This window comes from Muntiacus reevesi, chromosome 5 (genome assembly GCF_963930625.1).
Source record: "Muntiacus reevesi chromosome 5, mMunRee1.1, whole genome shotgun sequence".
Classification (NCBI taxonomy): Eukaryota; Metazoa; Chordata; class Mammalia; order Artiodactyla; family Cervidae; genus Muntiacus; species Muntiacus reevesi.
The window spans coordinates 23,733,528-23,855,423 of NC_089253.1; the positions used below are offsets into that span (position 1 = coordinate 23,733,528).

Sequence of the window (121,896 nt, forward strand, 5' to 3'; positions counted from 1 at the left end):
CATTGATATATATAATGTTCACTTAAAGTGTGCATATATGTATTAAACGTGGGAAATTGCTACTTCACTCATAATTTTAAATTTTGTTATAATTCACAAGGGGCAAAAATTATGAGTGTGATAGTGATTCTATATACTGATTGCCTATAGGCACACTTTCAATGAACTATGTATACAGTTTTGTAGAACTTTTTAAAACCTTTGTTGTTTGTTTTATTATATTAATGGAAATATAATTTTTATCTGTTGAATCTAATAAACATTGCAATTTGTGTTTTGTATGTCTTTGCTTTCTTCACTTGTCTAGTAATTCATTTTCATTGCATTTGGCTAATTAATGGGTCTGTTATTGAATAGGAATAAAGAAAAGGGAAAACTGGTTCTTCAACACAGATAGTTACAGAAACACTATTAAGGGGACTTCCTTGGTGGTCCAGTGGTTAAGAATTTGTCTGCCAATGTAGTGGACACAGGTTCAATCCCTGGTCTAGAAAGATCCCACGTGCCTCAGAGCAACTAAGCCCATGTGCCACAACTACTGAGGCCATGCACTGCAACTACTGAAGCCCGTGTGCCTAGAGCCTGTGCTCCGCAACAAGAGAAGCCACCACAATGAGAAGCCTTTGCATCACAATGAAAAAGTAGTACCTGCTAGCTGCAACTAGAGAAAGCTTGTGTGCTGCAACAAGGACCCAGCACAGCCAAGAAAGAAAAAAGCACTGTTAAGGTCAGTGTAGAGGCCCATGCATGCATGTGTGTGTGTGCACGCACACGCTTTAGTTGTTTCCCTTGTAATTGGTTTGGATCACTGTCCATCCTGCAGATTCAATCTCCTCTTCATAAGCAAGCAGCAATTCTAGTAATCCACTGAGTCTCAAGTACAAAATCATTTCCCAGTATAATTCTCCTGGCAATCTGTGACTAATTCTCAACTCTTTTGGAAATCAGAGGGGAAAGGATATGATCAGCTATCTCAAATCCCAACATAAAGATCCTTTCAATTTTAAAATCCTAAAATTCTACTGGGAGTTTATTTAAAACAGTGCTTAGGATGTTTGCCAGTGTGATTGCACAGAGAAGTTTCCTTAACCGAGTCCTTTTCACCAATCCTAGATACGTTCCCTCAACTCAGTCAATGGTAACAGATACCTACTCTCTATAGGGCCCCTATTCAGCCCTATAATAGAAAAGATGAGCAAGGCAGAGTCTGTCCCCTCATTTCAATCCCAAAGAAAGGCAATGCCAAAGAATGCTCAAACTACCACATAACTGCACTCATCTCACACGCTAGTAAAGTGATGCTTAAAATTCTTCAAGCCAGGGTTCAGCAATACGCGTGAACCGTGAACTTCCAGATGTTCAAGCTGGTTTTAGAAAAGGCAGAGGAACCAGAGATCAAATTGCCAACATCCGCTGGATCATCAAAAAAGCAAGAGAGTTCTAGAAAAACATCTATTTCTGCTTTATTGACTATGCCAAAGCCTTTGACTGTGTGGATCACAATAAACTGTGGAAAATTCTGAAGGAGATGGGAATACCAGACCACCTGACCTGCCTCTTGAGAAACCTGTACACAGGTGAGGAAGCAACAGTTAGAACTGGACATGGAACAACAGACTGGTTCCAAATAGGAAAAGGAGTATGTCAAGGCTGCATACTGTCACCCTGCTTATTTAACTTATATGCAGAATACATCATGAGAAACGCTGGGCTGGAGGAAACACAAGCTGGAATCAAGATTGTTGGGAGAAATATCAATAACCTCAGATATGCAGATGACACCACCCTTATGGCAGAAAGTGAAGAAGAACTAAAGAGCCTCTTAATGAAAGAGGAGAGTGAAAAAGTTGGCTTAAAGTTCAACATTCAGAAAACTAAGATCATGGCAAGGGATTTATAGTTCACCTTATAATAACAATTACTCTTCAAAATGTTAATCCCAAAGCCTCTCTGTGTGCATGCTCAGTTGTGTCTGACTCTTTGTGACCCCATAGACTGTAGCCCACCAGGCTCCTCTGTCCATGGGGTTTTCTAGGCAAGAATACTGGTGTGGGTTGCCATCTCCTCCTCCAGGGATCTTCCAGACCCAGGGATCAAACCCGCGTCTCCTGCATTGGAAAGCAGATTCTTTACACTGAGCCACCTGGGAAGCCAATCCCAAAGTCAGTAAGATCCAGAATTACCAGGAAACATTCAATTGTGTTTTCTTCCTTAGGTAACAAAGTAGTGCCAGAAATGTTACAAAAATTATATGATTACAATAATCAAAATAAACAGCTCATCCCTTAAATTTCAGTAAAGTAAGCATTAATTCTACCCAAACACCAAATTCCTCAGAGTTTTTATTCCTATTGATTAAGGCTTTCACTGCCCACTTGGAACTGTTATCCAAGAAGGATAGAACCTCCCTTCCCAAAGGGAATAATTAGTTTGATATTGATACATCCTTGTTTTCTCCCATTGTCTTGACTCTTTTGCTCAAAAATTTTCTGTACTTACTTGCTTGTTTATAGATTTTTCTGTTGAGATAATAGAGATAGCCCCTCTGGTTTATTGCTTTTTTCAAGTAGTGGAACGCAAGGTTTATATAGAAATCCTAATTTCCAGGCTTTTCCTCTGCTGAAATGTGAAGGCCAGGACCTTAAGAGATAATGATCTAAATGGCTTTCATTTTGAAGCTAACAGTTCAAAACCCAACCATGTATAAAGAAGTTCTTTCTAGAATTTGCCCCCACTCCCTGGGAAAGATTTGACTTTCCTAATGAGCCATGTACCTCCATTTATTATAAAATAGAAATTCTGTAATTTATTCTATTTTCTTTTGGCTTAAGCTAAATAACTACGTCTCTAGATCTCAATTACTCAACTGCTCCTCTATATGATTTTTTCACTTCTCTTTTTACCTCTCTTTCAACTTTAATCTGCCTCAAAACTTCTGTGTAAGTGAGCAGGTATACAGCACTCAAAAGTAAACATTAAATTACTAATGGCAGGTTAAGAATGGATTCTATTAATTCCTTCCTCTCCATTCACTACTAATTGTATAATAATCAGATTTTGAGGTGTTCCAAGTGCCTAGATTTATTTCTTTCAGTGAAATCCATCTATTGATGCAATCAGGTAGAAATACTTATTCAGGTAAAATTAGATATTATTTATTCTTTCTCTAAAAAATCAGAAATAACTTACTAGGTTTCTGAAAATAATTTTTTTTTTAATTTTTATTTTTCAGTGGGTTTTGTCATACATTGATATGAATCAGCCAACAGACTTCTGAAAATAATTTTTAAACAAAAATCTTAAAAATTTGCAAGCAACTAAACCCAGGCAGTCAGTAACAGCACTCCCTGAGAAAATACTAGTATAAAATTTTGAAATTAGTCTTTAAGAGCAAACAAACAAAACAATATACAAGATATTTGAACAACATGGATAATAAGCAACATGTTTTCTTAAAGACCGCATCAAAAATTTTAACCTATGACCAAAATCTGGAGTTCAGGTTTACCTATGAATACAATCTCATCAAGGGTGATCATGGTTCCAGTATCTCTTTACACCTCGGTAATAAAACAATGTGAGCGGACACTGGAAATCTCTGCAATCCCATTCTGAAAGTTGGTCTTTTACCAAAACATCTTCAGTTAAAAGTTCTCCAGCTGGTGTTATTTACTGTGGTCAGGCGACCAGAGAGCGGGGTCCCTCACCTCAGGGTCCTGGGGTGTAAATTAGAGAGAAGGCACAAGTGAACTGAGGTTGGTGGTCATTTGAGATTCTGATGGACATTTGTCTACTTCACAAAAGCCCCCTACAATTGGGCTCAATTTGTCACAACTGACAGCTTCTGCTCTAAAGAGGCCCAGATCTGGAGTGGCACAGATGTTAACAGTTTTTCCCTTTCCTCAGTTTGGACCACAGGGGCAAAATTCACAGAGTTGATAATTCCAAGCAACCTGCAAAACCTCAACCATGCACCTCTTCCTATCTCTTTTCAGAGATCACTGATGTTGTTCCAATCCGTTTCCTTAGTGTGGAAGTCATCGCCAGAACCAGCAGGAGACCTACAAGCACACAATAATTTCATGAAGCATTAGAAGGACTCTAAAAAATACAAACTGAGAGGGCATCTTCACACAAGTCTCTGAGCTTTTAGAAGGCAGAGCCCAGCCTCATTCACAGTGTTCAGCTGGGTGGACCACGCAATAGTCCCTCTGTACATGTTGCCCAGAATTGACAGAGGACCTTGACATGTGGTCTCAATGAGCCCATTTCACTTAAGTCTCCCTTACACTGGTTTCAAAGAGGTTCCAATTTGTAAACAGACATCTACAGCAGGGGCCATTAGAAGGTATAATCACAGGGGATTCTTGTGGCAAAGCCATCCAGCTCCTGTGTGTTTTGTCTGTTCCCAGAAAAATGATTGAGGGAAACAAAAATTTTTGTGCAGGCACCTTGCAGTGAGTAGTTTTCATATAATTGTCTTAAGAGTAATTGAATCTGTCTTTTAACAACTCACAAATTATCTCCTGACAACCTGAAATAATAGACTTTTTTTGTTAAAAGGAAAAGCCTGTGGAGACCAAAGGTTAAACAGGTCTTTTCATCATGATAAATCACTGGTTAATGAGGTCACTATTGTTGGGTATTACGACCATTCCCTTTAATGCCATTACCTCCTGGTTGTAAAGCTGACACTACCAATGGGCTGCATTCTTTGAACTTTTCCACAATATTGACTGGCTTTTCTGAGCAGATGTTCCTTGCATGTGATTGCAAGAGGTTCTACAATTCTCAGTCAAGGAAACAGCTTCAGACAAGCTTATGGAATCCAGACGGTCTAGGCTTTGGCAGAGACAAGGTAAGAGCGAGCAGGAAAAAAGAACACAAATTTTAATTCTGTGATGATAACATCAATTTGCCCTATGTACCTGAGGTGATATTATGAGGCAACTAGCACCAGAGAGCTTAATGAATGATTATTCATTAGAAATAAGGTGAAAAGTGCAATTAATACTTGGATTTCTCCTTACACGTTACAATAGCATACATCTTCTCAAGTTGATCCTTACACAAATTCTCTATGTTCCATTTATTAATACTACTTTTAGATGGGGAGACCAAGAACCTTAGAGAATTTCTTTTTCTAGGTCTTGCAGATACTAGGTGATAAGGAGTTGTTGACGCCAAGTCTTATGCTCTCTCATACACATAGCCATTGACACCAGAAGAAGAAATTAACTAATTACACATTACACTCCGGAAAGTATTAATAGTCACTTCAGACGTTTCTTTTAGAAACAACAATTCCACAAGAGTTGTTCTTCATTTGCACTCAATGACTGAACAGAAACAGAACTATATAATTTTCACAATGGAAAGATTTTAGAGAGATTGTAATTCCCAATTACATAGGGAACAGAGGCCCAGAGGCAAGTAACTTAGCAACTCTCATGGCCAGATGATGAATGAAGATATCATGATGTCATATTTGCAGCAGCATTCTTAGAGCGGAATTGCTTCAGGGCACATTTACAATTTTTTGAATCACAATATCTCCCTTCCTTAATTTTTTCTTGTTGTTGCTTTGTTTGCCTGAATTAAAAATGAAAAATGGAATTAATAAATCAGATATACTGCTAATATGAAATCAAATTTGTACAATGCCTTCCACGTACACATTGTTACTATTATGTAGGCAGGACGCCCAGATATTTTGGCATGAACTACACATCTCTTCACATCTACTACCCACTGCCTTTGTGAAAAAAAGAGGAAAATTAAGCAATGCCATTGCCATCACTGGAGAGCCAGCAGACATTCAATTGAAAAAAAAGTGTATGAATTTATACCACTTCTGTTTCATAAAATTTTGAAGCACTGGAATAACTTAAATGTTTTACTTTTTGAGTTATCGAGAAAGAACTTTTCTCATAGGGGAATAAATCTAGAATCACTGATGCTTGCTACCTTTCTCCCCCTCACAGTGAGTAATGACATTTACAGCATTAGCCAGGCTTTGCTACTTCAATTGTTTTTTTTACATTTTTAACATGCTTTAAAGTTTTCCTTTTATATTGGAATATAGCCAATTAACAATGTTGTGATGGTTTCAGGTGCATAGTAGAGTGACTCACCCACACATACACATGTATCCATTCTTCCCCAACTCCCCTCCCATCTAGCCAGCCACATGAGTCTGGCCATCATGGTTTGGGTTTGCATCACTTTTGAGGGATACTGCTGAGATTTTAGAGAGGATTAAAAAAGAGACTTTAAGTAGCATATTGGATGTTCATTAAGGGCAAAGACTATATCCACTTTGGTATCTGGCAGATAGAAGGCATTCAATCCATGTTTGTTGAATTAACTGAATAGGTACAAAAGCACAAAATCATAAATGAATGCTTCACACATGCTCTATGGATAATGGCTTAATTATTACACTTCAGGCTTCCTTTTCGAAAGCTGCTGCTGCTGGCTTACTTCAAATATTTATTATCACAACTTCCAACAGTCAATCAGGTGGGGAATCATTTTGTCTCTTTTGACAGATGAGGAAATAGAGCCACTGAACAGCAAGCAAACCATATAAAAAAGGAAATGCTGATTTCAACTGAATCTTGCTCCATCTTCTCAAAATTATAAAAGGGAAACCATCCAAAATAAAACTGACAAATTTAATACAGTAAGAGGCAATGTTGGTTGTGTATGTTCCTGCCAAAAGGGAAAGGTTTCCATTTTGGGGGAACAACAACAACAACAAAAAAGAGTCAAAAATCTTCCCTCTCACACAACAAAGGATAAAATGTGGTATTGAAACAGGAAATTAATCTCCCCAGTGCTTTGTCTTTGTACTGTCAAAGACTCTGATATGGGGGAAAACTCTAGGTGTCTGGAATCCCATATCAAAGCCCTAATAATGAGCTGTTTTTCACTTTTTTTTTTTTTTTTTTTTTTGAGAACAGCAACCCTGGATCTGCAGGGGGGATTAGGCAAATGTTCATTAGAAGGGCTTAATCTCCAAACCTAAACTCAGATTAGGCCTAGTCCACATTCACATGAAATCTGAAAAAAAAAAAAAAAAAGAAGTCAGGCACACTTCAGGATGTTTTGAAATACATGAGTATTAAGTCCTGTCTTGGTAAAACAAATATTCTGCTTAATTTCATTTTTTACCACATTCAAGTATCACACAGAGTCTGAATTGGAGACTAAAGCTATTCTCTCACTTTAAGGGATTATAGTTTTTCAATAATCAAATTAACTTAAATAGGTGATTTCAAGAACGTGGCTCAGGTCAGTGGACAGAGAAATAATGAGAGGATGATAGTTAACATTTTACTTGAACTCACCACAATGTTGTACTGTGCTACCTTTGTCTAGCATAGTTATTCTCATTTTAGATGAGGAAAATCAGATTCTGATGGGTGAAAGGAGAGGTAAGCATGTAACATTACTAGGGAAACAGTCTTGCCTCTCTGTTTCTATGATTCTGGGACTTTTTTTCCTTTTGACAGCTCACTGCAGTGGTCAGCAGTATGGTGGTTATGTCTGCAGTGCTTTAAAAAATTTCAATATAATCTTGTGATAGACAAGATGGGTCAGATAGCTTAAAGTGTATAACTCCAGGGGTGGTCAGCTCATGTCTAGAATGTATACTGCCCAGGAGCAGTTGTCTACTACTATCTCAGAAAAGATACATCCCAGAGGAGGGCAGGTCATTCCTGATCGACAACTCACATGCTGCTAATTGGAATACAGGCTGTCAAAAAGGGATATTGTTTAGTGAAACTAGTATCCTGTTAAATAGAATAAGTGTTAGAAAATGGGTTTGCTTTCAACATAAAGGGATGGGCAAAAATAGTTTAGGATCCCTCTCCATCTTTGTATGAACAAGGTGTAAGAATTCACTGGGGGACTTACTTAGCAGTCCAGTGGTTGGGACTCTGAGCTTCCAATGCAGGGGACACAGGTTTGATCCCTGGCTGGGGAATTAAGATCCCACATGTTGTATGGTGCAGCCAAAAATAAAATAAAAAGCACATGCCACCAGGGAAAAGAGCATCTAAAAAAAAAGAATCCACTGAGCCACTGCAGGAGCAAGAGGATCCAAAGACCCCGAGAAATTTGTCTTCAAGGAGAGCTAGAAGACAGGTACACAATCCATCAAGCATTCCTGGACTCACCCCTGTGATCACTTAGTAGCCACCTTCAGCCATACTGTAGCCTCAATCTACAGATTAAGTTCTGATCTTCAAATTCCAAATCAAAAAGATTCAAGGAACCTTAGTCTGAAGTTTGGAGTTTAAGCATCATCAACTTTCCCACATGTCGGGGGTTGACTTTGGGTGGCCAAGGTTTTGACAACTTGGCTTTTTCTTCTTCCTGGGGACTTTGTAATATGATCACAACTTGGCTACCTGGGTAAGGATCCTCCTCAACAGTCATTCCAAACCCGGAGTTTGGGTCCTGCTCTTGAAACACAGATTCCAGCCAGGAAAGTACAATCTCCATAAGTTTGCCCAAGACAGTCCTAGTTAATGCCTATTGACACAGTGTCATTATTGTGCAATTATTAACAGCACTCCAATTCCCTCTTAGAAGTGTCCTGGTTTGCATAAGAAATTATATGTTCATTTTACCTTTGAGAAAAGAAAACCTTCTCTTCTTCTGTATTATATTCCTGGGGCTTGGTAGGGAGATGGGGTTCAATATGTATCAGCTGAAAGGGAAGTCACTCAGTCATGTCAAACTCTTTGCAATCCCATGGACTATAAGTTCAAGGAATTCTTCAGGCCAGAATATTGGAGTGGGTAGCCTTTCCTTTCTTCAGGGGATCATCCCAACCCAGGGATCAAACCCAGGTCCCCCACATTGCAGGCGGATTCTTTACCAGCTGAGCCACAGGGGAAGCCCAAGAATACGGGAGTGGGTTGCCATGCCCTCCTCCAGGGGATCTTCCCAACCCAGGGATCAAGCCCAGGTCTCCTGCACTGCAGGCAGATTCTTTATCAGCTGAGCCACAAGGCAAGCCCATGTATAGGCTGAAGGACTGAGTTAAGTAAATCAAAGACTATGTCACAATGTGTTACCTGGGGCCAGTCTTCCCTGATATTACTATTACTTAAGACTTGCAAACACCACTTGCCTTGACTTTCAAATACCCATTCTTACATTTTCTGCAGTCACTTAAATTAGGCCAACTAGAAGCGTCTTCTACTGGCCAAAGCTGGGAAAATCTGAATATCAATGAGAGTAACAACATCAATGGGTTGAATGCATTAAATAAGATTAAGCTCATAATTCAAAGTGATAAGCAAAGATTCTAAAACAAAACTTCACTTGTAATTTTTGGAAGACCTGAGGAACCAATTCGTTATTTAAAAACTAATACATATGGACTTCTCTGGTGGCGCACTGGATAAGAATTCACCTGCCAATGCAGGGGACACGGGTTCAATCCCTGGTCCAGAAGGACTCCACATGCTGTGGAGCAACTAAGCCTGTGTGCTACAACTACCGAAGCCCATGCCCCTAGAGCCTGGACCCTGGAGCAAGAGAACCCACCGCGCTGAGAAGCACATGCACCACGAGAGAGTAGTTCCCACTCCCCACAACTAGAGAAAGTCTGGACGCAGCAGTGAAGATGCAGCACAGCCAAAAGTAAGCAAACTAAATGCAGCAGTGTGTCCTTGTCAAAAAAAAAAAAAAAAAATACTACAGAAAGGAAACAAATTAAGCATTGAGCCTGCCCTTCTTATAGGACTAACTATACCTTATTGTAGGTCATCAGCTCCTGAGGGGATGTTTGGCTTTATAAAAGGATACCAGCTAATAACCAAAGACTAAATGATGTATTTAGAATATCAACATTTTCCAACTTCTAAGGAAATAATGAGTCTAGGTCGGTGGTTCTCAAATGGAGCAATTTTGACCTTCAGTAGACATTTGGCAATTTCTGAAGTCAGTTTTGGTTGTCACAACTGAGGAAGAGATGCGTATAGCATCTAGGGAATAGACACCAGGAATGCTGCTAAACTTCTGAAAACGCACAAGACAGTCCCCCACAATAAAGGATTATTTGGCTCAAAATGTCAACAGTGCAAAGGACGAGACACCCTGAATAATCCTTAATGGTTGCGAATACTACAGACAGGCAGACACTGTGTCCCTCGTGATAGGCATACATAGCACCTCCTACACAGCCATCATGCAAGAAAAACCAACCTTGCATCTGAGTAAACCTCTAGTCCAGGGGCTCTAGTAGGCATTCAGACCCCCATGTGAGCTTGTGAAAACACAGACTTCTGGGACCCTCAACTGAAGTTGCTGATTGGATAGGTCTGGGAGTGTTCCGAGAGTCTGTATTTACAACAGGCTCCGAGGTGTTGGTGCTGCTGGCCCAGGCTCACACTCCAAAATACAAGTTTCAGTTTGCAAGAAATACAGAAGGTAGGGGGACATCTTAACTCATTATAATATTCATCCATCATACTTTTTATTATACTATTGGAGTTCATTATAATATTCTCTTCTGACCTGGGGGTGGGGGTCTCATCTAACAGTGTCATATCGTTTTGTCTTTTCATACTGTTCATGAGGTTCTCAGGGCAAGAATACTGGAGTGGTTTGCCATTCCCTTCTCCAGGGGACTACTTTTTGTTAGAATTCTTCACAATGACCTATCAGTCTTGGGTGGCCCTGCATGGCATGGCTCATAGCTTCATTGAGCTTCATAAGTCCCTTTGCCATGACAAGGCTATAATCCATAAAGGGGTGCCCAATATGCTATGGGGAAGAGTGGAGGGCAATCACTAATAGCTCCAGAAAGAATAAAGTGGCTAGGCCAAAGCAGAAATGATTCTCCGTTGTGGATGTGTCTAGTGGTGACAGTAAAGTCTGATGCTATAGAGAACAATACTGCATAGGAACCTGGAATGTTAGGTCCATGAATCAAGGTAAATTGGACATCATCAAGTATGAGATGGCATGAGAACATTGACATATTAGGAGTCAGTGAACTAAAATGGACGGGAATGGGCAAATTTAATTCAGATGACCATTATATCTACTACTGGGGCAAGAATCCCTTAGAATAAATGGAGTAACCTTCACAGTCAACAAAAGAGTCCAAAATGCAGTACTTGAGCGCAACCTCAAAAACAGAAGAATGATTTCTGTTCGTTTCCAAGGCAAATCATTCAATATCACAGTAATCCAAGTCTATGCACCAACCACTAATGCTGAAGAAGCTGAAGTGGAAGGGTTCTATGAAGATCTACGTGACCTTCTAGAACTCACACCAAAAAAAGATGTCCTTTTCATCATAAGGGACTGGAATGCAAAAGTAGGAAATCAAGAGACGCCTGGAGTAACAGGCAAGTTTGGCCTTGGAGTACAAGTGAAGCAGGGCAAAGGCTAACAGACTTTTGCCAAGAGAACACTCTGGTCATAGAAAACACCCTCTTCCAACAACACAACAGACAACTCTACACATGGACATCACCAGATGGTCAATACTGAAATCAGATTGATTATATTCTTTGTGGCTGAAGATGGAGAAGCTCTATACAGTTAGCATAAACAAGACCGGGAGCTGACTGTGCCTCAGATCATGAACTCCTTATTGCAAAATTCCAACTCAAATTGAAAAAAGTAGGGAAAATCACTAGGCCATTCAGATATGACCTAAATCAAATCCCTTATGATGATATAGTAGAAGTCACAAATAAATTCAAGGGATTGGATCTGATAGACGGAGTGCCTGACGAACTATGGATGGAGTTTTGTAACATTGTACAGGAGGTGGTGATCAAAACCATCCCCAAGAAAAAAGAAATGCAAAAAGGAAACATGGTTGTCTGAGGAGGACTTATAAATAGTTGATAAAAGAAGAGAAGTGAGGCAAAGGAGAAAAGGAAAGATATGCCCAACTGAATGCAGAGTTCCAAATTATAGCAAGGAGAGATAAGAAAGCCTTCCTAAGTGATCAGTGCAAAGAAATAGAGGAAAATAATAGAATGGGAAAGACTAGAGATCTTTTCAAGAAAATTAGCGATACCAAGGGAATATTTCATGCAAAGACGGGCACAATAAAGGACAGAAATGGTATGGACCTAACAGAAGCAGAAGCTGTTAAGAAGAGGTGGCAAGAATACACAGAAGAAATATACAAGAGATCTTAATGACCCAGATAATCATGATGGTGTGATCACTCACCTAGAGCCAGACATCCTGGAGTGTGAAGTCAAGTGAACCTTAGGAAGCATCACTGTGAACAAAGTTAGTGGAGCTGATGGAATTCCAGCTGATCTATTGCAAGTCCTAAAAGATGATGCTGTTAAAGTGCTGCACTCAATATGCCAAACTCAGCAGGGGCCACATGACTGGGAAAGGTCAGCTTTCACTCCAATCTCAAAGAAAGGCAATGCCAAAGAATGTTCAAACTGCTGCATAATTGCACTCATTTCACACATTAGCAAAGTAATGCTCAAAATTCTCTAAGCTAGGCTTTAATAGTACGTGAACTGAGAACTTCCAGATGTTCAAGCTAGGTTTAGAAAAGGCAGAGGAACCAGAGATCAAATTGCCACCATCTGTTGGATCATAGAAAAAGCAAGAGAATTCTAGAAAAACATCTACTTCTGCTTCATTGACTACACTAAAGCCTTTGACTGTGTGGATCACAGCAAACTGTGGAAAATTCTTCAAGAGATGGGAATACCAGACCACCCTACCTGCCTCCTTTTGTTTTGCCTTTTTAATATTAAAGATATTCCCTTTTATTCTAAGAAAGTTACAAAAATTTCCCTGGAAACTGTATTTCTAATTGTCTATTCTGTGTCCATCTTAGTGTCCTTACTTAATGGAGAGAGTGTCTCCCAGACACAGCCCCTTGAAGCCTATAGCAACCTGCTGTGAGTCTTGGGCAGTTCTAAGCTCTATTTATGAAACGACACAAAATGACTATCACACAAGACACCCTGGGAACTCATGGCTGGTGTCACTGGGGTTGACCGGAAGGAAAGACCACCTCCTTCCTGACGTAAGAAATCAGGGAAGGCAGCATGGAAGAGGAAGGGTCAGTTGATTCAGAACCAGAAGCGAATGCATAAGATTATGATAGCTGGAGATGCAGTAGATAAGACAGACAAATGAAAAGCCAATCACTGCAATAGATGCAATGAGGCAAGGTCAAATCTGGTGAGTTCAGCATCTGTTCAGAGGCTGGCAAGAGCATGGGAGCCCAGGAAGCTTGTAGGAGATGTAACGAAGTTGGAGACACATTGTGAAGGATGGATAGTGCTCAGAAGATTATGTGTCATGAGTGTCTTTTGCTTTTGCAAAGGACTTGCCTTATTTTGGAAGCCTCACCCACATAGCTCTCTTGTGTAGGTCTAGTTCGTGCAGGTTCTTTTCTACTTCCTTTGCTCTTGATACTGCAGACACTTTCCCTCTCCCTCTAATGTGGACAATTCTCTCCTCAACTAGATAAGTGTATTCTTTCCTTTCCACAAAGACAGCCTGCTGCAACACCACCCCCAAATGCATGGGGTCCCAGCTTGAAGAACAAACTGCAGAGATGGCCAGGCCAGGCGGGTTCTTTCAAGTTCTCCACTGCCTTGCACACATTCCTGACCAAGGCTGCCCCAGCTGTGCGCCTCACCGAGGGAAGTGGCTGTGACCCTCAGCTCCTTTATTGGGTTTCCAAGTGAAAGAAATAAATTTGGTTTTAAAAAAAAAAAGCTCATTTCATGTACACTGATTAGCATAAAATTGCTCTTTTGCTCAGCTGCTAGAGAACAATGGCGCTGAGACTCCTGGCTGGGAAGACAGTCCCTCTCCCTCCCCTCACAGTGGCTCAGGTCACTCCACACAAAAACCCCAGGGAACCAGGATCAGCTAGACTTCCAACTGCAAACACCAAGAAGGGACCTCTGGCCTCAACTTCCTTCATCTCTAGGTGAAAATATAAAACATGGACAGGACAGAAAGTATTGCTCTCCAAAGTGCAATTTCTACCTCCCGTCAGAAGCAGAAACTTAAGAAAGACATGGGCAACTTTACTCACTCATTTCCTCTCTTATTATTTATGCAGTGGCTGCTGCCTAAGTCCTGACTGGCCTTGACTCTTGGCATCTGAGAAAGAGATGAGAGAGCAAAATAAGTCACCGCTTTTTCCAAGAAGAACTTGGAAGGAATTACCAGCCCTGTGATGCTGAAATCCAAGTATATGTGTTTGTGTGTATACATATATGGGCTTCCCTGGTGGCTCAGTTGGTAAAGAATCTGCTTGCAATTCGGAAGACCTGGGTTTGATCCCTGGATTGGGAAGATCCCCTGGAGAAGGGAAAGGCTACCCACTCCAGTATTCTGGTCTGGAGAATCCCATGGACTATATAGTCCATGAGGTCGCAGAGAATTGGACATGACTGAGTAACTTTCAATTCACTATATATATATATGTGTGTGTGTGTGTGTGTGTGTGTGAATATATATATTTGACTCTGAAGTATGCACTTTCCTACATTTTAATCTCCTAAATAGGCAGAAGCCCTATGATTAACAGCACAAAATTATAAATGGCAGGAATTTTTCTTTCTTGGTGGCACATGAAACTGTGTGTGTTTAATAATTGAGAATATCTTGGATTGGATTAAAAAACCAGTAAAAGTCAATGACAGACTGTTAGAAATTGATAAACAAACAAACAAAAAATCCGCATTTTGACAAGCTCTGCACATCTCAAAGGAATTTCCCTTCTCATTCCTGTCCTCCAAAGAATAGTTTTCTGGTAGACAGAATTCTGTTTTATCAATCTGAAAATGAGATGGTATATCTCACATTCCCTAAGACTACTGGTTCCTAGCAAAACTGCAAGGAGACAGAATCAACTTTAGGCAGACAGAGCTGGTTCTAACTTCCATCTCTGGTACTCACTATTTTTTTCTTTTTGAAACTTCACTTACCTGCTCTGTAAAAGATTGATGACATTTCTTTCCCAGAGATGAGATAAAGCCTGGCATGTAGGAGATGCTCAACAAAAGTTTCTTATTTATTAATACAGAGTTATTTGTGATACCAGATACATAACTGCCCAGAAGTTCAGGCAATCTGCAAAACACGCCAATCAGGTATGAAACTGGTAACTTAAAGCAAGGTCACATGGTTGGTGAAAGAGATGGGGCTGGGGATTCTGAGCAGTCTAGAGTTCTCTTTTCTATCCAACAGCCAACTCTGTCAAAATTCTCATCACAGACCCCAAGACCTGCATTCTGGATCCTAAAGAGCCCCAACCCACTCAAAAAGTGAACAAACAAATCCAGAAAGTGACATGAAAATGGCTAGGTTCTTTAGAAGACATTGACTGATTCTAGTGAGCATCTGTGTGAATTATCGTGTCAAAAATGAGCTCTGATAGGATCCGATGCCTGTGACCCCCTCCCCCTGACATCCTCTGGGGGCCACCAGGCCTGGCCCGACACAGCTGCTCTGCTACCCCTAGCTCGCAGCGATATTGACACAGCCATTTTCATGGTAGGCCTGTTGTAAATTTGTTGTTACATGGTGCGTCTGCCCCAAATTGCACGGTGTACGTAAATTTTTGTGTGTGTGGCGGGGCTGGCATGGGGGTTGGGGGGGTACCGGGGCTGAATGGAGCGTGTGATGAGCAACCCGCAGGAGACCTAACCCTGATAAATTGTTTACTTGTTAGCGATGGGGCTCAAGAGTGGGCCGGGGGCTGCGGGCTCAGCGGGACAGACGTAGAAGGTGGACCCACGCCAATTACCAGCCATTGTGGCGTCCCACCCCGTGATTGACACCAATGTCTCCCCTCCCACCATGGGTCCTTTTACTCTCCCAGACCCAACACAAGCCCCACTGTGCTAATACCATGGTGTCTTCAATTTCCTCTGCGGCCAGCAAAAATTAACCTAGGCCTGCAGCCTGTGGAAGACCTAAGGCCTCCGCTTTATTATGCATTTTCCCCCAGTTTTTCAAGGATGAGTTAAAAAATAGAGGTTGCTAAGGCCAGTTGGACAACAAAGGAAGCAAAGGGACAAACATTATCTTTGGATGACTGACTTCAAAGTTAATGATCTTCCCCACTGAATTGTGCCCTCCGCTCCTCAATGAGGTCTTTGCCATCAGATAAAGAAGCGCCTCTTTAATCCACTAACACTTCTTTGTCCCTTTGTGGCAAAATGATCATTTCATCAGTTTCGGGTACTCTCTGCCAGGAGAGTTTTTTTTTTTAGCCTGAGTGATTCAGAGCAGGAGGAACAGAGAAGGGTATTTCTCTACTTCATTTTTCCTCAAGTGACGGCTGAATAACTATGCAAAAAAATTAAGGCATAATGACCCAGCAACAGTGACAAAACCTAATTAGTCACGGAGGCCACTGGGTAATGAGCCGCAAAACCCGGCTCTTGAGTGTGTAATAACTGTATTTTTCTCCATTTCTTCCCCTTTAGTCACAGCCTTGTGTGGCATTTTTAACAAACTAAAATGGCACCAGATGCAACAGGGTTCAGACATTTTAACTTGAATTAAGAAACCATATGTTCCGATAAGTCATGGTCTCTTCTTTCCCACAGACTGGGTGCTCCATCTGTGAGGTAACACTCCGATGGCCCATGGTGAATGAGCACCCCATGAACATGATGAGGGGTTGGGGTTGGGAGTGGGGTTTCCAGAACCCTTGCTATAGACAGCGGTTCTGACTCCCGCCGGCATCCTGGATATTCCAGATGTGGGGCCCAGATTGTTCTCTGAGCACGCTAAGACTGAGAAGCTTGAGAGGGAGAGCGGATGGGAGGGGGCTCTGTGTCCAAATAATAGAGTCTGGAATGCTGAGAATTGCCTTTAACCCTGGTGGCTCAGGTGGGAAAATACCACTTGCAATATAGGAGACCCAGGTTCAATCCCTGGGTTGGGAAGATCCCCTGGAGGAAAGACTGGCAATCCACTCCAGTATTCTTGCCTGGAGCATCCCATGGACAGAAAAGCCTGGCGGGCTACAGTCCATGGGGTTGCAAGGAGCTGGACGTGGCTGAACAACTAAGTATGCATTTATGACAACATTATCCACTTTGGGGTGATTTAAGACACATATTAGCCAAGTCTGAGGCTCCCAAGAGCCTTGAGAAGTAGGATGGTCCTCGTCTCCTCCATCTTTTTGAGATGAAGCAACCAAGGATCAGTGATATTAGGACACTGCCCATGATCACAGTTAGGAGTGCAGGCATCAAGCTTTGAAGTCACATCTGAGATCATTATCCCAGTAATTTTCCTATGTTTGTTGTCATTATTATTGTTGTTAGCAGTAATTTCCCTTTGCAGTTAGAATATTTTTTAAAGGGTGGAAAGTTTACATAGCATAGTTTGGCATGATCTCTGTCTTCAACCCTCAGATCCAGAGTCAGTTAGGTAACAGGTCTTTAATAAACAATGTTTATTTGGAGCGGGGCATCATCAGGGGTGTGCCCTTGGCCCTGCTCTGATTTTAATGTGAGACACTTCCAAACCCCATCCAGGCAGATGCTGCCCCACAGTGCAAACTTTCATTTCTCCTCTGTCTCAGTGAAGGTCATCTTACTTCTGGACGTCACCAACTTTGAGGTTGCAACTGGGCTTAGAAATAACAGGTATTATGATCTTTGCTCTGAGCCACAGAAAGGCTGACTTTTCTTTTGTTCCTCCCCATACCCAGCAGACCAAGAAAAAAACCTTCACAAGATGAATCCAGCTCCCCCTAGATTTCAATAAGGATCTCATTTCCCCCTGAGCCTCCGGCCAGGGAATCACATAGGGGAAGCTCAAATGAGGAGTCCCACGTGGAATACAGAGTATAGAATTCACCAGAAGACATAGACACAGGTTTGGAAAAAATCCCCTCCTTGGGGAATTTTAAAATATCATGCAGTTAAAAAAAAAAAAAAAAACCAACCCAGCAGCAATTCTCTCCCTATAACAGGAAAAATGTATGCTATGAAAACATAAGCAAAAACAAAAAACAGATTATACAACTCAAGGGTTTATATAATACACATTATATTTTAATTCCCCATATAATTCTGACACAGCAAAGGCCTGGTGTCTGGGACTGTGTAAATGTGACAGCTCTCTGCTTCTCTAATCCAAGAGCAGTTGCATAAGGCAAAATAAAAATGTGGCGACCCCTGCTCAAAAATTCTCAAGGATTTCAAGACAGAGCATTAAACGAGGTGTGGGCCCTTCCACGCCTTGGGTCACATACCCACGGAACCAGCCCCGGAAAGCAAGCTCACACATCAGCGTCCAGATTGCAAAGGCACACACGAGACAACCACGAACAGTGGGGCCGAGAAGACCGCCTTGCATTATCCTGCCTTCTCACCCAGAGCGGTTCAAAGCTGACTCTTTTTCCTCTAAACTTTGAACTTCAGAAAGCCTACTTTAGCATCTCAGAAGTACTGTATGTAAAATGAGGAGTTTCTCCGTGCAGACAATGCCATTTCTTCTTGACTCTTCTCTGGACTTTCATCTATTCTAGTCCCAGGCAAGCTTGGCTGCTCTGCGCATTGGGCCTTTTCCTGCACTCCAGTCATTATCCTCTTTTTATATACTGCACTTCGTGCCCTTGTGAACCTGTTGAAAAATAGTGAAAGAGAGCTGAAAAGTACCACTGGCTCCTAAAAATAGTGCTGAGGAGGAGGCAGAAAGGGGGAACTCCGGTTTTATTCAGTGCTAAAGATAACACCACCAGAGTGATAGACTCCTCCGAATTGTTTGTCCCCACTGCCCATTGTCCCCCCCGGGCCCTGAATGAGCCTCTTAGCAGCTCTTGAGGGCCTGTCACAGGTAGGCACCCAACAGAGATAATTCCCAGCCTATGCTTGACTGCTTCTTTATAGACACTCACTCATGGTTCTGAAAGGCTTCAGACACTGTTGAATAAACTCCTACTCGCTTCCATAACCTTTTTCTCCCACTGAATTTTCCGGGGATGTGAGCAGCTTCCCAGCCTCGCCAGAGGATGCTTCTGAATGCACTCCTGTTCTGAATCAAAGTCTGACAGCCAAGCCCCTTTCCTAAACAAGAGAAGAAAACGGGGGCATTGGTCCCCAGGAACAATCTCTGCGCTTTCTTCTTCAGGTGAAGGCCAGCTCCCAGAGGCTCTGGCCTTCTTCCTGCTCTTCTCATGGGTTTATTTAGTTAGGTTGCAGGAGACCTGGGTTTTTTTGTTTGTATGTTTGTTTTCTAATAAAGGAAAAAAGCCTCTGTTATCTGAGTCCTCTCTCTTTGGGTTTTGAAAGACACGCCTATGGGACACGCTGGGGGCATGTCTGTCCTCAGAATGTCCTAGAAGAGCATGGGCAACAGATCAGCACCACGCTGGCTGTGAATGCAAGCTCCACCATTTATTAATGTGCAGGGCCTTGGGCAAGTCCCTTGCCTGTCAGTCTCATCCTTAGAGTAAGGCTAATAACATCCTCTCTCACAGGCTCCTTTCTATCAATGGTTCAAATAGCTCATGCTTATAGAACGTTTTCCATGGTTCCCAGAGAATTCAGTAAGTGATAGCTTTTATTACTATACTATTACTGTTTTTCTTTTGTTATTCTTCTGATTTGTGAGACTCTTAGAGGCCCTTTGAGGCCAGTCTTTGGCTTCTGAATACTGTCTTCTGGCCTCTGACAATGACCAGCTGCCGTCCAGATCTTTCTAAGCTGGCTTCTCAGTGAAGGAGACACTACCTCCTCCTCATTACTTTTAATTCATCTCTCTTTGCGTGTTCTAAACTTTGGGGGTTTTATTTATTTCTGGCTGTGCTGAGTCTTCTTTGTTGCCATTGGGGTATCTCTAGTTGTGGCAAGTGGGGGCTATTCTCCAGTTTTGAGGTGAGGGCTTCTCCTAGGGGTGGCTTTTCTCCTTGGGGAGCACAAGATCTAGGCTCATGGGTTTCAGCAGTTGTGGAGCATAGGTTAGAAGCTGCAGCTCTTGGGCTTGGCTATTCTGTGGCATGTGGAATTTTTCTGGACCAGGGATTGAACCCGTGTCCCCTGCATTGGCTGGCAGGTGGATTCCTAATCACTGGGCCACCAGGGAAGTCCACTTTTCACCTGTCTCTTGAAAACACCCTAGATGGACACATTTTGTTATATTTCCCCATTCAAATAATGGAAGTGAATATCCCCATGACTTCAAAGGCCCCTTTTACAAAGATCACTGAGGCATGAGAGCACTTAGGAAAAATATTATATAAGACTTTGTATTACTGTTCTTTTTATTCTTTGTTCACCTTTTACTTCATTGTGTGAAATAAACAATGGAGGCTTTGCTGCCTCCCTACCAGAAATATAGAGAGATCCTTTTAGAGATTTCTCATCTAGAGGAAAATGAGGACAAAAGTAGGGCAACCTCCTTTCCTCTTCTTACTCCCCCAGCATTTCCTCTGAAACATCACTGGTACAAAATGCAAACTTCAAGGTGACCCATCTCTGAGGTCTTTGTTTTGAAATATCAGGTACCAGCAACACTTCTTTGGTGAAACCACATGGTTTTGATCCACACACTGATTGGTGTGTGCTGGTGCTGGTTTAGTCACTCAGTCGTGTCTGACTCTTGAGACCCCCTGGACTGTAGCCCACCAGGCTTCTCTGTCCATGGGATTCTCCAAGCAAGAATACTGGAGTGGGTTGCCATTTACTTCTCTAGGGGATCTTCCCAAACCAGGGATCGAACCCGGGTCTCCTGCACTGCAGGCAGATTCTTAATCGGAACCTCTAAAATCAAGAGGGCTGGAGGCTAGGAAAGAGGCTCCCTCACTGAGCACGTGAGCATTCTTTCTCTTAACAAGAAGAAAGGCATTTGTGTCCTATTCAAATTGGTCCCCCTTTAGCATCAGCACAAAGTTCTCTGAGGCAAAGTCCAGGGGGAAATTGTTCAAAGGGAATCCCACCTCAATTCTAACCCACCCCAGAGAACTCATCACTCTGAGACATCTTTCCTCTCAGCAGGACTGCTTGTGAGTAATTCACTTACTCATTCAGCTCTCTACCGAACACCTACTCTGTGCCTAGTCCTCTGCAACGCACGTGTGTGTGTGCGCGCGCTAAGTTTGCTCAGTCATGTCCAACTCTTTGCGACTGTGTGGACTGTAGCCCACCAGACTCCTCTGTCCATGGAATTTTCCAGGCAGGAATACTAGAGTGGGTAGCCATTTCCTTCTCCAGGGAATCTTTCTGACCCAGGGATAGAATTCGTGTCTTTTATGTCTCCTGCACTGGCAGGCAGGTTCTTTACCACTAGTTCCATCTAGGAAGTCCCTCTTCCATGTATGGGGATATGGAAATGAGTCAATAAAAGATCCCCATGGCCAAGAACTCACTCTCAGGGTAGGATAAGGAGATTACATACACAGAACTCTAAGACATGGTTTAAAAAACCCACTGTGCCACAAAAGAGGTTCAGGCAAAATATTGTGGGAGTCCAGAAGAAAGAGAGATGAGTTCAATTTTCAAGAATCTGTAGGTGAAAGGATAGGATCAGGACAATCCTCTTGAATTGTGCCTTAAAAGATAAATCTGGATTTGTCCTTGCAAAGACTGGTTGAAAGAAGAAATGAGCTTCCAGGTAAAAGAACAGTCAAAGCTCCAAAGTGTGGGCCCAAGAGGCACGTTCAGGAGCAAGAGACATTGCATTGCCATTCAGTTTTCAAACATGAATGAGCTCTGAGAGAAAGGGACCTTCAGTCTTGTTTGGAGCCACTTCCTGCTCTCAGTTTATCCACCTCCTGCTCTCTTTCCAAAGCACGTAGGGCTCCACCAGGAGTCCTGAGAAGTCACACCAGCATGAGACTTAGACTTTTCCCTCCCAGGGCTCACAGCCCTGCTTCTTCATCTTTTTCTCTCTACATACATAGTGTTAACATCCCTTTTACTATATTAAAACAATCTATAGGTATTATCATATACCTTCCAGGGCTTCCCTGACTCACTGGTAAAGGATCCGCTTGCCAATGCATGAGACGTGGGTTCAATCCCTGGGTCAGGAAGATCCCCTGGAGTAGGAAATGGCAATCCACTCCAGTATTCTTGCCTAGGAAGAATCTGCCCTGGGAAATTCCATGAACAGAGGAAACTGGTGGGCTACAGTCCACAGGGTCACGAAGAGCTGGACACGACTTAGTGACTGAACACACACACCCATTATCACACATGACATAAACTACATACTGAACTGTGGTACTGGAGAAGACTCTCTAGAGTCCCTTGGGCTGCAAGGAGATCAAATCAGTCAATCCTGAAGGAAATCAGCACTGAATGTTCATTAGAGGACTGATGCTGAAGTTGATACTCCAATACTTCGGCCACCTGATGTGAAGAGACTACTCATTAGAAAACACCCTGATTCTGGGAAAGACTGAAGGCAGGAGGAGAGGGGGATGACAGAGGATGAGATGGTTGGATGGCATCACTGACTCAATGGACATGAGTTTGAGCAAGCTCCAGGAGATGGTGAAGGACAGGGAAGCCTGGCGTGCTGCAGTCCATGGGGTCGCAAACAGTCGGACACAACTGAGCAACTGAACAGCAACAACCTACATATATAATTTCAAAAAAAGCAATGTGATCCCCTGTCAGTGATATAAAGGAGAAACAAAAGGAAAGCAATTTATAATAGCATATATTTAAATATGTAAATGCCTAAGGAAGCTTACACTACAGTTATGAGAGATCAAAAGTTTTCATCTACATGTAGAATTATTGTAAATGTGGTTACTATAAAAGTGGACCAACAGACCTGTGTTTTGCTGGAGAATCAAGCACTACAAGCAGTGTTGCCATCAGCGGATGTAATTTTCTGAAATGGTTGAAAACTCAGTCAAAGGCCAGGCTAAATAAAATGGACATGGGGAGAGGGGAGGAGAGGGTAAGATGTAAGGAAAGAGTAACATGGAAACTTACTTTACCATGTGTGAAATAGATAGCCAACGGGAATTTGCTGTATGTCTCAGGAAACTCAAACAGGGAGTCTGAATCAACCTAGAGGGGTGGGGGGGGGATGGGAGGGAGGTTCAAAAGGGAGGGGGTATATGTATACCTATGGCTGATTCATGTTGAGGTTTGACAGAAAACAGCAAAATTATGTAAAGCAAAATATTTATATATATGTGTGTGTGTGTGTGTATTAGCCCTTCTTTTTTTTTTTTTAACAATGGTTGCTACATTCCTGGGAAATTCTCTGTATGTTAAACTGTGCAAAGATTACTTGGTGTCTACAGGCTCCAATCCTTTGGCCACCTGATGTGAAGAGCCAACTCACTGGAAAAGACCATGATGATGGGAAAGATTGAAGGCAGGAGGATAAGGGGGTGACAGAAGATGAGATGGTTGGATGGCATTACCGATGCAATGGATGTGAACTTGGGCAAACTCCAGGAGATGGTGAGGGACAGGGAGGCCTGGTGTGCTGCAGTTCATGGGGTTGCAGACTTGGACATGATTTGGCAACTGAACAAGAACAAAAAACAGGTAAAACAGAGTTTAACTGAGTCATGTTGATGTTTGGTGGAAACCAACACAATATGATAAAGCAATTATCCTTCAATTAAAAATAAATAAAAAATAAAAATAAAAAAACAGAGTTAGATTTGAGCCTTAGACAATTTTAAAAAGTTTTTAACCTTGAATATCTAGTGGAATACCACAAAATTTTGTGACTTGTGGTGTAATTATTGTCTGGGACTATCTTGTGCATTGCCTCTGCATAGTATATGACAGTAGTCCTCGCCAATCAATGTGATCACCAGTTGCCACACATAAATATTTACAAAATGCCTCTGAGGGGCAGTGCCAGCCCATTGAGAACCATTGGTTTAGAGTTTAATTGAGGAAGGAAGGTTCACACCTCAAAAGACAACCATATCATCTATTAAATGTCAAACCAGGCATTCAGAATAGCCATTAAGTACTATTCAAAACAGGTCAAGAAAATCAGGTTTTAAGTTATCAGGAAATTCTTCACGACTTAGCATGGATTAAGAAAAAGTACAGACTCTGAATCAGACTCTGGGGCCAGAATTCCAACTTTGACATTTACTCCCTACATAAATTTGTGTAAATACTTTAACTCCTCCAATCCTTCTTTTGTCTAGCTGTAGAATGGGAATAACGATACCTACTCTGAAAGGTCAGTAAGTGTGTGTGTGTGTGTGTGTAGGTCACTTAGTCGTGTCCAACTCTTTGTGACCCCATGGACTGTAGCCTGCCAGGCTCTTCTGTCCACGGGACTCTCCAGGCAGGAATACTAGAGTGGGTTGCCATTTCCTTCTCCAAGGAAAGGTAAGTAGAGAGGATTAAATGAGGTTGGATATGTAAAGTATCTGGGAGAATACCTGCCTCTTGGCAGATGTTCAACAAGCAGTAGCTGTTATTGTTATAAAGGAAGAGCAACTTTGACTGGCCTTTGAAGGTTGACAGGAGTGGGGAAGGCAAGGTAGACAGTGTGAGCAAAGGCCTGGAGGTGTGAATATTTATAGTGGGTTTTGCAGTAAATAGTTCAGGGAGACTGGCAAAGAGGGTGAGAGTGGGAGGCATGCTCAGTAAGGTGGCACATTTAAGAGGGTGCAGCCTTGAACACATGGCTAAGGAGACGGGCATTTATTCTTGTTGGCTAAGAAGACAATGGATGTGGAACAGTTCTGGAGACAACCTAGGTTAGAAGCAACTGCAGAGAAGCCCAGCGAGAGCTACAGTCCCCACTGCGTAACAGCCACGTTGGGCTGTGTGCTTCGCGCCCTGCTCTACGCCTCAGCTGAGGTGAACCGGGCCAGCCATGGACTGAAGAGCAACCTGTCCAGTAAGCTGTGATTCATGCCTAAAAAGCCTTTTAGCAAAATGGAGCTGGGTCAATCCAGATTCTTCTGTGATGAACAAGAACAAGACAGTAGCTTCTGCAGCTGAACAGAAGAGTCCTGAGGCAAACCTGAGGCTGGGGTGTCTGCTTGGGACCCCAGGCTCACAGAGTCTAGGAGGATGCTGGGAAATAGCAATCAAAGAACCTGGACCAGAGATGTATGAAGCTCTAACATCATTATGAAAAACCACATGGCCCATAGGAGAGACCAAGAGAGCAGCTACCTGAGGTACTGGTGGTTTTCTGGTACCAGATTCAGTTTCTGTGCATCCTTACAAAAACTCCCCCTTCCTTAAAGTTAGTTGAATGGGTTTATAATTTCTAGTTACTGCAGATTATAATACAAGCAGTACCATGTTTCTGGATGGCCCACCAGAATGCCAGGAGTTGTCCATGGAAGAAACCCCAATGGAATCCAGACAGCAACCTCTAGCTTGCAGCATTTCCTGGGGGAAATCAATAAAGTAAATCAAATTTCAAGCTTCCTAAACCCTGTAGAAGGGCAGAATGCTATAACACAAAAGGAATGGGGATCCTATTGGAAAGACCATACCTGATATGGATGGATGGTCAGTCAAAATGCACAGAGAACCCAGCCAAAGGTAGATCCTTGAAAGAGCAGCCCTGCAAGTTAGAGATGAGACTAAGTGAGATTAACTCAGACAACTCTACCCAAAGAAGAAACATCTTACACACATCTTACAAACATCTTGTGGGTTTCTTACACACAAGAAACATCTTCTTGTGTAAGAAGAAACATCTTACACACGTATCCTTTCCTTGACACTGCTGGTGACCGCTTCCTTCTACTCCCGTAGATGAAGTGACTTCTCTGATCATTGAGTGACATAAACTATGGGTTGCCCCTCATAACCATTCCCCTCTCCCGGCTAAACAGTGCGCGGTTTAGTGAGGCAGATGACCACTTAGAATAAAATGTGCATCTCCCAGCCTGCCTTGCAGGTAGGATTCAGTCATGTGACTAAGTCCTAGACAATGAAGTGGAAGTAAAAGCATCATGTGGTAGCTTCCATAAATTTCCTTTAATCTCTTCTTTCCCCTTTCCTCTATCTTGCTACCTGGAATGTGGGGGTGGTGGCTGGAACTCTGTCTTGAACCATGGGCATAGGAAACACACCCTGACTGTGGCAAAGACAGAAGGAGCCCGAGTCTCTCAGGACTTGGAGAGACCTGCCTTACCAGCCCTAGAATGGTTCTCTTCAGATCTTTACATACAACACAAATCTCTCTCTCATTTAAAATAATGTTATTTCATATCTCTAATACAGTCCAACCTAACTCTGAGTGAAAAATCAACACTATATAAATCTGGTGTGTATGTTCCCTTTCATCTGAGTTTAAAGAGGTATATAAAGGTGACACATAATCAATCATAGAAACCTCAATACTGGACAAATAAGAGCTTCTAAGTGTAAGGATGAGCAAAGGGAAAGAATTTTCTGGATATATAGCAATATTAAGCAATTCCAAAGAAAGAGTTGATGTGAGAAGATAAACAGCCCTAAAAGCAAAACAGAACTATAGAAACATCTCCAAATTGTATTATCAATATGTTCTAGAAGCTATTGCATCTATAAAACAGGATCAATTTGGCAATGAAAGGGAAAAAAATCTACATATGGTTTTCTTACACAAGGAAAGTATAACTAAGGGATTTTAGGATACAGTGAAGGCAATAAAGGACAGACTGAGAGCTGCAGAAGCCTGGGTGTCCCTGGTTATTCCCCTTAAACATTCTACGCTTTCATTGTTTTTACTCAAGGATGCAGCACAATCTATCCTACTCTTTCCAACATCTGACTTAACCTGTTTCACCAAGAATATTCAGTCTATTAGGTATGAAACCCCTCAAACTTTTTCTATATACCTATAGTTTATCTCTATGTGCCTGCTCTCTCACCAAAACACCCTTTCATCTAAGAGGAAGATGGATCTTTTCCTATTCTTAGGCCAGTCTCTATTTCTGATCACGTCCTTTTCTGATTTCTCTAAGATCGGGACCTTGTTCTTCCTCTCTCCCTATATTATTACCCTTTCACTCTTTGCCAGATTCTTTTGTGCAGACTGAAGATATGTTTAAGTTACCTATCTTTTTAAAAATCCTTCAATTATTCATCCTCCACTAGTACTACATCACCGAGCATCTCCTGTGCCAGCCATGGTCCTCAAAACAACCGGAGCCCTCACTACCTCTATTTTCTCACCCATAAGCACTCATTTTTAAATAAGTTGCTTAGAGAAGTTGCTAAATAAGTTGATTTTCCTTGTTATAAAATGACATGTGTTAATTATAGAAAGTTGGAAAAGTATAAAAGAATTTATCCATAGATCTGTAACTTAGAAACAATTAAGTGAATCTTTCAGAGATTTTTCTATTCATCTAGTCCCTATATATTAAAATATAAAATTTAATCTGATTCTAATTATAGTTTCATAGGCTTTTACTCACTTTAAGTATATTTTGTAATTTTTCTATACCATCAAGTTCTCTTTAAAAATACATTCACTTAAATAACAACTTGTACATGAATGTTCACAGCAACCCTAATTAAAATAGCCAGAATAGAAGGTGAAAACAACCCAAATATTCTTCAGCTCCTGAATGGACAAACAAAATGTGCTACACCTATACAAGGGATATTGTTTAGTCATAAAAAGGAATGAAATAGTATCTATGAAAGTGAAAGTTACACAGTCATGTCTGACTCTTTGTGACCCCATGAACTGTAGCCTGCCCAGTTCCTCTGTCCATGGAATTTTCCAGGCAAGAATACTGGAGTGGGTTTGCCATTTCCTTTTCCAGGGGATCTTCCGGACCCAGGGATCGAACCCAGATATTCTGCATTGCAGGCAGATTCTTTACCAACTGAGCCACTAGGGAAGCCCAGTATCTATACTACTGCATAGACAAATCTTGAAACTGTTAAGAAGCCATACACAAAGGCCACATATTTTATGATTCTGTAGATGAAAAGTCCAGAAGAGACAAATCTATAGAGACAGAAAGTGGATTAATGGTTGCCAGGGGTTGGGGAAGAGGCAATGAAGAATAAGGGCTTAATGGGTAGGTTTTTGTGTGTGTATATTCGGGGGGGGGTGATAAAAATATTCTGGAACTAGATAAGGGTGATGTGTATGTACCAAATGCCATTGTTGTACACCTTATAATGGTTAAAATATTCAACTTTAAGATTATATGTATTTTACCACAATAAAAAAAATATTTAATAGTTGTTCCCCCTAGAACAGATAAGTGACACAAATACCACAATAATTCATTAATGACACATCCACATGTATGATTCATTAATACATAGTCATTCTTTGGCAGGGACCTATGAAAATTGGACATGGAGAAGGAAGTTTTAAGATAGGAAGGCAGAGGGAATTTCCCAGTGGTCCAGTAGTTGGGACTCCATGCTTTCACTCCAGAGGTCCCTGGTCGGGGAACTAAGATCCTGCAAGCCACATGGCATGGCCAAAAAATAAATAAATAAGGGAAGGCAGAATACAATGGGAAAAAGAACCTCCTTGGAGTCACCCAGAGTGAGTGTATTTTGGCACTTAGAGGGCCAGTTAGCAAAGAAATGGATGGAGAAAGGAAGAGAGATGGAAGCAGAGGAAGACTTTGGTTTACTTCTCTACATTTGTAGTACAAGCCCCACAAGTGGCTTGGAGAAGATGGTTGGGAAAGTACAAGACACGTTAACATGAACTGTAAGCTACTTAGGAGTCTATCACCGCCTTTTTCATTACTGAAGTCCTAAAGGTTGACACAATGTCAGCTACATAGTAGGTGCTCAATAAACTTTTTTAATTTAAAGGAATAATGGAAATTTCATAGTTTCCCAGTCATAATATTTGCCTGTACAGAACAGAAACTTTGTCAAACTATTTTAAGTTAGTTTAGTATGAGGATAAAGATGAATTTCCCACAATCCAACTACAGAATGCACAGCAAGGTCTTGTGAGAACAGAACAATTATCCATTCTTTTCCTCTACCTGGAGCCATGCGGATCTCTCACCTTGAATCCTCTGTCCATATCTAATCTACTCTTCCTCTTTCAGATTAGTTTCCTCTGCAAAACTTTTAGTTTCTATTCTTTCAAAATTCTAGCTGCATGAGGCTTTGGGTAGCCACGTTGACTACTCTGCATGCCTACAACCCCGACGAACATCACTGCTGACTGACTCAATCTCAGCTTGATTCAGGTGTCTACATCAGAAAAGAGGCTGCGACGAGGCTGGAATCATGCAGTTCTTTGGACTCCCTGTTCTAGGCTATGAATAAGAGATTTTCAAGGATGGATCATTGTTTGTGGAGGCAATGGTAATGCCATGACATGGATAAGAACAGAGTTAAGGGAATCGTATTCCACCCTTTAGAGCTTTGGGCTACAGTCCATGGTCCTATGAAAATGTCTTTAGGATATAAAGTACTACTGTGTGTGCGTGTGTGCTAAGTCGCTTCAGTCATGTCTGACTCTGTGCGACGCTATGGACTGTAGCATGCCAGGCTCCTTTGTCCATGGAATTCTCCAGGCAAGAATACTGGAGTGGGTTGCCATACCCTCTTCCAGGAGATCTTCCTGACCCAGGGATTGAACCTGCACCTCTTGGGTCTCCTGAATTGGCAGGCAGGTTCTTTACCACTAGTGCCACCTGGGAAGCTCCTAAAATGCCACTAGAGTCTTAGAAATACCATCAGCAGGATGCTCCACTGACTCATCTGCTTCTCAAGCCACTATTTTTCAAATGGATGCTAGCCTCAGCAAATGGAGATGAATCTACAAAGGTAATCACTTAGTCATGACATGCACTGTGCAAGATTCCCTTCTGATAATTTGCATCTTGTCTCTACTTTCTACAGTCTCTCTGAGTCCATGGGACTATTAAGAGTTCACAGCCAGCCAGTGATGAAAATCAGAGTCACTCCTTAATGTGCAAATAGCAAACACCTTTCTTTTCTTTTCAACTAAAGTATAATTGACCTCTAACACTGTGTTAGTTTCAGGTGCACAACATAGAGATTCAGTATTTCCACACAGGAAAAATGATCACCATGGTAAGTCTAGTTACTATCTGTCACCATAGAAAGTTAACATATTATTGACTATATTCCACACACTGTGCATTTCATCCCTGTGACTTTCTTATTTTATAACTGGAAGCTTGTACCTCTTAATCTCCTTTATCTATTTCACTTATCCCCTCAACCCCTCCTCTCCGGCATTCTGTTTGTTTTCTGTATCTATGCATCTGTCTCTATTGCATTACATTTCCTTTGTTTTTTAGATTCCACATATAAGAGAAACTGTATGGTATTTGTCTTTATCTGACTTATTTCACTTGGCATAATACCCTCTAGATCCATCCATGTTGTTGCAGATGGTAAGCTTTCTTCTTTTTTTTTTGCAATCTTTCTGAAATTTCCAGGATTTCAACCTTTCTAGCAACATGCATAGAAGCACCTAGGAACCAATGTGTTAATTTGGATTAATCAGTTGTGTTGAGGCAGGAAAGAAAACAGTAGCTTTCTACAGTGAATCCACCTGGTGCTGATGGTCTGAGAGAGTCTTCAGACTCTTTAAGGGTCCCCCTAAGTGGCCTGAGGGGGTAAGGCTACCTCCAAGTCTCATCTTATTCTTGAAGCTTTCTGTTTTTTATTTTTAACCATTTGGGCCACATGCAAAGTTTAACACATATCAAGTTAAAAAGTTAGACCTAGAAAAAATAACATAAATATGGTATATTTTAATATTTGCTTGTACATATTATTACTGGTGGCTCAGATGGTAAAGAATTCACCTGCAAGGCGGGAGACCTGGGTTCTATCCCTGGGTAGAGAAGATCCCCTGGAGAAGGGAATGCTGGCCTGGAGAATCCCATGGACAGAGGAGCCTGGTGGGTTACATTCTACGGGGTCCCGAAGAATTGAACATGACTGAGTGACTTTCACTTCACTTCATTGTTATGACAACAGTGGATCAAAATACACGCTGAATAGTTAAGGAAAAAACACTTGCATTTCCTTCATTCTGGTATTCTGCACTGTGTTTTAATTAGTGTGACAATAAGATTCTCAAAAGCCATCATGTGGACAAAATTTTTACAAAATGATTTATTACTGAAAGGTCCTAATTCCAAGTTATAGCATATTAGTTTCCAAAATGTCTATAATCTAACGCTTTGTTTCTAAAATCCTTAGTGGGTCGCGGATAGAGTTTTGTCCTGGAAAAAAAAAAAAAAGACAAGCTCTAATTCTTTTCTCAAAATACTTTTTAAAATAATTCTTTTTTTAAAAATCTTTAAAGGCCTAGGCTGTTGGTTAACTTGAGAGAGCACTGGGGTTGACTGACAGTATCTGTCAGAGGCAATGAACTCCACTCCAATGTTGCCTTTATGCTGGTGTGTCAAGTTGTTCAACTGTGACCCTTCCATCTGTTCCAGCTAATCTGAAAGTCATTTAGACCCGCTTCCCCATTCATTTGAAACACAGCACATTCTCCTGTTAACACACATATGCAAAGTTGTCTGCTGTCAGCAACCTACGTGTTTTTTTTTTAAAGTCTCACTTACAACATCTGTATAAACATTTCTACAACAGAAAATCCATTTATTGACTATTACTGCTTTCCTAACTTAACTTTCTCAGACATTTCTAAGTATAGGGCCATTTTGGATAGACATTTAGTATCTATTGTCACCCCAAATTAATTTTTAAACAGGAATGGTCACTTGACTTTGACATTTCAAAAAAAGCATTCTGTGTTATGTATTAAGCTTCTTGCGAATTCATGATCTTATTTTCAAGGATTCCGTTTACAATTGAAAATCTTTTCTTTTTTAAAAAATAAGTTTGGGAGGAAGCAGTCTAATTCATCAGATCTACTAAATCAGAATCCCCGGAGTGGGACTCTGGGAATCTGTTTATTCAAAAAGTCCTCCAAGTGATTTTGAAAATCAACCAGGTTCAGAAATAACTGATCTGATTTACTTAACACTTTACTAAGATGCCTCGTAATACATGACTCTGTTTTCTTATTTGTATGACTCTCACAAGATTCTATTAAGTAAATCACTTAACTAAAAGTAAAAAAAAAAAAAAGTATAATTAAAAAAAAACAGGAAAGCTCATTTGAGAGATTTACAGAGACATTTCCTTGCATTATGTGTAAACTGAAACTGCATTTGGATGTAACACAATAGGAATACTCATACTGTGCTAAGTGAATTAAGACCTCCTTCGGTACAGAACTTTTAAAAAAAAATTGCTTTGCTTTATTTTAACCTGTTTCCTTCTCTGTACTCTGTCAGATCTGCACTGTGTAGACCTTGTGTGATCTTGTGTAGACCCTGTATGACCCTGAATGAGTTACTTCTCTCTGTGACTTGGTTTATATGAGGGAAATAAAATGATTTCTAAAGTCCCTTCTAGCTCTGACAGTGCCTGGGAACCTAAAACAAGTTCTAGACAAACTTTCCTCCTGATAAAATCACTTCTAGCCTAGAATGTAATCTCCAACCAGACATAATTAGGGGATCACAAAGATAGAAAGTTATCAAGGTATTTCTGAGAAGTATTTCTGAGGTTTAGGAGTTTAAGTTTAAGGACTACCCTTCATGAAATATTCCTAGAATCTAAATTGACAGCCCTAGCTCCAAAACGTTTTTTTCACTAATCTATTCACGAAATGTTCCACTCTCTCCTTTGAGATTCTATTTCCAACCATCAAAGGTTATTTATGTTACATCTGTTGAATTAGTTGTTCCATATACACCCCTATCTCCTCTTTGTGTCTCAAACACGTGTGGTTGAGAAAAACATATAAAACTTCTGATGAGCTATGTGATCTTAACAAATCATTTAATCTTCTCAAACTTTAGGTTTGTTTTTTTTTTTTTTTTTCATTTGTAAGATGGAAATAATATCTGCTTGGGTAGAAAATAACTCCTAGGTACAAAAGAAATGAAAGAGAAGCATTTTTAAAATTTACCTTGCTGTGCAGATCTCACTATTACTATCTTCAATAAGGTGGTCCTCCTCTGTGTCACTCCTGTGAATAAAGTATCATCTACTAAATGACTATTTGGAGACACTTTTGAAGAAAAATAGCTGGAGAAGGGAACAGCTCCCCACTCCAGGGTTCTTGCCTGGAGAATACCCATGGACAGAAGAGACTGGCAGGCTACAGTTCATAAGGTCACACAGAGTCAGACACGACTAAAGCAAGTTAGCACACAGCACACACGTACACATGGAGACAAATGGAAGGGAACTGAAAATGTGTATCAAAAACTCTTAAACTTCAGGCATAATAAGTTTATTTCTAAGAACATACCAAATTGTGCATTCTATTTTTGCATAAAGATGCCCATCAAAGCATGTCTATAATAGCCCATATGACAATCAGTCCAGTGTCCACAAGTAAATCATTATCTAGTCATCACTGAAATATTATGTAGCCATTCAAAATGGTGTTTTGGAAAAATATTTAATGACTTAGGAAATGCTCAAACTACGTAGTAAGGAGTTTTAAAAAAGATGCAAACATGCATTTAAGTACTATTGCAATTTTATGGCAAAATATATTGTCTAAATATATACTAAGGAAAAAAGATAAATTGATGTATTTGTAGTGACTGTCAGTAACAGGGGTATGGATAATGTCTGTTTTCTATTTATCTCTGTATTTTGCAAATTTTCTTTTTAAATGTATTTTTTTTTAAAGGCATCAATTCCTCCTCTCCTAAATTCCACATCATATGTTCATTCATCCATCAAAACATTGAGGATCGCCTGTCCTCTGCAGGACATTGCAGACATGGCAGTGGGAAACACGGTCATAGGCTTTATGGAGCTTACAGTCTAGAAGGAGAAATACTGCTCCTTATACAAAGAAAGGTAGTGATGAGAAAAAGGGTCCTTAGAACAGTACAAATGAGTTGCCATAGAAGTTAAGAGAGGGTTTCTTTGAGGATGGAACACATAAACTGTTTATGAAATCCTGTAAGAATGACTACTGATATAATAAGAAGCTGATAGGAAATGTGAAGAACTGACTCCTTACAAAAGACCCTGATGCTGGGGAGGATTAAAGGCAGGAGGAGATGGGGATGAGGATGAGATGGTTGGATGGCATCACCGACTCAATGGACATGAGTTTGAGCAAGCTCTGGGAGTTGGTGATGGACAGGGAAGCCTGGTGTACCACAGTTCATGGGGTTGCAAAGAGTTGAACATGGCTGAGCTATTGAACTGACTGAGAAGTACTTTAATATGATTAATTTGCATAGACTATAACTTCTCATCAGGCAATGGAAAGTATTTAAACTTTTACTTACTAGAATGCTATTATCAAATTAAGTCCTAGCCTGGCAAACCCCATATTTGTCCAGAGAAAAACATGAAATTAAACTCATGAGCAATTCATTCTTAAGAGGTGATATACCCAAGAAATAATCTGAAGAGATTAGCACAAGTTTCCCAAAATCATATGAGGGCACTTAGATTCTTCTAGTTACTCTTTCAGTCCCCTAAACTCAGGAGTACAATGCCAAATACAAAAATGTAGGTACCAAAGTGAAGAGGAAAAGAACCCTTTCTATTCAGAGTACAGAATTCTCTAAAGAAGAAAATAAATAAATATAGTTGAAGTCTATGATGCTGGCGTCTGTAGAAGGAATAAAAATAAAATTGCTCACAGAGCTATCCCATCTTCCACCTTCAACAGTATCATTTTCTATTTTTAATTGAGTTGTTTGCTTTTTGCTGCTGAGTTGTATGAGTTCCTTATATATTTTTTATATTAACCCCTTATCAGATATATGGTTTGCAAATATATTCTCCCATTCTGTGCGTAGCCTTTTCATTTTGTTGATGGCTTCCTTTGTTGTATAGAAGCCTTTTAGTTTGGTGTAATTCTATCAGTTCATTTTTGCCTTTGTTGCCTATGCTATGGTGTCATTTCCCCCAAATCATTGCCAAGACTGATGTCAAAGAGCTTTTTCTTTGCTTTCTTCTAGGAGATGAATAGTTTCATGTTAATACATTTCAAGCTAATTTTTGTGTGTGATGTAAGATGAGGACCCAATTTCATTCTTTTGTTTATGAATTGCTAGGTTGCAAGAATGATTCAATGTATGTAAACCAACAAATGTGATACATCACATTAGCAGAATAAAGGATAAAAACGTATAATCATCTCAACGGACACAGAAAAAGCATTTGAAAAATTCAAAATTTTTTTCATGATAAAAATTCTCAACAACTTAAGTACAGAAGGAATGTATCTCAACATGATAAAGATCATTTATCACAAACGCACAGCTAACATCAAGATCAATAGGGAAAAGCTGAAAGCTCTTCTTCTAAGACCAGGAATAAGACAAGGGTACCCACTCTTTTACTTCCAATCAATATAGTATCGGAATTTTGTAATGTATTTAAATGTTGAATCACCAAGTTGTACACTTGAAACAAATGTAGTATTGTATGTCAACCACATTTAAAAGAAAACACTGGAAAATCTAGCCAGAGCAATTAGGCAAGCAAAAGAAGCATCCAAATTGGAAAGGAAAGAGTTAAACTATCCCTATTTGCAGATAATACAATCTTATATAAAGAAAATTTTAAAGATACCAGTAAAATATTGTTAGAACTAATAAATGAATTCAGTAAAGTTGCAGGATATAAAATCAACATAAAAATCAGTTGCGTTTCTATATACTATACTATATACTAAGAACAAACTAATCAAAAAAGAAATTTAAAAATCCCATTTACAATGCAATCAAAAAATGAAATATTTAGAAATTAATTTAACCAAGGAGGTAAAAGATCTGTACAACGAAAACTGTAAAACTTTGATGAAAGACACTAAGAAGATAAATGGGAATATCCTGCGTTGGTGGATGGGTTGGAGTAGGAAATGGCAACCCACTCCAGTATTCTTGCCTGGGAAATCCCAGAGACAGAGGAGACTGGCAGGCTCCAGTTTGTGGAGAGAAAGAAGCTGGAATAAACATCCCAAATTGATACCTTTTTCACCGCTTTGCCCCAGACCCAGCACAGTAAGGGTTCTGTCAACACTGGCAGAATCTAGGACAGTCACAAGTCCCAGAGCTCCTGGGGCAGCCCTGGCTTCTGCCTGCTGTCCTAGCAGACTTATTTCCTTTCACTCCACAGTGGTCCCAGGTTGGATGATATGTTATATACTCAGGAGCTCTTGGGTCCACTGAACACAGAAGGAGAACAGCCCCAGAGAATGATAACACTGGGATCTGAATGAATCAGAGAATGTTTATGCTGGTATCTGAGTGAATTAGAGAATGTTAATGCTGGTACCTGAATGAATTTCAGCCTCTCTCCACCTAGACTCTACCAAGCGCACAGTGAACCAGCCAGAACAACAGATGAGCAGTCAGCAAGTAGAGGAAAGATTCTATTCACTATTTACCACCAGGCCCCTAATGCAGCCATAGGGGACATACATATATTGCTTTCATTTGTCTTTCATTCATTCCCACACCTTCTGGGAAAGCTACCTGAGTGTGCTTAGAAACCCCATCTCCCCACTATTACTGGGGGGACGTGCAGCTCAGGAACAAATGTGTGACCCAGGGTGGTCACACGGAGCATTTCAAATCCTTGGTTACGGGGTTCGTTCAGGAACAGACATGTGACCCAGGCTTGGTTGTCCAGAGTTCAAACCTGGATTGCTCACATCTGAAAAACTGCCTCTGCTACAGGACACCTGACAACCTGGAAAATCAATTTCAGGATATTTTGGAAACTGGTTGAATTGCTGAGGAGTTAAGAGAAAGTTTGGTGTCCTTGGCAACAATCTTTACACTACGAGAGGACAGTCTACCTGAGAATGGAATCAACACAGAGGAAAGGCGGGATAGACAGAGTGCTGGAGAGAAAAAGATAAATCCTAAGGATGGTGTCTAAATCCATGTACCTAATGAGGCCTAAAGTTATTATTTCCCCAAACTTTTAAGTTAGGGGTTAAAGTGAAAGTCACTCAGTTATGTCTGACTCTTTGTGACCCCATGGACTATACAGTCCATAGAGTTCTCCAGGCCAGAATACTGGAGTGGGTAGCCTTTCCCTTCTCCAGGTGATCTTCCCAACCCAGGGATCGAACCCAGGTCTCCTGCATTGCAGGCGGATTCTTTACCAGCTGAGCCACAGAGGAAACCCAAAGCTAGGGGTAAAGTTACTAATTTCCGTTTCTAAAAAATTGAGTTTAAGTTGGATTTCTATCTCTTGAAAAACAATGAGAACATATTTATATATAAAATCTTGGAACACGGTGAAATGGTTTTATTTCGGTATGCATCCACATCCAAGCATTTAGTGGTCCTGAACAGCAAAGTGGAAAAATCAGTCATTTGCCAGGAGTTTCAAGGATCTGTTGTGTACACAGAGTTCTTTCTTAATCCCTGCTAATGACCAAGAGAAGCAGCAGTACCAAAACCAAAGTATGCACCAAACTCAAGTTTCGTTTTGTTCTGGCTGTCAGCTTTCAAATCAGACCTAAACGAATTGCAAGGATGACCAAATGAGAGCCCTGTTCATAACTTCTTCAATTTTTAGGAGCAAAGCAATTACAGGGAAAGAAAAAAATTCATTCAGAGAGATTGTGTGTGTTTGCAAGTGCTTTCTGGGGCCTTTCTCCAAGTGTAACCACCAAGGACTCTGAGAGCTGGCAGGTCTGAGTGTCCCTGGTGACTATTTTCACCTTATCAAAACCTGAGCTAAAAAAAATAAAAACTAAAACACATCAACTGACAATGACAGCAGAGGGTGACAGGGGTGAGAATCCAATATTCATTTTCCCGGCTGGTGCATGCGTGCTAAGTTGCTTCAACCATGCCCAACTCTGTGCAACCCTATGGACTGTTGCCTGTCAGGCTCCTCTGTCCATAGGACTTTCCAGGCAAGAATATTGGAGTGGGTTGCCATGCCTTCCTCCATAGGATCTTCTCAATTGAGGGATCTGGTGAAGAGTAAATAAATGTGGTTCCAAAACTAAATGAGGGAGGTCAGAGACTCTTTCCAGCCTTACCTGATGGCTTCTGGTCAAAAGTAAGGAAGTATCATTCGAAACTGCTAGGTGGTGATGGTGCAAAAAGGGACTTGAGGAAGAGGAAGGAAAAAGTAGCACCCTTCAATTAAGGTGGGGTAAGAAGATATGGGGAAAGTCCTGAATTCCTCACCAAAGGCCAGTTTCAGGAAGGGCGCAGGGGGGGTTACAATCTGTGCCTCAGCCAAGGGTGGTAGTGGAGGGTGGGGGAAAGGGTGATGGCTTGGAAGGAGGCATCATTTAAGACTTAGAGGAAGAGATCAGGGACGTGGGCAAAGCACCCTCACCCACTCAGCAGTATCCCACAGGCTGTGACTGGAAACCTTCACATCTACTCCAGCAAACCACCCCAAGCTGAGGGCTATTGCAGGGAGGGAGGGAGAGAGGCAGGGGGAGGGGAAAGGGGAGAAGGCAGAGACCCCAGGCCATGTAATCAGCAGCAAGGTGACTGTGTGAGGTGTTTTTTCATGATTGAGTTAGATGAGCCCCACCAGTTATGATAGGAATCAATTAAAACATACTTTCTTGATCCCAGAAGTTCAACTATGTGGACAGTGCTTACATTTGACAGGATGATTTGTTAGAGCAAAACATACATTTCAAATGGACAAAAAATTAACATCAGTTACAGTATCTTAAGCTGCCCTTGAATGGGAGCTTCCTTTCCAGTACTTTGAGGTCTACAAGACATATCTAGAAAATTTACTACTGTGGAAAATGAAGACTGCTTAAACGGAAGGTGGGTAGGGGAGGGTTTGTGATTTTCCTTTTTGATTAACTTCTGTAACACTGTCCTTCAGGCAGTTGAAAAAGTGAAAGTGGGATTTCCCTGCCAGTCTAGGGGCTAAGACTCCATGCTCCCAATGCAGGGGGCATGGGTTTGATCCCTGGTCAGGGAACTAGATCCCACATGCCTCAACCTAGAGTTCACATGCTACAACTAAGACCCAGGGCACCCAAATAAATAAATGTTTGTTTAAAAAAAAAGAAAAAAGTGAAAGCATTCGTCGCTCAGTCGTGTCTAACTCTTTGTGACCCCATGGACTATAGCCTGCCAGGCTCCTCTTTCCATGGGATTTTCCAGGCAAGATAAGTGGAGTGGGTTGCCATTTCCTTCTCCAGGGGAATCTTCTTGACCGAGGAATTGAACCCGGGTCTCCTGCATTGTAGGCAGATTCTTTACCATCTGAACTACCAGGGTGTGCCTCAGGCAGCTGAAGGAGCTTCATATTTTCTTTAGACACCATTAGGCTCCAAAGCTCTTGCAGAACAACTCTGAAGCTATATGAATTCTGCCAGTCTGCTAGCACTGATATGGTTCTTGGGTCCACCACTCTATTAGAATTATTAACTCCATTCAGATGAATTTTTGTTACAAATTGTATAAAAGGGAGGTGCTTCTAGGTATCTAGGTCCACATTCTATTTGAAGGGTGTATATCTGGTTTTCATAAATTGTTCCTGGTGGCCCAATCATCATCCATGTCCATCTTGTAAGTGTCCTGTCATTGTTATTTTCTACATCCCAGCTAACTGTGCCATCTCTTACTCCTTTCTGGCCTTCTCTGAGTTCTTCCAATGCCAGAAATCACAAGGGAATTTTACTTCCAAGCCCACGGTGGCTGCCATCTTGTATCACTGTGGCTCAAAGGCCTATACCCGTATATCTGAAGACAGATCTCATGTCCCCCAAGGACAGTCATCTTTATATGCCACGATTCCAGATCTCTTCCACATTGCTCCTGCTACTTTAGGTGTCTCCCAGAACACACCTTCACCCCTGATTAGATGCATTACCATGATAACCAGGAGGTATTAAGCATTTACTATTAACCAGGCAATGTGCTGGGCTTCCCCTATGGTTCAGCACATAAAGAATCCACCTGCAATGCAGGAGACACAGGAGATGAGGGTTCAATCCTTGAGTTAGGAAGATTTCCTGGAGGAAGAAAACGGCAACCCACTCCAGTATTTTTCCTGAAAAATCCCTTGGACAGAAAAGCCTGGTGGGTCACAAAGAGTCCAAGGGGTCACAAAGAGTCAGACACAATTATGCACTAGGAATTGTGCTAAATTCTTTACAGTCTTCATCTCATTTAATCCTCACAGCAACTCTACAGAGGTGGGCCCTATTATTATCTCCATTTTACAGAAGAGAAAACTGAGGTTTTGAAGATTAAATAACTTTCCTAAGGTGATGTCGATATTAAGTGACAGGTCTGGACTCAGAGTCTGATTAATGGAATTCATACTCATTTCACTACTACATTAATACTGCTTTTATGGCCTGGGACAGAGGGTCCTATATTATACATAGGAACTTGGGTAATAACTCTACACTTGCAATTGCATTTGTATACAGACTACACAATGTCAATAAAATATCTGTTAGGGGAAGCACATTGACTGAAGCCACCCACCCTGGCCAGGCACCATAGTAACCATTTGCATGAGTTATTTTACTATAGGAGGTCCCGGTAAGGAACACAGAATAAGCCTCCACCAACCGGAAGAGTTCAGGAAAGGTCAAAAGGAGACACCACATGTCCGACCACCTCCCAGAATCCTCTCTGGCATCCATTTGACTGAACGAGGCATGCGCCACCAGGAAGGACTCTTGAGTCAGAATGATTGGCTAAAGACAACCCATCACCCATAAAAACTAATCCCATCACCATAAAACCCGAGACTGCGAGCCATGCGGCAGAGCAGTTCTCCTGGGTTCCCTTACCCTCCCACTCTCCACCCGGGTGCCCTTTCCCAATAAAATCTCTTGCTTTGTCAGCACATGTGTCTCCTCGGACAATTCATCTCTGAGTGTTAGACAAGAGCCCAGTTTCGGGCCCTAGAAGGGGTCCCCCTTCCTGCAACATACCCATGAGAAAATACATTTCTGCTGTTTTAAGCCACCAAATGTGTGATAATTTGTTACAACAGTCACAGAAACTAAGGTAACTGCTGGGTAGCTTCAGATCCTACTTCCCAAAACCAATGAATAAATTATATCTCCCAATCTTGAGCCTCCAACAATGTAAAATATATCATGCCTTGACTTTGATCACACCCTCTGCATACATACTCATGTAACTGCTAAAATGGAGACCAGACACAGAACCTTTTGTGTCATTGTCAGAAAGGGACTCTGGCTTCACAGTGGGGATTACCAGATTAAAGGGCTTCCTGGTTTAGTAAAGAAATCTGGGAAATACTGGTTTGAAACAATTGAAAAAGTTACTCTACTACAGGACTTCTCAGAGCCTTTAATATGCTAATAAGGCTGTGAATCTCCAAGGAGCAACGTGGTCTTCAATGTTGACCAAGCTTATTTCATTATAATCATCCTACCCCTGGGAATGGGCTTCCCTGGTGGCTCAGACTGTAAAGGATCTGCCTGCAATGCAGGATACCTGGGTTCCATCCTTGGGTTGGGAAGATCCCCTGGAGAAGGGAATGATACCCACTAAAGAGCCTTTTGATGAAGGTAAAAGAGGAGAGTGAAAAAGCTGGCTTAAAACTCAACATTCAAAACATGAAGATCATCGCATCCAGTCCTACCACTTCATGGCAAATAGATGGGGAAACAGTGGAAATAGTGACAGACTTTATTTTCTGGGCTCCAAAATCACTGTGGATGGTGACAAAGGCCATCAAGTTAAAAGACGCATGCTCCTTGGAAGAAAAGCTATGACCAACCAAGACAGCATACTAAAAAGCAGAGACATCACTTTGCCAACAAAGGTCCATATAGTCAAAGCTATGGTTTTTTTCAGTAGTCATGTATGGACATGAGAATTGGACCATAAAGAAGGCTGAGTGCGGAAGAATTGATGTTTTTGAACTGTGGTGTTGGAGAAGACACCTGAGAGTCCCTCGGACTGCAAGGAGATCCAACCAGTCCGTCCTGAAAGAAATCAATCCTGAAGATTCATGGAAGGACTGATGCTGAAGCTGAAGCTTCAATACTTCAGCCACCTGATGCAAAGAACCAGTTCACTGGAAAAGACCCTGATGCTGGGAAAGACTGAAGGCAGGAGGAGAAGGCGATGACAAAGGATGAGATGATTGGATGGCATCACCAACTCAATGAACATGAATCTGAGCAAACCCTGGAAGGTGGTGAAGGACAGGGAAGCCTGGCGTGCTGCAGTCCATGGGGTCTAAAGAGTCGGGCATGGCTGAGCGACTGAACAACGACATCCCGCTCCAGTATTCTTGCCTGGAGAATTCCATGGACAGAAGAGCCTGGCAGGGCCAAGAGGTCATAAAGAGTAGGACACGACTGAGTGATTAACACACACCCCTGGGAAAGCACCTTACAAAGACCACAGTTAGGAGAAAAATATGTCAGGTCCAAACACCTCACTGTATTGATGACACTGAAGTTCAGAGCAGCTGATCTGCCACAGCCCCACTGCTGGTGGCGCACCTTCAGGGTTATAACTCAGTCTTCCTAACCTTTTTGTCTGGTGTTCCTTCTACTAACCATGTTGACCGTCTTAAAAAAAGGAAGCACTGAATGTCATCTTTAAAGTGAAGGGAGGAGGGATCCTCAAAGACAACTTCATTGAAAGGAAACATTTTCTGCAGTGAGTTAACAGTTTATAGAATGCAGCAATGAGATATGAGGAAAGGGGCATTTTTCTCATCTTTTGTTATTGGCATTGACCCTGAAGGCCCTTAGTCCTCCCCCAGAAGCTTAAGGGGCTTAGATCAAGGGCAGATTTTGAAACTGAATGTATTCAGATTAAGCAAGACCTTTAGTGAGAGGATTTACTCCCCACAAGCTGTTGCCAAGTTGGGGCTGTCCCAGCCAGGCCCCTTTTCCTGAACTGCAGTCGACTGGTTTCCAAGTTGCTAGCATTCAAGCAGTCTAGTTTCCCGGGACATTAAATATCCGCAGAGCTTCATCAGCCTCCCAGATCCTTTCCTATTTCTCCACTGTTTTTAGACAGGTTTTAGGTAGGTTGCACAATAACCCAAGGAGATGATCCTGGGGAAATTACCCAGAGATTCAGAGTCTAGAGAAACGCTCCTTTCTTATTAGTTAGTGTTTGAGAAGTTACAATGAGATTATTCCTGGCAAGAAGGATGTTTTGCCATGATAATCTAGAAGACAGAGGCAGTTGGGATTCCAGGGTTACAAGCAGTTGTTTATTTGGGGACTTTTCTTTTAATATCATATTCCCCTGGTTTGCTGGATGCTACTCTTCCTCCTCAAGTCTGAAAAATTGCCACTGATTTTGAGAGTCTTGAATGTGGCAGAGAAAATAGTTGCCAAGTTTCCATGAAATTAAAAAAGACGCTTGCCCCTTGAAAGGAAAGTTATGACAATTCTAGACAGTGTATTACAAAACAGAGGCATCACTGTGTTGACAAAGGTCCATCTTGTCAAAGCTATGGTTTTTCCAGCAGTCATGTATGGTGGTGACAGTTGGATTATAAAGAAGGCTGAGTGCTGAAGAACTGATGCTTTCAAATCGTGGTGCTGGAGAAGATTCTTAGAGTCCCTTGAGGATTACAAGGAAATCAAACCAGTCAATCCTAAAGGAAATCAGTCCTGAGTATTCATTGGAAGAACTGATGCTGAAGCTGAAGCTCTAATACTTTGCCCACCCAATATAGAGAGCCAACTCATTGAAAAAGACCCTGCTTCTGGGAAAGACTGAAAGTAAAAGGAGAAGGGGAAAAAGAGGATGAGATGGTTAGATAGCATCACCAATTCAATGGACATGAACTTGGGCAAACTCCAGGAGACTGTGAGAGACACAGAGGCCTGGAGTGCTGCAGTCCATGCGGCCACAAAAAGTCAGACACTTAGTGACTGAACAACAACATTTTGAATGAGTTCTGTCTTTAAGGCTGAATTTCTCTAAGCATTAAAAGGCCTCAAAATTTTCTCTTTTGTGTCAATATTTTAAAAATAACTTCTATCACTTTTTTCCTCATAATATAATACATATTTGTTTTAGGAAAGTTGGAAGTATGAGAAAAGCATAAGAAAAGAAAAATCTTCTGTGTTCTCACCACTCAGAACTAAAAGTAATTAACATTTTTGGCTCCAAGCTCTTTTAGAATCGTTTTAAAATATCTTAACAGAATGCTGGTGGGGATAAAGTTTGAGGTGAGTCTCCCCAATCCCCACAGGATGGAAAGCAACCGGTGTGATCCAGTTCTGAATCAAGCACAAGGAGAATCACCTATCATTTATTGAGCTGCTATATCAAAAAAATCTTAGTTTATCAAATTATACGGAATCAGAGGACCCCACTGAATAGATGAGAAACTGAACACCTGGGAGTTAACTGACTTTCCCCATTAACACCTGGCATCTCAGAGGCAGAGCAGGGACCAAAACAATTTTCTGGTTCATTTTGGTGTTTCTTCTCCCCTCACTATACCACTAGAGAAAGAATTATAGTTACAAACCTCAATTTGAGTAAGAACAATTGGCTATGCCAAAACTCAAAGCACGAGGAATTTTTATGTACTAATTATCTGGCATTATGGAGAGAGAAATAATCTCCACGTAAATAGAAATTTCCAAAGTACTAAAGGTCAACTTTTCAAGCACAAAGACCTGCATTTTAATGTTAGTCAGTGCCAGTGGAAATTATTCTAAATATACCTTTTTAAAAGACAGGCACATTTCAACAACACAGTTTTTTCTTGATGACTCGAAGTCATAATTACAAGCATCAGTTTTTATTCTATCCTATAACAGAGTGAGTCCTTCTGGGATTGGTAAATTATAAACCCCTAATGGTTCCAGACTGCTAAGCTTTCATCGCGTTATGTTTGCTTTATATGGATTTTCTGTCTCCCCCTTCACAATCAAGCTGTCAGCTATTATTTCTTGCTGCTCCCAGTATGTCTGAGATCTTCTCCTCATTTGTTCCCCATCTGCTATGCTCCTTCTAATCTTTTATGAGCTGGAGAAGCGGATATCCACATGTGTTAGAAGTATTTGTAACGTACAAGTAATTAGGCTCTGAGCGAGTATTGAGGGGTTTTCTCAGTCATAAAGTTAGTGAGCAGACTTAGGAACACGTATTTTGACCACCACGAAGCCATTTTAAATTTGTGTTCTCTTCAGATTGGCAAATAAATAACATTCAGATAAATGGTACATCACAGTACTTTAAAAATAAATATAAACAGACGTGAAGAACTCAGAAATCTTTTGCTGATTTTATGCACATCATTCTTTCCTTGGGAAGTGATCCAAATCTCTAAGCAACATAGTGGGTCCTGAGTTCATAATTTATTACTTTCATTTCTTTTGTTGCTGTTGTTCAGTCTGTAAGTCATGCCACACTCTTTGCAATCCTATGGACTGTAGCATGCCAGGTTTTCCGATCCTTCACTATCTCCCGCAGTTTGCTCAAATTCATGTCCCTCGAGTCGGAGAAGCTATCTAACCACCTCATCCTCTGCCACCCTCTTCTCCTTCTGCCTTCAATCTTTCCCAACATCAGGGTCTTTTCCAACAAGTCGGCTCTTTGCATCAGGTGGCCAGAGTATTGGAGCTTCAGCTTCAGAGGTTTGTAACACTGTACAGGAGACAGTGACCAAAACCATCCCAAAGGAAAAGAAATGCAGAAGGCAAAGTGGTTGTCTGAGGAGGCTTTACAAATAACTGAGGGAAAAAGAGAAGTGAAAAGCAAGGGAGAAAGGGGACGATATACCCAACTGAATGCAGAGTTCCAGAGAATAGCGGTAAGAAGTCCTTCATTTCTTTTAAACTTCTAAAATTTACTTTACAACATAAAATTGGTTTTTTTAAATCTAATGGAAACACAGCCTCGGCATCACTCATGAGGGCCTGTCAAGTACAGAGGACAGGCCTCAGCAATCAGGGCTGTTTCCCACCCCCGCCCCTCATTTCCTGACTCCTTCCCCCTACCTCCAGCTGCTGTCTTCCCCTCTTCCATGCAAAAGGTACCAACTTTTCATTTCTTCACTTGTGGCTTGCGTATTTTTGAAAAGATCAAAACAGCTTTCCCTTAATTCAAACTTTAAAATTCTTTTAAATGATCAATAAAATGGATTTTCCTACTCTAGCCCCCCATTTTTTCTCCCAGATTTTAAATTTCTAAAAATTGTATTGCCAAGAATAAACAAGTAAATGACATGGATCAGGAGGAAGCTAATGTCCCTGCTCATGCGATGCTGAGATCATTCGGAACGCTACCATTAGAAATGGTGCTGCGGGAACAGCATGGGCTGTAAAAGCCAAGTGATTTGCAAAATTATGCCAAGAGGATGAATTACTCAATACAAACACCTGCTGTGAAGTGATTATCAAATTATCCACAGTGTAGCTATGACCCTGCAAGCTGACTTTCCTTCCGCCCGACTCCCAATGCCTCACTCGTTTGTATTTACCAGTAAACATCCACAAAACCACTGCACTCCGCTAAGCCAAAAGGCAAAATTAACTGACTTGCGCTGAAATTAATGAGGGGCAGCCCAGCCACATCAGAACGGGGCATTGACCATTTGCAAAGGACTTCCACACACACGAGCTCACAGTTTGCAACAATTGCTCTAACCCTAAGGTGGTTCCCACCAGTGGGTTCTCCCAAAGAAAGTGCAAATCTTTAAAAGAAAAACCGAAGTTAAAACACACCCTAACTGTCTGGTCTACTTCTTCCCACCCCCCTCCACCACCACTTTTCTCTCCAGCTGTCAGTTCCTAAAGTGTATATTTTAATTTTCCATGGTGGACCACATCCAAAGCTTTTTTAAGGAGCCTGGGACTCTATTCTTCTCTAAAATCTATATGCAGCCATGGATTACCACAGCTGGCTCTGGTAACACGCGCAAAGTCCAACTTACTCTCTGAGACGATTTCTAAGGCTATTGTGAGTGACATTAGGCCTGTTTCTGGCAAGAAATCCTCTAGTTGTAATGTACACCCTCTTAAGTGGTCTTTTTGTGATCAGGGTCCCAGCTCTTACACAAATGCAGGGCACATTTTCCCCAATGGGTGTCCCAAGGAGAGCTTGGGAAGAAATCATCATTATCAAGGCAGTTCACCCAGACACACAGACTTGCTTGTTACCGTATTTAAAGAAGTGGCCACAAAGAAATAGTCATTGCATTTACAATAGGAGAAACCTAGTATGCATTTCCAAGGGATCACATTTTGGGGAGAATTACAGAATAATTACACATATGCTTAGATCACGAGCATTCAGTGAAGCGGACAGTATTTTGAGGATTTAAGATGTTGGCGTTGTGGTCGTCTCTAAGAAACCGGGATAATTCAGACATTCAAATGCAAAACTGCACCATTTGGAGAGTGTAGTGCGGTCTGCTCTGGTCACTGTTACAAATTCGGAAGGGATTCCCTGGCTGCAGACATTAGAGGCACTTAATACTTAAATCTGTTTCCAAATGTAAAGCATAGAACAAAAGTGCTGGGCATTAATGAAACATATCCTAACACAGGGTGCTGGCACATTTCATTAAAGTGTCACTTTGGGAGAGTAAAAAATAATGACAAGGGCTTTGCTGTGTGCAACTTGGTAAGGTTCTCAGATGAAATATCACTAATAACGTGTTAGACATCCATTTTAACACTATCAGGGTTTTCAGATAAGGCTGGAATTAACTTTATCCTAGGCTGTTGTCTATAACCAATTACTATAAATGAACCTCTTTCTAAATGGTCTAAATACTGCTTGTTCATGTTAGTTGTATTCAAACTGCCAGGAAATCAAGTATTCTTGGAAGTTATTGCAAGGATCTTAAGAAAAAGACTTTAAAAGATAAAATATCTGTTTACTCATATATTATTCATTTCCTGAAGGAATGTACCATGTGTATGTATTTTTAAAAATACATACCTTTATCATTTTTGCTGGGTCAGTGGCAAAAAACTTTTCTACTGCACTATAAACGCTAAAGTGGCCTTCTAAACTCTAAAGGGTTTTTTCTTTTTATAATTAAAAAAATTGGATAAGAATTCAACAAATATAGACCAAAAACTCAGCATTTTATGAATTTGAAAAGATTTCCAATTTCATGCTCCAATTTAAAGCTAAGTAGTTTTCTATTATTGCACGTGTATTTTCCACGTGCAAATACATGGAATTTGCATTTTCAGTAAAATTTCAAAACATCTCCTAAGATCCTGTGTTCAAAATATCAGAATAACAAGAACTTTGCAACTCTGACAACCACCTGGAAACTCTTACCAGACAGATTTATGCAGAGTGTTTTTCAACATGTATAGATTTGTTTGATTTTATGCAAAAGAGTCATTCTATAAAACGTAGCAAGGCAAGAAATTCTCCTAAGCTGGTCTGATGCAGCCAAGAATCGAGTTACAAAGTAACACAAAACAAAAGAGATGAAATAGAGAAATTAGTCCAAAGCAAAACAAGAGAAGTGCAGGAGAAATTTGGAGCTGGCAATCTCCTAATGTGAAAGGTTAATCACAAGATTTAAAACCTGATCTCACTCTCTAAGGCAGCTTATGTAATTGCATACATTGTAAAGAGACATGAGAACAGTGGGAACAGGAAAAAAAATTAAACGATCGAGCTTGATATAAACTGTAAATTTAACGTGGAAAAAAGCAAAAACAGGCAGAGAACTCAGCAAGGGGAACTAAAACAATAGAAATGGCTATAAATAACTACTTTTAAAGAAAGGACAACCTTTAATTTTTGGATCAATACGTAGTCTAATGGGATACTCCCTAAAGGCTCTTTAGATTAATTCCATTCATCTGTGTTGCCTAGCGAATATTTATAGGGAATCTATCATGAGCTGATACTTTGGGTATACAAAGATAAATCTGACACAAGTAAAAGAAAGCCATAGCTCCCTAGAGCAGAAAGTACCAACTGAGAGTTGAGAAGAAGAAATCACTCCACAAAAGAGCTGGTATTTAAACTCTGCCTGGAAGAATGGGCAGGACTTGGCTGTATGCAGGTAGGAACGGAAAGACAGGAGCAGAGGCAGGAGAGTCTGGAGCATGTGCATAAGTAAGAGACAACTTCAGGTTGACTGGAGTGCAGCTGACGGACACAGAAGCAGAGTGGGCTGGAAAGGGAGATGGACAGACATCATGGACTCGAGGAATTGGACTGCTTTTTAATGGGAAGTGGGAAAACAGTGGAGTTTGGGGATTCCAGGAATGGTCTTCCTCTAACGGTGTTGAAGAAGATTAATCTATGTGGGGCAGTCTAGAAGAGGAAGAGGAAAACATCATCTCAGCAGAATGTATTTCAGGACAGCGAAAAGTGCAGAGATTTGTCTTTTGGGGCTAGAAAGTACTGAAAGCATATTAATGAGTCACATAGTTCTAAATTTTAAGATTCACTTCTTGCTAAATTGGAAATGAAGTAAGAGGTGCCAAGGAAGAACATGTAATTTATCAAGGACTCAAGGAAGACCCAGTGGGTGTGACTCAGACCAATTTCCCCAGTTTTTCCAGAGAGATCTCTGGGTTCGTGTTGAATGCCAGAGACTGAATGGATTAAAAAAACACAACAAGGGTGTATATAATTGCCTATCACGACAGGAATTTGGATACCTCTCAGGCCCAACCAGGACATAAACAACCAGCTGCCCCATGAGCAGCCCCAGTGTCCAGAAATGTGCTAACCAGGCTAAAAATTGTCTCTGCATCAACAACAGGAAAGAGAAGCAGGCAAACACATGAGGAAGCCCTTGGCAAGAAGTGCATGGTATCAGGGGGCTTGGGGGCAACCTTTACTAAGGAGGATAATGTACAGATGAGCAGAATGTCATAGGGACATTTCTTTACTTGCCATATTTACATGGGCTTCCCTGATAGCTTTGTGGCAGGAGACATGGGTTCAGTCCATCGGTCGGGAAGATCTCCTGGAGGAGGAAATGGCAACCCACTCCAGTACTCTTGCCTGGAGAATCCCATGGACAGAGTAGCCGGTGGGCTACAGTCCATGGGGGTCGCAAAAGAGTCAGACACAACTTAGTGACTAAACAACAACACATTTATACAGCACTTTATACCTTCCAAGGTGCTTTTATTAACTTAAAAAAAAGTTATTTATTATTTATTTGGCTGTGCCAGGTCTTAGTTGTGGTGTGTGGGATCTAGTTCTCTAAACAAGGATTGAACCCAGGCCTCCTGCATTGGGAACACAGAATTTCAGCCACGGGACCACCAGGGAAGTCCCCCTCAAGGTGTTTTTAAATATATGATTTCATTCCCCCCCCAAACCCCATTATTCTCATTTTACAGAAAAAGTTACCAAAGCCCTGTCGGACTGTGTGACTATTTCAGAGCTTCTTCGTAGCAGGGTGAGCACCCAGAACCCAGCTCTCTGGATTTCTCCTCCACGTCTTCACCTGGTCTGTTCCTCCTTATCATCAGCAAATATTTATCAAGCATCTGTTGTGTAGAAGCCATGCTTCTAAGTCTGAGGAAAGCCTCAGGTCTTCCTGGGAGAGTTAGAAAAATCCTAGCAGGGTTTTTGGTGGCAAACGATAGCCTACATGGCGCCCCCTGGTGGCAGGTACGATAAGCACTGTGAGGTAGGAAGCCTTGAGAAGTTTTTAGGATTCAGAAACAACTTTGAGTTTTTAAGACCCGACTTCATGGAAAGGTGAGACTATTGAAACACAGAAAATAACTTTTACAAGGGCTCATCTAATCCAGCGCTCTCATTTGGCATATTAAGAAACTGATGTCCAGGAATTTCCCTGGTGGTCAAGTGGCTAAGACTCTGTGTTCCCACTGCAGGGAGCCTGGGTTCAATCCCTGGTCAGGGAACTAGACCCCACATGCCACAACTAAGACCCAGCACAGCCAAATAAATAAATAAATGTTAAAAAAAGAAAGAAAGAAAGAAAAAGAAAGGAAATGATGTCCAGAGAGGTCAAGCAATTGTGCTCTGGGCAGCACCGCATTCTAACCCAGTGCTCCTCTTCAGTAAGAAATGCACCCCTCGGCCTCTTCCTCATCCCCCTTTCTCCTGTGTGTTAATACTCATGCCACAAAGGCAATGTCCTTGGGAAGGAGGACATGGAAAGGATAAGCCCCTGGTATTGGCACAAAGGGACATCTCCTGGATTCTGCTCTTGATGACTTTATCCCCCTCATCCTCCTCTGAGCCTCAGTATCCTCACTGCTAAACTCAAAATATTCCCACCTTACTGGGTTGTGTTAAGCGTTAAATGAAATAACACAAGTGTCACACTTAGCACAGCCTGGCATGTAGCACAATTCAATACAGGGTAGTTGCTATTATGCTTAGTCAACCACCTCTGTCTGGAGTCATCAACCCTGGGCATTTGGTAAGAAATATGTATGTAACAGGAAATCAATAGATTGGTATTTACAGATGAAGCCTTTGAAGTTGAAACAGGTATAGTAACTTGCTAAAGGCCTTATTTCAAATAACTGGCAATGTTCTGGAAGTTATATGCAGCATTCTATTCATTAAGCCACCACCAACTCCACCATTAAAAGATTTTTGTTGGTCTTTGTATCATCTGCAGCTGTTGTCTGTAACAATCCTGAATTTCACATGTGAAAAAGTTGAAATAATACCTGATTGGCACTTCACTCAGTCTATAACTTTGCACCTCTTTTAAGACTCATATCTTTTGAAATATAGTAGGAAAAATAAGCTCCTCCCCCAAATAATAAAATTACTAGAGGCTTTCAAGATTCTTTGGAGAGTTAAACCAAAGAAATGTGGTGCTCATTTGTTCCTATAATAGGTATGCTGTCCCAAAATTTCCATTATGCACCCGGAAGCTAACTGAGCTCATTTTGAGAGCAGGCATCTAAGAGAATGTTTGCTATACAGTCATCCCTCGGTACCCATGAAGGATTGGTTTCAGGACCTCTCACAGATATCAAAATTTGAGGATCTTCAAGTCCCTTATATAAAATGGTGTAGTATTTGCATATAATCTATACACATCTTCCTGAATACTTTAAATCATCCCTAGATTACTTATAAAACCTAATACAATGTAAATGCTGTGTAAATGTTGTGAATATAAAATGTAAATATTTATGTAAATAGTTGCTGCTGTATGGCAAAGTCAAGCTTTGCTTTATAGAACTTCTTTGGATTTTTTTTTCTTTCTTTTTGGAGTATTTCAAGCAGCAATTGGTTGAATCCACAAATGTGGGATCCAAGGGTATGAACGGCCTGCTGCATCCATATTCAGAATCTTAGTAACCTATGGTACCTAAGGACCCTCTTGAGTCCATATAATTACTAAGAATACTCCTTAACTGTCAAAAGATTTCAGATTTAGACAATAAACTATATATATAACAAATTATATAGCCATCCTACCAACAAACCATGGGGGTAAGGAAAATTTCCCTCTTCTCTGATACTTTAAATGGAAGGAAAATATTGGACTAACCCTTTTATAAACTACCATGAAAACTAGACCAAAACATGGAACAACTCTGTTCACACACTGGATAAGAGATAGCTCAGGGCTGTGGGTTAAGCACGATGATTACCCCAGATTTCTTTCCACTGGCATTTTCCAAATCTCAGAGTAGATACGGCAAATTCAAAGAGTACGGTAGTTTCATGGAACAGAGGAGACAGAAGTCAGATTTCAGAGAGACTGAGACAACCAGAATTTGTGAGGAAAAGTACTGAAAAGAGAGTTACACGGTGAAAGAACTCTAAAAATCTGCAGAGTGCTGTGAGCCTTTGAATACATACATACACAGGTGGGACTCGACAGTCCAGGCAAAGAACAAGCGCTGGAGAGCGGTCAGCTGAACCACTACGGAAGTTTGCGCAGTGCTAGGAGACATGTGAGTTCCCTAGAGTGCTGTCACCTGACAGGATACATATAAAAGCACACATCAAGGCACGTCTTAATTAAATTGCTGAAAACCAGTCATAAAGAGACTATCTGAAAAGCAGTCAGAGAGGAAAAAAGACAACACCTTTAGAAGAATGAAGATATGGATTATCATTGATTTCTCAAGCCAAACAATAACAGAATGGCATTTTTTAAGTGCTGAAAGCAAAGAAAAAATAATTTTTTATTATTAAATACATCATGTACAAAGGCATCAAAAATATGAAATACCTAGGGATAAATCTAACAAAATAAGTTAGGATCAGTATAGTAAAAACAACAAAAAAATGGAACTGGTAGAAATTAAAGAAGACCCAAATGTTCATGGATTGGAAGATTCAATATTATTAAAAAGTCTATTTTCCATAAATTTATCTATATAATTCAAAGCAATCTAAAGGAAAATCCTTGAGATGAAGCTGGGATTTCTAATTCTTCACTTTCAGTCATGGGTTCTTCACAATCTATAACATTTGCCCAAAGAGAGGTTGGCATTCTTTCTGCTTTTCCTGCGGTTTCTGTTTGCCAGACTGGTTTTATGATGTTGCAGTCATCATGGGAAACACCTCAGGGTGAAGAGTGCCTTTAACATACTGGGAGAGGATCATCAGAGAGATGACTGTCACCCTCCTAGGCCTACATGAATTGTTCTGTGTGTTCACTCAGTCATGCCTGACTCTTCGCAATCCCGTGGACTGTAGCCGGCCAGGCTCCTCAGTCCATGGGATTTTCCAGGTAAGAATCCTGGAGTGGCTTGCCATTTCTTTCTTCAGGAAATCTTCATGATCCAGGAATCGAACTCACATCTCCTGAGTCTCCTGAATTGGCAGGCAGATTCTTTACCACTGAGTCACCTGGGAAGCCCACGTGAATTGCTCTAATTCTCTTCAATTTTCCAAGTGGTTTATACTTTGGCTCCATATTTTGGGAAGACTGGCATGAAGGCTTGAAGATTTCTTTAACTTCGTCTATAACGGTGCCTAGTAGAATGACATTTGCATATGTCATTCACATATTTGGATATAAGCAGCTGTTTGGGGGAAATGGCCCTCAGCAGGAAACCCCTTTTCTGGTCACTTTAGTGAAGCTACATTGTCACTAACCTTCAACCAGGTACCCCCATGCTCTGCTCATCTCCAGCCCTGGCACACTTTCCTTGCCTAACCTGTTGGCTCTTTCCTCAGATCAAAGAAGTAGAAACGAAGCATAAGTAATTAACAGATGACCTAGCTTCCTCTTTCAGTAATCTCATGAACCAACAGTGTGAACAAGATAGCATCTAAAGAAAGATCACAAGGAGGCAACAAGCTTGCACACAGGGGAAGATGACTGAGTTTGAACCCCAATCTCAATGATTAACCAAGATTATTCCCCTTTTCCCTTTAAAAACTTTCATGACTGAGCAGAATCTGGTTCAGAAGGTAGTTTTTGGGGGAACACAAGTTTGCCTTCTCCCCAGATTGCTGGTATTCTGATTAAAAACAATTTTCTTTTCTACCTACAACTGCCCCTGGGGTACTGACTTTTGAGTGGGGAGCAGTGAAACCTGAGTTTGGTTACATTCATAGGACAGATGTGGCTCAGAGTATCTCTAATCTCATTGTCAGTTCAGTTCAGTTGCTCAGTCGTGTCTGACTCTTTGCGACCCCATGAATTGCAGCACGCCAGGCCTCCCTATCCTTCACCAACTCCCGGAGTTTACTCAAACTCATATCCATTGAGTCGGTGATGCCATCCAGCCATCTCATCCTCTGTCGTCCCCTTCTCCTCATGCCCCCAGTCCCTCCCAGCATCAGGGTCTTTTCCAATGAATCAACTCTTCGCATGAGGTAGCCAAAGTATTAGAGTTTCAGCATCATACCTTCCAATGAACACCCAGGATTGATCTCCTTTAGGATGGACTGGTTGGATCTCCTTGCAGTCCAAGGGACTCTCAAGAGTCTTCTCCAACACCACAGTTCAAAAGCATCAATTCTTTGGCGCTCAGCTTTCGTCACAGTCCAACTCTCACATCCATACATGACCACTGAAAAAACCATAGACTTGACTAGATGGACCTTTGTTGGCAAAGTAATGTTTCTGCTTTTTAATATGCTGTCTAGGTTGGTCATAACTTTCCTTCCAAGGAGTAAAAGCATCTTTTACTTTCATGGCTGCAATCACCATCTGCAGTGATTTTGGAGCCCAAAAAAATAAAGTCTGACACTGTTTCCACTGTTTCCCCATCTATTTCCAATGAAGGGATGGGACCAGATGCCATCATCTTAGTTTTCTGAATGTTGAGCTTTAAGCCAACTTTTTCACTCTCCTCTTTCACTTTCATCAAGGGGCTCTTTAGTTCCTCTTCACTTTCTGCCATAAAGGTGGTGTCATCTCCTTATTTAAGGTTATTGATATTTCTCCTGGTAATCTTGATTCCGTGCTTCCTCCAGCTCAGTGTTTCTCATGATGTACTCTGCATACAAATTAAATAAGCAGGGTGACAATATACAGCCTTGACGTATTCCTTTTCCTATTTGGAACCAGTCTGTTGTTCCATGTCCAGTTCTAACTGTTGCTTCCTCTCCTGCATATAGGTTTCTCAAGAGGCAGGTCAGGTGGTCTGGTATTCCCATCTCCTTCAGAATTTTCCACAGTTTATTGTGATCCACACAGTCAAAGGCTTTGGCATAATCAATAAAGCAAAAATAGATGTTTTTCTGCAATGCTCTTGCTTTTTTGATGATCCAGCGGATGTTGGCAATCTCATTGTAGGAGGAGTGAATTTTTTTAAAAAGGTGGGGGGAAATCTTTGTAAGAACTCTCTCCAGTCCTCACAGTGATATTGGTTTTTCTGACTCTTTCTCCAAACCACATACTGAATGGCTTAATGCTGGTGGTATGGAGTGAAATTCTATTTTTGGAGGTAAGTCCGCAGGGTAACTTATTCCACTGAAAACATCCCTCTGCCTTTGAATGCTGACATTCATGGATCTGAGTCCTGCAGTCTTCTATGAGATGATGAAGAATTATTGGTTTTGTTCAGTCGCTAAGTCATGTCCAATTCTTTGCGACCCCATGGACTGCAGCATGCCAGGCTCCCCTGTCCTTCACTGTCTCCTGGAGTTTGCTCAAATTCATGTCCATCCAGTTGGTGATGCTATGAAGGATGTCAGGCATGTTTCTAAACACGTCTAGATTATCCACATGAACCTGGACTCTGAACCCCTCACTAAGGTTGGTGAATACCCCTACCCATCAGCTGCTTTGCAGTTCAGCCACACCACACGGTACAGACTGAGCACCCAGCTTCGAACCAGCTCTAACATTCCGCTCACTGACACTCCTCTCGATTAGCAATTTGATAATATTTTGGACTGCAGAAAGCAGTGTCTAAGTACACACTCTGGATGTAGAGTGCAGAAGCTCCATTCTGGCGGTGCATTCTTCTCTTTTTGCCAGTCTGACGGACCCCTGGTATGACAGTTCTGTTTCTGACCTGAGATGGAAACATAATTGACCCTGGGCAAGGACCAGCTGGTCAGAGGGGCACAACGATCTCTTCCTTCTCACTTGATGCTTCATCGATGAAAGAAATCTGAGTAGGAGTTTCAATTTCAGTTAATATAATTTGTTTCTCCCCCAAATCTGTACTTTGGGCTAGTTGACAACAACTCTTTCGTAACAGGGAACAGTCTAAGTAAACCTTCAAGCTGGGGGGAATCTGAGTCCTGCCTCTTACTGGCTTCATGACCTTGGACAACTTATTTAACCTCTCGGGTTTCTGAGTTTCTCCATCTGTACTTCAAACTTTTCAAGGCAGGGCCCATTAATTCTTTCATGGGATCCTTGTGGAGGCGGACCAGGACGTGGCACGGGCCCTCAGGTTCTCGCTGCCCAAGCCGTCAGTGGAGACGGTTAGGTACTCGGCCAGCCGCCCCTCGAAGGAGCTCACGGTGCCAGCCGATGCCCACTGACTGGTGACCCCGCTGGGTGTGAAAGCACAAGCCAGTGCTGACTGTGCCAACACTGCTGGGGATCTGCCAAAAGATTTCTTAAACATGAAAGAAAAGTGCTAGCAATAAGAGGAAAATATGAATTGAATTTTAACAAACTTAAAAGCTTTGATTTTTCAAGAAACAGTGTCAAGAAAAAGAAAGGTCAAGTCTCATACTACTAGGAAAAAGTATTCACAATACATATACTTGACAAAATACTCATGTCCAGAAAAAATACAAAGAATACTTGCAACTCAGTAAGAAGACAGCAAGCCATTTCTCAAATGGGCAAAAAATCTGACAGTCATTTCACAAAAGAACATACATATTCTTGAGAGAATATCTGTGAGGGAAATTTTGGAGGTAATAAAAATATTCTATGTCTTGACTACTAGCAGAGAGGCTCATATGTTTGTCAAAATTCAATGAGCTGCACATTTTAAATAGATGTATTTTCTTATACCTAAAATATAACTCAATAAGTTTTTTTTTAATAAAAGGGAAAGGGGAGGAAAGGGGGAAAGTGAAGGACATTATGCAGCTATTAAAAAGAATAAGGTAAACATCTACTTCTGAATTTAAAGATAGGATATCAAGTGAAAAATGAGTTATTGAATAGTACCATTAATCCCATGCATTGTTCAAAAAAGTAGTCTTTCCCCCCCTCACCCACCCAAGTATATATATTTACTTATATATACCCCAAGAGAATGGTTACAGAGAAAAAGCAAATCAAGAGCTATTCTGTAGAGTATCAGAGGAAAAGAGGAGCAGGCTTTTATTTTCATTTTATGTCCTTCTAGACTTTTTAAATTTTTAATGAGTCTGTATTAGTTTTAAAATAAAATAAATTTTAAAACTTTAATGCCCTCAAACACCTGTCTTTTGCTCTCTAAATGACATCATTAAAACATTATAAGATAGGAAGATATCCATTTTTTCTGAGTATTTTTATTATTCATACTTATAATATGTGTAGAAACCTTCAGTTTTTCATTGTAGAATAATATACATGAGATTTACCATTTTAACCAATTTTAAGTATTCAGTTCATTGACATTAAGTGTATCCCCACTGTTACATAATCGTCACCACTATCCATTTCCATTTTCTCATCATCCCAAACTGACACTCCGTTCCCACTAGACAGCAATTCCCGATTTTGCCTTCTTCTAGCCCCTAAGCAATCACTAATCTACTGCCTATCTCTGAGAGGAAGTGAAAGTGAAAGTCACTCTGTTGTGTCTGACTCTTTGTGACCCCGTGGACTATACAGTCCGTGGAATTCTCCAGGCCAGAATACAGGAGTGGGTAGCCTTTCCCTTCTCCAGCGGATCCTCCCAACCCAGGGATTGAACCCAGGTCTCCCACATTGCAAGCAGATTCTTTGCCAGCCAAGCCACAAGGGAAGACCAAGAATACTGGAGTGGGTAGCCTATCCCTTCTCCGTGGATCTTCCTGACCCAGGAATCAAATCAGGGTCTCCTGCATTGCAAGTGTATTCTTTACCAACTGAGCTATCAGGAAAGCCTGAATCACTAATCTACTTTCTGTTTCTACCTCAGGTACCTCATTTATGTGGAATCATACAATATTTGTCCTTTCGCATTTGACATTTCATTAGCATAATGTCTTCAAAATTTATCCATGTTGTAGCATATATCAGAATTTCATTCCTTTTTAAAGCTGAATAATACCCCACTGTTTAACCCAGTCATGCATCATGAGCATCTGACTTGCTTCTATCTTTTGACTACTGTGACTAACGCTGCTGTAAACATTTTTGTAGAAATATCTGTTGAGTTCTTGCTTTCAGTTCTTTTGGGTATATATCTAGAAGTGAAATTGCTGGATCATATGATTATTCTTTTCATTTTTCCTCAGCTGTAAATTGGGCATGATAATCCCTGTTCTGTTCACACCCACAGAGCTTTGAGAACCATATAAAAACCCAACCTGCTAAACATCAAATTCATGTAAGGGATTATGAGAAAGTTTTTGTGAAGAGTGCGATTCTAAAACAAAAATGTGCATAAATAATTTAAAAACAATGAATGCCTCATATGCCAAGTACTGACCTATGCATTTCACAGATGTTAGCAAATTTAACATTGGAAGGACTGATGCTGAAACTGAAGCTCCAATACTTTGGCCACCTGATGCAAAGAACTGACTCATTGAAAAAGACCCTGATGCTGGGAAAGATTGAAGGCAGGAGGAGAAGGGAATGACAGAGGATGAGATGGTTGGATGTCATCACTGACTCAATAGACATGAATTTGTTGAGCAAGCTCCAGGATTTGGTCATGGACAGCGAATCCTGGCGGGCTGCCGTCCATAGGGTCGTAAAGAGTCGGACACGACTGAGCAACTAAACTGAGCAAATTTAAGCCTCAAGGGGCAATCTTGTGAAGCAGGTATTGCTACAATTGGCCCTCCAAATCTGTGGGTTCCATATCCACAGATCCAACCAACCATGGACTGAAAATATTCAGGACAAAAAAGAAACTTACAGAAAGCTCTAAAATGCAAAACTTGCATGCATGTTATGTGAGAAAACTCAGGCAGAGAAGAGCTACATAACCTGCCCAATGTCACATACCTAGTAATAGGAGAATCAGAAAACTTCAAGGAGTAACAGACTTCCGAACATGACAGAGTTCTTTCCTCGTTGAGTAGGTTTTATCATAATCTACAATTTCAAATTTTGAAAGAAAAAAAATGCATGTATCTCATTTCAAAGCTATATTAGTAGTTTAGGAAATGCAAAGGGAAATAAATCTGTCATTATAAATGCTACCTCAGTTTCCCCATAAATGGTTACTTCTTTGATTCTGAAAGAGGAGAAGAATCTAGACTTTTTAAGTATCACCATGTGTAGGTATCACAAAAACTGGCTTCTGAAAAGGTTTTGACCTCCCTGTTGCTGTTGGAGTTTGGGGGAACAGGTGGGGAGCACAGAGGGAGAGGAGCCACGTCTGCCGCTGGCATCAACACGAAGGAAAGAGAAAGCAAAGGAAAGCATGTGTGAGCCAACAGGAGACACACCATATTTCTAATGAGGTCTTCATGCCTTCTTTGTCTTCAAATGAAAACTGGAACCATGAAATTCCTTTTTTGTTAATGTTAAGATGTGGTAATGCCAAGCATTCATGACCATAAGCATGGAAAATTGATGAAATTACAATCTGTTCAGGGAAATAATGTAGTGATGAGAGAAAAAATCTTCACCTGTGTCAGGATCCTGATGCAGCTTTTAAAAACAGGTGTACATTCTCTTCCCCCTCTGGGGGAAGACATCCCTTTGTATGACAAGCCAAGTAGATGCATATGGAAAAAGCCAAAGGAAAAAAAATGAGATTGACACAAATAATTGAGATATTTTTAAGGGCATGTAAGTCAGTGCGCATTTCATTAGTATCATTTCAGCAATTTTCTGCTCTCCAAGATGAAGCCAAATTGAAATCATATCCTCCTACTTAATGAGCAAAAGAATGTGATTATCTTGCTGGAACATTAAGATTTGAGACGTTCATGTGATGTAAATCAGAGTTAATCTAAGTAAAATAAACCTGACCCTTTCCCATGAATGCTTTTCATCAGAATACATTAAAAGTCATCACTTCTTTAAGAGCTATTAACAGCTACAACTCAATATTCAGAGTCATGCATTTCTAGCATACACTATACTGAGGTCTCGAGTAATTGAAAAAAGAATTGCTCTATCTGGCTTCCCCGGTGGCTCAGACGGTAAAGAATCTGCCTGCAATGCGGGAGACCTAGGTTCTATCCCTGGGTAGGGAAGATCCCCTGGAGAAGGGAATGGCTACCCACTCCAGTATTCTTGTCTGGAGAATCCCATAAACAGAGGAACCTGGAGGGTTACAGTCCATGGCGTCAGAGTCGGATATGACTGAGTCACTCACACACACACATACACACACACACACAATCGCAGAGCATTCAGCTTCCATCTTAAGTACCATCTGCAAAGGTTCAAGGCTACGTGACTATCAGTTATTGCTGGTTAACAAGTCAACTTAAACTTTGTAGCTTAAACAATAACCCCTTAATAATGCTCCTGAATTCTGCTGATTGAATGAGATCTGCCTGATCTCCGATGGGCCCACTCCTGTGGTCAGCTGGTGTAACGACTGTGGGTAGGTTGGTCCAGGATGGCTTGGACTGCCCTGACTTAGTTCTACTTGCACACGGTGACTTATCCTCCAACAGGCAGGTCCCAGTTTATTTTCAAGGCAATGGCAAAGTTCTGAGAAAAAGAATAGAGGCAACCAAGACTTGTTGAGGTCTAGATCCAGAACTAACGCATGGTCTTGCCCACATTCTTTTGGCCAAAAATAAGATCTAAGGTCAGTCCTGATTCAGAGGGTGGGGAAACAGAGTCTGTCTCAGGATGAGAGGAACTGCAAGATGTCATTGCCAAGGGGAAGAATGGAAGCCATGGAATTTAACTGGAAATGGACTGCCTCCAATTTACAAATGGATTGAAGTGCAAAAGTACACTGGCCCTCCATTGTTTGACTCTGGAGACACATATTCCTAAAGCAATAAATGTTAAGTCAGGTTCCCCAGTTAATCAAGGAGCTTATTACCCCACAAAGTTGAAGAAAGAACTATGCATTAGCAATGTATATAAAAATAAATAATGCAGTTACTAGAAAAATCACAATGCGTTAAATCAGACATTAAATTTTTTTTTTAGATAAAAGTGCCTTAGAAAAGCAAGTTTTGTTAAGAGAATGCCAACTCTATGGATATCTTGGATCATGTAGTGTTGTTGTTCAGTCACTCAGTTGTGTCCAACTCTTTGTGACCCCATGGACTGCAACACGCCAGGCTTCCCCATTCTTCACTATCTCCCAGAGTTGCTCAAACACATGACCGCTGAATCAGTGATTATCCAGCCATCTCATCCTCTGTTGTCCCCTTCTCCTCTTGCCTTCAATCCTTCCCAGCATGGGGATCTTATCCAATGAGTTGGCTCCTCACATCAGGTGGCCAAAGTAGTCAAGCTTCAGCTTCAGCATCAGTCCTTCCAATGAATATTCAGGACTGATTTCCTTTAGGATTGACTGGCTTGATCTCCTAGCTGTCCAAGTGATTTTCAAAAGTCTTCTCCAGCACCACAGTTTGAAAGCATCACTTCTTTGGTGCTCAGTCTTTTTTATGGTCCAACTCTCAAATCTGTACATTACTACTGGAAAAACCATAGCTTTGACTATACAGACCTTTATTGGCAAAGTGATATCTCTGCTTTTAATATGCTGTCTAGGTTTGTCACAGCTTTTCTTCCAAGGAGCTACAGTCACCATCTGCAGTGATTTTGGAGCCCAATAAAAAAGTCTGTCGCCATTTCCATTTTTTCCCCTTCTTTTTGCCATGAAGTGATGGGTCGGGATGCATGATCTTCATTTTTCGAACGTTGAGTTTTAAACCAGCTTTTTCATCAAGAGGCTCTTTAGTTCCTCTTAGCTTTCTGCCATAAGAGTGGTGCTATCTGCATATCTGAGGTTATTGATATTTCTCCCGGCAATCTTGATTCCAGCTTGAGCTTCATCCAACCCAGCATTTCACACGATTTACTCTGCATATAAGTTAAATAAGCAGGGTGGCAATATTCAGCCTTGATGTACTCTTTTCCAAATTTAGAAACAGTCTGTTGTTCCATGTCCAGTTCTGTTGCTTCTTGACCTGCATACAGGTTTCTCAGGAGGCAGGTAAGGTGGTCTGTTATTCCCATCTCTTTAAGAATTTTCCACAGTTTCTTGTGATCCACACAAAGGCTTTAGTATAGTCATGAGATAGTGAGATGGTGACCTGTGAGAAAATTAGCAGTGCCTTTTCTCCAAGCCCTTCTTTACCATCTACTGCCTCCATAGTTCCACCAAATATATGCATTCTGGGTCCTAAATGCCCTCCCCCATTCCATTCTCATTCTTATACTTATCACCGGGAAATTGAGGTAACAGGAGTAAAACTTTTCAAACCAGTTGTCTAGTTGTACTCCTGTTCATTCCCCAATCACTCATCAGCCTACTTCCATCTACCTTCCATTCCCACTTCTCCAATGAACCTGACCTGTCAAAGTCATCAATGAGATCTGAGCTGCAGAATTCAAAGTTCATATTTTAGTCATCATCTCATACGATCTTTGAGCAGCACTGAGTCCCACAAAGGACACTCTCCTTGAAACATATTCATCCCTTTGCTTTTGTGAAAGGGACTTTCCTGATTTTCCTCTTGCTTCACCAACTCTTCCATCTGTCTCCTTTGCCGGTTCATCTTTTTTCCCTGCCCGTAACTCCTTGCATATAAGCATGCCCTGAAGTTTGATCCTGGTACTTTTTCTCCAGCTGCACTTTCTTCCCAGGGTATCTCAGCCATTCCCATAGTTGACAATCACAGAAATATCAAGGGCAGGGAAGTGAGAGTTGCCCATTCCTGGTATAAGGAATGCAGGTGCATGGTCTATAAAGATAATTAAAACTACAGGTACAAGTCATGCGGGTGCATGGTCTATAGAGATAATTAAGACTACTATGTGTGGGTCTAATTTTCCTTATCACCAATTCTAAACAGTCAGTCATAAACTACTCTTTCCAAGGTAGGATGGGGTATCTTTGGCTGACCTAAGTTGTAACAGCGGTTGCAATTACTGTTGAGTTTTGATAAAAATTTGGAAGTTTCAATTTAGCACATTTTGATTACTTATTCTTTAATAAGCACTGTATTCGACATGAAAGTTCATTGGAGAAGGCCCGTTTATGCAGTCAGTCCTGTCCCTCTTCTACAGGATGGGCAAGCTCTGCTATAGGCATTTATTTCAAGAGAGGTTAGTGATAGTTTGAAATTATTCAGTCTTGTGGTACAGTTCATATCTGTTGCCCCTGTAGCACTACATTTTCCCTCGGTTATGATTATATAGATCATGGTTATATATACCCTCAACAGGGACAGCGTGGAGTTGGAAAGAATATGCCCACTTCTCTCTTCTTTTAACTTGCTGATGTTTAAAGAGGAAGGAAAACCAGGGGAGGAGGATGAGAAACGCCATGTACCCCCTTGTGGCTCAGCTGGTAAAGAATCCACCTGCAATGCAGGAGACCCTGGTTCGAATACTGGGTCAGGAAGATCTGCTGTGAAGGGATAGGCTACCCACTCCAGTATTCTTGGGCTTCCCTTGTGGCTCAGCTGGTAAAGAATATGCCTGCAATGTGGGAAACCTAGGTTCGATCCCTAGGTTGGGAAGATCCCCTGGAGAAGGGAAAGGCTACCCACTCCTGTATTCTGGCCTGGAGAATTCCATGGACTGTATAGTTGACTGAGTGACTTTTAACTCACTCACTCACTCATAGAGTGGAAAGCAAGTATGTGCATGTTCAGTTGGTCATGTCCAACTCTTTGGGACCCCATGGACTGTAGCCCACCAGGCTCCTTTGTCCACGGGGTTCTCCAGGCAAGAATATTGGAGTGGGTTGCCGCGCCCTTCTTCAGGGGATCTTTCCGATCCAGTGATCAAACTCGGCTTTCCTGCACTGTGAGAACTCTGAAGAGATTTTGTTTATATATGTTAATATCTGTCCATTATCATTCTATTAGAAATTTAAACTGAGAGATTTTTTAAATATTTGTTACTTCAATAGTCTAAAAATTGTAACTTGTTAACATAAATAACCTATTTGGGTAAAAATAACTGTTTCCAAAAGAAAAAAAATAGGGAGAAGAGTTAACATGGTTTTGTATTTTTGCATATCACTTTTACTGTCTTGCTTAATAGATGATGGCTCTTCATGTCACACAGACTCTGGAAAAGTCCACTATACACTCATGAGAGAATAAGGGTGAATAAATCAAACAGTACATTACAATGGTTACGAAAATAATTTGAGCCTCTCTGAAAGAGTCCTGGAAGCCCCCAACAGTTTTGAGATCACATCTGGAGAGCCTCTGATCTAGTCTGAGTGCAACAAGTTCAATTTCTTGGATCAAGGACCATGGGAAGAAGTGGAGCCAGCTGGTGACACACACAGACATTGAATCAGGCAGAGGTGAATCTGTCCCTCAGCTTTGCCACTTAGAAATATGTTGTGAAAATTCTAGCAAATAGAATCCAACAACATATTAAAAAAAATCATACACCATGACCAAGTGGGCTTTATCCCAGGAATGCAAGGATTCTTTAATATCCGCAAATCGATCAACGTAATACACCACATTAACAAATTGGAAGATAAAAACCATATGATTATCTCAATAGATGCAGAGAAAGCCTTTGACAAAATTCAAAACTCATTTATGATTAAAACTCTCCAGAAAGCAGGAATAGAAGGAACATACCTCAACATAATAAAAGCTATATATGACAAACCCACAGCAAGCATCACCCTCAATGGTGAAAAATTGAAAGCATTTCCTCTGAAATCAGGAACAAGACAAGGATGCCCACTCTCACCACTACTATTCAACATAGTGTTGGAAGTTTTGGCCACAGCAATCAGAGCAGAAAAAGACGTAAAAGGAATCCAGATAGGAAAAGAAGAAGTGAAACTCTCGCTGTTTGCAGATGACATGATCCTCTACATAGAAAACCCTAAAGACTCTTCCAGAAAATTACTAGAGCTAATCAATGAATATAGTAAAGTTGCAGGATATAAAATTAACACACAGAAATCCCTTGCATTCCTATATACTAACAATGAAAAAACAGAAAGAGAAATTAAGGAAACAATACCATTCACCATTGCAACAAAAAGAATAAAATACTTAGGAGTATATCTATCTAAAGAAACAAAAGACCTATACACAGAAAACTATAAAACATTGATGAAAGAAATCAAAGAGGACACAAACAGATGAAGAAACATACCATGTTCATGGATTGGAAGAATCAATATTGTCAAAATGGCTATTCTACCCAAAGCAATCTATAGATTCAATGCAATCCCTATCAAGCTACCAACGGTATTTTTCACAGAACTAGAACAAATAATTTCACAATTTGTATGGAAATACAAAAAACCTCGAATAGCCAAAGTAATCTTGAGAAAGAAGAATGGAACTGGAGGAATCAACCTGCCTGACTTCAGACTCTACTACAAAGCCACAGTCATCAAGACAGTATGGTACTGGCACAAAGACAGAAATATAGATCAATGGAACAGAATAGAAAGCCCAGAGATAAATCCACGAACCTATGGACACCTCATCTTTGACAAAGGAGGCAAGGATATACAATGGAAAAAAGACAATCTCTTTAACAAGTGGTGCTGGGAAAACTGGTCAACCACTTGTAAAAGAATGAAACTAGAACACTTCCTAACACCATACACAAAAATAAACTCAAAATGGATTAAAGATCTAAATGTAAGAACAGAAACTATAAAACTCCTAGAGGAGAACATAGACAAAACACTCTCCGACATAAATCACAGCAAGATCTTCTGTGACCCACCTCCCAGAATATTGGAAATAAAAGCAAAAATAAACAAATGGGACCTAATGAAAAATAAAAGCTTTTGCACAACAAAGGAAACTATAAGTAAGGTGAAAAGACAGCCCTCAGATTGGGAGAAAATAATAGCAAATGAGGAAACAGACAAAGGATTAATCTCAAAAATATACAAGCAACTCCTGAAGCTCAATTCCAGAAAAATAAATGACCCAATCAAAAAATGGGCCAAAGAACTAAACAGACATTTCTCCAAAGAAGACATACAGATGGCTAACAAACACATGAAAAGATGTTCCACATCACTCATTATCAGAGAAATGCAAATCAAAACCACAATGAGGTACCATTACACGCCAGTCAGGATGGCTGCTATCCAAAAGTCTACAAGCAATAAATGCTGGAGAGGGTGTGGAGAAAAGGGAACCCTCTTACACTGTTGGTGGGAATGCAAACTAGTACAGCCACTATGGAAAACAGTGTGGAGATTTCTTAAAAAACTGGAAATAGAACTACCATATGACCCAGCAATACCACTTCTGGGCATACACACTGAGGAATCCAGATCTGAAAGAGACACATGCACCCCAATGTTCATCGCAGCACTGTTTATAATAGCCAGGACATGGAAGCAACCTAGATGCCCATCAGCAGACGAATGGATAAGGAAGCTGTGGTACATATACACCATGGAATATTACTCAGCCGTTAAAAAGAATTCATTTGAATCAGTTCTAATGAGATGGATGAAACTGGAGCCCATTATACAGAGTGAGGTGAGCCAGAAAGATAAAGAACATTACAGTATACTAACACATATATACGGAATTTAGAAAGATGGTAACGATGGCCCTATATGCAGGGCATAAGAAGAGACGCAGAAGTACAGAACAGACTTTTGAACTCTGTGGGAGAAGGGGAGGGTGGGATGTTTCGAAAGAACAGCATGTATATTATCTGTGGTGAAACAGACCACCAGCCCAGGTGGGAGGCATGAGTCAAGTGCTCGGGCCTGTTGGGCTGGGAAGATCCAGAGGAATCGGATGGGGAGGGAGGTGGGATGGGAGACCAGGATAGGGAATTCGTGTAACTCTATGGCTGATTCATATCAATGTATGACAAAACCCATTGAAAAATTTAAAAAAATAAAAATAAAAAAATAAAATAAAAAAAAAGAAAGAAATATGTTGTGAATATCATATAAGCCTCAGTTTACTTGCTTCTGAAACGGGAATAATGTCATTTATTCCATTGGGCCACTGTCAATATAAAACAGGGTATATATGTACTTGCCGCAATACCTAGGACGCTGTAATTATGGAGGAGAGGAGAGAAACAGGGAGAAACAAGATCACTAAATGACCTTAAAAAGTCATGTGCTGTCCTGACACACTTTTGTTCTTACTATCTAGTTTGAGGGGATAAATGTAAAAACATGAATCACAGCATGAGATGGGATGATATGCCATGGTGCCTTCTCTTATCCCTTCATATCGTGGAAGCTCCCGCAGACAGGGTTGAAAATTGGCCAGCTACTTGAAGGAGCAGTTAAAGCAGAGGATCATACAAAATAATACAGACACACTTATCTAAAACGTGTTATTTTCATCTAAAACATGTATACAAACATCAACCTGCCAATCTCCTAAATTGGGGCCTATGCTTTTCTTTGAGGACAAATCTTATAATTGGTGTTCTGCATCACCTTTCTTATAGAAAACACACCCTCAATAATCACATATGATTTCCAGCTTCATTTTTATTTTAGTGTATGGAGAACTTACAGACACTTGAGGAACAAGTACAAAACCTCCTGTTTTTACGATTTTTTCCCTAGTAGTCTCAGTTTTCTTTACCTGGCTAGCAATTTGTTTTAGTGATCATCTTTAAACTTAATCCCAAGACATCAAACTTGGTTTCTGAAGGAAAAACAGCTCTTTCATTTTGCACTGAAATGTCATTGATTTATCTCATATCTAGTTAAATCATATAACTACAGTAGAAGAACAACTGGCATAAAAAGGCTTGAGAACAAACAACTCTCTCTTGGTAAGCATACAACTCAACCCATGACAGCAGACACATCCAGGGAGCTGCAGAGTGACTAGTAAGCCAAGATTGTTTGTGGGGCCTAAGAATATAACTGCATACTTAATAAGGAAAACAGAAACCAGTGGTTTATCTGAATTAGTCTGAAGTGGAAATTGCTTAAGAGCACTTTTTAGATCTGTATCTACTGTCATAGAAAGATATTTAAAAATCCAGGATGAATCCCAACTTAACTGAAAAGAAACCCCCCAATCTATATACATCCACATGTTGCAAATGCACAGATTTCAAATTTGTCAGCCTCTACAATCATGTGAGCCAATTCTTTAAAATAAATATCTCTATATATTTATATATACACACACAAACACACATTCACACACATGATGCACAGTCTCATGACAGGCTTTTAGTTTCCACCAGGAATAAGCAAGAAAAGTAGGTCAGGAGCTTTGACTCTTAAACTCCGTAGGGCTTAAAATCACTGTTACACCCTCTTTTGTTACTTCCTCCCATATTATCAGTCATCAAATGGTTCAATGCCAAAGTGTCATAGCTAGTTTCAGAGATGGCATAAAAAGGGCCACAGAGCAGATATATGCTGCTCCCTAGCTGCACTCAGTAAGGAGAGACTCCCAGAGAGGAGATTTGGGGAAGGACCCAAAGTCACAGGAGCGTGCTAAGTCCCAAGATATACAACAAGGAGGAATAAAGCCTCCAGGAAGGCAAATCCCACTCAAGGTTCTCAGACCTAAGAGCAGAAAGGCCTCTGATCGCACCCCTTCCCCACAAGCCCACAATTTCTAAGAGTTAGGGGATGTACAGAGGTCACTTGAACGCTTGATACAACCCTCTCTTCTGTGCTGATTTATAGGAAAATAAGCATCTAGCAGGAAGAAAAAAAAAACACCACTAATGAGGCTGACAGGTGTGCCCACAACAAACAAGTTTTCCCAGGCAGTCAGTCTAAAAAAGCATTTTTCCGCCAAAGCCAAAGGGACATCTCTAGCAGGTGACCCTTTCATTTCCTACTAATTCAATTTGTATAGCAATAAGCATAGCTCATCGACTAAATCTGCCTTTCTCTTAGCAAGGAACTTGATATGCCTTGAAGTTGCTCACTTAATTCCCATCTCCTGTTACAATCAGGAAGCTATATTTTGACTTGATTAAAATTAAGAAATCTGAGATTTGGAAAGAAGCTTAGCATACATCAAGAAGAAGCTTTAGCCTCTTCATTTGATGGTGAGGACCTGAAAGGTCACACAGAAACCCTCAAATGAGACAGATCAGACAGTGAGTGCTGCAGAGCAGAAACCACCCAGGGAAAGGGATCCAGGGTGCTCAGGCAGACTGGTCACATGTGTGGGGTCAGGCGAGGGTGAGGCTGGATGCTGGGGGGTGACAGGGTGGATGATCCATTTCCCAGGAGAATGGCAATGTGGTGATCTGGTTCAGCCCCTGCCAGGAAGTCCTTGTACCTTCCAACCTCGGCTTAAATACTTTCAGTGATGTGATGGGGAGCTGGGGTGGGGGAGTGGGCAGGGGTCTTACCATTTCAGTTGAGTTCAGTTCAGTCACTCGGTTGTGTCTGACTCTTTGCAACCCCATGGACCACAGCACACCAGGCCTCCCTGTCCATCACAAACTCCCGGGGCTTACCCAAACTCATATCCATTGAGTCAGTGATGCATTCAACCATCTCATCCTCTGTCGTCCCCTTCTCCTCCTGCCCTCAATCTTTCCCAGCATCAGGGTCTTTTCAAATGAGTCAGCTCTTTGCATCAGGTGGCCAAAGTATTGGAGTTTCAGCTTCAGCATCAGTCCTTCCAATGAACACCCAGGACTGATCTCCTTTAGGATGGACTGGTTGGATCTCCTTGCAGTCCAAGGGACTCTCAAGAGTCTCCAGCAGACCCAAAATAAAAAAAATTTGTTGTTGTCGCTTTTGTTTTTTTCTAATCAAATCAAGTCTCCTTCCTTGAAACTTCTACCCATTACCCCAGTGGTTCTCACCTTGGCTGACATTTACGCTTACATATGGAGCTTCAAAAAAGTCCTGACACCCTGGGGTAATGTGTGTGTATGCGCATACGTGCTAAGTCGCTCTGTCCCGTCTGATTCTTTGCAACCCCATGGACTGTAGCCCGCCAGGCTTCCTCTGTCCGTGGATTCTCCAGGCAAGAATACTGGAGTGGGTTGTCATGCCCTCCTCCAGGGGATCTTCCTGACCCAGGGATTGAACCCTCCTCTCTTATGTCTCCTTCATTGGCAGGTGGGTTTTTTACCACTAGCGCCACCTGGGAAGTGCCAACCCAAGCGTTAGTATTGTCTAAAGCTCCTGGGATTGTCCCAACTGGGGAGCCAGGTTTGAAGAAACCTCTGCTTTTGGTTCAGTTCTTGCATTAGTCGGCTAGGGCTTCTATAGTAAAATACCACAGATTAGGTGGCTTGAACAACAGAAGTTAATTTTCTCACAAGTCTAGAGACTGGAAGTCCAAGATCAAGATGTCAGCAGGTCTGATTTCTCCTGAGGCCTCTCTCCTTGGCTTGTAGATGGCTACCTTCTCCCTGTGTTCTCACATGGCCTTTCCTCACGCCGTGTGCATCCCAAGGTCTGTCTGCCTCTTCTTACCAGTCAGGTTGGATGAGGGACCCACCCTTATGATCTCATTTAACCTTAATTACCTCCATAAAGGCCAAACGCAATCTCATTAGGGATTGGGGCTTCATATATGCAGGGGCATGGTGGGGGCAGACACAATTCTGTCTGCAACAGTTCTGCTCACTGACTAGAACTGATTGAGAACTGACTAGAACTAGAACTAGAACTGACTAGGCTGATTGAGAGCTCCTTAGAAGGAAATGGCAACCCACTCCAGTGTTCTTGCCTGGAGAATCCCAGGGATGGCGGAGCCTGGTGGGCTGCCATCTATGGGGTCGCACAGATTCAGACACGACTGAAGTGACTTAGCAGCAGCAGCCACAATGCCAGAGCACCCACATATGCCATGGGGTGTCAGGTTGTGAAGGTGGCCAGTTGGATTCTGGGGCCACTGGAGGCCTTAGGAGAGCTGCCTCTAGCACTGTGCAGCTATCCAAGCATCCTTTGAAAACAGCAGGGCCAGATGCCATGCCCAGAAATCTCATGAAGCCCCAAATCAGCAAACAAACTGAGTTATGTCTGGCCCACGATTATATGGGCAGGAACACCTGCTTGGCAGATAGCTACTGGAGGAGCCCAGGGTGCTAAAGGAGTACAAAGCACCGGATAGAGAGATAGACGTCAGGCGCCACATGGGTGGGCTCCAGGGGGTGGCTTCTACCCTCTCCCTTCACATAAATCAGGTGACATATTATGACAAATGAAGTCCTGGCAAAGAAGTGGATTCTACAAATTAGGGCTCAACCATTCTTTTGAAAGACTGATGTGTAGGTGTCTAGAACAGTACCTGGCACTTAGTAAGCCTCAATAAATTTTGAATGAACCAATTAATACCTGAAAATATTTGACTGGATTTGAAATCCATTAGAAATATTACAAGAGACTTCAATGTTAAAAGTTAATTACGCTTAATTACAACTCTTGAAACTGCTGAACAATTGGAGGAGTATTTCTTCCTCCTTTTGTCTCATGTTATGAAAAATGGTTTTCACTGTTATGATTTTCATGAATTGGAATAGCTTGTCATTAAACAGTCTTGATCAGAATTGTGTGTAGCTGGGCTTCCCTGGTGGCTCAGTGGTAAACAAACCACCTGCCAATGCAGGTGATTCCTGACCACTGAAGGGTTTTCTCGATCCTTGGGTGGAGAAGTTTCCCTTCTCCAGGGAATGGCAACCCATTCCAGTAATCTTGCCTGAGAAATCCCAAAGACAGAGGAGCCTGGAGGGCTACCATCCAAGGGGTTGCAAAGAGTCAGACACAAGTTAACAACTGAGCGCTCACACACACACACACACACACACACACACACACACACTTCAAGTTTAAAATCTGACATTAAAAAGAAAAGCCTTGTTCATTGAAGCAATGTTCCAAAACAAGTTCCTCATTAACTTTAAGAAATTTCATTTAAGGGACTTCCCTGGAGGTGCAGTGGATAAGAATCCACCTGCCAATATGGGGACATGGGTTCAATCCCTAGTCCAGGAAGATCTCATATGCTGGGGAGCAACTAAGCCCATGTACCACAACTATTGAGCCCATGCACCTAGAACCTATGCTCTGCAACAGGAGAAGCCACCACAATGAGAAGCCCTAGCACTGCAACGAAGATGAGCCCCTGTCTGCGGCAACTAGAGAAAGCCCAGGCAAAGCAACAAAGGCCCAGCACAGTCAAAAATAAATAATTTTTTTCAAAAAAACAAATTTTATTTAAGAGGTATTTCTTAAATGCAGTTGATATATCATCCCTAATACTTCATATTTTATTTTTTTCTTGTCAAAATAGTATGTAAAGAAAATATAGTGAAAAATATATAATGAAAATTATATGAATGAAAATTAATGAAAATATAATGAAAAATTTCACCAAGCCTCATATGTTGTTGTTTAGTTGCTGTCATGTCTGACTCTTTGCAACCTTATGGACTGTAGCCCACCAGGCTCCTCTGTCCATGGGATTCTCCAGGCAAGAATACTGGAGTGGGTAGTCATTCCCTTCTCCAGGGTATATTCCTGACCCAGAGATCAAACCCGGGTCTCTTGCGTTGGGTTGTTGACTGCCTGAGCCACACAGACGTATATAAATCCTCTTTAGTTTATATCTTACAAATATTGTCACTTTTTATATGTGTTATAACACGAAAAATGTTAGGAAGCACTGCCTTCTACTTCTCTCAGTAAATGGCACAGTATCGAAATTATTAAGCCTAATTTAGGGTGCTACCCTGATTGTTTTTTTTTTTCATGTTCTCAATCAGATCCTTCCATCAGTTCAGTTGTGACTACTTTCAAAATCATCTTCTCTGTCCACTTCTTTACTTCTCCAATGCTTCTACGTGGATTAAGCCACCATCATCTCTTACCTGGACTACTGCAAAAGATTCCTACCTGGGATTCCATTTCCTGTGTTCCTTGCCCTTCTTCAATTCCTTCCTTACATGGCAGCCAGTGTGTCCTTTTGAAAGCTCAATTAGATCCTGTTATGTCTCCCCAACTCTTTACACCCTTAAAGCCTTCCAGTGGCCCTTTAAGTAAAATCTAGACTCCCTCCTATGGCCTGCTGCTGCTGCTAAGTCACTTCAGTCGTGTCCGACTCTGTGCGATCCCATAGACGGCAGCCCACCAGGCTCCGGCATCCCTGGGATTCTCCAGGCAAGAACACTGGAGTGGGTTGCCATTTCCTTCTCCAACTCCTATGGCCTAAAGGGCCCTAATAATATGGTTTCACTTTCCTCTCCAGCCTCACCTCTACTGCCTTCCCACCCACACATGCTCTAGCCGAAACAGTCTTCTGTTTCCTAAGAAAGAATCCTAGGGCAAAAGTTAAGGTCAAGTGGAGATACCAGGCGAACAAGAAGATGGAGAATCTAGAGTTTAGGGCACATGTGAACTGAACTATAACCTGGGATTCTAGTAGCAAGTCACAAGACTAGGTGAGATCACCAAGGAAGAGGGCTTAGAAAGAAGAGGACCAAACCCTGGGCAGGGAAGCATTCTCACATTTCAAGGTCAGGGAGATGGAAAGAAACCTGTGAAGGATTCTGGGAAGCAGCAGCCAGCAGTTGTAGGAGAAAAAAACAGGAGGTTTGGGATCCTTGGAACCACTCTGAGAAGTCTGGTAAAAATACACACTTTCAGAACTACTCACTGGACTTTTCAGTACGAAGATGAACACGCAGCATTCCTAGTCTTGCTGTTATCAGAGAAACCTGGGAAACACTGTCCTGGAGCTTAACACAATCAGAAGAATCTCCTGCCTGGGGCCCTTTGTAAACACATACTCTGCAGGGACCTAACCCCCAAATACACTGAAACTGAACCCCCAAGGGACTAAGAATTTGGTCGTTCATCTTCTAAACTAATTGCTTCTTTCTGGGACTTGTTCTTAAAGAGTTTTGCTTTTGAACCAATGAGTCAACAGTTCTGTCTTCATTGACTAAGGCTGATATACCATTTCCATCATCTCTTCAACTGGAGGCATTTACTAAAACCATATGGAGTTGATTTGAGCACATGCTGGGATCTCAGCAAAGAGTCTTGACTTTGAACTAGAATTAAAACTACCTAACCAAAAAAAAAAAAAAAAAAGGTGGTGGGGGTGGAATTCCCAAGTCTGGACACAATAGTCAAACTACAAGTTACAGCACTCCACCCAAACTTCTTAGCTAACTTAGCTCCCAAAACTCACGGAGTCATCTTCTCTGAGTCTCAGGAACCCCATTTTCCTTTCCCACGTGTTCTAATGCCTGCCATGTCAAGACGAGCCCTAGGGCCTCTGTTTCTGGGGTCCTCACAGCTGCCTTCCCCAACCCAACCTGCTCCATCAGGCTTTTTCTAGTTCTGTGTTTAGAGCTCTTCCTAAATTTCCTTACTTTGAATGTTAAAACCTCTCCCGTACATCGGATCAAAATGGGAAACTTTTTGCCCTCTTTTGACAGAAATCATTCCTTGTTGGCCACCTGATGGGTACTTGGGGTTAATTAGAAAATCCCCATCAAGAGTTCAGAGGCCAATATCAGCTGTCAAAATCCCACATTCCCCTCTCGCCCCTCTTTCAAGTGCAAAACAACCTGTGTCTGAAGATGTGCGGGAGATAAAAGAGCACACACAGCAGCGCTGGGGGCTTTGACTCGGCCCCATTCACGGCCCCACCACCATGAATACTGCAAAATCTCAAATGAAAGTTTTAATCTCCCCACTGCATTCAGCCTAAAGAGAAAAGGGCTTCCTTTTAACAATTTCCCCCCTTAAACCTTTTGTGTTGCCATGCTCCTGAAAAAAAGCGGAGATTTCACTCTGACCCGGCGAGGGCTTTACGCCAAAGAAAGCAACGCACCTCGAACCCTTTGTGCTGAAAGAAGGGCTCGCCTGCCCGAAGCCACCGGCGCGAAAGCGGCAACCCACGGTGGGGCGCGCGGGGGCAGAGGGTGCCCGCGTCCCTGCAGACTCCGGGCTCTGGCGTCTGGCCCCTGGGCCTAAAGGAACGAGTGCGATGCGCCGCGGGCCCCACTGCTCCCAACAGAGCGGAGTCTGGCGTGGGGGTGCGACATGGGGCGGCTGACTTCCCAGCCAGGACGCCGCCTGAAACGCACCCGCACCCGCAGACCACGGGGCCCAATGTGGCCCTTCTTTTTTCCACACTGCACTCAAAAAGAGAAGGAACTCCAAGTTAAACCCTCTCTAAGCGACCCTTCGGGGGAGATTCTCGGTCGGTGGTGTTCACAAGACCCCGGCTGATTGCTAGGAAGCTGATCTTTGGGCGCAGATCCGGGGCCTCTCCCAGAGCTGCGGCGCCCGCACTCTGCAAAACGCCTTTGCGCCCAGGGCGCTTCCCGCGCGCAGACCCGCGGCGTCCCGAAGAGGACCTGGAGAAACGCAGAGGAGTGTTTCGATCTTCGCCTGCCTTCACCGTTACTCCCTTCGCACGTAATTAATGCTACCGAGGTGCTCGCGACAAGAAGCCCAACTCTCAGCTCTTCTAGCATTGGAAAAAATGTCACTGAATATGACGTCCCATTCTTTTATCTCCTCCAAAGCGCTGCTCTAAATGTTTGAAATTAACACCTGATATGAATCCAAAATGTCGGGATTAGAAGCAAGAGGCTCTGTTTCTGAGCCCAGAGCGGTTTTACGAGCGCCTTAATTTGGTGTTGCTTGATTCTGACAGCCCAGTGAATGCCACCTCTTTCAAAAGAGTGTTTTCTGTCGAGCGGCCAGAGTTCAAAAGGCCCAGCGCCCAGCTTTCAGCGCCAACTGCGTGCAGGGCCGGCTCGGAGCGGTTCTAAGGCAGCCCCTGCCGGCCGGTCCCTCCTTGCATCAGTAAAATGATGATCGCGCCCCTTCCCTCGAGGGTTCTGCCTCCTCCTGTTTGACAGTTTGCTTCGCTAGCCTTTTCACCACTTCTGAACGTGGTTTCTATTGAGGGTCAGAGCCTGGTAGGTATGTTGTCACTGCCCAAGGCAAAATTGCTTTGATAGTTTTCCTTTTAAAAATCTGTTTGTAAAGGGTCTCCCCTTTCCCTCTCTGGCCGCTTCTTTTTGGCGCGTGTGACTTGGAATGGGTGTTGTCTTCGGGACAGCGTGGGGCGGGGGCGATTTTCAAAAGATGTCTCAAATTCAGACGTTTAAAGAAACAGTGGTGAGAGGGCGGTAGCGTGGAGGTGAACAAAAGGCCAAATAGCATTTAAAATTATTACATTTATCTGTGCTGAATGACATGTATTTTCAAAATAAAAAGCATATATAAAGACTTTAAAATCCCTTCCTTTACATTTGCCACTTGCTGAATAAAAGCTTGTCGAAAAAGTGCCTTTGATCATTTTTAAGCTGTGAAATTCTGGCCAACCTCTTAAACCAAACAGAAGCGCACACACATAACACACTTCCAAAATGAGAGCAGGAATAAATTGATAATGTTGATCAACTTTTCTGCATCTCCACTCTAACTACGAGCTCAACAATGAGCCCCAAATGGACACATAGGTTCTAATTAGAGTGTTTCTAAGTTCCTTTCCAGTTCTAATGACCCATAAATAATATTTCACAGTTTGTGGGTAGTTCAAGGGAAAGTACATCTTTTTAAAAAATCATAATTATCTAGATAATTAGACTAATGCAATAAACTTTAAGTATTGATTTTAACAGTAATAAATACACTTATGAAAAATTTCATTTTATATAAAATCATACTTCAAATGCACAAATACTGCTACATTTAAAGGAATTTGAGTGCAAATTATTCTGTCAAATGAAAAAGACTTTTGTAGTGAGAATAAACACCATCTTATTAATCTATTTATTATATTAATATATCTGATTTTTCTTAAACCACATCTCTTTAAAAAAAAGAGTTTTCTTAATACAGAAGTATGGCCATATTCATGGTATACTTAAATTAACAATTCTCCAGAAACAAATAGAAATGAAAGGTTTGCAAGGACACTTAACATCTTTTCTCATTAGGAAAATGACAGGAGATAAAAAAACTTAGAGATCTGTTTGAGCAATGAAAAAAAAAGTTGTTCAGAGCAGATGAAATTGTTTTTAACTCCTCTACTAAATATACGTGTTCCAAATGTACATCTTTATGAAAAGAATATAAGATAATCCAATATAAATATTCTACATTTTAACTGAATTATGAGTAATGCATCTTTTACATAAGTTGATTTAATATAGCTCTTTAAGGAAAAGTCTTCATTTGATAAAATGTTGTTAGTTTCTTCAGAAGTTTCAGGGAAGGTGAAATTGAAAAAAAGTTAATGCAATTACTAATAAATTTCAGTTAGGCCAAGGTAGAAGAGGAACAAAGTCATTGGATAGGAGGATATCTGAGTTTTTAATCTTCTAGTGCTAAAATCTCCTTCAGAACTCAGTATTTAGAAAATTAGGGAGTTTTGCTACCAACTGGAATAACATTTTTCACTTAAAACATTTTCTTTGCTTCTCTTAAGGTTAAGGGACAACCTAGTTTAAACCACCTGTTGTGCTACACACCTAGTCCAATTAGACAAGTCTCTTGCCTTTATGGCAATAATGACCCACATGAATCACTACTTTCAGACTAACCGAATCTGAAAACCCCGGTCAGAGTCGTCTTTTCATGCTCACAAAGTCAGCAGGCATCTTGCCTCTCATAAAGCTTAAAATCTATCAAGCACATGCAGAATAATTCACATCACTGCCCCTGGAAACCCTTTGAAGCAAATAAACAGAAAAGAAAAAGATTAAGATTTGATCTCAATTTAAACATGTTAACAGTAACGCTATATTATTCCAGATTTTACCCAGCTGTTTTGGATCTTTAGAGAATGTGAACAAGAGAGCAAACCTGTTTCAAGGATTAGAGAATATAAAGGTTCAAAAAGAGTCGAACCCTTTGCGGAACTATACATCTCCTGCCTTGGTTTCTTGCTTGGCAGAGTTTTAAAATTCAATGCCATTGGGTTCTTTCTCTCTTTTTTTCTCTGCAATCTGGCTTTCTTATAATTACTTCCCCAAACAGATCTCTTACTCTCTTTAAAACTATAAACATTATAGATCACATAGGGTGAACTCAAATCATTTGCCTCATAGGGCAATGGGTTTATATCTAAAGTCATTCATAATCATCTATGTCAAATTCAGTGAGAGAAGACTTATTTAGTTTTACTCTATTTTTTTTTTTTAAGGAAGACATGAGCAAGCCAGAAAGAGACTAAATCTGACCACATTTAGAGTAAAGTTGCAACCATTTACCAAATAATTACTTCCTTTAAAAGAATGAATCTGCTAAGTTTTCCCAGAACTGTAGAAGGAAAAGACATTTTCACAGACAAGAAAGACAAATGTTTACTAGAAGCTGATTCTGCCAATTAAGTTCAAATGGAGAGCTAGAGAGAAATATTTAAGTGTAACAGCAGAAAAAGAAGTCTGAAAAAGAATGAATCAAAGGGAACTATTTGTATGTAGCATCAGTCATTGTTATTTTGCTGATCTGAAGGCAGTTTGTCATTACAATTGGGTTAACCAAGTTCCACCGAAGATGCTGCAGGAGCTATAGGGATGAAGTGCCTGGAAAGATACATTTCATTTGTCTTGGGGAGAGAGACAGTAGGGTTTGAGGGCAGACATATAGGAAAATATTCATCGAACAGTGCTATTATGGGTAATCATCACGAGAACTCTTACTAGTCCCCATTTTTACAGATGAGTAAAGTGAATTTAGAAAGTTTAAGTTTCTTGCATAAGGAAGACAGTAACTACCTGGTGGTCTGAATTCTGCTTCAAGCTAATTCTTTCTAAAATAGGTTGGTTCTCTACTCAAGGGCAGGAAGGCCCATTTTAAATGTTCATGGAAAGCAGTCAATATAGAATAGTAGGTATTAAGGCTTCTCTTTTTCCTATTATCTGTTCTTGCATCATTCATTTCAACAAGTTAATAAATATCCACTAAGCATCTTTTACTATCCACCACTCCCCAAAGATACTTGGTATAGGTTAAATGCCTCGCCTAAGGTTTCACAGAAACTTCAGATTAGAGGCCATGCTCTTCATTAGGCGTCATTCCCTGATGCCTCTGCTACACTCTTGCAAAGTAGGTGATCTGGCCAAAAGGAGGAAAGAACGCAGCATAAAGGTGATCTGACAAGAGGATATGTACCTCTGAACTCAGTGGGAAATATGGCATCTGAGGAAGATTCTAGAGTGGCAAAAATAGATCATTGACCCAATAGGATGATAACAAGGAGATACCCAAGAAAATAGAACTATTTCCTACAAAGCAAAACAATAACTTCAGTACTTCTCTATTAGATTAAGTGCAAAACCACAATAAATACAAAGGAATAAATAGCATTTATTATTCATGTAGGAAATTTAGAAAAATTATAAAATAGAAAATAAAAATCATCCATAGTTTTGCCACTCAAAAACAGTCACTACTTTCTTTTTTTTTTTTGTAATACACATTTATGTCTACATGTATAGGCATATTTTTAATAGAATACATATCTTATACATAATTTTCATGCTGGCTTTTTGATTGCTTATTATATTAGATACATTTTCCCATGACTTTAAAAAGTCTTTGAAAACATTCTTTTTAATTTTACATGTCAAAATTTATTAAAACAATTCCCAATAGGTAGGCACCTAATAATTCTACTCTTTGCTACTAGAGATAACTCCACCTTGTAAAAGTATTTTGTATTTTTGTGAACATCTCTGATGATTTCATCAAGATTAAGCAACACTTTCTGTGTTCTTTTTTACTGCCATCTTGTCTTCCAAAATGGTTGTATTCATTTACCCTCCAAGATATTTTCAGTGCTGGGAAAGAATATTTTTTAAAAAAATTTCTACCAACTAAATGGAAAGGGGAAAGCATGTTATTATTTGAAGTTCCTTCATTATTAACTTGAATATTTTAACATGCTTCTTGATATTTTTGTTGTTTATGGAGTATCTTCATGCCCTCTCTCTTTTTTGCTATTGGTATGCTTGACTTGTTGATTTTAAAGAGCTCTTTACATATTAAAAATATTTAGTAACTACATAATACTACATTTGGACCTGTTTTTCAAGGACCCAGACCAATTTCTGCATCTTTCATTATGCCCTTTCTGATTCAACCGTAACTCAAGTCTCCTGCTTCCAAAATCCTAACACAATATTCAGTACTGAATTAGACACTGTTTGCAGTCATTTAGAGTTTCTCCTTTCATCCTCCATAATACCTTTCCAGAGAAGACTTCGTGTCTTTTAACTACAAAGAACCAACCTGACATCTCTGAATTCTCAGTGTCATTAATCATGACATAGTTGTAATTATCCTCATTCAGCAGGTGATGGAGCTGGGGTTCAACCCAGATTTACCAACTGCTACATGGTTATCCTAAGTCCTCAATCAGGCTTTCTCACTCCTACAGTGCTTCTTCCAGTTCTCATGTTAGCATGTTTACATTGAGATACTCTTATGTTAACATTTTTTCTTATTTTAAATGTATAGGGCTTCCCTGGTGGCTCAGTGGTAAAGAATCTGCCTGCCAACCAGGAAGCACGGGTTCAATCCCTGGTCAGGGAAGATCCTACACAGCTCGGAGCAGCTAACCCCGTGTGCTGCAGTTATTGAGCCCGTACTCTAGAACCCGGGAACTGCAACAACTGAACCCATATGCTTCAACTACTGAAGCCCGTGCATCCTTGCTCCGCAACAGGAGAAGCCACCGCAATGAGAAGCCTGCGGACTGCAACCACAGAGTAGTAACCACTTGCCACAACTAGAGAAAATCCTGTGTAGCAGCGAAGGCCCAGTACAGCCTAAAATATGTAAATAAGTAAAATTATAAAAAATAAAAATAAATGTAAAAAACACAATTCAAAGAGCTCACAGAGAAGACGTAGCTGGGAAGAAACAGAACCAAGTCTGATATTTTAGATTTTTGGTACAGAAAACTGAATTCTTTTATTTCTTCTGGTAATAATCTCTTTAATAATTCTTTGCCTTTAGAGCAAAGAACATCAAATTTCCTCGAAACTTGAGTTTATGGGTTGCTTATGTATAAAGGATTTACATGAGTCACCCTCAAATCACAGCAATGATAACAGAAATGAAATCAAACAGCCTATGGCTTTCAATATTGCCTTCCTTGCAAATCTTGCTCCAGAAGTCAAATCCTTACAAATCATTTGGCTGCTCCAAATGAATAGCTTTATCTTTCTTTTTATTAGAGTGGGAATTTACCCAGTACTCACCCATAAAAAGCTTATGTTTAAAAATCACTCTCTTTGAAATGGAGAGGACCCCAGGGATGGTGAATCCAATGGAGAAGAATCTGAAAAATAATTTCTTATTTGGGGTGGGTGTGTATGAATGTATCCACACACACACACACACATATGGACAGAGATAGAGAGATGCATACTTGTTTATCCACAAAATGTTACTTTTTGTACAACCCAATCTGACTTAGCTAGAGGCTGGGAAGAGGATAAATAAGAAGGAAGAAAAGGTCATATGAGAAGGGGAAACTCACAGTTTCTTTCTGGAATTGGGCAGGTATGTGTTTTAGAAAGATCTTCAGGATTCTTCTGGATAAAGGCCTGATTTGAATAGATTAACATAGCTGGACTTCCAGGCCTTCTAAAATGGTCTTTCATTTCCATGTGAATATTGGAAAATGCCCTTCTTGGAAGGGGGGCAGGGGGATCAGACCTCTTTGCCTCCATCTCTGCTAATTTACATGCTCCCCAATGGAGGTCATATCGATATGAGACCCAACCGCTGTCAGCTTTGCGGGTCTCTTAACCTGAGAACCTTGAAGCCCATTGAGAGCTATTCATACTTGGCAGATTGATTTCTTCAGTCATTTTGTCATAGTAACTGACAATTCACTGCCATCCAAGTGTATCTGGGAGCACAATGCCCACATAAATATTGTTGGCAATTCTCAGCATATCCCTTTGTGGAAATGGTGGGTTAATTTACTTCTGCCGCTCGACTTTCTATAGCTATGTGGCAGAAGATCATTTCCTCTGCAACCATACAGCCAACGGAACCAGTAGGGCCTGTTTCAAAGCAACGGAGAGCTCAGAACTCCTCATTAATGCAGAATGAAATGAATCAAAACTTCAAACACAGGTTAATCTGAGGGGAAGACAAGGGGTCCACAGGAACATAAAAACTTTGATGAGAATCAGGTGCAGTGCAACTCGAGTTATTCTAGAGAGGTTAGGGTGTGGAAATAATAGCTTATATGATCAGGAAAATGCCTCTACTTAAAAAAATAATAATCTTGTGAGGGACAAAGGACATTGATCCTAACTCACACCAGCTAATCTGAAAGGTGTGTTCTGAGCTGTGCTGATTCTCGGAGCAGGTGAGGGACTTCCTGGGAGCAGTTCAGAAAGCTCTGGGTGACCTAAGTCTATAGAGGACTTTCTTGTTGCTTCCCTAGTTGTTTATCCAATCATCCCCAAATGGTGAGGCAGCCACAGCTGTGGCATGATGGGAAGAAAAGGTAGTAGACATTCCTGGATTTGATACCTAGCTGCACTGTTTAGCCATGGTACCCTAAGTCCCTTCATCTTTCTGAACTCAGTTTCACTATCTGTAAAATGGGTTCGTAAAGGCACTGACTTTATGGAGTGGTCCTAATGATTAAATAAGATCATTCATTCATCAAGTAAGTCTTTTCTAAGTGCCTTCTCTGCAACAGGCACAGGATTTAGGACTGGGAAATGAAAACATTTGGAGGTGGAAGTCTCTTTGATTTTAGTGCATCCAGTTAGAAAGGAAAATAAAATTGCTTCAACGTAAGACTTGACTCTGAAAGCTTGGCTTGAAAGCTTCAGGGAAGGCTTCTCAGAGAAGACAGCACTTGAGATGTGAAGAAGGAGAAGTTTGTCAGCAGAAGACAATGTGGGATGGGAAGGCCAGAGGGGTAGGTGATAGCACTCTTGTTGCTGCTGGAGTGTGATGGGCAAGGAGCCTGCAGCAGAAGACAAGGCTGAGTGGGGAAAGGACTGAATCAGAAAGAGCTCTCTGTGCGCCCACTACAAAGGAGTTTAGATTTCAGCCTGTCATCACCAGGAGCCTTTGAAACATGCCTGTTCCACGGAGCATTTGCTAGGTGCCCTGTGCTCGCCCAATCACTGCGCTGCTTCTTGTCTGGTTGGACTAATCAAAGCTGATGTTACTGTGGAGTTGACATTCCACCGAGTTCCTAGTGATGCAGGATAGTGAGCCAAAGTTCGTGTACGTGTGTGTGGGGGAGAGGCAGTAAACCTTTCGAAGAATTCTATTCACGCCTAGAAGTCAAGAGGCATGGATACACCTCCAATTGGTTTCTTTATCTCTCTGAACCTTTCTCTGTCTCTCTGGTATGCATGTGTAAGTAGCATCTGCCAAGCCTCAATGGAGAAGTTTTATGGCATGAGGAATGCCTAGCACCTTGCAAAATTAAGTACTATCTAAGGCTATATCTAAGACTGTAATATTCACTGAAAGGACTGATGCTGAAGCTGAAGTTTCAATACTTTGGCCACCTGATGCAAAGAGCTGACTCATTGGGAAAGACCCTGATCCTGGGAAAGACTGAAGGCAGGAGGAGACGGGGATGACAGAGGATGAGATGGTTGGATGGCATCACCAATTCATTGGACATAAGTTTGAGCAAACTCTGAGAGTTAGTGAAGCCTGGTGTGCTGCAGTCCATTGGGTTGCAAAGAGTCGGACACAACTGAGCGACTGAATAGCAAGGCTATGATTTGCTTCAATTTTCTCCTTCCTCTAGCTGAAGTGTGTGACTAGGACACTTGAGTATCTGAAGGAGCCTAAGCCCCAAGAGAAGGGAGCCCCAAGCCTCCCATGCCCACTTAAATAGGAGATGGGATTTCCCAGAAAGTTGGTACCACCCCCTACTTCTGAGGCCCATGTAAAGAGAGTCAGGACATTAAGAGTACTAGGAAGATGAATCCTAGAAATGCATATACTAGGGCCTTACCAGTTACCAGCTGTGTGATCCTGGGGAAGCCACTGAACCCCTGCGAGCTTCTGCTCCCTCATCTCGAAAATGGGAACAAGTGATCATACCCACCCTGCTCACTGAATAGTGTAGCAGGGTCTGTGATGATGCATGCCCTGGTCATCTATGGCTGCATAACCATTACTCCAAAGCAGAGTGGCTTCAACCCATCACATTCACCTAGTTCACAAATCTGCTAGTCTCTGCTCCATTTGCTATCAGCTGGGGCGGCTCAGCGGCTGGGGCTGGAATCTCAGAGGGTTCATGCACGCACACATCTGAAGGTTGGTGCTGACTCTTGATGACCTCAGGGCTTCCTCACAACATGGTGGCAGTGCATAGTGTAAGTGCCTGATTAGGCAGAACACCAAGCCAGAAGTCACACACACACACACACACACATCTGTCATTTTCCCTCAGTCACAGCAGTTCCAGTGGGACTATTCCCAGTGGGATTCAAGAAGAGGGAACACAGACCCCTCACCTCTCCATAGGAATGACAGTGACCTTGTGAGACGATGATGTGGGATGGGATAGACATACTGATAGGGCCATCTTTGGAAAATATAGTCTGCCACTTGATGTGGAAAAAAGAGCTTTATAAAATATAACGCATCATATGAATGGTGTTGCTGGATGAATGGAGTTGGCTGAGCAAATTCTGACAGACAGTGAAGGACAGGGAAGCCTGGTGTGCTGCAGTCCATGGGGTTGCAAAGAGCTGGACATGACAGCAAGTGAACAAGAACAAGAACAACAACAAAAAACAAGGCTTTCCGCTTAAGTGCTGTTTCTCACAGTTAAGTACTATTATTTTTAAAGTCTTTGTTCAGTATCTATTGATGTCTATTACATGTAGGCACCATTCAAGATGTTTTCAAGCCTAAGACCTCATCTCACCCATATAACAAGTGTCAGAGATAGAATTTATGATTCCTATTATAGAGTAAACTGAGGTTCAGGGCATTAAGTGATAGCTTCTATTCACTCACTCCATAAATATGTATTAAACATCTACCTTCTGTCAGACAATATGCTCAAAGGGAAGTAATAGTAAACTAACCAGCCCTGATCTCTGCCTCATCTAGTGGAGACAAAAAATAAAAGCCAGATAATCCTGAAAGAAATTGATTACTATTGTGACCAACACTGTAGTAGGAAGATCCCCTGTGGATGTCGGGGAAGCTTTCCTAGGGAAGTGACATTTTAAATGACACTTGAAGAAAGAGTAGGAATGAGATGGGGGTAGGGGTTATGGGAGAGCATTCCCAGCAGAGGGTGAAGCCTGTGCCAAGGCCCTGTGGGTGGAGGGAGAGGGACACAGTTGGAGCTCAGACAGTCAGGAGCAGCTTGCTTTGAGATGCAGCTAGAGGGACTGACAAGCTGAAAAAATGAGCAAAAAGCTTGCAGAGCCTTGCCCAATTGTAAGCCCAGAAGCTGCAAAATCAGGATTTAATTTAGGGCTTCTAAGCACCCCCTGAGGGTTATTTCAATCCAGGACAGTTGGCCTGGATTGTACTGGGCAGAGGGCTACCTTACTGCTGTATCCCACAGATCCTTATACAGGTGAGGGTAAGCCACACATGTCTCCACTCAGGTGCCAGGCTCTTGGAGGGCTGCATGCTCTCCCTCTCTGATTAATCTCTGCATAGCACTGAAGTGTGGAGATTCCGCAGACACTGAGTGAGTGCTTGTTACTCAGCTAATTATTCCCAGCCTGACTGTGAGTAGTACAAACACCCTCCTATCAGACCTCCACAAAGGCAGATACCCTGCCATGGACCTAAAAACTAAGAGGCTCCCTGGAATCTAGATGGCGTTGTCGTGCATAAAAACAAGAAAGCAAGACCTTATCAAAGCCTCAATTTGCCCTTCTGTGAAATGGGGGACATTCAACCCAATTACTTCCTAGCCAATTTATTAAAAATCAATTCATTCAAAAATGAATCTAAAACAATCAGCTCAGTTATGCACCCTTTGCAGAAACAGTTTTGGTTGCTAGTTTTATAGAGGAACCAGTAAGGTGAGGTGGTTAGGACGACAGGACCCTAGGAGAGAGAATCTCAGTGTGGGGATGTACAGTCAGAAAAGAATGTTTGCAGATAGAAAAATGTTTCTTACTGAATGTGCTTCTCAGCAGCTCTCTGGCCCTCTCATCCAGAGCCTAGAACCATTTCCAAGAGAGTTCTATTTAGGCTTACTGAAAGAAAACAGCCTGCTTTCTCTGTTGGCAGCTATTTAGGCTACCAGCAGCTTCCCTGGTATTCTTGCCTGGGAAATCCCATGGACAGAGGAGCCTGGTGGGCTAGAGTCTGCAGGGTCACCCAGAGTCAGACACAACTAAGCATGCATCCATGCCAGCTTGGAAGGAAAATATTTTTCTTTCTTTGGCAAAAGACACATTATGGGTCCTTCAATACCAGGAGAAAAATGTTTCTCTGGAGCTGGGCACTATGTAAAAAGTATTCTTGATTTGCACTGTCATTCACAACTACTGGGTCATTTTCTTACGGTGTCAACTAATAGAACAATTAAACCATGATCCCCTACATAAATCTCTTCTGACATTTTCATTCATAATAATAACTTTTTAAAAACTCAAATGACATGGTGAGAATTACTCACCAAAGCCCAGAAAAGCAAACCCACCTCCCAGAGCCACTCCAGCAAAAGGCTTAGAGTTTCACAGTAACTTATTCATTCTGCTGGCCGCAAAACCATCATTGTTTTCATCCCGAATAGCTATTACTGGGGAGCTAGGCCTGGAATTCACTCATCAGAACTATAATATCCCTTCAAATTTCTCATCTGAGATAAAACTTTGAAAAACTCTTTCTAACTCAGAAATCATTAAAACAGCCACTGAGATAAGAGTAGGCTGAAAATAAGAAGGCAGCCAGGAAAAGAGATAACTTTTTGGGGAAAATATCCTCACTGGTTTTCACTTTGGTGGTTTTGGTTTGGTTGCTAAGTCGTGTCCCACTCTCGGGACCCCATGGACTGTAGCCTGCCAGGCTCCTCTGTCCATGGAATTCTCCAGGCAAAAATGCTGGAGTGGGTTGCCATTTCATCCTCCAGGGGATCTTCCCAACCCAGGGATCAAACCTGCATCTCCTGCATTTCAGGCAGATTCTTTACTGCTAAGGCACCAGGGAAGCCCTGGTTTTCACTTTAGTGATTGTTTTATCGTGAAATGAACTCTGACTCTAATAGCACACAGATGGTATTTTGCTCTCAGAAGCAACACATTTCACACCATAGTCACCTCTCTTTTCTGGACATAAGTCTGAATTTCCTACCATTTTAAGTACCAAAGTAGGTTGTACTTAGTTGTCATCAGGAGCCAGGAAAGGTTTTTTAAAAGGGGACTTGCCTAGTGGTCCAGACTCCGCGCCCACAACGCAGGGGCCTCGGGTTCAACCCCTGGTCTTTTTTTAAAAAAGGTAACTTCATAAAAACATCTGATGCAATGGTGAAGCTGCTGTTTAGAACTGAAAATATCCTGAGAATAGTATAATTATAGTCCCACTGTTGCCAGTCTAAAATTTTTCTTAATATTTTCAGACTAACCTGTGTAGCAGCTGTCTAACCAATCAGTCAACATACTGTTGACCAGTCTTCTAACTGTGAATCATAAATCACACAGTTGGCAGCCCAGACAGGGTAAGAACATTGTGGAAAAGGTGGGGTGGGGTGCGGAGGTTCAATGAGGGCAAGATTGAGGCAAGATGACCCTGGAGAGCCCTCCATTGTTGGCCCTGTGCAAAGGATCTAAGCATCTGTACCCTCCCGCCCCTGCTCTTTTGGAAACAACCTGTGATCAAGAGCCATTCCTTTGATCCTGTGCCTGCTCAGTCACTCAGTCGTGTCCGACTCTCTGCGACCCCATGGACTGCAGCCCACCAGGTTCCTCTGTCCATGGGATTGCCCAGGCAAGAATACTGGACTAGGTTGCCATTTCCTCCTCCAGGGGATATTCCTGATCCAGAGATCAAACCCACATCTCCTGCATTGGCAGTCAGCTTCTTTACCACTGAGCCACTCAAGTCCATTCCTTTGATTACATTCAAACAAACCTTCATCTGGTTATAAATGAATGACTAGCTATTTAAAATGGAGGAAAAAACTTTTAGATGTCATAAATTTCTCTCTCATTATGCAGCATAATTAAACTATGGTAGATAAGTAAGGCCAGATATTTTCATATAATTCAGTCCAACTCTATTAAATGATTATAATCCAAGTACTAAAATCTCTAGATTTTCAGAGACTTCTATGGGAATACGAAAAATTTTAGACTACTTGGGGTGTATTATTTTGGTTCAATTATATATTCATTAATCTGAAACGATATATTCTAAATAATAGTGAATGTTTACCTTTTGTATGCTCTTTTCTTCCTTTTTCTTTTTTTAACCCTATTACTGTCTTAGTAATGCTTGTTACTCTCACTTGACATCCTAAGCTTGGGTGGAGCCAAAGTCTTTAACTTCAAAGAAAGTCAGTTTGGGGTTTTCTGGATCTGATTCAGTAGTTGGAGATAATAGCAAAGAAAACAGGAGTCTGGATTGTAGAGGAGGGGCTTCCCAAACCTAATATTGGGCAAATAATTCACAAGTGTTTCAAGTAGCAGCTAAAAGAAGTGGTGTTGGATTGAAGCGAGGGCACTCAGTATCCTATTTCCCTTCAGATTGTGTTTAAATTCTACATATGTTCAAACTGACTAACTCTCACCTACTATGACCCCAAATAAGAACAGTCCATCAATCCTAAATTTGTTCAATCAACTATTTATTATCTACTATGTGCAAGGCAAATATTCGCAGGAGTGACTCTGTGAAATGGTTCCACCATTTCACATAAACTCAATAGCAGGTTAAAAAGTAAAAGGAAAAATTTTAAAGAAATTTTAGAGAAATAACCCTTTACATATCATAGCTATGATGAAGTTCAGCAGTTCAAGACACTGGAGGATGGACAAATAAAAGCTGAAAATTTAAAAATGGTTATTCAATACTTCTATCCTAGATGAAATTTAGGAGGATTTGTAACCAAAATAACTCACGAAATACTGAAAAAAAAAAAAAAAGATGCTTTTACAGAAAGGTCTAGAAAATGCAAGCAATATTATTAATGGAAGTAAAATATAGGCCAATGTTAATGTTATTTCAGAATGTTAACTCTTTAAAAATACAAAATGGATTGCTCTGGCAAATCTGATAGAATATGGAAAGATATAAATGTTATGCCCGTGGCCTAATTTAAAATATTTTAAATATCCCTTGTATAATAGATCAAGGGCAAAGTTGAGGTATTATTTCTTTTTATCCCTGGACTCTGGAAGTTCTTGAAAATAAGAAGCATTTGGAAAAAATCTTGGATGAATTACTCAGTTTTTAAAAAGGTGAAGTACACAAACTGGGAGTTCAATTTTACTTAGTTATACTTATTACTCAATAAAGTTGTTATAAGAGTTAGGAATGAGGAAAATGCCTGTACCTTTTCAAGATGAAAATGTCTTCAGAACCATTTGATCTTAAGAGCTCATGTGATAAGTATTTTGGATTCTTAATCAAATCTAGAGAATCTGGCTTTAACATTAGAGTATTGATCCCCTGTTTTCTGTTGGATACACAGTGTTCTTTCTAGAACATATAATTTAAATAATTTAAGGTCTGATTATCCAGTTTGTGAATGATCAGAGTCCCTGTCCTGCCCTTAGCTTCCCCTGAGGCTGTTTTTCCTGAATCTTTGTTCTAACCAGCCACACACTTTTCTTCCAGATGGGCAGCGCATAGGGAATTCAACACTGTCAGCCTCTCGCCCTCCCTCTGACTACCCTTGCTTTCTCTCTCTCTTCCTCCCTCTCTTCCTTCCCTTCTACCAACTTCTGTTCATTTTTATTAAACTTTGTATCAAAGTAGTGCATGCACATCATTTAACTATTAAATAATACCATAAAGCTTACAATAATAATCCTTAGCCTCTTCTTCCTACTTTCGAGATAGAACTATTCTCATACATTTTTAACAATTTCTTCTGGTATTTACCTCCAAATTTCTTTTTTTTTTTTAATTGAAGGATAGTTGCTTTACAAGGCTGTGTTAGTTTCTGCCATACACCAACATGAACATATCCTCCATATTTCTGAACAGTTTGCTTCTAGTTCTGTTTGCTGACTTGTACGTTTTAAACATCAACTACTGACTTTGCATAATGGACAGTGAAGGTTTACCCCTTATGCTGAATGCCTCCTACCACTCTGCCACAATAATTATATCACTATTTTTGGTACAATCACCATTACGATATCCTTTACAAGTGTGCAGATATTGTGCATTGTTAAGCTAGTATTAGCCTATGGTTACATTGCCTTGTCTTTTTCCTGAAGCTAATAATTTCTTTTCCTTTACATAGCTCTCTGGGTAGTTATCATTAAGTTCTCCTAAGACTCTTTTTCAGAATTTTAAAGCACCCCTAAATACTCCGCTCTTTATCATGTGCTCAAATGCATCAGCTGATCTTCAGTTCTGTGTCTTCTCTTGCACCCTTCCATCCTCCTGCTTCTCTCTGCACCCTCTAGTCTTGCTGCCCAAGATTTCCCTTTGCTTTTCTTCTGGGTTGGATCTCTTATTTCCAGTATCCTATGCCTTCTTCTTTCTTAGTTCATCCTCTCTATTGGCAAAGCATCTCCTGCTAAAGCTTCTTGAGAAAGAATGTAAGTTTCCTCACTGCTGAGAATCTCACTTCTCATTTCTAAGGATCCTGCTCCCTTACAATCTCTTTTAAGGGAGGGGCTATGAGCTGTTTTTCTTTTAATCTCCTAGTCTGTACACCTCTACTCCCCTACCAATTCTTGTTCATCTCAGACCCTGAAATTATCTTAGTTATTTATATATATTTACTTATATATATTTAGTTTATATATATATATTTATATATATATATAATATATTATATATATATTTATATATATATATAATTATATTATATATATTTATATATAGTTACTTATATATATTTACCGATATATATCTTTTCAACTTGCATGCCTTATCCACCAATGTATCCTCAGCATGTTATAGTTGCCGGTCCCACCAAAATCACTGAATAAATAGACAAATGAATAAAAATGTGCAGAAAGAGCATGAGGTTTGAGCATCAGACAGCCTAGTACTCAAACACTGGCTTTGTATTTCAGTTCTGAGACTTTGAAAAATTTACCTAACATTGCTGAGATTCCACTTTTTCATTTGTCAAATAAAAGTAACTATTCCTTATGTGTCAAATCACACAGAAATGATACTGATATATTTAGGGCTGAAATATCATGAGACCTATAACTTATTTTCAATGGTTCTGCTTTCTTTCCCCAGATGTATATGTGAATACACAGAGAACAGACGAGGCAATAGAGAAACAGTTAGTGAACCCAGGTGAAGGACACATAGGTGCTTACTGTATTTTTCTTTCAACTTTTCTCTAAGTGTGACTTTTTCCAAAATACACAGTTGAAGAGGGGAAAATGGCACAGCTCCCGCCAAGGGTGTTTTTCAGAATTATAGGAAATCTGATAATGAAGTACTTACCACTGTGCTTGGCAGTACTCTCTGTACAACAAATGTTAACATCCTTCATTCCCTGGAACTAATTCCAAATTTAGACTGGAGAAAGATAAAGGAACTGAGGTCTGTGGACTAACAGCTTAACCTTCAGCCAGCCCTGCAGTGGGCTCCCTCTGACTTCCTAGACCAGTTCTAGAAACTTCTCTTCTCAACTTTGCTCCTGGTGGTAAACTGAAAAATTCTTCCTCTCCAAGAGAGGAAAGAAAAAAAAATATATATATACATATACATATATATATGCACATCAAATCCTTGGAACTGATGAATGTTGTTTTAATTTTTGGTAAAATGGTCTTTACAGAGTTAAGAACCTTGAGATGAGACATCCTAGATTATTCAGGTAGACCCAAATCCAAGGACAAGTATACTTATAAGAGACCCTCAGGGCTTCCCTGGTGGTCCAGTGGTTAGGAATCTGCCTTGTAATGTAGGGGACACTGGTTTAATCCCTGGTCCAGAAAGATCCCACGCTGCAAAGCAGCTAAGCCCTTGCATCCCAACTAGTGAGCCTATGCCCTAGACTTTGAGAGTCAAAACTGTTGAGTCCACATGCCACCGCTACCGAAGCCAGCACATTAGCGCCTGTGTTCTGCAAGAGAAGCCACTGTAACTGAGAAGCCCTCACATAGCAGCCAGAGAGCAACCCCTGCTCACTGCAACTAGAGGAAGCCTGTGTACACGCACAAAGACCCAGCACAGCCAAAAAGAGACAGAGACACAGAGGAGAACAGCCAGAAGAAGAGGAGGCAACATCAAGTCCAGGGCAGAGACTGGAGGGATGTGGCCACAAGCCAAGGAGGCGAGGAAAGCTGACAGCCACTGTGAGCTGAAAGAGGTAAAGAATGGACTATCCCCTTAAGAGTTTCTAGAGGAAGCTTAGTGCTCCAACACTGAGTTTGGATTTTCAGGCCCTGTAACTGTGAAGGAATAGTGTTCTATTGTTTTAAGCCACCAAGATTGTGGTAATTGGCTAGGGCAGCCGCAGGAAACAAATACACCTCCACCACACCAGGTTCTCAACATGCGTTTCTATTCAAGCAACCTGGCTCTGTCTGAGTCAGCCAATAGCCCTCACCCCGCTCCTTCCCTGAATCCCCGTGACCAGGGCCCTGCTCCCTGTCCTGATTCTTCTTTACATCTCTCCTACTTACCTGGCCTTCTCTGCCAACTGTTGGCTGCAAGATCTCTCTGATGCCAGCTACCTGCTTGTCTGTTCTTTGCATGAGACTTGTCCTTCATACCTCTCAAGTCTCACCCTTGTGGTCCAGCTCCCTGGTCCCTGGGGTCTAATCACCTTTGCTCTAACTAGCCCAACCAAATACCATGTTGCAGACAGGACATCCTTAGCATTCCAAAATAATAGGCATAATAATCTACAGTGGAAAAAAAAAATTCAGACCATGGTTGTTTTGGGGGGTGGGGAGGGAACCAACTGGGAATGGGTACAAGAGAACTTCTTAAGGATTATGGATATGGTGTATGTATTGATAGGAATCTGGTGTGCAAGGATATTTGCATTTGCCAGAAGTGATCAAACTGTAATTAAACATAAGATCTCCACATATCACCATATATAAATTATTTCTCAAACAAAAATAGTAAAAAATTAAAAAGCAAACCTGCTTATAATAAATTTAGAAGAAAAATGAAAGTCCTTCAGTCAGATCAGAGCTTCTCACCTCTGACACCATTGACATTTTAGGCCAGAAAGCACTTTGAAGGGGGCCGTCCTGCATGTTGAATAGTAGCGTCCTTGGCTTCTTCCACCGAACGCCAGCAGCATTCTCCTGGCACCTCCTATTCCCCAAATGTGTGACAACTAAGAACATCTCCAGACATTGCCAAATGTCCCCTGGAGAGAAACATCAGCTCCTGGTCACAGGAGTGACCACACCTGTGTTATTTGTATCATAAATACCTGAGTTATTTAATACATAGTGCTTATCCATGGCCAACCCATGCAGTGACTTGCATACACTATGACAAGCTTTGGAGAACCAACTGAGAGGGACTTGCCGAGGAATCTTTCTCTTAAAGGGAAAAAAAAATAGGGACTTCCCTGGTAGTGCAGTGGATAAGAATCTGGGAAGATTTCACCTGTCGAGGAGCAACTAAGTCCCTGCACCACATACAACCACTGAGCCCAAGAGTTGCAAGTACTGAAGCCTGCATGCCCTCGAGCCTGTGCTTGGCAGTAAGAGAAGCCACTGCAATGAGAAGCCCGCCCACCTCCATTAGAAGCCTGCAAGAGTAGCCCTCGCTCGTGGTAGCTAGAGAAAAACCTGTGCAAAGCAACGAAGACCCAGCGCAGCCTTACATAAATAAATAAGTAAAAGGGAAAAAATAACTTGTTGCTAGGGGTGTGGGCATGATCTGATGGTTCTCTGCTTTTCAGTTCTAGTTGTAAAAAGGAAAAGAAGCATAGAATTAGAATAGGCAGTAGTAATAGCACTAATTATTTTAGCAGTGGTTGTCGGGGTAGAGATAATAATATCATCACCAATGACAAAATAAATACCAATGACAACTAATATTTATGTGTTATATGTTATATATTTTAAGTCCTTTAAAAATCCACTAATTTCTCTGTAACAATATTCCTTTGAGAAAGTTAGATATGATACCAGGGGACAAAGGTGAAGTGACTACCCAAGGTCACGGTGAATTAAAAGAACAGCTGGAGCCACAATTTTGGTCTCATGGAGGCAGGATCCACATCAGAGAAAACTGTGTGCCTGGGCAGAAATAAGTAATCAATTAGTCCCTGAAGGGATGGCTCTGCAGACACAAATTAATCTATGTGAATAATGAATAAGTTTTCTTTGGAAACTACAGTCACTAAAGATTTTCCTCTTTGGTATGACGTCAGGGGGTGCTTCCCAAGTGGCACTAGTGATAAAGAACCCATCTGCCAATGCAGGAGACATAAGAGATGCAGGTTCAATCCCTGAGTTGGGAAGACCGTCTGGAGGAGGACGTGTCAACTAGATAACATTCTGGGAAAAGCAAAACTATGGAGGCAATAATAAGATCACTGGTTACCAGGGCTGGGTAGGGGGAAAAGATAACTAGGCAGAGCACAGGGGACTTTTAGGGCAGCGAATATACTGTGTAAAACATTGCAACTATGGATATGTGTTATTGTACATTAGTCCAAACCCACAGAATGCACAATACCAGGGAGTGAACACTAAGTTAAACTATGGATTTGGATGATTATGATGTATCAATGTAGAGTCATTTTTGGCAAAAGTGTAACATTTCGGTAAGTGTTTTTGATAATGGGAGAGGTTATTGATATATACATACTTTTTTCTCAGTTTTGTTGTAAAACTAAAACGGCTCTGGGAAAAAAAGTCTTAAAAAAAAAAGAAAGAACTTTTGGAGGCTCACCCTTCTTAATAGGAGATGAGGAAGTACAGATCCCAAAGCAGGGGCTCCTAAGCTGGCTGGCACCCACAAAGCAGCTGACTTGCCCGGGACATCCTTTCTCCTCTCTGCTGTACTAAGTTCTTGTTCCTAGATGTTCCTAAGTAACAAGGGAATTTTCTCATTGTTGCTCTGGACAGAGTCAAGGGAAGCGGCAGTGAAAGTAACCTTCACCGAGCACCTACCACAGGCATTTCTTTTATAGCAAGAAGCTTTCATTATAAAATTTGGAATTAACCATGAAGTCAATTAGAAAATAGGATTTTCCCTGCTATTGTTTTAAAAGTATCTCCATCTGGAACTTGTAGAAATAGAAGTATTTTGAGCCAACAGGGCAGCTTCATTTGAATGGCTTGGGGCTTTATTCAGCACAACAATGGAAGATGAGGGACTAAAGGTGGTAAGAATGGGTAAGAAGCACTAAAGATAGTGTCTGTGGGTCTACAAGAAGAAGGCTCTTTATTCTTGAGCAGAGGATGGAAGTAATCAAAGCTGGCTTTGCTAAGTAATGTTCATAGCAATGTTTAAAATTTCCATTATTGAAATGTCTGCAGGAAAAATAACTTTTGACATTGAAAATCTGAAACTCTGGAACCCTTAGCACCATTTGGTCCATTCTGTTTTTATAATACAGTTTCTTAAAAAGATAACACTGATCCCACTGATCATATGTATAGTGATCCCACTATACATAACAAACCAAGCAGTGCAAAGCAGGTCCTTCCTGAATCGACGGACTTAGTCAAAATAGGTTGCAAGCAGCTGAGTTCTGGCAACGAAACTACTTTGTTTCTCTATGGAATGGCAAACAGACCTGAGATTATCTTCCCAAACACCCATGAACAGAACCTATCTATGTATTTTCTGAAGCAATGATCTTCTTAGACCAGAATGTGAACCAAGGTGGACAATCCTCTTGGGGCAGATGGCCTGTTCCTCCTCTGAGCCTCATCCCATCACCTGAGCCAAGAGGTCCCCTAAAGCAAGTGCCAGGAGAGAGCCTTGGAAGTAGGTGATTTTTGGCTGGGAACAGCTAAACGTCTCGAGTGAACAGGCCCTGCCTCAGCTACCAACCCCTTCCATCCAGAAAGCAGCCCTGGGAGCCCCAGAGGGGGCTTTCTCCGCTGACTTCTCACACACCCTTCTTTCAAATGAATTTAAAGCTTTTCTTGTCCAAATCCCTACAGAAGAAGAAGAAGGAAAAAAAAAAAAAAAGAGTAACCACTCTGTAGTTTTTCTACTATTATGCAAATAGATTAATCAGGCAATGTTCCTGTGAGAATTAATTTATGTTTGAATCCAATGAGGCCTGGATGCTTGCTAACTGAAACCCCCCCTCCCCAACCATGGCCAAAGCCTCAGCTAGGTAGCACCTCATATTATTCCTTTGACGAGATGTGAACTGACACAAACACTATGGCTCCCTTTCAATCCGATTACCCCGTTACCCCACATCAATGCTACCCCAGCCATCAGATTCTGGCGTCTTTCCTTTCACTGGCCCCAGGAACAACGGACAACTCCTCCTGGATAAACAAGCATCCACGCTACCACCTCGTACCCCCGCTCTTAACCCATCATCCTCACTCAATGGACTCTATTCGACAAGGTATTCTATTTTGTTTGTAGGAATCAAGGACTGAAAAACAGTTCAAAATCAGGCCTGGCTGGGGCTGTTCATTCAAAGCTGCCCTTTCACACAATCATTCGCTGAGAGGCCCTGCGAGCAACACCCCTGAGGGAGCCACCCTTTAAAGGACGCCCTTCCCTTGGGACGCTACCCGCCCCCCACCTCCGCTTCACCTCCCTCCCTGGCGTCTTCTGAACTCTTTTTAAAACACACAAGAGACAAATAGCAGCACAGGTTTCCCTAGGCTTGCGTGCCCTGAAGCTCAGTCAAAATGAACCTAACACTTTAAAGCATACCTTTGTACTAAACTCATGTTGACAACCACTAAATTCTTTCTATTGCTTTGCATGGAAACTTGCAAGAAAAAAAAAACCAAAACAAAACATTCATTTCTCTCCCTGCCCCCCAAACCCAAACTCTGCCCATTTAAAAAGCTTGGCTAAACAATCCACCAGGTGGGGGGAAAGCTTTTCTATGTGGGCAGCTAAGTTTCTGGAGCTCATACCTTGGAAATTAGATTAACAGGCAAAATGTGAACAGCAAGGACCACAACGCCTCCCCTCCCTTCATGCTTTCTACCATTTAGCGCACATAACCTAGAGCAAAATATCTTGAATGGTGACAATAAAAAAAAAATATGGATTTGTGAATTGTTCTATGCTGAAAATGGAAATGAGAGAGAATGAAAACAAAGCCAGCTTTATTTTTTAGAAAGCAACACCAAGTGATTGTCACGCTTGGTTTTTTGAGAGAGGGGCAGAAGTTATACATGATTATAAATTTGCGCTGTTAGTATGTTTGTCAGCTTTGCAGTAAGTTAGCTTCAATATTCTCTAATTCCTTTTAAACTTTCTAAACTAGAGGACAGTGACCCCATAGTAATTCTTGTCTTCCTGAATTGATGAAGGTAGGGCTAACTTCTATAACCACCATCCCTCTACAGGCTCTGATTTTGAGAAATCCTTTAAGACATATTCTAACTAAACACATGTATCAAGAAGCTACTCACTTTGAGAAATAAGAGGAAGCAAAATAAGCAATAAGAACTGAAGCACGTGAACATTCCCTCAGAACACTTGCCGACAAGGAAAGTTATTGGTTTTGCCTAATACCATTTATACTTTTTTCCAAAGCAACTTTCTTTCTGTTTATGCCAAAGGAGAACATCTCTGTTTTCATATAAAATAGACTTCCATTTATTTTTTACAGTTTTTTAAAGAAATATTTATGTATTTATTTGGCTGCTCCAGGTCTTAGTTGTAGCACGTGGGATGTAGTTCTCTGACCAGGGATTGAACCCTGGCCCCCTGCATTGGGAGCACAGAGTCCTAGCCACTGGACCACCATGGAAGTCCTTCAAATAGATTTCCATTTAAAAGTTAAAAAGGCATTGAGGAAATGCATTAGATTTTGGTCATTGATTTTCACGAGAAGAGACACTGTCTTTCTTTTTCATCTGAACACTGGTGACTTTTCCAAATGTCTAAAATGTGCTGCTTAGGGTCTGCCAAGTACAGATCTAGCAGCTAATTCAGAAATGTTGCCTCATACCATGTTTTGACTCAAAAATAAGTGCAACTGCTTTCTTTCCTTCTCTTGGTCTTACTGTTCACCATTCATTCAACAAAGAGTCCTTCCATATCTATTGATTAGGAGATGTAGTGCTTAGTTTTTTGAAAGAGGGGCAGAAGTAGGCTCTCATTAGCGTTCAGGGTGACCAGTGTGATTAAAATCCTCACCTGACATCCTTCCTATTACTACAATTTGGGGCCACAGGAACCTTCTCCTGCAAGCTCAGCTCTATTCAATCCTGCCTCTTAACAGGAAATATCTAGGAGACTTCATGCATGAGCTTCAGGAACTCAGTCTCCTCATCGCTGTTGCCTTCTGCATGTGATGAAGGTTTCCAGGCTACCTTAAGGGACCCCTTGCCCCTTAAGTTCCCATGTGGTTCCTCAGCCCCTTCCCAGATCACCTGCTTGCCCAGAATATAGAATATGCCTTCCTCTAACCTAGTGATCCTCAGCCATGGGGGCAATTTAACAGTGTCTGGAGACATTTTTCTCTGTCTGGAAGGGATGACTACACTACAGGTTATCTAATGGGTGGAAAGTGAAAGTTTGAGTCACTCAGTCATGTCCGACTCTTTGCGACCCCGTGGACTGTAGCCCACCAGGCTCCTCTGTCCATGGAATTCTCCAGGAAAGAATACTGGGTTAGGTTGCTATTCCTTTCTCCAGGGCATCTTCCCGACCCAGGGATTGAACTCGCATCTCCTGCATTGCAGGCAGATTCTTTACCGTCTGAGCCACTCAGTTCAGTTTAGTCGCTCAGTTGCGTCCGACTCTTGTGACCCCATGGACTGCGGCACGACAGGCCTCCCTGTCTATCAACTCCCAGAGTTTGCTCAAACTCATGTCCGTTGAGTCAGTGATGCCATCCAACCATCTCATCCTCTGTCATCCCCTTCTCCTCCTGCCTTCAGTCGTTCCCAGCATCAGGGTCTGAGTCACTGGAGGCTAGCAATTCTGCTAACCATCTTATAATGTACCATACAGCCCAAAACAAAAACTGAAGTTCAGAGATCTGGCTATAAGCAGCTCCTTCCCCAATCCCGTAGACAGCATAGACAGACATACTTTGGATCAGACCACCCTGGTCCAAATCTGCCTCTGCCAATAAATTAAATGGATGATATCCTGCAAGCTACTTTATACTTATCAGCCTCAATGACTTTGTCTGTAAAATGAAATTGTTATGAGGAGATAAGGAAATAATATGTATAGAAATCATGAGCACAGTATTCACTAAATGGAAGGCATGATTTTTGTTGCAACTGTCTTATCATTCCTAGAAATGCACCCCAATATCCAATCCCCTGATTCCTGTTATTTAATGACAAACTTTTTTTCTGGGAGCTTTCTCCTGGTAGTTCTCAAAGTTCTCAGACCACAGATGCTATATGGAACATGGGTCTACAACTTCTGCTGCTGAGCCCTGGAAAGCAATATTAATTAAGAGCAGAAAACTTTCCCAGGCTACTGAGAGATATCTCATTTTACTATTATTATTGTTATTTTTGGGGCCGTACCCTGAAGCATGTGGGATCTTAGCTTGCTGACGAGGGGCCGAACCTGTGCCCCTGCAGTGGAAGTGCAGACTGTTAATCACTGGACCACCGGGGAAGTCCCCGGACATGATCTCAAAACCCTTCTCTACATAGTTGTTTAAATGCAGCTATCAATCGGTGAGATTTGGCACATGTAACTGTATTTGCCATCTTTCATTAATATGTTACCTCACCAACCAGAGGTTATCTCTTGCTAGAAATAGTAAGCTCCTTATCACTGGAAGTGTTTAAGTAAAGCTACCATGAAAGGGATTGTATTTTTAATATGTATGGCATTTTATGCATGTTTCAATTACTGTTTGAGCAGCCTGGGACCTGCACACCAGATCTGCAGCCCCTATGCCCCAATAGCAAGGTACAAGGAAGATATTTTTTTGGGTACAGTAGTCACAATAGGATAAATTCTCTGATAAACTCCAAGTCTTATAATAAATGCTTATTTCTCACTTATGGCACCATCCAATATAAGATGGGTGGTACTCCTCCAAGCCATGACTCAGGGGTCTAGGTTCATTACAAACTGTATCCCTGCCACTCCAACATATGGCCATCCCGTCCCAATGGAAGGAAAAGTGAAAACGACTGTACAGGAGAGACTTCATATGTCAAGACTGGAAGTGATCTACATCACCTCTGCCAACATTCCACTGCTAGATCAGAGTCCATGGCTCCAAACAACTGTGAGGAAAGCTAGGAAATGTGGTCTGTGTGCTTACAATGAGAAGAACGGGTATTGATGTCCACTGGCAGTATCGGTGGTGGTCAGTAAAAAATTTAAAAAGCAGGGGAAAGACTAGTAACTGGCAGCTAGGAGTACTCATTCATGGGTCTAGCTTTCAGTAAGGCACATTTCAAACACTTTGCTTTGTTTGACACATAGTAATAGACACTATTGCCTATATAAAACCACACCCCTTTTCCTTTGCCAATTAGTATTTTCTTTGTTCAGAAATCTAACACCCATGTATTTTCAAGAATCTAGGAAGGTGACCCTTGATCCATTTGATTTAAAAAAAAAAAAAAAAAGGTAATTCCATTTTTCTTGCTATTGACTGGCTTAGATTTGAGCACCTGGCACTATTCTGGCCAATAAGACCATGGTAGACATCCTCCAAGGTGCGTTCCTGGAAAATTTTCTTTTTCCTGCTGATAAAAGGAGAGAGAAGACAATAAATGGACTCTCCCTCTGCAGGGTGTTGTCATCTGTACGTGACGTCTGGAACTGGGGCAGCCATTTAATATTGTGAGGGAGCCAGCGAAAGAGATCAGTCAACACATTGAAGATGGCAGAGCAGAGAAAAAGAACGTGGATTTCGATGACATAAATGGGGAAATAAATTAACAGACTCTAGATCTGTTATACTTCTGGAATTCTTCTTTTATGAAATAATAACTTTTCTTTGTAGTTTACTCTACTTTTGGATGAGTCTTTTTGCTAACACAGTCAAAATCATCCCAACTGATAGTGATATGTGTTAAGTACTTTATATTTACAATCGCCAAAATAGAGCCAGTGGAGAACTAAAGTTCATCTATATCTATCTCCTTTTGTCAGAGCAGAGAGGAACTAAGAGCGCCCCTCACTCTGGGTCCCTTGCCCTCACAAAGTTCACTTTTTTGAAATCTAACATCTACTTCTACGAATAAAGTAAGTGTTGGAACTACTGCTTCTGTTTCTTGAGATGACTGTGAAGATGAGTTGATACATAAGCACTGCAAGAAATACCTGAGATTCTGTAGATGTTAAATAGGTGCTCATAGCATCATTATTATTATCAAATGTAGATACAAAGGATCATAAGAGACTACCACACGCCATTGTAGGAGTAGTACACTGCTAGTACTATATGCCAATAAAATGGACAAGCTAAAGAAATTAACGAATTCTTAGGGAGGTGCAGCCTTCACAGACTGAATCAGAAGGAAATAGAAAATATGAACAGACCAATCACAAGCATGGAAATTGAAACCGTGATTAAAATTCTTTCAAGAAACCAAAATCCAGGACCAAATGGCTTCACGGACGAATACTATCAAACATCTAATGAAGAGTTATCACATACCCTTCTAAAACTGTTTCAGAAAATTGCAGAGGAAGAAACACTCCCAAGCTCATTTTATGAGGCCACAATTATCCTGATATCAAAACCAGATAAAGATATCACAAAAAAAGAAAATTACAGGCCAATATCTCTGATGAACATAGACACAAAAATCCTCAACAAAAATGCTAGCAAACCAAATCCAACAACACATTAAAAGGATCATACACCACAATCAAGTGGGATTTATCCCAGAGGTGCAAGAATTCTTCATTACACAAATATCAATCAATCTGATACACCATATTAACAAACTGATGAATAAAAAGCATATGACAATCTCAGTAGATACAGAAAAAGCTTTTGACAAAATTTAATATCCATTTATGATAAAAAATACTCTCCAGAAAGTGGGCATAGAGGGAATGTACCTCAACATAATAAAGGCCATACATGACAAACTCACAGCAAACATCATTCTCAAGGGTGAAAAATTGAAAGCATTTCCTCCAAGATCAGGAACAAGACAAGGATGTCCACTCTCTCCACTATTATTGAACATATAATGTTTTTGGAAGTCCTAGCCATGGCAATCAGGGAAGAAAAAGAAAGAAGAGGAATTCACACTGGCAAAGAAGAAGTAAAACTGTCACTGTTTGCAGATGACATGATACTATACATAGAAAATCCTAAAGATGCTACTAGAAAACTACTAGAGCTTATCAGTGAATTTGGTAAAGTTGCAGGATACAAAATTAATACACAGAAATCTCTTGCATTCCTATACACTAACAATAGAAGATCAGAAAGACATATATATGGAATTTAAAAAGATGGTAACGATAACCCTATATGCAAAACAGAAAAAAAGACACAGATGTACAGAACAGACTTTTGGACGCTGTGGGAGAAGGCGAGGGTGGGATGTTTTGAGAGAATAGCATTGAAACAAGTATACTATCAAGGGTGAAAGTGATCACCAGCCCAGGCTGGATGCATGAGACAAGTGCTCAGGACTGGTGCACTGGGATGACCCAGAGAGATGAGATGGGGAAGGAGGCGGGAGGGGGGGATTGGGATGGGGAACACACGTAAATCCATGGCTGATTCATGTCAATGTATGGCAAAAACCACTACAAGATTGTAAAGTAATTAGCCTCCAACTAATAAAAATAAATGAAAAAATACATAAATAAAATTAAGGATAAAAAATAATTAAGGCTAATTAAATACTGTGGAAGGACTTGATTATAAAAAAAGATCAGAAAGAAAAATTAAGGGAACAATCTGATTTATCATCTCATCAAAAAGAATAAAATTCATAGTAATAAACCTACCTAAGAAGGCGAAAGTTCTGCACTCAGAAAACTATAAGACACTGATGAAAGAAATAAAAGGTGACACAAACAGATGGAAAGATATACCATGTCCTTGGATCAGAATAATCAGTGTTACGAAAACGACTGTATTACCCAAAGCAATCTATAGATTCAATGCAATCCCCAATTGCCAATGGCATTTTTCATAGAATTAGAACAAAATAATTCACAATTTGTACGAAAACTCAAAGGGCCACAAATAGCCAGGGCCATCTTGAGAAAGGAAAATGGAGCTGGAGGAATCAGGCTCCCTGACTTCAGACTATATTACAAACTACAGTAATCGAAACAGTACGGTACTGGCACAAAAAAAGAAATACAGGTCAGTGGAACAGGGGAGACAGAAAGTCCAGAGATAGACTCACGCACGTATGGTCACCTAATCTATGCTGAAGGAGGCAAGAATACATAATGGAGAAAAGACAGTCCCTTCAATAACTGTTGCTGGAAAAACTGAACAGTTACATGTAAATGAATGAAATGAGAATTCTCTCTAACATAATACACAAAAATAAACTTGAAATGGATTAAACACCTAAGTGTAAAACTGGATACTATAAAACTCTTAGAGGAAAATAGGCAGAACACTCTTTGACATAAACTGTAGCAAGACCTTCTTCAACCAATCTCCTAGTATAATGGAAAAAAAAGCAAATGGGACCTAACTAAACTTAAAAGCTTTTGCACAACAAAGGAAACTATAAAGAAAACAAAAAGGTAAATTCCAAATGGGAGAGAATATTTGCAAATGAAGCAAAATATATAAACAGCTCATGTAGCTCAATATTTAAAAAAAAAACACCACACAATCAAAAAATGGGAGGAAAATCTAAATAGACATTTCTCCAAAGAAGACATACAGATGGCCAAGAGAGGCAAATGAAAAAATCTTCAACATCAGTAATTATTTGAGAAATGCAAGTCAAAAATACAATGAGGTATCACCTCATCCTGGTCAGAATGACCACCATCAAACAATCTATAAACAATAAATGCTGAAGAGGGTGTGGAGGAAAGGGAGCCCTTCTACACTGTTGGTGGGATGTAAATTGGTGCAGCCACTGTGGAGAAGAGTATGGAGGTTCCTTAAAAAACTAAAACTAGGGCTACCATATGATCCAGCAACTTCACTTTGGGGCATATATCTGGAGGAAATCATAATTTGACAAGATATATGCACCCCAAGATTTATTGCAGCACTTATTTACAATAGCCAGGACATGGAAGCAATCTAAATGTCCATCAACAGAGAAATTGAAAAAGAAGATGTCATAATATATGCCCTGGAATATTAGCCATAAAAAGGAATGAAATAATGCCATTTTCAGTAACACACGATGGACCTAGAGATTATCATACTGAGTGAAGTAAGTCAGAGAAAAACAAACATATGATATCATTTATATGTGAGCTCTAAAACAAAAAGGGTACAGATAAACGTATATACAAAACGGAAACAGAGTTACAAATGTAGAAAATAAACATACGGTTACCAGGAGTAAGAGGCGAGTAAGAGGTGGGGAGGGACAGATTGGAAGACTGGGACTAACATACACACACTACTGTATATAAAATAGATAACTAAAAAGGACCTACTGTCCAGCACAGAGAACTCTACTCAATCCTCTGTAGTGGCCTGTATGTGATAAGAATCTAAAAATGAGTGGACAGATGTACATGCATGGGCTTCCCCGGTGGCTCAGCGGTAAAGAATCCGCCTGCAATGCAGGAGATGTGGTTTCGATCCCTGAGTCGGGAAGATCCCTTGGAAGAGGGCACAGCCACCCACTCCAGAATTCCTGCCTAGAGAATCCCAAGGACAGAGGAGCCTGGCGGGCTACAGTGCATAGGGCTGCAAAGAGTCGGGCACGACTGAAGCGACTGGGCATGCGCGCGTAGGTATCTGAGTCACTTCACTGTACAGCTGAAACTAACACAACACTGTACATCAACTATACTCTACCAAAATTGTTTAACTTTTATTCAAATTTTAACTTAACTTTTATTTTTATTTAAATTCTTGATGTATTTAGCTAATTTGAATTTAAATAGTCCCATGTGGCTAGTGGCTACTGAATTGGACAGTGCACTCTAGTTCTACACTCAGACTTTCTTTTCTGATAAGCTGGACATCTCTGTATTTTCTCTGAGCTTCCTGATTTCTTTTAACTTCCTTTCCACCATAATTAACCAATTCTGACACCCATACCTGTGTTGACTTTCTGTCTCATGTCAGCAGATTTCATACCTAAGACATAAAGATTAGCTGACAGGCACCAGTTTTCAAAGCAATTTTTTGCTTTCTGAACAACAGAATTCCTCTTAGTGATGAGTTCATTAACATATATATTTATATTAATACATACATATCTATATGTATGTATTAATACATATATATATATTTATATAACACAAATATTTATACTTCCCTAAGGTCTGGGTGGGGATGTGCCAGAGCATTCATTACTTACACTGCAAAAATTAAACATTTATTTAATTTACTGCTGTAAGGTCAAGAGTTAGTGTATTTGTGTTCATCTGAGCTTGGTTCCTGTGCTGTGGAAGTTGACTCTCTGTAAACATATTTAGTCAATTAAGCATATTAGCTAGTAATATCTAATAATGACCAACAATGTCAATAGAAGTCATCAGCTAATCATTCAAATAAGCAAAGAGGACTGTCCTAGGAGTTATAGATGAAAATCAGACAGTCTTTGAGAAAACCTGGGAGCTTTCCCATCTGGTTACCATCCAGAGAACCAAACAACACAAAATGCAGAGCTAATAAGACGACTTTAGAAGAGGTTAGAAGAGAGATCAGTGAACTAACTACACTGAATTTCAAAACAGGAAAGTTCCTTCGAAATGAGGCAGGAGAGTGCTCACAGAACTTGAAGATTTTATCACTCTACATATATTCTCTGAATGCCTGCCACGTGTCAGGCATTAGAACATAGAGTCAAAGAGCATGGTGCCTACCCTCAAGGAGTTCATGGTCTATAGGGGAAACAAACATGCAAATTATTCCAATTGGTACAGTTTCCAGCAAATAAAATTTCAGAATATCCAGTTAAATTTGAATTTCCCGATAAAAAATTTTTAGTGTAAGAGTATCCCACACAATATTTGGGGCATACTTGTACTAAAATAATATTTGTTTGAGATTCAAATGTAACTGTACATCCAATATATTTTTCTGGCAACTCTAAATGGGAGTAATAAATGTAGTAATAAAGGTGTTAGGTACTACAATAAAATATCCAAGGGGCATGGACCTCAGAGTACATCAGAGGAGGATCACAAAGGAGGTAAAGTTCAAGCCAAATCTTTCCCAACCAATAGAAGTCAGCCAGGTGATGAGAGTCTAGAAGGATCCTCAAGCCCTAAGGCACTGTGGTTTGAGAGAGTGGGACATACTTAGGAACGTGCAAGTAGCTCAATGGTGGTGGTGGTGGTTTAGTCACTAAGTCGTGTCCGACTCTTGCGACCCTATGGACAGTAGCCCACCAGGCTCCTCTGTCCATGGGATTCTCCAGGCAAGAGTACTGGAGTGGGTTGCCATTTCCTTCTCCAGGGAATCTTCCCAACCCAGGAATCGAACCTGGGTCTCCTGCATTGCAGGCAGATTCTTTACCATCTGAGCTACGAGAGGGACAGAATAAGTAATGAGTAAAATTTCAATAACTGTCTGGGGAAGAGCCAAAGACAGAACCCAGAGTAATGCTACCATCTAAGGGCTTAGAGGAAGAAAAAGACAGCTTGTGAACAGAGCAAGAAGGAACAGTCTGAGGAGGAAAAAAGAAAATCAGGAAGCCAGAAGGGAGAGGTCCTCAGTGACAAATACTGAGGGCACACTGAATAAGAAAAGATCATTGACTGCCAACAGGGAGGGCATCAATGTCAGTGACAAATCCATCTCGGTGGAATGGAGTGGCAGCAGGTGAAGAAAGCTCATAGGTGTGGCAAGAACAGGAGAAAGCAAGACTAGACATTGCTTTCAAAAAGTCTGGTTGTAAAAGAAGTACCATGCTTCAACCTGGACAAACAGGGAGCTTAAACTGGACCCTGAAATTTAGAGAGGGTCCCAATCTGGCTTCCTTCCAGCCCCACCCATGTCCACATGACCCAGGGGACAAGCTCACCCACAGCCTATATGCTCCCTTTTAGGCTCTGGAATTCATTGTCCAAATGGAACCGAGCCTCTTTTCAATGCTGACACAAGTCTTTTCCTAGGTCTATCTTCCCCTGGATGATGTCACTAGCATGCCTCTCTCTGAACCTGAGACCTGGACCACATGTCTTTGGAGAGGGGTGCAGGGGGTGTGGATATGTGGACTAGGGGTCCAGACTCTGGGATGAAGGGCCTTCATGATGTAGGATGGAGTCAGAGTGGGAAATGAAGCAGGGTGGGCCACAGGCTTCCATCTATAGTTTTGTCTCAGGCCTCACAAAAGTTAGAGGAAGTCTGTAAGGAGATGTAATTAGAAATGGATACAAGGCGAAGGGAGGGTCATTTTGAAAAAGCACAAGGTCCTTTTGAAAGAAACTGTGGTGAAGGGGATATTGAAACCATAGACAGAAAGGACAATGAAAAACAAGGTTCAGTCAGGAGTTCAGCAGCAAGTATTTCCAATGAAGGAACCACTTACAGAAGTGCAGATAGGGTTAAGGGAATAAGCAAGAGGTATTACTGCACCCAAAGCCTAGCAACAGTGTGAAGCCATTATATCCTTAGGTCTGAAAGGTCAGGAGGTTGACAAGACAGTATTGCCAGGACTTCGTGAACTTGGGAGCTGCAGCTACAGTTACTCACAGAAATGCAACAAAAAGCCAGGAGAGTGGGAGGAAGAAATATCCCAACCTTTCTCTCCTATCCTTGAGTTGGTGCCATTGACTCCCACTAACTGAAACCGTTGTGTTTCTGTCCTTTATTGTGCCCATCGCTGCATGAAATGTTCCCTTAGTATCTCTAATTTTCTTGAAGAAATATCTAATCTTTCCCATTCTATCATTTTCCTCTATCTCTTTGCACTGATCACTGAGGAAGGCTTTCTTATCCCTCCTTGCTATACTTTGGAATTCTGCATTCAGATGGGTGTATCTTTCCTTTTCTCCTTTGCCTTTCATTTCTCTTCTTTTCTCAGCTATTTATAAGGCCTCCTCAGACAGCCATTTTGCCTTTTTACATTTCTTTTTCTTGGGGATGGTTTTGATCACTGCCTCCTATACAATGTCATGAACCTCTGTCCATTGACCTTTAAGCACTCTATCAGATCTAATCCCTTGAAATGGTGTGGACCTAACAGAAGCAGAAGATATTAAGAAGAGGTGGCAAGAATACACAGACGAACTATACAAAAAAGATCTTAATGACACAGATAACCATGATGGTGTGATCACTCACTTAGGGCCAGACATCTTAGGTCTTAGGAAGGATCACCACGAACAAAGCTAGTGGAGGTGATGGAATTCCAGTTGAACTATTTCAAATCCTAAAAGATGGTGCTGTTAAAGTGCTGCATTCAATATGCCAGCAAATATGGAAAACTCAGTAGTGGCCACAGGACTAGAAAAGGTCAGATTTCACTCTACTCCCAAAGAAGTGCAATGTCAAAGAATGTTCAAGATACCACACAATGTACTCATTTCACAGGCTAGCAAAGTAATGCTCAAAATTCTCCAAGATAGGTTTCAACAGTACATGAACTGAGAACTCCCATATGTTCAAGCTGGATTTAGAAAAGGCAGAGGAAACAGAGATCAAATTGCCAACAACCATTGGGTCATAGAAAAAGCAAGGGAATTCCAGAAAAACATCTACCTCTGCTTTATTGATGACGCTAAAGCCTTTGATTGTGTGGATTACAACAAACTGTGGAAAATTCTTAAACAGATGGGAATATCGAACCACCCTACCTATCTCCTGAGAAACCTGTATGCAGGTCAAGAAGCAACAGAACCAGACATGGAACAGTGGACTGATTCCAAATAGGGAAAGGAGTATGTCAAGGCTGTATATTGACACCCTGCTTATTTAACTTGTATACAGAGTACATGCTAAATGCCAGGTTGGATGAAGCACAAGCTGGAATCAAGATTGCCAAGAGAAATGTCAATAATCTCAGATATGCAGATGATACCACCCTTATGGCAGAAAGCAAAGAGGAACTAAAGAGCCTCCTGATGAAGGTGAAAGAGGAGAGTGAAAAAGCTGACTTGAAACTCAACATTCAAAAAAAGAAAATCATGATATCCAGTCCTATCACTTCGTGGCAAATAGATGGGGAAACAATGGAAACAGTGACAGATTTTATTTTGGGGTACTCCAAAATCACTGGGGATGGTGACTGCAGCCATGAAATTAAAAGATGCTAGCTCCTTGGAAGAAAAGCAATGACAAACTTAGTGTATTAAAAAGCAGCGACATTATTTTGCCAACAAAGGTCCATCCGGTCAAAGCTATGGTTTTTCCAGTAGTCATGTACGGATGTGAGAGTTGGCCGATAAAAAAGACTGATTGCGGAAGAATTGATGCTTTTGAGCTGTGGTGTTGGAGAAGACTCTTGAGAGTCCCTTGGACTGCAAGGAGATCAAACAAGTCAATCCTAAAGGAAATCCATCCTGAATATTCACTGGAAGGACTGATGCTGAAGCTCCAATACTGCAATACTTTGGCTACCTAATGCAAAGAGATGACTCATTAGAAAAGACCCTGAATCTGGGAAAGATTGAAGCAAGAGGAGAAGGGGACAACAGAGGATGATATGGTTGGATGTCATCACTAACTCAACAGACATGAGTTTGACCAAGCTCCGGGAGTTGGTGATGCACAGGGAAGGCTGGTGTGCTGCAGTCCATGGGGTTCAAAGAGTCGGACACGACTGAGGACTGAACGATAACAACTAAAACCAACCAACAAGATAGATACCTAGATGCATTTTGCTAGTCTCTTAGGGCAAAAGCAGAGGGAGAAGAAGTAGGAGGTAGATTTGGAAGGGCAAACAGATTAAATAACTAATATTTATTTATTAAATAACTAACTCCAAGGAGGCAGGAGATGTGAACAGAATTAAGAGTAAACTGGAGGGAAGGAAAAGGAAGGCATTTCTTTCCGATGACCATCTTCTTCTCTCTGCAATTGGAGGGGAAAGTTGATCATGGAGGAGGGTGAGAAGGCTAGGGAATGTTCTGATTTTCCTCCTGCAGGTGGCAGCTGCCAGTTAGGCCCTTGTGCAGTATAGGTAATACGTAAAGTAAGACTATTTTCCTCCATCCCATCCCCATGTAAGAGGAATGTCACATTCTCTCATGCCTCCCTCCAACTTCCCTACACTGATCAAGCAGAACTGCAGAGCAAGCAAAAATCTTGGGGGGCTTTTCCTTCTCCCTTTCCTGCAGTAACCTTGAAACCTACCTCAGCCTCAGGCAAGTAAACCTCCAGCAATGTAAGAGCCCCCACACTACAAAATACTTCCCTCTTAAGTATTGACTCATGGTTGCAAACAACTTCTGTATCTGATAGTTCCCTCCTCTGACCAAATCAAGACTCCCTATTTGTCAGAAGAAAAATAATTTTTAAAATTAACTTTCACATTATAAAGAACTAGTAGTCTTACCTCTAATCCTGCCATGGACATCTAGATTTAAAAAAAAGAAAGAAAGAAAGAAAGAAAGAACTCTTTTCCTAAAGGGGAAATCTCTAAATTTCAAAGATGAGTTGAAGAGTTTGCAACGTTTAGCCAAGGATGTTCCCTCCCCTCTCCCTGTCCCCACCTTCTGTAACCAGCTGACCCTAGATCTATACTTGAGAACACAGCTTCTGATTTTTTAAGATGAAGAGAGAAAAAAGAAAGGAGAAGGTGAAGCAAGATTCTGGTTTAGGAAAGAGAGTCTCAATCCATAGGCAAAAATCTTTGTCCCTTGTGGGTTCTTAAATGTTGGACAAGGCTAAGGTGTAATATTAAGACAACAAGCTCCCCAGAGGGAGAGAGAGCTTGAAAGACTGGTGTAAACCAAGCAGCGTCTATTTCTCACAGCCACTCCACACAAACAACAACAGTTTTCTCAGAGTCCTCTGTTCTCCAAGTGCGTGTGCTGGTGGAGAGCAATCCTGTTCACTTCTCTGGGATCTGCCACCCAACCAACTAAACCGCCAACTCCTTTGGGGCCACTTCCATGCCCCTCCCCACCACAACCTCCACCCCCCGCCAACCCCCAGCACAAACCCAGCCTCGCCAAGAGGCACCTGCTCCCCACCCGTGAGTCCTTGGGCCTGGAAGGAAAAATAGAATATTTTTCATGTTCTCTCTCTTCTCTGTCCCACCATTGACAAAAGTGGCCCTTTCAGGTCCAGAGAAAGAGCCTGTATGGTTTTCCACCTGGTGCGCCTTTCAGCCAACTTCACCTTCGTCCCAGCCTCTTTATCCGGAAAGATTCTGGAACAGGAAATCAATAGTTCAGCTTGAGATAAGGAGAAAGAGGGGGGGGGGGAAGCTAGGGTGGAGCCTGTGAGGAAATGGTTCATGGAGAGAGGGGCGCAAGGAGTAATTAGAGAGGCTGAAATATGCAGCGCCCAAGACCCAGGGAGCCTAGCCAGGGAGGGTCACCTCCTGGTTTACACCTGGCGTCGGGGGCGCATCTCTGCGGAATCAGGACAGGAGAGAAGTGTGTGCTGGGAGCGATTCAGAGTGGGATCCTGGGTGGGGTGCGAGGGCCCATTAGCCTAAGGGCTCTTAGTGGATCTCCAGACCAGAGACCCGAGGAGCAGAAGCTGTTGCCCTGAAGAGTCGATCTGCCTGAAGCCTCTAGCTCTCTCCCTCCCCTCCGGGCTCGCCTCTGGTGCTCGGAAATGCAGCCTATGCAGTCTCCCGGGTCCCCTTGAAGAGCTAAGGCCCGCAGTGGGGTGACAAAGAGCAGAGAGTTTTTAAACCTTAGAAGATCAGACATGAAAGGGACCTTAGAGAGCTTTCTAAGGCAATCACTGGTTTCCCACACAGGGACATCTAGGCCCGCGAGACAAGGACTTTCACCCAAGACACACAGTAAAGTGAAACGGATCCAAATGTAAGTTAAAAGGATATTTAACCCCGCAGTCTGCCGAGAGCCAGTTAATCAAGGAAAGGCAAAAGCAATTTACTTTTAATGGGGGTGTGGGGAGGGGACATCAGTTTTGAAAAGAAGCATTATAAAATTAATTTCCGAGACAAGGAGGCTGGAGTAATGGAGAGAAAAAGCACTCAAGGCTCAGCTCACCAAAATTTCATTTTCATTATCTTGAATGGGCCCAGATCGCCTCTGTCAACATTTCATGGTGCTAATATCGCTTGGCTGCAGGGCCCAAGTAGAGAGTTAAACTCCCGCCAAGCCGGGCCTGAGCAAAGCTCTGTTCTAAAGAGATCCCCTTTCTTTGGGTTTGAAAAAAAAAAAAAAAAGAAAACACACACACACAAAAAAAAAACCCACAAAAAAACACAACACACAGTTAACCACCTGTCAGGGCTGAGGATACAATGAGGCTCTTGGAAAAAGAGCTTTTCATGCATGCGTAATATATTTGTTCAGCTATTCACTTAATGAAGCTGATAAATGTGATGCAAGACAATAGTCAAGTTAATCTATTTAGTAAAATGTTTTTGAGACTTTCAGGCTACGTTAAGGAGGGGAGCATTCGGCGACATTTTCATTTAAATGCGCTCATCTCCCCTCTTAGGCTGCACAAGGGGGTTCAGGCAATCTAAGTGAATATAATTTCTTATAAATGTGTCTTTAATGGGTTTAATTCACCCTTGCCAGCTGTTTTGGGGGCTATTTTGTAAGAGCAAAACAAACGTTTCGGGCTTGGAAAGCTAGTTAAAATTAGTTTCGGTCAGCGAGGCCAAGCTATATTTCCTGCAAACCATCTGCTTGATTGGCACAATAGAAGGATTTTCAAGGAAAACGGGGGAGAGTGAGTGTGAAAGGAATGAAGGGTGGGGGGAGACGCTAGAAAGGGCTGGGGCTGCCGGTAGCTCCTTGTGGCCTATTCTGAAGGTGAACCCCTTAGAGGTGTCTTAATAGAGCGACTCGCCTAAAGAGCTGGGGCAGCAGGAAAGCTCTTTCAGGCCGAGCCTCGCTGCCCTTCTCCTTCGCCTCGCCCGTCAGCTCCTTCTTTTGCACCGGGGGCCTAGAAGCCAGGCGGCGGGTGCTGATTCCGATTACGCCGCCGCCCACCAGCCTGCCAACTTGCAAGGCGCTCTTGGTTGGTAGCTCTGGTCAGGAGCTCCACAGCCTAGGGCTTTGAATTCTGGCAAAAAGTGTGAACTTGGGGTCCCGGTCTTCCCGAAGCCACGTTCGTTATCTTCTCGGAGGGCAAGGAATCTCAAGTCACTCTTTACTTTGCAGACCCTTCACCTCCCCACGGGTGGCCTGTGCTTACCCGGGCTGGAGCGCGGTGAGACCCACTTTGGTGAGGGCGCTCAGCGGCCAGAGCTCGGAGCGTGGGGGTAGGGACCCGCCCTCTCTCCATGGCCCCCGAGGGTAGCGGTGGGGTGGAAACCCCAGACGGGTTCCAGGAGTCCTTCCTGCCTTCCCAGGGAGGCTCCGACAGCTTTGGCCGGGAGGCCCCGGGAGCCCCGGCTACCTCTGCCTAGGCCTCCCCTGGCGAGCAGTGCGCCCGCGGCACAGACGAGGGCCTTCACCCCAATCCGAACCTCCGATTCTCTCTTTGCCCCAGAAAGAGAAACAGAGAGAAAGCCCCGTTCTGGGAGAGAGGATGCAAATGACTTCTCTGAAATAAACTCGAAGATAACGACATTACAATGAATGGCAAGACGCACAAAACCCATGGGTTCAGGTCAAACGGCATTAGTCACAGGTCTTAGCCGCAGCCGCCACGCCGCACCGCGCAGCCCCTTAGGCTATGGTGGAGTTTGAAAAGACGCGTTCAAGGAGATCACTTCAAGTAAGATCCTTTCGTCTGATTTCTTGCTTCCTTGGGATTTACTTTGCCTTTTCACGGGCCGCCAGTCCTCACCCCCGCCCTCACTTTTCCTCTTTGGTGCCTTAGGAATGCTTTAGGAAGCTATGGAGATGGAGGCCGAGAACACGTGGATCTCAGCAAGGGGTTGACCCACCTTCCAAAAAGTGTCAGGCCCCCCTTTTTAAAAGAAGAGACGTTAGCAGTAGTCAGTCTAGTGTGAGGCAGAATGGTCAGTGAGAGAGTGAGAGAGAGAGAGAGAGAGAGAGAGAGAGAGAGAGAGTGCGTGTGTGTGTGTGTGTGTGTGTGTGTGTGTGTGTGTGTGTGTGTGTGTGTGTGTGTGTGTGTGTGTGTGTGTGTGTGTGTGTGTGTGTGTGTGTGTGTGTGTGTAAGGGTGGGGATCAAGGAGCAGGTCCATGGGCAAGATAATTGTAAAAACTACATCAGGGAAATATTAATACTCCAGATGGAGAAGAAGTTTAGAGAAGGGGGGAGGTTAGGAAGGCCCTTGACTGGCTTTGAGTACTTACTGTCCCTCAGAACAAAATCCTGCAAAAGTAGACTGTCTTCCAGTAGGCTGCAGTCAGAAGCTCTAGCCATGAGCCCTCTTGCTTGATGAGAAACCCAACACAGGGGTATGGAAGGAAGAAGGGAAGGAATGCAGGAGAAGAGGAGGAAAAGACTAGAATGAAGAAGAGAAGAAAAAGAAGAGAGGTGGGAGGGAACGCACAAACCAGAGCTGGTCTTCCTGCTTCCAAAAAGCAGTTGGTGGGAGGGGTGATATGGAATGAAAACTTTGTGACAATGTCAGAGCACAGATGTTCAAATACTTTAAAACTTTTTCTCCCCTATTTTATGGCAAAATTTCTAGAAGAGGAACATTTAAAGTTTTTCAAATATCTCTCTCTTTCAATTCCAGGGGATTCCAGTTAACTTTGGCAATGCATTTTCCATGTTTAAGTAGCCATTTATTTAAAAGATGCTCTTTCCTGAGTGGTTTTCTACCTCCTGCTCCCCAGAATGCCTCCATAAACAGCCTTGGGCTCAGAAACTCCATACTTGTGTCCTCTTGGAGCATTAATTCAGCTCCAGAGCCCAACCCTAAATAACTTTTTAATTTGAATCAAGGGAGAGCTTTAGCAGGCTCTATTTCTGGTTTAATGTGATATAAATCACAGATGCAGTTTTATTGAATGGTTAAAGCAGCGACATGGAGATCATCAACACAAAACGCCCTGAACAAAACCATCAAGAGAAATAAAGCTGGTTAATAAGATTTTTGAGAAAGCTTTGTGTTAAAAAGCAAAAAGGAAAACCAGCTGAAGGTGACAGTTAGTTCATGGTTAATAGGATCAGGGCGGCCTGGCGGGGCTGCACACTTCTCTTTGGGGAGGTTCAGCCACACTAAAGAAATGAATGGGACATTTAACACATCTGTTATCTAGCCGAGGAACGGAATTGAGGCTCAGCATCACCCCAGCCCCAACCCAGAGGAAAGCCAAGTACGGTCTACAGGAAGATTCTGATTTGAGGTACCAAAGGAAGTAAGAATCCTCTTTCCTAGTGTGGACCAACATTTTTGGGGACCTCGCCCTTCGCGCTGTTTTCACGCATTTGTATACTGCAGTTGTTAAGAAGCAGCAAAACTATGCCCGGGGAAGTGCTGGCAATGGTTAGGACCCTCTCAGTACATATTCCAACCTTCTGCTGCTGTGGTTTTAAAAGTCCAGGCTGTGAGTTTCAAGGGAAACTGCCAAGGGCTTCTAGAGGTTGGAAAAGAGCCAGCGGAGCACCCAGAGTCTTCAGGTCTCCTGGCACAAGGCAGCTTCCAGCAGAGGTAAGCCCTGGGAAATGGAACCCCGCCACCTTGCCCCTTTTCGAGGCTCCCCTCTGATCCTCCCCTGGGTTAGCTGAGGTTCATTCCTCTGTGCCACTTCTAAAGACAGGTCACTGAAAATTATTTTCTAAGTTGCAGGGGTTTGTAGGAGAATCATATTACTGTTCAGGTATCACCAACTCTCTCAAACTCAATTAGCTTCCCAACATGAAATAAATCAAGACCTCCTAGGGACGCCCATTCAATGACTCCAAAGCATCCATTTCAAGTTTCCCTGGTATTTTAGAACAGCACTCCCCTACCCCACATTTATTTAACCCATCCCTCACAGCTGCTTTATGCCTCAGCTGGGGTAATGTATAGGGAGGGCAGAGACCGAAGAAGGAGTATATTTTTATGTTCATTGACTTGAAATTTTCCATTGCCTTCCCCACAAGGGGGGAGGATTATTTTACTGATTGCCTGGAAATGAGTTTCTATGAATATTTATTGATTTATTTTCCAGGCTCAGCAGGGGAGCTGCAAATAAATTTAGTGTGTTCTCTAAATAATTCCTTTTCTATAAGGCAAGATGTCATCTGAAACTTCTAAATAGGCATTTAATTAGCCCGGGTGTTGCTCCAGAACAAAAACTCCTGGCGAGAGCTTTGGGGGCGCACTGTATTGCAAAGAGGCAGTCGATACGCAGAATTGATGCGCGCCAGCCTTTGTTGCCGGCCCATTGTGCGGGCCATGCTTATGAAGACTAATCCAATCATAAATTGCACCCCTGCGCCAATCAGATCGCCCAGAGCCTCCGGCGAATGAAGCTCGAGTGGAGAACTTTGTTGAACTTCATTGTCAGAGCTGTCACTTTTCAAAGCGCTTTAACGGGCGGGCCACTATAAAACCATCACCTCGACGGGAGGACTACGGAGGACTCGCAGACGCCCAAGTAGGATCGTTCCTTAAAGACGTTTGCTAAGCCCAAGAGAGAGGGCACCACGGGGGTGGGAGGGGCGGGAAGTCAGGCATTTACCTCCTGGCCACTGGAAGAAGTTTTTCGGCCCGCCCTGCGCCTAAAATGATGTTCCCTGGCCTCCTCGCGCCCCCCGCCGGGTACCCCAGCCTCTTGCGCCCCACGCCCACCTTAACGCTGCCCCAGTCCCTGCAGTCGGCATTTTCCGGTCACTCGAGCTTCCTGGTGGAGGATCTGATCCGCATCAGCCGACCCCCCGCCTACCTGCCCCGAGGCAGCGTGCCCACCCCCAGCATGTCGCCCCCTAGGCCGGGGGCCCCTGCGGCTCTCACAGACACCGGGGCCTCGGACCTGGGCTCCCCGGGCACGGGCAGCCGGCGGGGCGGCTCACCGCAGACCGCCGTCTCCCCTGCCAGCGAGCCCACGTTTCTGAAGTTTGGAGTGAACGCCATCCTTTCCTCGGCGCCCAGAACCGGTAAGTGAAAGCAAAACGCTGAGGGCTGTTCTGGGTGCGGAGTCTTGGCCTCAGTTTCCCTTATGCGGCGGGTACCCACGCACACAGCAGCGCACACACTTAACACAACATCCCCGAGGACCCAGGTCCAGCAATGTGACAGGGAGGTCCAGAAGATTCTCAGAAAGAAAAGCCTCCAGGTTCGCCCCACCCTCAGCATGAATGTGAACACTTGCAGTTTGAGCGCGCACAGTACGCTGGAGCAGGGAAACCGAGCGCACACCCCTGGGCGTCTGCGTTCCTGCCATCCAGCTTCTGGGAGCCCATTTCTTAAACCCAAGACAACATATTTACTAGCTTAACAAGTATTATGGGTCTGCAATTGTTTTCTCCCCCGCTCCAGTTCTATCCATCTTGTTAGCGCCTAGGATGACATTGGACCGGGGGTGGGGTGGGGGGTTGGGAAGCGACTGTGAGGACGATGGGGAGAGTTCCAGAGATGAGCCAGTGTTTTACTGTCATTGAGGACGATGCCTTTGAAACCAGCCTAAGGTGTAATCATGTCATGTATCCACTGTCCCGTACAATAATCAGGTGACCTAACCAAATTCCCTTGCTGTCTCTCTCCTGTTCCTCCTTCCCTCGCTCCCAGAAACGTCTCCCACCTTGCTCCAGAGTGTCCCTCCCAAGACCTTTGCTTTTCCCTACTTTGAAGGCTCTTTCCAGCCTTTCATCAGATCGTCTTATTTTCCAGGTAAGTCTCGTCCCCCTTCCTTTCAGGAGGCTGCATGTCACCCCAGTCCCGCCCCGTCGCTGCCTGCCCCGAACCATATTTCTCCGTCCACCCCACGGGGTTACGCTCTGGTTCAGAGGTTGCGAGACGTACAACATTCACGAATCCGTCGCGCCAATTTGATGCCCTATTTAGCACAAGCGGTGACTGCTTGACACTTTGCACCGACTCCCTGCTCTACAAATTAGCAGGAATTGTCATGGTCCCAATTTGAGGCGGTTCCCTTCCCGGCGCGGAGCTGTTGGCACCCCTTCCCGCCGCCGTTTTCCCACAGAGTCAGTGCACTTGGCCACGATTCCCCACAAAGGTTTCAGCACCATGACCAATTGGTCAGCTCCTCCGGGCAGCCACACACAGACCAGCCCTCGCCCCTCCGAGCCGCGGAGAGACACCTACCAGCCGGGGCTAATTTCTCTTTAAAACTCATTCAGGGCTTCGGGCTTTTCACAAGACCACATGGGGTGCCCTCTTGTGTGGGATGCCTGGGGTCGCCCAGGGGGAGGGGGACTAGATCCTCCCACACCCCCAACCCTCTATTTCCAGCCCGACTTCCCAAATTACACCCTTCCCCCACCGCCAAGCCGTTTTAAAGACCGTAGAGCTCGTAAAATTAGAAGTCGGAGGGAGGTCCATAATTGGGTCCCGGTTTAAAGGAGAAACACCTTAAGCAGGTTCCACGACGTTTTCATCCTTCAATCCCAGTGGTGACTCAAAACTCTACAGCTGGTCCAGAATGAGGAGACGGGAACACTTCTAAAGGGAAGGGAGGCTGGGTATGGTCGGTGGGGGGTGAGTAAAACCTCCACAGCTCTTCCCAATATCAGCGAAAGAAACACGCAATTGATTTTTGAAAGGGGGAGAGAGAATTCACCAACCCCCCCCCCCACACACACACCATTCATGCTGTTGCTGCTAATGGAATTTGCTCCCTTTCTCCCCCAGCTCAATGCTCTAACAAAAACAACCCGAGCTTTATAAATAGCTTTTCATGTCCATTTAATGAAAATGATTCGGGGAAGAGAAGCCTCTGCCATCAGTATTCTCCCAATGGTCTTGGCCTGCAGTTGTGTTTAGTTTGAAAGTGTAAATCTCTTTTGTTCCAGTAATATATGGCTTTCGCTGCTTGTCCTCAGTCTTTTTCTGTTAGTTCATTACTACACAATTACCATTCACGCTTCATTAGAGTCTCTGTTTCTTTTGGGTTTTTTTTTTTTTTTTTTTCTCCCTTAAAGCGAAACTCTCCCCCACCCCCCACCCCCCGCCTTTTATCATGCCAATACCCATTGGGAAGCGGTCAATGTGCTAATTAGCTGCCACTTTTCATGTATTCGGGCCGAATTCTTTGCGTTTTGCGGGTGAGGGGAGGAAAGATTAATATAAAAAAGATGAATACTGATTGGATTTTTCCAAAAATAAAAAAAATCCAAAGCGGATTTTCTCCTAAGAAATCAGTAAAGCACCTCATTTTCATCTAAAGAATGCAAAAGCCACCGATGTGCTAAAAGCTTAGGGGGGAAACCCAAGGGGCCTCGACTATTTTATTTTTACTTTTGCAATTTATTTTTTTTCTCCTGCTATATTAGCTGATGCACGCAGGTTTGTTTCCCTGAGACCGCTGAATGGAAAAACGAAACAGGCTATTGTGGGGGCTGTTTTCTGTGTTTCCGTGGTTTTACCTAATCCGGGTTTGCACGGTTGAAAGGGAAAGTTATTTGGGCGGAAAGCGCCTTTCATTCTGCAGGTTTGTAGGTTCCGTAGCCTATTCTCCAGGGGGAGAAAAAGGAGAGCTTTAAAGAGACGAAGGATCAGAGAGGAAAACCAAAGGAAGCCGCAGTGGAGGGGCGGACAGGGCGCTCACTCACTCACCGCGCACTCCTGGCCTCCGCAGCGTCCTCCAGCGTCGTGCCCATCCCGGGGACCTTCTCCTGGCCACTGGCCGCCCGCGGCAAGCCTCGCAGGGGCATGCTGCGTCGGGCCGTGTTCTCCGACGTGCAGCGCAAGGCGCTGGAGAAGATGTTCCAGAAGCAGAAGTATATAAGCAAGCCGGACCGCAAGAAGCTGGCGGCCAAGTTGGGCTTGAAAGACTCCCAGGTGAGGGCGGTCTCCCCGTGGCCCCTCCCGCCAGGGATGGTCCAAATGGGAGGGTTCTCGGAAACCGTTTAGGTCCCAGTGTACAAATGCGGTCAGGACTGGAGAGGATGGAAGGGGCAAGAGCCGGCTTCGCGGAGGCTCCTCGCGATAGGTAGCCACTCTCCCTGCCCCGTGTCTCCCGGGCTCAGCCCACCCCACCCCCGCCCACCTCGGTCAGGTACCCTAAGACCCGGCGAGAGATGCGTGAAGTGGGTGGCGGGGATGGGGGTGGGGGTGAAGGGCAAGCGCCACGTGGCGTCCCAGCTCACTTTAAGGGGTGGGGAGCGGGCAAAGACGGTGGCGGGGGCTCCGCGCTAACCTCCGCTCTCCCCTGGGCTCACCCCTTTCGCCCCAGGTGAAAATCTGGTTCCAGAACCGACGCATGAAGTGGCGAAACTCTAAGGAACGCGAGCTCCTGTCCAGCGGGGGCTGCCGCGAGCAGACCCTTCCCACCAAACTCAACCCGCACCCGGACCTCAGCGACGTGGGCCAGAAGGGTCCCGGGGACGATGACGACGAGGAGGACGAGGGCCCGGGCAGCCCCCGCCCCTGCCTGGGCTATCACGCGTCCCCAGCCGACCCTCGGCACCTGCGGGACCCGCGGCTGGAAGCGCCGCTGCCCCCCTCGCCCGCGCGCTCGGGCAGCCCCGACAAAGCTTCGGACTTCTCCGACTCCGAGGACGAGGAGGAGGGCGAGGAGGAGATCACGGTGTCTTAGAAGCCCCCGCGCCCCCCGGGGTACTGATTACGAGTGCTTTGAAATTGAAGAGGTGGGATTCGGTGCGTGTTCACTCGGCCCGCTCCCTGCTGCAGAAGTCACCTTGTCCGAGGGCACCCTGGCCCCTTCGGTTGCCCCAGACCACATTTCTTTCCCCTACACCCCTCCCCCAGCAGACCTCTCCGCACAAGTTAAATTTAGGTCTTGGTCCCAGCCTTGACTCTTCCACGAGGGGTCCTGTCTATCGTGTTTTATTGCAAGCTACTTTAAACACCGTAGGGGTGC

General features: G+C 42.0%; 1 protein-coding gene and 1 pseudogene across 1 annotated transcript; one reads left to right on the plus strand and one right to left on the minus strand.

Annotated features, from left to right (window-relative positions):
- Window positions 1-55,634: 55,634 nt before the first annotated feature.
- On the minus strand, window positions 55,635-114,271 carry LOC136169207 (protein artemis-like; annotated as a pseudogene).
- Window positions 114,272-117,621: 3,350 nt separating this feature from the next.
- Window positions 117,622-121,611, plus strand: DBX1 (developing brain homeobox 1). Its single transcript, XM_065937384.1, has 4 exons — window positions 117,622-117,991; window positions 118,623-118,724; window positions 120,652-120,854; window positions 121,249-121,611. The coding sequence occupies exons 1-4, from the start codon at window positions 117,622-117,624 to the stop codon at window positions 121,609-121,611; spliced, it is 1,038 nt and encodes a 345-aa protein (XP_065793456.1).
- The last annotated feature ends 285 nt before the right edge of the window (window positions 121,612-121,896 follow it).

Excerpts from the sequence above, each read along its gene's own strand:
- DBX1 (XM_065937384.1), top strand. The coding sequence starts at position 117,622 with ATGATGTTCCCTGGCCTCCTCGCGCCCCCCGCCGGGTACCCCAGCCTC. Across the intron at positions 117,992-118,622 it reads TTCCTCGGCGCCCAGAACCG|AAACGTCTCCCACCTTGCTC; the intron begins GTAAGTGAAAGC and ends CCTCGCTCCCAG. Across the intron at positions 118,725-120,651 it reads CAGATCGTCTTATTTTCCAG|CGTCCTCCAGCGTCGTGCCC; the intron begins GTAAGTCTCGTC and ends TGGCCTCCGCAG.